Source organism: Megalobrama amblycephala, linkage group LG8 (assembly GCF_018812025.1).
Source record: "Megalobrama amblycephala isolate DHTTF-2021 linkage group LG8, ASM1881202v1, whole genome shotgun sequence".
Lineage (NCBI taxonomy): Eukaryota > Metazoa > Chordata > Actinopteri > Cypriniformes > Xenocyprididae > Megalobrama > Megalobrama amblycephala.
This window is the reverse complement of record NC_063051.1, coordinates 15,130,642-15,274,820: the sequence shown is the minus strand read 5'-3', so window position 1 is coordinate 15,274,820 and position 144,179 is coordinate 15,130,642. Positions and strand designations below refer to the sequence as shown.

Here is a 144,179-nt window from a genome sequence, read left to right as displayed (position 1 = left end):
CTGGTCTCTCTTGTCAAAGTCTGCAGATAAAAAAGGTAAGGGGAACACAGGGACACATTGCCGTTGGGGACAGCTTTGGGAGTAGAGGGACTGTTCTCATCATCTTAACCGCTTCACTAATGGCGGGCAGAGATTCTCACTCTATACCTCACTGTTGGGAGGGATTGCGTTACAAGCACAAACTGAAATTTGCTGTGTATGGCTTGTTGGTACACCACAAATGTGTCATTTAAACCAAGGAGGATGTCACTGTCTCTCTGGGGCTTTTTAAAAAGCAGCAAGTCATTGGTATGCTTATTGCTGCAGATTTTTTTTTTACAACTTAAACTGAAGCATTGTAGTGTTTTATGATCAGCATTTATAAACAGATTAATTCAGAGTGTGAAGAAGTCATTATATCTGGTGTTCAGTTATAGGCTCAGAGTTCAAATTTTTCAAAGTACAAATTATCTCTAAAAACACAGAAAATTTAATTAGTGTAATTGCTTATATAGTTTACACTGAATGTGTCTGTATGGGACCATAAAACATAAAATAAAATGCTAAAATTCATGCAAATATTTCAATCCTAGTCTCGCGTAGCCGGACCTTCCGACTGACGGCAGAAGTCTGGACTCCATAGCAGCTTTCATTGGCTCAGGACCACCTAGAGGCCAATCACAGTTTGTTTTGTTTCATGTCATGTTTAGGGGTGTGAAAATGTAAAGTCGGTGTCCCTACAATAAAAAATGGTGTATAAAACTCTTGGTATATTTTAAAGGGATAGTTCACCCAAAAATGAAAATGTTGTCATTATTTACTTACCCTCATGTTGTTCCAAACCTGTATGAGTTTCTTGTTTCGGTTGAACACAAAAGAAGACATTTTAAAGAATGTTGGTAACTAGACAATTGACAGCAACCATTGACTTCCATAGTATTTTTTTTTCCTACTATGGAAGTCAATGGGTGTCAATATGGTGCAGTACGGAAAGACTCCAGCGGGGTGTGGGGTTCCCTTCCCCCACTCATAATACAGAGATCAAGGGAAACGTTTGTGTCTGTTCTTATGACAAAAAATTTATGTTCTTATGTTCCACTTTTCAGGTAACCCTTCAATATCCTAATATTGATGTTCATATGAGTTTGACTATATAAGATGTTTGTAATTGTTTATATACCTGTATTGTGGAAAAAGGTGTGAGATTGAGTCACACGTGGCGAATGTGAATAGTTTCCGATGCTATGCTACCATCTGTATTGTTAATATATGATGTTTTTATGGGTGTCTAACAATTCATATGATACAGTGTTATTATGCTGTTAAGATGAGTTAGCTGTAATATTGTTATCTCTTTACACTGTTTTATTCTTATTTGAGTTTGTATTATAGATGAGCAAGTGTTAATGCGTCACGTGCTGAATTGGATCCATGTTAAATTAACGCCAGCATGTTATCACCTCATTAAATTGATGTGTAAATTATCATATTGTGATAACTGAAATGTTATGAGATTGAGATGCAATTTGAGTACAGATGACCTGTGAGTACAGAGTATAATGTATAGTATTACCTTGATACAATTTATTCTGCGATTTATTCTTTTCTTTATTTTATACAAGTTATTACATTGTCACACATGCAGATGCAAGCTTTCTTGTTTATTGTGTATACTAAGATTATAGTGTTTGATGCCAATTGATGCTCATCTCTTTATTTATTTTATCAGCTAATAGAATATGGGTAACTCTGAGTATAGAAAGAATGCAATGATATATGGAAGTTGGTATGCATTTCATGGTTATTTTGTGCAAAATTGAATGGTTCTGTTACACTCATAATACATAGATCGAGGGATACGCAACAAGTGTTTGTTAATTTGCATAGCTCCATATGTATGGCTTTTCTGACATAGTAAACAAAATTTGCTTGGTAGCCCAACAAGTGCAGCATTGCACTTGCAATGCAGATCACTACTTGAGTACAAGTCCTGTGAAACATAAATCATGACACTCCACAAAAGAGCTGAAATCCTCCACCTGTTAGATCATTTCTTTTTAGGAGTCAGTGATACAACAGTTAGTACTTGTGCTATACTTCAACACGTTACACACAACATTTATCTCCTTTTGTGTTTGTAGCAGACATCTTCTACCACCATTGCTGTTCATCAACAGGAATATGGACATTCACTTAAGGAATCTAACCTTATGTTCAGTGCTTCCAGGTTCGACGTCAGAATGCCAGCTCAGTATTGGCCGACGCTGTTTATGTGAGCAGCACGACGCATGTGTGTCATGCTGGACAGGAGCTAGCCAATAATGAGTTGCCGTTCTGATGAAGAACCTGGAAGCGCTGAACGTAAACATGGATGAGGTTCTGGAGGTTTTGACTGTGGACACCTACTGGCGTTCTGACTCTCTCTGTTGACTGGCACTCCAACCAGGAATCTTCAATAAGGCATCTTCAATCATCCTCACCATCTGAACTGTCATAATGTATTTGATTTTGCTGTTTTTTTCCAACCATGCCTTTTTTCTTGCTCTCTTTTTCAGGTCTTCCAGGTAAGATTACTGTGCAGTATTCTTGTTTTCCCTTTCCTGTTTTCTGGTCGAACTTCATATACTGGACCATCCTGGTACTTTGTCTGGGTGTCAACATGAACTTGTTCTTCCCAAAATGATTGAAACTTCCCAGGTCCACCTTTCTCTATGAAGTTATGGACAAGTACTCTGTTCTCAGGGATCAGTTCAGCTCTGTGGACTTTCCTATCATGCAAAGATTTTCCTCTTTCCTTCTTTTTGTGTGATACTCTTGAGGCTACCTTGTAAGCTTCCATCATTCTCTTCCTCCAGTCCTCAGCATAGTCATGGCATAGTCATGGTATGAGGAGCTTTGGTCTTTCGCTGGTACACCAAACATAATATCAATGGGCAATCTTGGAGTACAGCCGAACAGGAGATAATAGGGTGCAAACCCTGTTTCCTCACTTTTTGTACAGTTGTACACATTCACAACCTTTGCAAGTGATGTCTTCCAGTTGGCTTTGACAGTCTCAGGTAAGGTCCTCGGCATTACTAGTAAAGTTTGGTTAAACTGCTCAACTTGACCATTGCCCTGCAGGTGATACAGTGTTGTATGGAAGCCTTGCACACCACTGTACTCTTGCAACTTGGGAAACAGCTTGTTGTCAAATTCTTTGCCTTGGTCGTGGTACAGTTTTGTTGTGAGCCCAAACTTAAAAACAAAGTCGACAAAACACTTTCTCAGCAGCTGTCTTGGCACTTGTTTCTGCATGCATATGCCTGAGCGAAGCATGTAAAGTGGTCCATCACAACTAAAATATATTCATAACCTCCATTACACATCTCCAGATGCAGAAAATCAATAGAGACCAGCTCAAACAGATAAGTGGTGGTGATGTTATTCAGAGGAGCTTGGGTCACCTTGTTTGGATGATCACGTTCATATAAACAAGCTCATGGTATCTCCTAGGCAATACCAACTGATAAGGAGTTACTGTTTTCCAGAACAAGAAACCATGTTCATCCAGGTATAATCTAGCTAGTTCCCTCATCAGTCCCTGAAATCAGTCTGCAGTTTGGATTTGAGGTACACCAAGGCTTTCTGATTTCAGGGTCTTCCTCTTGGGCTTTTGTCAGAACTTCCTTTGGGATCTCTGTAACTGACTTTAGCAGCTCCTCCTCCTGTTCTCGTGACAACGCAGTTTCAATGGTAAGTGGACACAACCATGGCCCTCTCTTCTGACTCTGTACCATCGCTGACTGAGTTGACACCAGGGTGCACTTCTTCTGAACAGATTTTCATTTCAGGTTTTCACTTCATTTCATTGTTCCATCTGCAGCAGTATACGAGACAGGCCTTCAGTGTCCCCATTTGCCTTTTCTGGATGGTATTTAATGGTGAATCGAACGTCAGTAAGCTACCCATCTGTACTTTGTGGCATTTATCTTGGCTCTTGACATCACATACGTGAGAGGGTTATTGTCTGTGTACACAATGAATGATTGGGCATGATAGACATAGTCCCTGAACCACTCACATATGGCCCACATCATGGCCAAAAAATCCAACTTTCCAGATTGAAGATGATAGTTTTTCTCGGGAGGGGTTAGGGTTCTTGATCCGTATGCTATCACCACTAACTTGCCACTTTGCCTTTGATACAGCACTGCACCAAGGCCTTCCTGTGAAGAATCGCAGTGGAATACAAAGGGTTTCATCAGATCTGAGTATCCCAGCAGCGGTGGATTAGGTAAGCAGTCAATTAACTTACAGTGAAATTTTTATATTCATCTGTCCATGTGACTGGATGTGATGATGCAAGCTGTCCTTGGAAATTTTTCCCCTTGCCCTTCTGCTTTAGCTATACTTTCCCCTTTGGTGTCTTCGTTTCTGTGAGCAGCATGTAAAAAGGTGCGGCCTTGCCGGAAATGTTCTCAATGTACGACTGGTAGTAAGAGAGAAATCCTAATAACCTTCTAACCTCACCAACTATCTTAGGGGTCCTCTACTTCAGCGTTTGGACTGGAGCGATGTCAGCCGGGTCCATTGTGTACCCATTTTTTATCACCAGCCTCCATAGGAATCGTACCTGATTTCAGAACACTTCACATTTTCAAGGCATTAGCTTGACACCATGTTTCTGATAACACTGCAACACTTTTCTAATGTTCTGAAGATGATTCTCACATGTCTTTAAATGAACTAAGTTATTATCTAAATATGGTTGACATATCTCATTGCATAGTTCTTTCAGGCACTCCTCCATGCTCCTTTGGAATTTGCAGGTGCATTTGACAATCCGAAAGAGACCTTCACCCATTGATATAATCTCCAAGGTGTTATGAACACAGTTAGAGGCTGACTGGATTCCTCCACAAACCCCTGGTGATAGGCTTTGCCTTGATCAAGGACTGAAAACCAGGCGATGCCTGCCAAGCTGTCGAGCATGTACTGTATACAGGGGATAGGATGTCTATCTGGAATGGATTTCTTGTTTAACTTTATATCTTTCTTTTTATCTTTCTTATGCACGCAGGCTACTGGTGAAGAATGTGGTTACTTGGATTCAGTAATCCATCCCTTATTCAACAGATCCTCCAGATGTTCTTTAACCTCTTTGTGCAGTTGTTTTTGGACAGACATGTATGTGTACTTCACCGGTTTTGTATCACTGAGGTGAATCTTTAGCTGGAGAGATGGAATGCATCCCACATTGCGAACAAAAGCGCCACTCGTCTCCCTTAAAAGCTGCTTCACTTTCTGCTGCTTTTCGGGTGTTAGATGATTTACGTGAATAGGAGGGTCCCATAAGCCCTCCTGTTGAATCGTTAACATCGCATCCACGTTTCCTTTAGTTTAGGTGACTTTCCTTTAGTTTGCAATCTCCTGCTGGACTGTCACTGGTCTCATCTCAGCAGGGTAGATGGCTTTTACCTGCTGTATATGGCTCAGAACTTCCCATGGAGGCAGGTCGATGTCATGAACAGTATCATTAATTATAGTAATGCAGATAGGTGAACAGGTCCCTATCTGGAGGCAGACAATGTTTTCCTCCACCCTCAATCTGTCTGGCCACTTCGCACATTCATCCAGCACAAAAAGAGCATCTTGGTCAGATAGTAAAGGGCCTGTTTTGATGCAACATTTGACAGCTCTAGCCTGTTTGACTGGAATTTTTGTTAATGACCTTCCTGCTTTCGCCACTCCATCGCTGCACCCGTCGTCTTGGCTTCTCACTAAGTTTAGCAACACCGCTGCTTTCTTGCAGTCACAGGACAGTGCAGTACTCATTGCTTTGGTTGTTACACTGGTAGGTCGCTCTACACCACTGTTCAGCAGGTACTCAAATGACATTGTATCCAATTATGTAGTAGTTCAACAGATCACAAAACTCATGGTTCAGATCATATTATGGTTTTTGAGTCACAGATTGGATCACTTTTCAGATCAGCAAGAAAAAAACTTTGCTTTCCATTTATTACTTAAAGCTCACTTTAAGTACCCCGATGCCTCAGCAAAAACCACTAGCCTAACTAATAAAGTTAAAACAATATTGAAGGCAAGTGAATAGACAGTAAAAGGAACAAATATAGCAGTTACAAATAAAGTAGGGTAAACTCATTTCGGGTACAGAAATTTAATAATTAAATGTAAAATAACACTGTTCACTGTATAATTTTAATATAGATTAATCTTTGTTAAAGCTGTGTTTTGCTGTTTGATTAAAATTAATGACAGACAACAGCATGGATTTATAGGTTGCTGTCACTTTAAGACCTAATGCATGGACCCAATATAATGATACACATCTGATTTCTTTCTCAACTCGTTCACTTAAAACACAACCTACTGTGTTTATGAGAATACTTGAAGAGAAGATGGGTATTTTGGCATAATTTGTGTGTATGTGTCCATCCAAGGCTGTGCGCGCGAACAGCATGCGAATACCGAATAAAACCTAGAGTGGAACGGTAAGTATTCATCACTTTCATCCTTTCTCCGATCTCCTCTTTCAACTGTATAATGACCTCAGAGAGCTCAGAGTCTTTCTTGTCCATGACCTGTGGGGTTTTCAAAGCTTTCACTTGTGTGTCTGTGGACTGTTCTTTACCTCCGACAGCATGACCCACTCTCTCCTGACTTTGATGTAATTCTGCCTGGACTTTAGTGACTTTACTCTCTTTCACCTGGGTGTTTTTCTTGAAATTTTGCTGTCCTTCCCACTCAAGACTTGCAGCTTCATTCATCTTTGTGATGAGAACATGGAGAACATCCATGGAGGATCATCAAGGCAGGTTTTAAGCTGATATTTAATGTGATAGTTGGATAACCCTCGAGCAGCAGCTAAAAGTCTTTATTTTAATTCAATAGCTCGGAATAGGATGTTTTGTGGTGACTCGCGGCCCTCTTGAGTGATATTTATCAGCTGATGATACAGGTCTGTTGAGCTCTCTTCCTTGTAATGGCCTTTCAGAATTGTACTCAACTAAGAAAGGGTTAAATCTGTCTTCATCTCCAGCATATCATGCAGAATCATACATGGACTGACTGCTTTTATCACAGCATCAATAATCTCAGACTCTGTGTGTCTCTAGTTCACTCCAGCATCAATCTGGAGCATCGAATTGTTATACGACAGCTTGTCTTTCTGTCCCCATTCTCTGATTTGGCCATTAATCTTAAAATCACATCAGATGGTGACTTTAGGAACTGCATGCTGATGTTGGGAAAACACAGGGGAACTTGACACACCAGGAACTCAAGCGTTGGATTTAATTTTCAGCATACTTGTCAAACTCAAAATTATGCTGCAGTTATGCGTACTGTTTATTTAAATGCACAAGCTTCATCGAATTTCTGTCTGTGTCACTGCCGCCATCTTGTGACTGCATGGTCACTGCGTTGCATTATCCCGCTGGCAAACTCTAACAAATCTTTCACAAGTTGATGGGCTACGTCAACGTGCATACGCGCACACCTCATGCAGTTGATCGAGCTGCAGCCAGATCAATGCCTCGCTCAGCCAATCTTGCAGTTGTTTAATGTCCATGCTTAGCATCTTTGTTGACAACTCACTCCAAATGGCACCGCTGGTGACATCTTCGTCGCCAGTATTTTGTAGCACAAGAAAGAGGGAATGAGTGTTTTGTTAGAGGTCTTTTATTCAGCAAGCACCATTTGCTCCGTACAACACAATACAATACTATAATGATAGTCTCGTAATACATCACATGAATAACTGCTAACTCTTCTTTTTTATCTTCTCTTTTAAGTCTATTCCGAAGTTCTCCATCTGGCTACTGCCACCCACTGGACACCCAACACATAGCTGTAAGTATAACTATATATTCCCAAACTTTTCAGCCCACGACCCCCAAAATAACTATGCCAGTGACTCGCGACCCCCACTATCCTCGGAGGTGGTTAAAGTATACAAATGTTGTGTGCAATGGCAAACAGGCACTAACGCCTGTTACACATATACTCTGTTTGCAGTGCTTATGCGGTGCATATTTTTTTCTGTTCCCATATTAACGGATTAGAGCATTTACACTGCACACAGATGCAGTCCGGCAATGTGTTCCAGGAGCAGCAGTGCAGCGATCATTTACGCACAGTCTATTTTTCACCGCTCTGAATTAAAATGATAGCTCACTGTTCACATTAAAATAATAATAATAATAAAAAATAAAAAAACTAGTAATTTCACCATAAATGCATATAATTTAAGTCTCTGTTACACAGTCAACATATGGCTTTTTTGCCTCGGGTAAAGCAAGGAAAATGGCACCTTACCTGGCATTTAGGTGAACATGCCTTTGCAGTACATATGCAGCACGCACAATTGTGCTTTCATATATGCCGTGTTTGCAGTGTGCAACTGATCTGTGGCTGTTTATCACAAACAGCATTTACTTATTTTTATTTCAAATCCAAAAGTTGTTACTGAACATGGCTTGTCAGCATTGCGATTCTCTTTGTATACACTATATTTCATAGATGTCTCCCTGCGTTGTCTTTGGTTGATATTAACCAACATTTTTATTTCGACAAAAAATAATATCTAAAGCTTAACACTTAAAGAATTACCTATGTGCACATGTCTGAATGTTTTAACATGGTGCTGTAGATTGACCTGCTGCACTTATGCTGTTGCTAATATGTCGTTAATCTGTTATAATCACCTCAGGAGTCACGGTCGAGGGGAAGGAAAATTGAAAGGTTAATGGCTTTTTATATTTGCATGGTTTTTGTTTTTAATTTAACTAATATTTTTAGTATTTTGTTACAATTATTCATAAAATATCTATTTCTATTTCTATTTCTTTTTTTTTTTTTTTGATTTCTGGAAATCGTCTTGCGACCCCTTGGGGGTGTCCTGACCCCCACTTTGGCCCTGCAGAGTTTAGCTCCAACCCTAATTAGACAAACCTGATCCAGGAGCTGAGTTTGAGACCACTGCCTTAATTCGAGGATTGCTGTATACAAATTTGTGATATACAAATGGAAATTCTCTGTAAGATTAATAAAATATAATTCATTCATTAATAATATCTCTGTAAAATACTATTAAAAAATAATAATTACAAATTATTATTTAATTAATTAAAAAATTAGGGTATCCTAAGATAAATGTCCAGCTGATGTTTTAATGGTAGTGAGGACAGTAAGGGCTGTTTGTGGAGTGGCTTGGCCTGGCCCTGCTTAGGCTGCTGTCCTGCATGCAGATTGAGGACGTCAGTGTGAGATGGGGAGTGTGGAGGGAGAGTATGACCCAGTGTTAATGGGAAGCAGACGCTTCGCCAAGCGTGAATGAGCTGTGAATGAGGTGAGAATGAAGAGGCCCAAAGACCTGCTGAGACCCTCCAACTTGAGCATCCACTAGTGATCTCTCATGCAGACATACAGTACATAGCCAGCTCTGGTTTGTTAAAAAATGTTAGGATACATCACCTCTCTAAATTATTCCTGAGTATAAATTATTCATTTACTATAAGAAGAACAGACAACTCATGTATGTTATAGTGGTCCAGAGTAACTTATTGATGTGTAGGTTAAATATGGTTACAGACGCGCCCATAGCGATAATCCCAGACTGAGAGACAGATCCACAGACAGACCTGTCAGGGCTGTCAGGTGTGAGGCATCATTACATTGAGTGACTCTGAGGGTGATCTATACATTTGCTTAAGGCGAGCTCAAAGCAAGAACCACGGAGATAAGACCAACCTGTATGCTATGTGAATGACATATATCAATGCAGATGAAGAGCGAGTTTTATTGTAAACACCCAGCAACTAGTGCCAATGAATATATCTGGATGTTATTAGTATGCTGGTAAGAACACGAGGCTTGGCATTACTAATCAGACTTCAGCAGTAAAGCTAAAATGCATTGAAAGAAGTGCAAACGTATAATAGCAACCTTTTTGTGTCATGAAAATATACAAGAAATATAAATGAGTTGTCTTTTTTTTTTTCCCTTCTAATGGCAATCCAAAGCATTTTTTTTTAAGAACCATAGGAAATAATATTATGAATGAGAGAACATTTAGAATGGACATACTCCAGAATGTTCAGAAACCAGTTGATTTCCAAAATGTTATAACAGGAATATTTTTCAGAGGAAGGGCTTGCAAAATTGGTTCTGGGGACTTAAGAATGGAACATTTGATAGAGAGAGAGAGAGAGAAAGAAACTATGATATTATCTATTTATCTAAAAATCTATTTTTTTACTAAAAAAAATAATTAAATAGAAGTATAAATAATTAAATATAAAAATAAAATTATTATATAAATTATTATATTTATATTTAATTTGTTTAATTATATTTATTATGAAAAGGGTTAAATACATACATTTCTCTTATATTGTAATTCTGGGCAGAGAAAACGTAATACATAGTAAATAGTTTCCAGATATTATTTTCATAATTTTGGCTTTAGTACAATGTCAGCAAAAATCAAATAATTTAATTGCCTTTATGCACAAGTATATTATATATTACACACAGTATGTCATAAAATAAGGGGGCCCCTTACAAAGTGATTGTCATATCTTGTGTCATAAATGCACACGCACCAGATTTGCAATGACTAGGACAGGGTTGAGTAAGAATATGGATCCATAATTAAATCTCATGAGACTAATGAGAACAGGCCCATAACAGTAGAGGTAAACAATACTAAATTACAAGTGCTGCATTAACCCCCCAAAAAAGAGAGGATATAATACATTCAACTTATTTCGGTAGGAAACGCAAGCACAGCTCAGACATGGTCTGGCATTGTGAAATGCATTGTGTCTATCATTAGGTAACCTTTAGCACAGGTAGTTTTTGTCCTAATTTATGTGTGACAGAGCAGGTTTGCTATAATCGCACCACCCTTGAGGGGTAGCAGGTTAAATTGAGTTGAAAATGAGATTTTAGCAGTCGCTGGTTTGATAGCAGGGAGCAGAACTTTGGTGCTGTTCTTCGTTAATGGAGTGAGAGCACTAGAGGATTCAGTGTTAGTATGTGGAGCAGGTGGAGAACAGCATCCTTTACATGATCAGACATGAAGTCAATTAGATGTGTGAGGAACGAAGAAAAGCATATGAATGCAAGGCACGGAGCAGGGGGTGAGGCAAGTCTGATGGCTAAAATGGAGGTCAACAGAGGCAAAGTCAAAATAAGATTCATCGTAAATGAAAATGCAGCAAAGAGCTTGGGGGGAAGGAGGCTGGAGACTTTTCATAGATAGAAAAAAAATGTAATTGTATGGTCTCAACAGTTGATTTTAGAGTGTAAATGGAATAAAATCTGAATTACTTTTGTCATTCAAATAGATAACTCTATTTAGAAGATTAGAGGATTATCAGCCATATTTACAAGCATCATAAGGATTTTTTTTTCAGCAGCTGTGTTCAGTGGAGTTCTAAGAATTGGAGCTAATTAAAGAAGACTAATGCAATATTAATGTCACAATTTAATTAGGTCAGTTTATGAAAAATTTGAGACTGACAAAAATGTATCTTTCGAGTATTTTATAACATCTTAATTATGTCTAAAGGTCGTGTGTAACTAGTGTTGTAACAACCAAACAAAATTGAAAAAAGAAAAAGAAAAAAAAAAAAATTTTTAAACAGGACAGGTTTCCTGAACAGTCCCCCTTCTGCCATTGGTCATACAGATACATACTGTAGTACTGCCCCGCACTCATACCCATTGGTGGAGTCCACTGTAGGCGAGTTGAAATGAACCCAAGTGCAGTATTCATTTAACATAAACAAAGAGATGACTAAGCATAACTTGACATGACATGACTTGACATAACGTAACACGTACCAAATAGTGGCACAGGGAACAAAGCTAGACAAGAGACAATAGAAACAAGTGCTATTTATACACAAAGACTAATGAGTTTGTGAACCCCAGAAAAGGTGAACTCAGGGTTTTCGGTTCCAATAAAACACAAAACTAAACCTCTGGGTAAGTTACCATAGTAATTTACTGCGTGAACCTAACCTAATCGGGACGGGAGCAGGTTTTCTTCAGTCTCCTCTCCCTTTTTAAAGCATAAGAGATGTTTAAATACTTCATTCATTCATTCACGCTGCAAAAATGCTTTTCTTACTGAGTATTTTTGTCTTATTTCAAGTACAAATGCCTAAAAAGTCTTAAATCAAGATGCATTTTCTATATAAGAAAATTATATAAGATATTTAGTCTTGTTTCCTGGGGAAATTACGTGCATTTTATTATAATTAGTAAAATTATCTGCCAGTGTGGTAATAAAAATAATCTTAATACAAACAGAAAACAAGATTATTCAGAGTGTCTATTACTAAGTGCAAGTTTACACTAGACAGAGCACCAATGTCACACAAGGTTAAAAAAGATCATCGGCTTCAGTGGTGTAGGCAGAGACTGTCCTCCAAAAAAAAAAAAAAAACGACCCTATACGTCGTTTTTCAAGCACCTTATTACGACCTATATTTACGCTTTAAAGTCATGCTCCCTCTAGCTGGCGTAAAAATAATGACAGTGTCGTGTTACATCTGTCTTCACGGAATGACGTTTGAATGTCATTACCAATCAAAATGCGTTTTCATTTAAATGCAATGTGTGGACTTTTTACACCATTTCTCCTATTTCCATTTAGCAAAACTCATTTTTTTTTATTAACGACTACACCTACCCCATTCCTAAACCTACCCTTAGTGATTTATAGTGCATACACACTTTATGAGCACATGTGTTCCCTGAGATCGAACCCACGATCACATGATCACATATTGTTATTGCAATGCTCTGCCAATTGAGCTACACGAAACCTGAAATTTGACACAGATAAAAGGGAACAATGCACTAAAATGAAAGTGTCCTGTTGTCGATTGGGGCGCAACTTTAGCAAATGCTTCTATGGGTCATATTCCATGAATTAAAATGAAAGTGTCCTGTTGTCGAAGGGGCGCCACTTTAGTAAACACTCCTATGGGGCGTATTTCAGGGAAGTGACAAACGACCTATATGGTCGTATTGGTTAAAGAACATGTTGTGTAGGCAGTAACGCATAAGGTTCATCGAACTTGTGACACGATTGTATTGAGTCGGAAGTATGTGGACGTCTTTTTGTCGGGTGCTGTTGCCATGGTGAATCGTAATATCAGAGCTCCATTGATCATGGCTTTTCATAGCCGTGGTGCATGCACTTAACTCAGAGTAAACCTACTCAGAGTTTACTGAACTAACTCAACTGAAAAAGATTTTCCCATCTCAGGGTAAGTCAACTCAGATTTCAAATTTGAACTCAGAGTATGTTGAACATCCTTTCTGGAATACACTCCTGAAAGCAATGAACAGACAGATGAACTGGTTACCAAACAAACAGAGCAATGTTACAATAGAGCCCCAGAGCCCCAGCCTTTAGGCTTTCTCAGAGAAATAAACCTTTAAATCACTTACTTGTGTCAATGACCAATGACAGTGTCCAAGATAAAGGAAATATCCTTTAAAAAGCTTAGTTGTTATAAATGTACTCAATTGTATTCATGTTGGGTTTTATTTGGTGTTTTTTAAAATGCCAATTTTTTTTTTCAGTTCATGACATGCAAGTGTACACCTCTTAAACATTATTTTTAATTATTTTTAAATAAATATTTGAACAAAACCGCTTTTTTTTTAATCCCAAACTTCTTTAATAAGGCTTTGTTTTTAAATCATGTTCTTCATCGTTATCAGAAAAATTACTAATTCATAAATGAAATGTTAGATGTGTATTCAGGTTATTTGTATGAGTTTTGTATTTTGATGTATTTTTAGTAAATAGTATTTACTTCATTTACTTTATTTAATGATTTACTTCAAACAATCTAGGATACAACTTTTGTAACATGTTCTGTAAAATTTACTACAATAGGTTGTTTACACATGGCGTTATGGGGTTGTGTGAAATGCAGATGGTTTACTGGGGAAAACTCTGTTTCAAGTAAATTTTGCTCATTCTTTGTAATCTTTATATATATATATATATATATATATATATATATATATATATATATATATATATATATATATATACAGCTATGGAAAAAATTAAGAGACCACTCCAAGTTCAGAAATCAATGTTAAGTGGTCTCTTAATTTTTTCCATAGCTGTATATATATAATATAAATATATATATATATAAATGCTATAAAAATATTGTAATTGTAATGGTAATACTTAACTTATCATTCCTGAATAATGTTAAACATTACAATTAATCTGTTATACTGTATTAATACTGTTTTTATATAGTTATTAATACTGATAATGTGTTCAATAAAAATGTCGACATAAGCCTATAACACTGACAGACAACATTTTACATAAAATATTTGGTAACACTTTATTTTAAGGTGACATAGTTACATGCACTTACTATAGTAATAACATTAATTTATGCATAATTACAATAAACTAACCCTAACACTATACAGAATAAATATGGTTAAATAATAATACTCAGTACTTATTTGTGTAATTACATTGTAACAACGTCACCTTCAAATAGTGTAACCACATTTTTGTTTGTATTACTTTTTAAGTAATTCATTAGTTATTGGTCATTTTGAGGACAACTGCTAGGTAACAGGTCCATCTACACTCTGTCTTTATTTCTACTGGTACAAACATGCAGATCATCTCTTGCCTGTGTATAATCCTATATCTCACTTACTTGCTGTGTTCTGGCTGTCTCCTGTTAGCTCTATTCCCAGAGGAGGGCCATTCTCCTGCATTGCATTCTAGCAAGCTTGTTAATAATGTATTGATGAAGACGTGCTTCTGTTGATTAGGTAGCGGCCACTCTCATAATGGGACCCTGGAAGGAGGCCAGGGATCCTGAGCAGTAAGTAAACCTCAGGTTAAATAAGCTTTTGTTACAGTAAAAGAGAGATTACGTGAGCATTTCTTTGCCCGACACCCTCCTCAACGCCACCCCCTTGCCCTGGGAGATGTAAATGACTTTGGTTGCAGACACAAGTTTGAAAAAATATATATATATAAAAAATTTGGTCTAAAGAAAGAGAAAAGCGGGGTTTCATTTCACGCCTTGCTCTTGGATCACTGAATAAAAGGAAACTACATTAGCAGCTGTTAAAGGAATCATAAGCTATTGTTGCATCAAAATTGCTGTCAGTGAGCATGTGACAGCAGCATGGTGAGAATATCTTTTATTTTCCTTCCTCTGCCATACTACAACAGCAACTGCTTTTTCAGAAGTCTTGCAGTTACATTTGTGGCATCATCACCTAAAAATGCAAAATGAAACAAACAGCGCTGCCAGTGTGTGTTGCAGAAACAAGCCAAAACTTGCAATACGCATAGCGCTGTTAAGCAGATCCTTTGTTTACCTGTATTAGCATTGCAAACCTGCCCTCTCAACTGGCTTTCAATACAGTGGCAAACAGAAAAATAGATAGATTTTAAGTTAGGTCAAATGTATTCATATATTACATTTGAAAACGTCTCAGTTACGTATGTAACCCTCGTTCCCCGAAGGAGGGAATGGAGACATGCGTCAGTAGTGACTGACTGAAAGGGAACAACTGGTTTTGACCTATGTGAATCCAATAAACATAGTCTCAAGACACAAAACAGAAGAAAACAAACGGACAGAACACATACCCAATAAGGATTTATTTTATTTTTTTTGTATTGTTGCATGTAAACCCTTGTTTATTTTTAATAGTTATCAGCATTTGGTTGTATATGTACTTGAACAAGGTGACCCCAATGGGCATTTTCTATGAAACAAAATTAATTTCTGTTTTAGTCGCAGATGAAACAATTCAAAGGGAAAACATATGTGGGAATGTATTTATAAATCATATTCATATCTTTATTCTGCTCATGTTTAATGAATAAAGCCTGACATCTGCATGTCTGACTGTAACAAGAACCTGTCACAATAAATTGGAAGTAGGAAGTAGATATCATTCCCTTTGTAATCGGTGAATTATAACAAGAAGACTTGCTCCCATTAGTCCTTATTGCAGGTGCACATCCGGCAAGAGTGGGTGTTTTTATGGGGAGTAGGTAAAAAATTGTACCTACCAACTTGCTCCATGTATGTATACAAATATGTCCTCATCTCATACAGCGGAATGAGAAGTTAGATGCTTAAAAAAAATCATGCTGCACCTGCAGGAACTGTAGAGATGAGGGAAGGTGGCACAATATCACTCCTGACAGTTTCCCACCGATATTTTGGATCAGTCAAGAAGATGTTTTGACGTCAAGACTGGAGCAAACCTGATAATTTCAAAATATCACATAAACATGGCTTTCCTGTGTTGTCAACTTATTGCCAGCTGATTTGATTGCTTAAAATAGGTTTTTATAATGAGCAGATTTTTTGATAGTTTTCATTGTTTTGTTGAACACTAGACTGGAGGAAGATTTTATGCCTTCAATCCATAAAAAAGTAAATAAATAAATAAAATAAAAAATATTTAATCGCAGATGTGTTTGCAAACACATTCTTAAGCCAACTTTTCACTTCTTACGTCAAACAGCGGACTAATGACCGAATGGAGAGTTGTGTGAGGGTCTGTCTGTCTGTCTATCTATCTATCAAATCAGAATGAGCATCCATAAACTAAAAAATAATAGAAAATAACAGAAAAAAAAAAAAAAAAAACATTGGATGGGAATGGATTAACCCCAAATTGTCTCTATATTAAATTTGATTCAAATGTAAATGTTTGCTTTCTTTCCTACTCTCTTTTGTTTTTACTGTCTATTGTTTTCCTCTGCATGATTCATTGATTGTGAGAGATTTTCACCTGCTGTTAAAGTGTGTTGTTAGAAGAGTTGCACCAACGGAAGTAAACAGGTACCTCATCAGTCAACACGTACATGCGTCATCTCACCTCCGCACAGCTGTTTATCATTAATTACAATACTGTTATTGTCGCTGTTTTGAAATTTGCAGTATGTGTTGCTATGAATAAATAATAACACATAAAAGTTCTGAACTAGAGTTGCTCAGAGTGGATTAGACTGAGGAAAAGGCCGCTGGAAAAAATCTAGTCTTGTTCAATTAAGTTTGAATAACTACTGCAGCCTCTAAAGTTAAGGGGAGGGAGGGGGTTGTAATTGAAAGCTCCCTGATGTTTTAAAAAATCTCTTTTCTACTCATCTCCACTTGAAAAGGGGCAGTTCAGAATTTGTTGTCCCAAAGTAAGTTCTAAGAGACCTTCAAATCAAGTATGAGCTTTCAAAGCGCTCTTCGATTAAAAGCCAATGGGAAAGTCCTTACGCTTTTATCTCGGATGTTAAAGAAAATGATGAGGATCTTGAGCCAAGGCCTTTCGGATAAGTGAATATATTTAATTTCTTGAAAGAATCACAGACTTGGTGTCTTTGGTCCTTGATGCCTGTTGGGATGAAGCCATGAAGAAGCCTGCTTCCCCCCCCCCCCCCCTCATTCCCCGCTCCCTCCCACCGTCTGTCTCAAAACTAGGGTTCAAGAAGAGAAATAGGCCTCAAACCCTCTGCAGTCCTTTAAGTTGATTTATTTATCAGGTCTCTCTGTCTATCTCGAATCTTGTGTGGAGGATGCCCTGGGGTGGATCTTCATGGCGTGGACCCCCCCACCCCCCAAACCCATCCATAGCCGTGGCATCAGAGTTGGCGCCCAGTGTTGGCTTTCATCAGAACAGCTCTTAAAGATTCACACTCATAAATGTTGAGTTCTCCACCAGGGCTCACTACCACCACACGGGCCATTAGAAAGAGAACGCAGCAGCCCGCATTCATCTATCTGGCCCTTCTTCCCAAGGCAGTGTGCAGTAGGAGCGTCTTGCACCTCCTACCCATATGTCCACAGCTGTTTGTTTTTGCTCTGGGACACTACACTGTCAGCTCGCCAAGATGGTGTTCAAACGGACCCCTTGAAACGGTGATTGCTTGCACACAGTCATAGTAAGTTCCCATGTTGACCCTTGTTTCAGGTCTGTTTATACGAAGACAGAAACATGTAGTGTGCAGGGCTGGGCCCCGACAACAGCCGGCCCACCATCCCTGTGTGCATTAGCCAAATGATAGATCTGCCTCGACGTAAGTTCCTCTTTCTTAACAATTCGCAAACTCAAAAAATCCTTTTGTTGTTAGATCCAAACGGCCTGTGTTGATAACATAAAACGTTTTTTCTTTTACGTATTTCCCTCTCTCCTCCTCACCATCTCTCTTTCAGCATGTTTACAACCCAGAGACTGACTGATAAAAAGAACATCTGGCTTTTGTGCATAGCTGAAAGACTAACAATGTATTATAAATGATGATCTGTAAATCTGCCAAAACGCCCTCTTGTTGTACCATAGTCTTTCAATGATTCTGCCATATAGTGCATATTACTGTTCTGCTCTGTTGCCACAGCATAGAGAGACTCCTCCATCATTTATTAATGTGGTATCACTGCAACAAACATATGTATTGGCATAATTTAGACCAGAAGGCAGCTAGGTCTCGCCTGGCCAACACAATGCATATATAATTACCTTGAAATCACTCGCACAAGAAACATCAAGATCTTTGAAAAACAGATGGGTTTACGTGGAAGAGAGACGTAACACCTGAATTCTGAGGAGAGTAACACCTTATGGTGGCTGAGATAAAAGATAACACCTTTTAAAACGGTCATATTGTTTTCTGATTATTAAAATAATCTGTATTATCTATGATAATTACTTCTTAGCACCAAACATATGGTCCTGTTGTCTTGACTTCAGCATGGGTTTTCTCTGCAGCTGTGCCTTAAATAAGAATTAACATTTTGCTTTATTAGCATGAAATTATCTGCATTTAACATTTATAGTCTTAAAATGCAGCATATCAAACCTTTAATGTTTTGATGTTATGTTAATACTGTTTATTTAAAAAATGAATTACATTCATGTGTTTTATACTGCAAACATTCTATTGTTTTTTAGATGAAAAAATTATAGTTGGGTTTCGGTAACACTTTACAATAATGTTTCATTTGTTAACATTATTTAACTACATTAGTTAACATAAGTTGATACTTCTGCAGTATTTATTCATTTTAATTTGAACATTTACTAATACATTTTTAAAATCAAAAGTGCACTATGAAACAATTCAGTTTTTTTTTTTTTTATTATAAACTAACATTAACAAAAAATAATAAATGCTGTAAAAATATATTGCATTAACTAATGTTAATGAAAGATACCTTATTGTAAAGTGTTACCAAATTTTCGAACCATGAAAAACAGGTGATCACATTTTTATTTTTGAACCATGTTTGCACTCAACTGTCAAATTTATATGTACTAAACATTTATTTATTTATTTAATAAAAAAAATGACATAAAAATATGAATTTTTTTGTTTCAATAACAACATTGAAGAGTGAAGTAAAGTCACAAGTTTTGTTTTGTTTTCTTTTTTTTTCTAAGGCACAGCAACATGAATAGCTCATGGACAAATCAAATCCATGTCTAGCCAGGTCGTGGTTTAGGTGGACACCATCTACCTCTTCGTGACAAGTTATGATAAAAACATGTAAAAGAGGTGTCAAAGATTCCTGAGTGTGATGATAGGAAGGATTTTTTGACTGTGAGAAGATGCCAGCAAGCCTACCCAGAATGCAGTGGGTGTTTGGAAGTGTCCAGCAATGTCTGTTCCTTCTGAGGGGTTTTCTTCTTCCTCTTCCCTCTTCCTCTGCCCTCATGATAGCGCTGCAAACTGAGAGATATCCGGAACATCATAGCAATTGTAGTTTCATTCCTTTCTGTTTCTCGATTGGAAATGGTGACAGAGAAGATAACCAGTGAGAGAGCTGGAGAGTTGTGAGAGTCCCATACCTAATTATCCCCACATGGCTGGCAGGTTGACTGGTTGGCAGTGTTGCCATCTTGGGGCATGAATTTTCCGGCTAGGCTAAGAGAGATGCCGTAGTTGCTGAATGTTGGTCACTGTCATGCTTGTTTCATCCAGTCTTGCATCTGATTTCCTGGCTTGTCTGTCCCCATGGTGTCAGAGGGCTGTTTGAACAACCTTCACAGATCAGCAGGTCTACTGCAGTTTAATTATCCTCTCTCATTAAAGGATTAGTTCACTTTCAAATAAAAATTTCCTGATAATTTACTCACCCCCATGTCATCCAAGATGTCCATGTCCTTCTTTCTTCGAAAAGAAATTAAGGTTTTTGATGAAAACATTCCAGGATTATTCTCCTTATAATAGACTTCAATGGCCTCCGAACGGTTGAAGGTCAAAATTACAGTTTCAGTGCTGCTTCAAAGGGCTTTAAATGATACCAGACAAGGAATAAGGATCTAGTGAAATGTATGTCCTGCGCCTTCCCTATTCCCTATTCTTTCCGTAAGTAGAATAGGAAGGCGTAGGACATACAGCGTAAGTTTTTTGAAGAATACGAAAGTGCGGTTTTGGCGAAAGCACTTGGAAGGCGATCATTTGTTTATATAAAGCATATACATTTACATTTTTTTCGAAAATGACCGATCGTTTTGCTAGATAAGACCCTTATTCCTGGTCTGGTATCGTTTAAAGCCCTTTGAAGCTGCACTGAAACTGTAATTTTGACCTTCAACCGTTTGGATGCCATTGAAGTCCATTATAAGGAGAATAATCCTGGAATGTATTCATCAAAAACCTTAATTTCTTTTCGACTGAAGAAAGAAAGACATAAACATCTTGGATGACATGGGGGTGAGTAAATTATCAAGAAAATTTTATTTAAAAGTGAACTAATCCTTTTAACAGCCCTCCTTTTAAATTATATGTTGTTATATAGTATACTAAAAAGTCAAAATAGGAAGTAGTACCCCTGAACATTTAATTCAAATTTATAATTTCACACAACATTTCTGCACAACCTGATAAAAGAGTGGGAAACTCAAATATATCAGTTCTGACATGATTTACATTAGCATTAGTACACATACTTTAAACTGTCAGAAACAAAAGTTGCCTAAAAATATTTATAAGATGGCCGGCACAAAAGCATTTAACCTGCAGAATTTTCATTCAATTTCCATATACAGGTGGTGGTCATATAATTAGAATATCGTGAAAAAGTTCATTTTTTTATTGTAAATTATTTAAAAAAATGAAACTTTCATTTATACTAGATTCCCTACATGTAAAGTAAAACATTTTAAAATTTTTTTTTTTTTTTTTTTTTTTTTAATTTGTTGATTAGAGCATACAGCTAATAAAAGTCCAAAATCCAGTATCTCAAAATATTAGAATATTTACATTTGAGTTTCATTAAATGACCATCCCTGCAGTATAAATTCCGGGTATCTCTTGTTCTTTGAAACCACACTAATGGGGAAGACTGCTGACTTGGCAATGGTCCAGGAGACAATCATTGACACCCTCCACAAAGAGAGTAAGTCACAGATGGTCATTACTGAATGTGGTGGCTGTTTACAGAGTGATGTATCAAAGCGTATTAAATGCAAAGTTGACTAGAAGGAAGAAATTGGGTAGGCAAAGGTGCACAAGCAACAGGGTTGACCACAAGCTTGAGAATACTGTCAAGTAAAGCTGATTCAGACACTTGGAAGAGCGTCAGAATGAGTCAAATGAAGCTGGAGTCAGCGCATCAAGAGTCACCACACTCAGACATCTTCAGGAAAAGGACTACCAAGCCACTTCTGAAACAGAAACAACGTCAGAAGCATCTTACCTGGGCTAAGGAGAAAAAGAACTGGACAGTGAACAGTGGTTGAAAGTCCTCTTTTCAGAAAAAAGTAAATTTTGCATTTCATGTTGAAATCATGGTCCCAGAGTCTGAAGGAAGACTGGAGAGGCACAGAATCCAAGCTGCTTGAAGTCTAGTGGGAAGTTTCTGAAGTTAGTAATGATTTGGGGGGCCGTGACATCTGCTGGTGTTGGTCCATTGTGTTTTATCAAGTGCAAAGTCAATGCAGCCATCTTGAGATTTTGGAGCACTTTACGCTTCCATCTGCTGACAAGCTTTATGGAGATGCTGATTTCCTTTTCCAGCAGGACTTTAGCACCTGCCCACAGTGCAAAAACCACTTCCAAGTGGTTTGCTGACCATGATATTTCTGTGTTTTATTGGCCAGCCAACATGCCTGACCCCTGAATCTATGGGATATTTTCAAGAGAAAGATGAGAAACAGTCGATCCAACAATATACAGATGATCTGAAGGCTCAATAGTGCCTCAGCAGTGCCACAGGCTGATCACTTCCATGCCACACTTCACTGATGCTGTAATTTGTGCTAGGAGCAAGTAATTTGCTGTAATATGTGCTGCTGACCAAGTATTGTGAGAGTGTACAAATTAACATACTTTAAAGAACTTGAACTTTTCTGTTTTGAAAATCCATTTTTTTGATTGATCTTAGGAAATATTCTAATATTTTGAGATACTGGATTTTGGACTTTCATGAGCTGTATGCTCTAATCATCAAAATTAAAAAAAAAAAAAAAAAAAAACTTTTGAAATGTTTTACTTTACATGTAGGGAATCTAGAATATATGAAAATTTCATTTTTAAAAATAATTTACAATAAAAAAAAATGAACTTTTTCACGATATTCTAATTATATGACCAGCACCTGTATAATTACAAATCACTGTATCCTTACTAGATTTCATTTATATAAAGTACTTGTAGATCTCACCACACTATAGCGATTATGGTTGTTGTAGCCCTGATGCTTCATAGTAAATACCTTGTAGGAATACACACACACACACACACACACACACACACACACACACACACACACACACACACACACACACACACACACACACACACACACACACACACACAGGTTTGTTTTGCTAAAGTGAGAACATTCCATAGGCGTAATGGTTTTTATACTGTACAAACTGTACATTCTATCCCCCTACACTACCCTACCCCTAAACCTATCCATCACAGAAAACACTCTGCATTTTTAGATTTTTAATAAAACATTGTTTAGTATGTTTTTAAAGCTATTTTAAATATGAGGACTCATGAAATGCCCTCATATTTCGTGTTTACTTTGTAAACCCAGTGTAATACCCATGTCATTATACAAATCATTATACATTAAACACATTTGTATTCCTATCATAATAGTTTTTATACTGTAAAAACTGTATATTCTATTCCCCTACACTAATCTTACCCCTAAACCTACCCATCACAGAAAACTTTCTGCATTTTTAGATTTTCAAAAATCAAAACTTTGTAAAACAAACAAACAAACAAACAAAAAAAACAACTACATTTACTTAATTTTTATGCCCTTTTAACAAATGAGGGCATCTCCAAAATGAATTTTTTGGAGTTTTTTTCAGGTTTAGCTCACTTCTGTGTACAAATGTTTCCCCAAAATAGGGTTAAGTAGGTAAACACACACACACATACTGATAGCTTTACTGTTGCTGCAAAGCTCCAACCATTTTAATACACGACTAGGAAAGAAGCCAAGGCCCAGTGCAAACAAAAGCTCGACAAAGATGAAATGTATGCGACCAGCCACAGACAGCTGAACAAACGCGATGACTTGCAAGAGCGTGCTTTATTTACACTCTTTAAACAATCAATCGTGTGAATTATTAAAATATCATCATCAACAAAAAAAAAAAAAAAGTTCAATAAATAACTGCTTTGCCAAGCCCCAATTATGCATTTTAGCAGCGTTTCTTCACAACATTTGTTCTCTGCCCTGGGATAAAGGAGCATGCTTATCCGGAAGAGTGCAGTTGAATGCCTTTGAAAGCAATTACTGGATATGAATCCATGCTAAGCCAAACGGCAATGTGCAGCATCCTCATTAAACAGAGGCATGCTAATCTCTTATTAACCATTAATTGAGAACGTCAGCACTATCAAATCACATGAACTTCCCCTTTTACTCTCAACACAAACAAATGACAAATTTCATTCTGCTAGGGCTAGAAAAGCGGCATGACTATTCCAACAAAACAATCTGCACCAAATGGTTATCATAATACTTGTAATCATTTCAAAATGGCTATAGTAAGCTGAACAGTGCTATGCTATAGTTAGGTTGTTGCTGTAACATTAACACAATGTTATTTTGACTTATCCGAGGCCTTCATTTGCAATTTCACCAGTAAGGGCTGCTCAAAGTTTGATACCCCCAGAGCCTGCCAAGCTTTGAGTGAGGGAATGGACCACTTCCTCTGGTCTTTACATGTGATCTGCTTGATTTTAATGAGGCTGCCAAGAACCCCTGTGATGTGACTGGGAGCGCCAGTGGGGGTGGGGGGCCTGGAGTCCTCCGTGAAAGACAAGGAAAGAAAACGAAAGACTGCCGGCATTATTTTGGTGTTAAAACCCATTTCTTCCTCCACATTCGGCTGCTCTTCGAAGGCAAATGTTTTATTAAGCAGGTTCAGGGGTTCACAGTGGACATAAGGGAGTGTGTCAATCATGTAAGAAATATTAGATGTGGAACTTCGGTGTACAGGAGGCCCCCTTGCTTATTAGATATGTCAAGCAGGCATTCCAAATTCAAGGATTTTCTAAAACACATATTGGAATGTTTTAATTAAATGTAAATGCATGTGCCCTTGTTGACTAATGCCACCATTATGGAGGAAGAAGAAAAATAGGCTTTTCAAATTTTAGGATGGTGTTATTAAGTATTTACGATGTATTGTTAAACGTTTTAGTACTCATAGTTCAGCAAAAAGCTATTTTAATGGTTAGAATGGTTATGTTTTATTAGACCAAGGTACTGATATTTATTATAAGGTGAATTCAGGTTGATTGGAACACTTTTTCCAAGTTTATCTCAATGGCAAAAAGTGCCCCAATCACCCTGAATTCACCCCATAATTCATGATTATAAAAGTGTAATTACACTACTGAGTAGCTGGTGAAATGCTAATGCACTTCAGAGTTCTTGTGTGACTTGTGTGACCAAGTGCTTATAGGCACCTTTAATAAAGAGGTTTGAAGATATATTACCTAGGAACCTATGTTTTTCAAATTATGTTTAGTCTTAAAGGAATAGTTCACCCAAAAATGAAAAATATCCCATAATTTACTCACACTCAAGCCATACAAGCCATACTAGATTTTTATGACTTTCTTCTTTCAGTCGAACACAGTTGGAGTTATATTAAATAATAACCAGACTCTTCCCAGCTTTGTAATGGCATTGAATAGCGGCCAAGTTTTTGAAGCTCCATCGATCATCAAAGTAATTCAGCTCTAGTGGGTTAATATATGGCTTCTGAAGCAAAGTGATGGGTTTTTGTAAGAAAAAATATCCATATTTATTAAAACTTTATATTTAAAACTTGACAAACTATAATCACTGGCAATGGCCGTGCGCTCGATTATGAGAAAGTCGAGTTCCGGTAGAAGGGTGACCTCTGACCCGACGTATGACATAGCTCCTCTTCTTTTATATTGAAATCTAATTAGAAGTCAAAAACAAGTTTTAAAGAAAATAATAGGCATTTTTATTCAAAACCTTTTGTTTTTGACTTCTTATTAGTAACCAGTGTTTTGTTTTGCTCTATCCTCTGCGCTTCCACATTCATCAGTTCTCACATTAGCATACGCTACGGCTACGTCACAAGTCCTATGTCATACTATGTCACCTATATCATATAGTGAGCTTGACCAGTAAAGTTAATCACAATTATTCACAACATTTACTTTAGAAAAATGTGTTTTTGTAATTTAAGTTACTACACAAAGAAAAGGTGAAATTATCAAAATTTGAGAGCAATAAACTCACTTGGCTGCAGCACCACTCAGTCTTCAGGGTGACTTTTGATAATGTCACAGACTTGTCATCAGTTTTTTTATATGATTTCAGAATGGCTTCTTTGTTCCTCTTACACTCGATGACCTCTGGCAAACTGTATATTTGGGACAAAAGAAGTCCCCTGGTTATTTTAATAATTAAAAAACAAACAAACAAAAAACAAAAGTTATTTGAAACATGAAAGTAGACACTTTACTTACATTTGATGTTTTTATGTATATAAAATCACTTTTGTAAATTAAATGAGGACACCAAAATAGTGACGTCTCTTCTTTGAACCTTCAATAACATAATTGAATAATGTTTAAAATAAGCAATACTATCTGACAACAATGGTATGATAAACTGAGATTCTTTGGTTCAAATCACACTAAAACATCTCCGGTTATGACTGTAACCTTGGTTGTCTAAAAGCGGAATGAGTAATAACCTGCAGGGAACAATCACACTGGCTCAAGTCACTGAAAGTTCTCCAAGAATGCATATATACTACGTATGATCTATCTTGTGAATCTATTGTTTTTTCACTTTCATATTTAATATAATTTTAAATGTCTCAGTGTGATTGGTAAAATGCATTTTCACATCAGTCACTTGTATTATGAGTAAGATTGAAAACTTATGAGAATTCTGTTCTCCTTTATGGGTGGTGTCTCTTCAAGATATAGTATCTGATAACCCTCTCCTCTCTCCCAAAACCAGGTGTTGGTGTAGTAAATATTTACAATCCTTTTGTTCTGGTCTGGGTATTTAAGGGAAGGTGGCAGAGCAGCCATTTGGGACCTTCTGTAGCCAGAAACCCCCATGCAGTGATGGGTGAGTGTATTAAAAACACTCACACACCACTGTGTGTATGCATTTCTTAGTCCTAGAGTCATCTTTGAGCAATTAATGTTATGCATTTATTATTTCTGAATTGCCTTCTAATGGTTTAATAGTGTAACTGTCATGATACATTTTTACCTGACAATAAATTTTATTCTTGATTTATTCTGCATTATTCTTAAATCATATTTCTAGAAGATTAAAGTAGAGTCTGGTATTACTGCAAATCTGTGTTCAGGATAGATCATACGGAAGGCTCAATGTATGGAGCATGGGGCACATCATTTGAGACCTTTTCGATTTCTGTCTATCACTGCCTTAGTAAGTATATACAAAATATACAAAAACTATGCGTTTTGTTATGAGTAAGCAGGGCACAACCGACTTAATGGTAGATATTTATCCTGCATCCTTTATCTAAGATCAGAACTGATGAGTGTCCATGAGGCTGCAACTGGCTGCCGTAAGTTCTCTATGTGATACCGGGTCCCTAATGAACGAATAATTGAAAGTGCAGGATACCCAGAATAATCAAAGATCTGAATTAATAAATAACCAATTATTATGATGAATTCCTAATTAGAAACACAATCTAAATTTTAACAATTTAAAATGGAGTCAGGTTGAGTGCGCAACTAACGTAAAATTGAAACTAAATTCTAAAAATGAAGTGAACTTTACAGGGGCGCTGAAAAGACATACACGCATTATAACCTCACCCAGACCACTGGATTCCGTTTGTTGGGCCGATGGGTGGTCCTTACAAAGATTTAACCAGAGATGCCTCTAGAATGACTGATGGATCTAGCCATCTCCCTGAGAGACAAATCCATGGCCCGGCGCAGTTCTTTAATAGTGTCCGGGCCCACCCCCTCGCCTTCGTCAAGGTCTCTGAGCAGGTCAGCCTGGTATTCCTGCAAGATGGACATAGTATGCAGGCATTCACTGGCCAAACCTGCTGACGTATATGCTTTACTCACCAAGGCCAAAGTTTTTCTACATGGTGGGGCCCCATAACCATGTTCCTTCAACCCCAAGATCGAGGAGTAGTTTGAAACATGGGGGCTAAATGACACAGGTGGAAAATGGTTTCCTATGCGATCAGGAAGGTCCCGACATTAAGGTTGTAACACTCAGCCCAAAAGGTTGAATTACAACATTTTAAATTGGGGTCAGATTATACTGTGTGAGGGTTTGGAGTGTTTAAAAAAATGAGACAGACAACAGTTGTGAAATGAATAAATATAGTGTATTTATAATATTCACATGGAACTTAAGACAACACAGTAAAACTAGAAAAACTTTTTAAAAGCGTGGAGTCTGTTTGCACCATAACATAAAGCAGTCCATAATAATCCTAGCTTGCTGCAAGTCCCAATGTGAATGTGTCCACCGGTGTATATACAAAGTCCCCAAAAGTGATAATCCAATGAAGTGATGTGGTTTGCTAGAAAGGTAAATCCTTAAAAACAGCTCCTCAATCCAGTGTGTTGGTGTACCATTTGGTTGTTTTACTTAGTGACCTTGATTGTTTGCCATGCTCCCTCCTTTATGCTGGCTTACTTCCTGTATCATGTCATGTGATCAGTCACATGACAGGCAGAGCCAGACTCATTTAAAGCCATACACACATTAAAACAAATAAGAGGAATAAAATTGCTAAGACAACATGTAAACCAATTAAAACTCATATACATTTATATTTATATAAAACCATCATGATATACTGTATATTAAAGGTGCCATCAAACTTTTTTTTACAAGATGTAATATAAGTCTAAGGTGTCCCCTGAATGTGTCTGTGAAGTTGCAGCTCAAAATACCCCATATATTTTTTTTGATAAATTTTTTTAACTGCCTATTTTGAGGCATAATTAGAAATGCGCCGATTCATGCTGCGGCCCCTTTAAATCGCGTGCTCTCTGCCACATCCCGAGCTCTCGACTCTATCACTGCATAAACAAAGTTCACACAGCTAATATAACCCTCAAAATGGATCTTTACAAAGTGTTCGTCATGCAGCATGTCTAATCACGTAAGTACAGTGTTTATTTGGATGTTTACATTTGATTCTGAATGAGTTTGATAGTGCTCTGTGGCTAACGGCTAATGCTACACTGTTGGAGAGATTTATAAAGAATGAAGTTGTGTTTATGCATTATACAGACTGCAAGTGTTTAAAAATTAAAATAGCAACGGCTCTTGTCTCCGTGAATACAGTAATAAACGATGGTAACTTTAACCACATTTAACAGTACATTAGCAACATGCTAATGAAACATTTAGAAAGACAATTTACAAATACCACTAAAAATATCATGTTATCATGGATCATGTCAGTTATTATTGCTCCATCTGCTATTTTTCGCTGTTGTCCTTGCTTGCTTACCTAGTCTGATGATTCAGCTGTGCACATCCAGACGTTAATACTGGCTGCCCTTGTGTAATGCCTCGATCATGGGCTGGCATATGCAAATATTGGGGGCGTACACCCCGACTGTTATGTAACAGTCAGTGTTATGTTGAGATTCGCCTGTTTGAGGTCTTTTAAACAAATGAGATTTATATAAGAAGGAGGAAACAATGGAGTTTGAGACTCACTGTATGTCATTTCCATGTACTTAACTCTTGTTATTCAACTATGCCGAGGTAAATTCAATTTTCAATTCGATGGCACCTTTAAGTGGTAAAACATGTGTCCTGTGTGACAGTGTCACAAGGTTGCACTTGCGCTCATCGAGTTTGATTGCTGATGAGCTTCCTGCGTCTTGACCGGCCAATCAATATTTAATTTGAGTGACAACCTCAACTAGCTCCTTATAAGTAGAAGGGTGAGGTGGCGAGTCCTCATTCTCCCCTGCCTCGATGCTGAGCACATCCACCTCTTCAGAACTGGATAACTGCAACACCGGGCCTTTACTCAGGGTGGAAGAAACCGCAGAGCGTGCTTCCGATCCCTGAGAGAAGGTGCTGGATCTAGCGGGTGAGGGCAGAGAGAAGGCATAGCCCATCTTCAACCCCTCCACTAGATCCATCTGCGATCCCCATGATCTGATCTGACCCTCAAGAGCTGACTGTGTATACTCCGTTCCCAAACTTTTAAACCCTTGTTTGCTCGCCATATTACTAATTTTCTAATAAAATCTTTCCTACGGGACAAACAATACCAAATAGGACAGACATTATGAACACAGAGCTCTTGCTGAAGGCACAGAAGCTTACATGGTTTGGTCCGGGTGCTCTTTACAGCTTTCTGGTCATGACATCACATGCTATGGGATGACATCTTGCCATGCCGTTAGACTGATTACACACATTCTTCAAGACACAATCACGCAGAATCGTCCCATAGCGTTGCAACTTCCGACGCAGCTTGAGTTCCATTGAAAGGGAAAAGTATATCAGGCTAGTTTTCTAGACAAAAACACATAGCATGTAACATTTTCTAAACAAGCAGATGATGCTTCTATTAGAAATTGGGCTCACATCTGACCTCATTAAACTTTTATTTTTTCTACTCTGAGGATGAGTGTTATTTCTTATCCAGCCTAAAGCCAAATGCAAGGCGGTGATTCTGTTATTACCCTGTAAAACATTCAGCATCTGAAGAATGATTTCCAAACATGCTTTTGCTGCATACATAAACCATACGATGTTCGCTGCTTCATTCCACTTAAAAAGTCAAAGAACGGGATAAGCTCTTTGATGGTGTCGGAATTGTCTCGGCAGGTCGATGGCTCCTTTGGACCCCCTGTGGAATATGTAATTAGACTTCATCCCACGTTGAGGGCAAGAATCATACACCGTATCTTTCTGGGGGGCAGGAGGTGATAAAATTATAATACATCTCTTTAAATTCCACCCCATGCAAGGGAAAGATGGGATTTATTCTGCAAGGCCGAATAAGGATGAGTGTATATGTGTCTGTGTGGACCGCCAGGCCTTCATAGCAATTAGGCCATGAAGAGAGTGGATGAGAGGGAGAGAAAGAAAGACGGAAAAGACAGGCATCAGAAAAAGGCAAGCGCAGCATCCTCAATCGTCCTGTGCAATGCCTTCATTCCTCTTGCTAATGGGCTCCATCATCATTCCTGGGCATGTACAACCAGAAGCTCCTGAAACTCATTCTAATGCGGCCTGTTAATGTGCTGCTCAGTCGGAGTTAACAGCCTCTCATGTATTCAGAGAGTGGCTGAAGAACACACACTTACACACACACGTCAACATACCGCAGTGCATGCCCGGCATCTGTCCTAGTCACGGTGCCTTTGTGAGAATTAGGGCCACTTTATGACTTCCCACATTTGATTTCTGTGTCTGAAAGACCTTGATTTGCTGGAGTATTTAGTGTAATACTGGTGCTGTTTGACCATCCAGCAGTGACATTTGCTAGGATTAGTGTGACTACATGAACATTTTTCAAAATATAGATTTTAACCATCATTGCATATTGTTTAAATACTATTAAATCAAGGACCATATCTAGCATATATGGATAGCATACATGAGCACTTTTGACTTTTAATTTGTTTTAAACACTTTTCTCACTCTTACAAATTTAATTTGTCAACTACAACAGTGTAGTTTCAGTGTAGACATGTATGATGATTTTTTTTTTTTTTTTGATGAAAATTTCCACGATTCAGGCTGCGCGGCCCCTTTAAATCTCTCGCTCCCTGCCCTCCCGAGCTCTCGACTATAAGTGCAGTTATACAGTGCATAAACAAAGTTCACACAGCTAATATAACCCTCAAATGGATCTTTACAAGATGTTCGTCATTCATGCTGCATGCATGCATCGATTCCTGTGAGTATAGTATTTATTTGGATGTTTACATTTGATTCTGAATGAGTTTGAGGCTATATGCTCTGTGGCTAACGGGCTAATGCTACACTGTTGGAGAGATTTACAAAGAATGAAGTTGTGTTTATGAATTATACAGACTGCAAGTGTTTAAAAATGAAAATAGCGACGGCTCTTGTCTCCGCGAATACAGTAATAAATGATGGTAACTTTAACCACATTTAACAGTACATTAGCAACATGCTAACGAAACATTTAGAATGACAATTTACAAATATCACTAAAAATATCATGTAATCATGGATTATGCCATTTTTCGCTATTGTTCTTGCTTGCTTACCTAGTCTGATGATTCAGCTGTGCACAGCTCCAGACATTAATACTGGCTGACCTTTTGTAATGCCTTGAACATGGGCTGGCATATGCAAATTTGGGGTCATACATATTAATGATCCCGACTGTTACGTAACAGTCAGTGTTATGTTGAGATTCGCCTGTTTTTCGGAGGTCTTTTAAACTAATGAGATTTATATAAGAAGGAGGAAGCAATGGAGTTTGAAACTCAACGTATGTCTTTTCCATGTACTGAACTCTTGTTATTCAACTATGCCGGGGTAAATTCTAATTTTTGATTCTAGGGCACCTTTAAGCTATATTTTCATTTAAGGTTTAATTTTAGTCATTTTAGTACTTCAACTTAAACCTTACATCTTTCTTAGGCTTTAGCTAGCATTTTAAGTATCCTAAACATACAAAATTATTTTTTTTTTAAACACTGTAAATCATTTTTTTTTTTGTTAGGCACTATTAAATTGGGGGAATGAGTTTCATCAAATATTGTGGTTACTCAACGTGTTAGGCTTTACAGTGCACATAAACTGACACACAATAAAATGTTATTTTGACAAGCTATATTTACCTTGATTTTTCTTTTTCTTCATATATCACAATTCTCATTCATCTCAATTATGCTTTTCATTAATGTTGTCTCTCCTTGGTAACCAAGAACACCACAATTTTTTTTTTTTTTTTTTTTTTTTTTTACTTTATTAGGGGGATGAATGCATTTGAAAAGTAGCAAACATAAATGAAGGCATGTTAAAAAGTTTCCAAGACAGTTTAAATGTATCATTTAGCAAAATGATTTGAAATCTGTAAGTTTATAATAAAAAAAAAAACAACAACCCCTGGAACCTAAAAGTGCCTGAAGTTGAGGAAACACCCGTAGCTGTCCAGAAAGACATTGTTCATAACTTCGGTTCACAGACACCTCACGTAGCACCGCTTCCTTCACTTTTCAAATCTGCCAACAAAATCTATCACATGTATCTGTTGAGATGTACTTCACAATATTCCATTGCCAAAGTGCACTGAGCATTTGGCTGTCTGGACCATCCCACTGCACACAAAATGAAATGGGATGAATCACTGCTTTTCTCGATCCGCCTGACCCCCACTGTCTCCATCTATCCCTCGCTCAATCGCTCAGCCATGGCTAGAGCACACATGACAGCCTGACCAGCAGCAGTGTTTACCAAGAGCCACCCCCTTCCATCCCAGGTGGAAGAATAGGAGGAGTGAAAGTACTTTTCAAGTGACGTTTCTTCAAGAACACACGGACATGGCCTGACGTGGACTCGGCAGGACTCAGGAGAGTAAGATGGCATTTAAGAGTAGCCGAAAACAATGGGAAAGCAATGTTTTAATGTCTGACCGGCGTCCTCTAAACATGGCTTTTCCATCTGAGAGCTTCTGCGCGCTGAGTCAAGTGCACTAAATGTGCATGAAAGAGCTGAAGCCCCTCAGGAACACACTGTCTGATACCCACAAGAATCAACTGGCCTTTAAATCCAGCGCTCTGCTGAGCAGAAGAAAACTGAGCCCTTAAAGCACTTTGTGCCAGCTCTTTAACATGCCAAAGGCACTGACAGACAAACTGCACAGTGGCTGGATCTGAATAATGGAACTTGCTCCGTGTCATCATGTTGTGTGTTACATTCCTTCATCTCATTTTTTTCCCATTGTCAACATTCTTTTCCCCTTAGCATCTGCTCTCAAAATAGCTTCAAAAAGCTTTGATAAAAACATTGCTCTTGTTTGTATTGCTGCACATGTTCGGCTGCAGACATGTTCAATTATGTTAGATTATATCAACTGGGGTAATATAGTTATTGAAGTGAGGTCATTGCATGGATTGATGCCATTTAAGTGACTGTAGGGATTTGACCTTTTGGTCTTGGTTGCAATTTGGGAAGCTTTATTCACTTTTGCACACCGATGATGTGCTCATGGCTTTGCTATGTGAATAATATGAAACTCACATGATTCTATGCTTCTATAAGCGCACATTCTAAAAAATGCTGGGTTAAAAACAACCAAAGTTGGGTTGAAAATGGACAAACCCGATGAATGGGTTGTTTTAACACAGCGGTTGGGTTAAATGTTTGCCGAACCTGCTGGGTAGTTTTATTTAACTAAACTATTGTTTAAAAATTACTGTATTGCTCGCTTAAAATGAACCCAAAATATGTTGGAAATTAACATTTATTAATATGTTTAATAAATTAAGATTTATTTATAAGTTTAATGAATAATAATTAAATATGATTAAATTGCTTATTAATAAATGTTCACCTTTTGTTATTATTGTTGCATCTAATAATTATGTGTCTGATTTTTAATTTCCAACATATTTTGGGTTCATTTTAAACCAGCCATATAGTAATTTTTAAACAATAGTTGGGTGAAATAAAACTATCCAGCAGGTTGTGCAAACATTTAACCCAACCGTTGCGTTAAAACAACCCAATCGCTGGGTTTGTCCATTTTCAACCCAACTTGGGTTGTTTTTATAGTGTAATTTTCTCAAACCCTTAAGGCGTTTAAATGTGGCATGTTAAAATTAATAAAACAAGCAAAATAATAACTTACTTTAAAATGAGAATTTCTTTAAACTGAGAATAATATGTGTGGTACACTTGAACTTTTGTTAAACATTATGTATGTTTATATTTCAAATAAAATGAAAATGAATAATAACAAAATATAACAGCAATATTGAACTATATATTTTATTTTATTTTATTATTAGTTAGTCAGTTAGTTTAGTTAGGTTTAGTTTAGTTTTAGTTTAACCCTCTCTGTAATTTTCTCTGTGCTAAAATATTTTTTTTTTTTTAAAAATAGCTAAATTTACAAAAATGTAATTTATAAAGTATACATTTGAGTCTGATGGGCTACAGTGGGTTAGCAGATGAGTTTTTCTTTTTTTAATTTTGCATGCAAATCAATAATCAACAGTTGAGAGTGTGATACATTGTTGCCTGCGATTGAGATAACCATGTAAACACATTTATGTGTGGCATTAAAAGTCAATAGGTGAAGTACTAAAAGTACTTTGATGCAACTTTTATGCAGCATAAAATCATAGAGTGTGCTGTATGTTAGTGGATTCTGATTTAATTCTCCAGGAATTGCAGCGCTCTTTGAATGACGGCTCAGTTTAACAGCCGTGTGATATTAAAATTGAAAATGCCAAATGATAAACTTAAACTCTTCCCTTCTCCTCTCTGTTTGGTCCCTGCAACTGCGAAAACAAATATTTTCCAGCGAGTGGCGTTTCGGTTGTGAAGCACATGTGTCCCGCAGCTCTGTTTCTACATCCTGTCACATTAATCATTCAAAGCACTCAATATAAATATTAAAACTAATAGCTTCACTATTCAGCTATTACTCCATCATTCCCTGAAATCATCATTAAACATTCAGAGCCTTTTAGAAAATTTACACACTTGAATTTGATGGCAGGGAGAGGAGGCTGTCAGAGCGAGAGGCCCTGGAAGCTTAAATAATAGTGGAAAGCTGTTTATGGAACATGCTTTATTTATTCATCATCTCTGAGTAAGGGCTTCAATTTAGAGAGAAAGAGAGAGTAAAGAGAAAGACAGAAAGGAGAGGAACTGGGGGATACCGAAAGAGATACAGGCAGGAAGAGAGAGACAGAGGAAAAGGCTGAGAGAGAAAAATCAAAGCGGAGCTATCAAGGAAAAATGCTGAAACATAACTCTTCCCACACTGTTGAAGGGTAGCAGGAAAGTAAAAGTGATAGACGCGCTCTACAAGAATCCCTGTACAAGGTCAATCAATGGAAAGACTGGGGGGCCAGGAGCAGCTAATGGATTGCAAGAAGGCACCTACAGTTATTATGAATTTTTAAAGTACCTTTAGCAGTTGAGATGGCAATAAATCAATGAGGACTTATTGGGGGGATCAATTATGCACACTTTAAAACATTTAATGACACATAATAAAGAGGTCCCAGGATGCCTGGGTGCGCAAGAGCGAGGACAGAAGTAAAATTTGCAGAAAACGTCACTAAGATGAGCACTAATGAAGGACAATTGCTCTGACAGTGCTGCTAGAAAGTATTGTAGATAAGCAACATCAAATTTTATCACATGTTCCTTTATATATTGATTAATAGCAAATGATCAGCGGCTGTAATTTAGCTGTTTGTGCCTTTTAAAAAACAGCCAAACGAATAAAAAAAGATAGAAAACAAATATCTCTTAAATGTTTTTCTGGAGGAAGCAAATCGTTTCCACATCCTCCCTTGAGATGCGCCTTTATTCTCTTTCTCTAAAATGGCCCCATAATGAAAAATGAAAACGTGACATTTTCTAAAGCTCATTATAGAGATAGCCTCAGGCTTTCCCCTGTGGCACTAATCTAGATGCATTGAGCTCAAAACAATGTTTAAGTAGAGCCACAGCACATTAAAAGAGTCTGAGTAAACCTGTCCCCCCCTCTCTGCCCTGCTCCTCTCAGAGCCCGTGACCCAGCCCTCCCATGTATTTAAGCTTTTTTTGTGGCTGTAGGGGATGTTTATGTTTAATGGATGACTCTTCATACAGTTCTGTCTGCTTCAACCGTACCACTAGCTGTGGCACTACAACACTTAGCAGCTCATTTGCAATATTTAAACAATTATCTTCCATCTGTTTGGGACTGATGATGTTTTTCCTTAAACACATATTCAGTATAAATTAGTGATTCTCAACTGGTGGGTCACAGCTCAAAATTACAATATAATGTGTGTAGTTAAGGTTAGGATAGAATAGGAAAGGCTTATCAACTTTTAAAAGGGAGGAGAAAACGCTTCCCACAATCTTAAATAAAGGTTCCAAAGATGCCATAGAAGAATAATTATAGGTTCCCCAAAGCCTTTCAGTTCTTAAGAACAGTTCTTAAAAGCCTTTTTTTTTTTTTTTTTTCCATTTATGAAGAACGTTTGAAAAATCTAAATAACCTTTTTCCACTATAAAGAACCATTGGAAAGGAAAGGTTCCATGGATGGTAAAGGTTCTTTGCGGTTCTATAGATGCCAATAAATAGAGGGCTTTTTGAAAGGATTAGTTCACTTCTGAAAGAAAATTTCCTGATAATTTACTCACCCCCATGTCATCCAAGATGTTCATGTCTTTCTTTCTTCAGTTGAAAAGAAATTAAGGTTTTTGTGGAAAACATTATAGGATTTTTCTCCATATAGTGGACTTCAGTGGGTTCAAGGACTGAAGGTCAAAATTGCAGTTTCAGTGCAGCTTCAAAGGGCTCTACATGATCCCAGCTGAGGAATAAGGGTCTTCTAGCGGATCTAGCGAAACGATCAGTCATTTCCTAAAACACACACATATATATATATATATATATATATATATATATATATATATATATATATATATATATTAGGGACATTACGACATTACGACATCCACGGTTCAATACGCGCTTGTGAATTGCGGTTTTACGTTTAAATAATTTATGTGCGTTTTATTTCTCTCTGAATTGACTGTTTGTGTGTGCCTGTAAGTCTACGAGTACTCCTCCCCGCGAGTAAATATTCAATCACTATGCTCTAAAGTTAGGGGGCGCTGAACCATCATTCCACACTTTAACATGGCGAGCGGTGGGGAAGTGAGGCTACAGTACGAGGAAGCGCCGGCGTCTTTCAAATCCGTGGTGTGGAGACATTTCGGTTTTGCCGTTGAGTATAATCAAAGACTATAGAATAACACAAGACGCGTCACTCGTATTGTTTTGAATGGGAGAAAGTGAAACGCGCAATATGGTGGAATAAGTCCCGCCTTCTAAATAAGAGCCAATCGCTGACTGATAAAGTCATCGCGTCACTGCAGCGGCCGTTAGAAGCACCGGTTTCTATAGAAACAGCCAGACGAGTGTCTCCGAAATGAGGCACAAGAGACGCGCATAGGTCTGCGCATGCGCATTAGCTTGATCCAGCCTGAAAAGTACAGATTTTTTGTCATGATTCCAGCGTTTGAGAAAAAAAAATAAATAAAATGAGGCAGTTGTTGTCAGATTTTATTGGTGATTTCAAATATTAAATTTAATCGAAAGCTTGGTAAACAGCTTTGGAGAATTTGTTTGTACAGTTTGTACATGGGCTACCAACAGCTGTGAGATGTCAGTGTTAAATTTAAAATAAAAAATTATTTTATATTATACAATACACTAGAAACTAGTGGACTTTTCTTTGCTTTTAAATAAAATAAAGGAGTATTGCAATAAATCGTTTTTACTTTTTCTACTAACCTCTTACTGTTCCTATTGCCTAAGCATAGAATAACAAACTGAACCGAACCGAACCGAAAACCGTGGTTAAAAAACCGAGGTATGTATTGAACCGTGGGCTAACTGTATTGTTGCATCCCTAATATATATATATATATATATTATAAATTACGTCATGCGTGGCGGATACTTAAAAAGTATATATATATATATATATATATATATATATATATATATATATATATATATATATATATATATATATATACACTTTTTAAGTATCCGCCACGCATGACGTAATTTATGCTACAAAGGTCGCGTGTGACGTAGGCGGAAGTACAGATTTAGTGTCTACAAAGCAAACGTGCAAAAATTAAGTTAAATGCCCTTTACAAAAAAAAAAGGTAAAACAACGATATCGGATGATTTTGAAGTTGGAGAAGACAATGAGTTTTTCGCCCTACCGCGGTACTTCCACCTACATCATGCGTGACCTTTCTGGTGAATCACAGAGCAGTGCAAGACAAGCATTTGTGGTTAAAAAGTATATACATTTTTTTTTTTTTTTTTTTTTTAGAAATTAACCAATTGTTTCACTAGATAAGACCCTTATTCCTAATCTGGGTTCGTGTAGAGCCCCTTTGAAGCTGCAGTGAAACTGCAGTTTGGACCTTCAACCCGTTGAACCCTGTTGAAGTCCACTAAATTCTGGAATGTTTTTCTTAAAAACCTTTTTTTTTTTTCAACTGAAGAAAGAAAGACATCTTGGATGAGAATGGGAGTGAGTAAATTTATCAGGAAATTTTAATTCTGAAATGAACTAATCCTTTAAGAATGCTTATCTTTTGTTACTTAAAGTCAAATTTTACACTGTTGTGGCACAAATTCATCTATCACTTGGTAGAATCAAGCTAAATTGTGCAGATGCCAACATGATCAGGTTGTGTCACATAACTTCATCCTCAAACCATGAACAATGCAGAAAACAAAACAAACAAACAAGCAAACAAACAAACAAAAACTACATAAAATCTGGTTCAGTTGTAACTCATTTTGCTCCGACCACAATATGTTTTGAGCAGTACATTTTTGAAATTCGAGAGATATTAACAAAACGAATTGATTTTTATAATCAGCCTGTTATATTAATAATTTGTTGGGCGTAAGCAAATCATATTAATATTATTTGTACATATCTGTATGTAATCATTACACATAAGTTCACATTTGAATTTACACTGAAATGTACAGTATAGACATTATGATGTATGGCATGTAAAATTCATATGGAAGTATTTACATATTCAGATCATTAAAATGTTTACAAATCTTGTCGCAGATGTTTGCCTCATGCCCCACTCCTACCCTAAACCTTTACAACAATATAAAAATACAGGTGCTGGTCATATAATTAGAATATCATCAAAAAGTTTATTTATTTTGCTAATTCCATTCAAAAAGTGAAACTTGTATATTATATTCATTCATTACACACAGACTGATATATTTCAAATGTTTATTTCTTTTAATTTTGATGATTATAACTGACAACTAAGGAAAATCTCAAATTCAGTGTCTTAGAAAATTAGAATATTGTGAAAAGGTTCAATATTGAAGAAACCTGGTGCCATACTCTAATCAGCTAATTAACCCAAAACACCTCCAAAGGCCTTTTAAATGGTCTCTCAGTCTAGTTCTGTAGGCTACACAATCATGGGGAAGACTGCTGACTTGACAGTTGTCCAAAAGATGACCATTGACACCTTGCACAAGGAGGGCAAGACACAAAAGGTCATTGCAAAAGAGGCTGGCTGTTCACAGAGCTCTGTGTCCAAGCACATTAACAGAGAGGCGAAGGGAAGGAAAAGATGTGGTAGAAAAAAGTGCACAAGCAATAGGGATAACCGCACCCTAGAGAGGATTGTGAAACAAAACCCATTCAAAAATGTGGGGGAGATTCACAAAGAGTGGACTGCAGCTGGAGTCAGTGCTTCAAGAACCACTACGCACAGACGTATGCAAGACATGGGTTTCAGCTGTTGCATTCCTTGTGTCAAGCCACTCTTGAACAACAGACAGCGTCAGAAGCGTCTAAAGACAAAAAGGACTGGACTGCTGCTGAGTGGTCCAAAGTTATGTTCTCTGATGAAAGTAAATTTTGCATTTCCTTTGGAAATCAGGGTCCCAGAGTCTGGAGGAAGAGAGGAGAGGCACACAATCCACGTTGCTTGAGGTCCAGTGTAAAGTTTCCACAGTCAGTGATGGTTTGGGGTGCCATGTCATCTGCTGGTGTATGTCCACTGTGTTTTCTGAGGTCCAAGGTCAACGCAGCCGTATACCAGGAAGTTTTAGAGCACTTCATGCTTCCTACTGCTGACCAACTTTATGGAGATGCAGATTTCATTTTCCAACAGGACTTGGCACCTGCACACAGTGCCAAAGCTACCAGTACCTGGTTTATGGACCATGGTATCCCTGTTCTTAATTGGCCTGACCTTAACCCCATAGAAAATCTATGGGGTATTGTGAAGAGGAAGATGCGATATGCCAGACCCAACAATGCAGAAGAGCTGAAGGCCACTATCAGAGCAACCTGGGCTCTCATAACACCTGAGCAGTGCCACAGACTGATCGACTCCATGCCACGCCACATTGCTGCAGTAATTCAGGCAAAAGGAGCCCCAACTAAGTATTGAGTGCTGTACGTGCTCATACTTTTCATGTTCATACTTTTCAGTTGGCCAAGATTTCTAAAAATCCTTTCTTTGTATTGGTCTTAAGTAATATTCTAATTTTCTGAGATACTGAATTTGGGATTTTCCTTAGTTGTCATTTATAATCATCAAAATTATAAGAAATAAATATTTGAAATATATCAGTCTGTGTGTAATGAATGAATACAATATACAAGTTTCACTTTTTTAATGGAATTAGTGAAATAAATCAACATTTTGATGATATTCTAATTATATGACCAGCACCTGTATAAAGACTATATTATCAACAATATAAAAAAAATGTAACAGACAGATATACTGTATGTACAATGACAGTAATTTCAGTCACAATGTACTATTGTAGATGTATATGTGTATTAAAAGTTTTTGATATCAAAATTTGATATCGAATCTGATATCGTTTTAGATGCTGTCACTGTGTGAATGTATGTTTCAGTGTATTTGCAAACATATGTAAAATGTGTTGTTGGAATCACATTTTACAATCACATACCTTCAGTTACTAATGAGATCACTTAAAATATTAATACATTTCAGTGTTTGATTTTATTGACATTTTTGTTCGATAAGCAATTTTAACACCATTTTGGGTCTCCACTCAATGTCTAATTTAAAAGTAAGACCAGTTGAGCACCACTTCTGTAGATATATTAGTTTCTCCGACATATTTTCATTCTTTAATGAGCATCATTTGAGATTGGAATTACTGTAGCAATTGAAAGGTAATATTTGAAAAGATAAACAGGTGTTGATACAAGACAAAAAATACATGTATACATAATAACAAATCAAACTAAGAGCATGTGTGGTGGATTTTGGTCAGTTTGTATGTTGTTTACATGGTGGTGCTGTAAATTCATTTTTCATTACTTTGGCTCAGGCATCAATCCCATTGACAATTCCTTCCAGATGTTTCTGTCAGTCCCCTGAGTGTTTTAGTATCTTTGGCTGGCGTACTCATCACCAAGTGCACATCTGTCCCGTCCGTCTCAATCAGACAGAGTCTGTGAAAACAACCTCTTTATCACGACCGATTAAAAAGAGATTCTGCCTTTCAGCTCTTCAAATTTGATCAAAATTAAAATGTAAGCAAGCGATATAGACTCACTTAAACAACCCCTGTCATTATTGTAACACTGGAATGCTTACGGGGTATTTGTTTTTCCTTTAACTTTATCCCAGTAAGCTGTTTTAATTCAATGGGCAGGGTCACTTTCTTTTCAAAATTCAAAACATACACTGTTCAAAAGCTTTTTTTTTTTTTTCTTTATGCTCACCAATGCTGCTTTTGGTAAAAATACAGTAAAAATTTGTATTATTGTAAAATATTATTACAATTCAAAATAACTATTCTCATTTTAATATATTTTAAAATGTTTTTTTTTTTTTTTCCTGTGATGGCAAAGCTTAACTTTGGCAGCTTTTATTCCAATCTTCAGTCTCAAATGATCTTTCAGAAATTATTTTAATATGCTGATTTGGTGCTCAAGTCGAGCTTTTTTATTATTACCATCACAGATGAAATCAATTAAAAAAAAAAAAAAAAAAAAAATCGTGATACATCCTTTTCAGAATTCTTTGATGAATAGAACTTTCAAATGAACAGCATTTATGTGAAATAAAAAATGTATCAGTGTAAAAAATGTACTGTCAATTTTGACCAATTTATTGAATCCTCTCTAAATAAAAATATTACTTTCTTAAAAAAAATAAAAACTTCCAGACCCCAAACTTTTTACCAGTAGTGTACCTATGAGACTTAAAGGCATAGTTCACCCAGAAATGAAAGATCTAGCGTGAGTTCTGCCAGGAAGACTCAATGTTATGTCACCTATTAGTTTAGATCTAACCAATCATTATCTTACACTTGGAGTATAAAAGATCGCTGACACATGTCTGAGTCCGCAGATGCTGACGCTAACCTTCACCTCCATCCTCCCTACCACCACCAGGATGGTCCCTGTCTATACCTCCCAGGGGGTCGGCTACGCCCCTGCCTTCATCTTCAGGCAGGAAATGCAGAGTCCGCAACCCTTTAGGATGTGAGCTACGAATGGGGCCTATGCCAAAGAACTTTATCTTACAACATTTTGCTTGCTGATTGTTAATAAATATCGTTGTTACATTATCTTGCCTCCCAAGTCTTTCTGGTAGAAATGAAAATTCTGTCATCATTTACTCACCCACATGTTGTTCCAAACCTGTATAAATTTCTTTGATTTGTTGAACACAAAGGAAGATATTTTGAAGAAATTTTGTAACCAGGCTGCTTTGGGGCACCATTGACTTCCATAGTAAAAAAAATACCATCGAAGTCGATGGTGCTCCAGAACTGTTCAGTTTCCAACATTCTTCAACAGAACAAAGATTTACAAACATTTATACAGGTTTGGAACAACCTGAGGATGAGTAAATGATGACAGAAGTTTTATTTTGGGGTAAACTGTCCCTTTAAAGGCCCCAAAATGAAAATGTCAAGTGTTTTTTTGGCCAGAGTAAATGGAATCTAATGTTGTTTAATCCACAGTGTTCATCAAAATATCTTCTATTGTATTATGCAGAAGAAGAAAAGTCATACAGGTTTGGAACAACATGAAGATGAATAAATGATGACAGAATTTACATTTTTGGGTGAATTAGTGCAGTGATATAATGTCATCAGATTCAAATGAATGCTGATGGACTGTTAAAATCTAATTATAATATGCTCTTGTTTACAGGTACTGCATTCAAGACTTCCAAACAGCAACCGGAAAATGCTCTATACTGTCAGATTGAACAGTTGGACCTGTGAAGAGAGCGATGGACAGGAGTTAAAGACTACACATCAGCCAAGCGATTAGTGGAGGAGAGCAGCGTGTGGGGGGAAGAGTGAGTGACAGGCGGTTCATGGCCCTGTGCAGGTAGACGTTCATGCTTGGCTGAGCTGCACTCAGACAGGGGAGATGACCCGGAGTTTGGCCAAAATGTTTACTGGCAGATGTGTTTTAAAGGAGTCCTCCTTAGCTGGTCATGGCAGCGGAAAATACCCTGCTGTTCAGCGCATCTGCAACACTCCACTCGTCCACGGTTCTACCTACAAGAATCCTGACCTTTTAAAAAGAAATGATGGAGAAGCTGGCCATGCCTTGGTTTTCTCTTTTTCTTTCTCGTTCTTTCTGTCTTTCTCTCACTCCCTCCTTCCCTTTCTTTTTTCCATACCATTGAACCCCTGTCTATGTTAAGCTTGAAGGCAAATTCTTCCCCCCTTTGCACCCTCTTTCACATTACTTTTAAGTCTAGTGCTGGCCCGGCCTGAGCCCCTCGGCTTTTGGCTTCTGTGCAGCGGTTCGCGTCAGAAGTTACGATTTGTGATGCGTAGATGACATGAGCAAGGAGTTGCTGGTGGCTGTTCAGACGCTTTTGCAAACCAAAGCCCATAATGTGTTATATGATGTGACTGGAAACCAGCACCAACACCAGCAAACTGCTGTTTTCCCAACACACAATAGAGTGTCTGTGTACTGGTTAGGGTGATGGACAGATCACCATATGGTAGTAAGAAATACCGGTCTTTTTTGTTCCAGGATTTTCAATTAGAAATCATGATTCATTAGTAAGTTTGCACTACAAATCTATTCTAAATTGACCATAAAATTAAAAATTTAGAACCAACTGAAACCACAAATACAAAAAACATTCACATTTCTGGTTGCCTTAGAAAATAGTCATTTGTCAGGCAAGTTATTTATATTGGTTTGACAAATGACAGTAGGATCAGTAAGGTTTTCTTTTTTTTTCAACAGAAATTAATATTTTTATAACAACGGTAAGCTTGTAATAATATTTTATAATTAGGGTGGGTTTGTGCGGGAAATTCGAGCAAGTCGCCTTTTTGTCTTTGCGTAATTGCATCACGTCTGTATACATAAAGAACGAGTCCCAGCTAGTAGGCTATATTGCATGTGAGGCGGATCATTTATAGTCTTTTCTCACAGCAGCTGCAATAATTAAACATCATTTTGATGGCTGATTGTATGGGATGACAAATTAACGTGATGATTAGACTGTACAGAAATTGAAATCTACAGGTAATGCTAATACACACTAAATACACAGTCACGCAATGCTGATGTTGTTAAAATGAACAATTTCAGAACAAAGTATAACAATAATAATAATTTGCATGGTTTGACGTGATATGAGCTAAGCGATCATTAGATTTAATTACCATTGGCAGCGCGATTTATTGTAATGCTTTTTTCCCCCTTTAGTCAGAACAAAAGTGGCAGACATGTTACTTGTTCAAATGACATTCTTCAGTGAAAAATCTTATTTTGGACTACAATCTGTGATTCCGAAGTACAGTATCCACAACGATGTGGTGATTGACATCAAACATTAGATTAATTTGCGCTGAGGAACCGTGCCGAGGCACAACAGATATAATTCTGCAAACAACTGCATTTGCAGGTTTCAAACAGAGATGGTGACAAAAAGGCAAAATTACGGACTGCAGCTTTAAGTAATTTGGCATAATCTTTTATTTAGATTTCTTTAAAAATAAACAGCTGATTCAGTGTACAAACGTTTTTAAGATACTAATGAGCAAAGTCATGTGGTGTTAAAAATATAAAACAGGAAATTATGTCATAGACAGGACCCCTGTAGATTCTCAGGTCAAGCTAAGTCTCTTAAAATATCAGATAATTTGTCCTTTTTATGACAAGGTGTGTTAGCTCAGGTTGTAAAATGTCATGTGGTGTAACTACCCAAAAACTTTATCATTTTGTAAATTAATACTTCATGATATTTATAAATAAACAAATAAACAAAATAGATCCAGTGACAGCACTAATTATTTTTATTATTTTAGAAACTGCATGGTGCAAAAAGTACAAGGTGCACGTGAATAAAAAAAAGACAAGCATGATCAGACATTTCAGCACATTGCCAGTGAGTTCGTGCTTGTCTAGCTTTTAATTCTCATGCACCTTGCACTTTTTGCACCATGCAGTTTATATATATAAAAAAAATATTGCTGGACGTTTTCCAGTCTGGACTGAATACAGTGTGCGGTCAGCAATTATCTTGTTTGTTTGCAATGACTCTTTTGGCTCTACGCACCTGAAGCAAAATGATGTTTTATCCATTTTGAACACAACAATGTTTTTCTGGCTTATTTAATTACAATGTGAAAAAGCCAACTAAAAATAATGGTATACGCTTTAGTTGAAGATCTTTTTGCGCATGCTGTCAATATGAAAATGGGTACGCGAGAGAGTGCAAGTAAGCTGGATACAGAGGTGAGGTTGTATGGAGATGGAGAGCCCTTTACTGTATACAGTATGAGCATGATTTGCTGCTCATGTATTTACTAGAAGCGGACACACATTCCTCTACAATAATTTGGATTTGGTAATATTACAGCAAATTTATGTTGTAAATACAGCAGATATTTCATTATTGTGCACATAAATATGTAAATTATTAGTGAATAAGGCCCACTGACTGTGTGAATGTAACCTGTGAGAGCAGTATATGGAAATGTATGGTCATAGCGATTTGATTTTTGGTATTGAAATTACATAGTTACATAGTCTGATGCTATGTACACTGAGGCATAAATATAGGCCATCGCATCTGCCTACAATGCAGATTAGTTTAATGCTATTTAGTATATACAGATGGTTAAGGGAACATTCGTGTAAAAGCATGTAACTGGTGTTTGCAATATCATAGGCAGTGGTTGCAGATAACGGCCACAGTATTGCAGGGCATGATGTACTATTTGTGTGGAGGCAATGCTCTGGGCTGTATGCTGCTATAAAGAGCTTTACAGGAGAGACGGTAAGCCACCCTGGTGCTAACACTCACACTCTCCTGCCTGTAGGGTGGTCACAGCTCACTGAGCAGCTATATCACTGTGGCAATGAGCTATTAAATCCAGTACAACCCTCTTAGTCCTCAGTGGCTCCACAGGAACATGAAGTCTTAGAGCAGAATGTGCGGAAACTGATTTGTAGACATAGATCTTTGAGGTCATAAACCATAGCCCCTCAGTTTCTATTTAGTCCACCAAGACATACATGTTAATAGTAGTTACGCATGGAGCCATTGGTGATATTATGTGGGTTAATGACATGATGCTCTTTTTTTTTTTGTTTTTTTTTTTTTGTACTTTTTTAAGTAAGTTGGCATAATGTTTTATTTAGATTTCTTTAAAAATCAACTAAACTGACTAGGTGTACAAACGTTTTTCAGATACTAATAAGCAAAGTCATGTGGTGTTACTAATATAAAACAGGAAATTATGTCATAGAGAGGACCCCTGTAGATCTCAGCTCAATAAGTCTCTTAAAATATCAGATAATTTTTTCCTTTTTATGACAAGGTGTGTTAGCTCAGAGTGTAAAATGTCATGTGGTGCAACTACCCAAAAACTTAATCAAAATCATTTTGTAAAATAATAACACAAGATATTTATAAATAAACAAATAAATAAATTAAAATGAATATATATATATATATATATATATATATATATATATATATATATATATATATATATATATATATATATATATATACACACGTTGAAACATACAGTATTTTAAAACTTCTTTGAAATTAAGGTGTGTACACTCAACATATTTTTAAGAAAATGTCATTATTTTATTTAATAGTTAGACCACAACATTTTTATAGCCTTAAATATAACAGTTTTTTTTAAAAAAAAAACAAGAATGGAAGAAAAAAAAAAAAAAAAAAACCTTTTTCATATCTGTATGAAAACAACATAAATACAAACTAATGATTTTAACTAATGCATCAACACTGAACTTACTTAAGCTGGACAATGATACTATTTTCTTCTAGAGGTGCTGTACAGCCAAAGCAAACTTTGTTGCATTATTTTTCTGTTATCATTGTAAAGCTGCTTTGAAACAATCTGCATTGTAAAAAGCGATATATATATATAAATAAATGTGACTTGACTTTTTTTATTTTATCATGTACACACTTACAGTATATGTCAGGGTCCCTTGTCGTCACTGTAGCGTGTACTTTGTTAACTACTTATTAGTCTCTATTTTTTATTTAATTTTTTAGCTTGTTGCAGCTAAAGTATATCAGGCATCTCACTAGGGGGCCTTCTGTGCCCAGGGCATTGTTTTTGCTTGTGAAAAGTCCCTACAGGCCAGCAGATATAGAGCAAAAAAAACACTCAGCCATCACACCTGAGAGAAAAGAGAGCTTTAGCAAGCCAACAGCAAACAACTCAAATCTCTCTCAGCCCGAGCTGACAACAGCCAGACAGGCTTTCCCCCGGTGACTGTGCCTGCTGATAATTTACTTTTCTGGGGAGGACATGTTTGTCGGGGGAAACAATTGGCAGGTTAAATAATTGATAGGGGACATTTTATTGAAGCACACCAAGATTTTGCTGCTGACCCTGAGTCAAGGTCACTGTGACTGAAGGTTTCATTTTGAAAATCTCTGTCATGAAGCTTAGAATCACTTACTGTTGTTAAAACCTCAATTTACAAGCTTAATTCAGCTGGGTGACATGAACAGCTGAACAGCAGACATGTCAAGCTCTGACAGGTTCAAGTGTGACTGTATATAAGTATATGCCCACCTATGTAAATCCGAGCTTTGCTCGTCTTTCCATATCCATACGTCTGACAGATATATGGCCATCTTGCTCAGTAAAACACATAGGAATGTAAATCCATTTTTCCAATTCATATTTTGCAATGGCAGATATCCTTTATTAAAAATAGATACAGCTGGCTTGATGAGAGCTAGTTCAGAACAAATATGGATGTTTAGGTACTGTTCCTCAGCTTATGAGGTCATCATTCTTCCACACTCCCATTAATGCATTTATATTTATTTCAATGTCACAGGCAGTTTGCTTAAATCATCCATAATTTATTTAAAGGCATTAATATGTTCTTGGAATTTTTTTAAGAGAGTAGCTACTATTGGTACTATAACCACCACAGTTTTAAAGGTTTGAAAATCTGGATTCCTCTGAAATAGTAGATTTGTATTTCTTATTATAGTATCTATTATTATGCCAAATTATGTCTGTCTATAAAGTCTGATATTGTAATAAAAAATTAAAACATAATAAATTAAATAAATAAAAAATAAATAATTAAATTCATGAATGAAAATGCCTCTGTTATGACTGTAACCTTGGTTCCCTGAAGAAGGAACGAGACACTGCATTGTTTGACGCTGTGGGAAAGCTCTGTGTGATTGAGTCGTGAAGCACATGTGAAATCAGTCCAATGGTGTGACGAGACGTCAGAGGCAGTTGACGTCATAACCAGGAAACTATAAAGCAATCCCAAACAGTGCAGTGCTAGCTTCTAATAGTTTGAAGTAAGTCGCTGACAAGCATGCCAGAAGTATGCCATGGCGATGCAGCGTCTTGTTCCCTCTTCAGGGAACCAAGGTTACAGTCATAACCGAGGCATTACCTTTCAAGGGGACTTGCGCTTTCCGTTCTTGGTCTGGATCCCTGAAGGCTTGCAGCACAATAGATCTAGCTACATTAGTGGGGACCTTTGGAATGTACCCTGGCCTAAGGTGAAGGAACGCCTTTGATTCGGTCGCATGCAGGTACTGCTTGTGTGGATGGCCATATACTCAAGTAACAGTGGGCTTTATCATGATATCAAAAACAATTATTGATTGCTTACTGCGTTAATATTCTGTAATAGTGCATTCAGTCATTGATTAAATGATTATTACAAAACTGTTAAATTACATAAAAATATAAATAGGTGCCTTTATTCGACTTGTATTGATCAACTATTTTTGGCTTATAGATATGATATTTTTTTTTTGGGCTTATAGATATGATATATTTATCATTTGGTGGAATACTGACTAGGATGAGGTGTCTGAGGTGGGCCTTGAACCCCGGTCTCCCAATCAGGGAAAGCTACTTCTCAAACTAGGAGGCCCAGAAAACTCAAAAGCAGACAGTCTTTACTTGGTCTCAGTCTTCAAATAGAAACAAAAGAGCAATCATAGCTTTCACAAAACAAAACAAAGAAGGCCAAATGGCAACTTAATGAGCAGTCATAACTAAAGAGTTTTCAGTAGGTGGTGCCACCTAGAGGCTGGGAGAGTCCTCACAGTAGAGGGCGGAGAGTGCCCAAAGCCACTTGAAGGCAAGTTTAGCCTTAAAAGCTTGCAACCTTAGCCGAAACCTTAGCCAAAAAAAATAAAAAATAAAAAATCAATCAGTTCATTCTGTGAACACTCAGTATTGATTATTAATTAATTCTAAGATAAGGGTATTTTTCATGGCCATTAAAAAATGATTCTTTCTTAGCATCTACAGTGCTTAAACCTGGTAATAGGATCTAAATCATTTAAGAGACAAGTTATCAGCAGACAGGGAGTCAGAACCAAATATGTATTGTGCACAAGTTTTATTAACTAAATCACAAACACATAACTACACTAACGAACACATACATACATGCAGGTCACACATACATAGGTAAAATGAGCAATGATAGAGCTGAACCGGAAGTGGGGCAGAAAGTAAAACCCTTTACAAGGGGAACCTTAAAGGGGAGCTATTATGCCCCATTTTACAAGATGTAAAATAAGTCTCTGATGTCCCCAGAGTGTGTATGTGAAATTTTAGCTCAAAATACCTCACAGATAATTTTTTATAGCATGTTAAAATTGCCACTTTTGGGGGTTAAGCAAAAGCGTGCCATTTCAGTGTGTGCCCTTTAAATGCAAATGCTGCTGCTGCGCTCGGCCTAAGAGGGCGCAACTTCAAGAGCTGATTCTCCAGTGTCAGGAGTCAGTCAGGACGCACTATAATGTCAGAAACTGCGAATATATGCTGCATGGAGATAGAACAGGTATAGTTTAGTTTAACTATGGTTCTAACTTATATTGTCTTGTTTTTTATCCACTATATTAGTACAAGCCTGTTTACCGATGAGTTTTATAACATTTATTGTACTTCACACAAAATATGAAGTGTCTGTTTTCATTCCAGAAAATCACTGTAAGAGCTTAATAAAACACAGTGCATGTGTGCGTTAAAATATTATCCATAAACTCTCTCCCTTGCATTATCACCAACATACATATAGCGAAGTACACAGAAACACTTGTTTCAACTAACAGTAAACAAATATATAAAGACCTTATGCCTTTTCGGGTGGTGCTTAAAAAACTGGTAAACTTTATATCCGTAAATCAACTCCAATGAACTGTAATAAAGGGCTCTCACCCTCATTACTGCCGTATCCAGCATCACTCTGGAGGCTGTAAGCTGGATCATGAATGTTTGTACTAATCTATTCTTGAGTAACAACTTTTTAGCACAACCTCTGTTTTGTATTGTTCTTTTGTATTGACATTCCTTCACAAAGCAGTCCAGTGTGAAATGATTTGCGCAGACAAACAAATTTTGGTAGAGTTGAGGGAGCATTTTCTTCGAAAACAAAAATGAATCCACCTTATCTTCATCGGCTCAGATTTCGGGAGTAAATGGAGAGAGCTATGTGGATTAATCCATCCAGCTACAGAACACCTAAAATGCTTGGGAGACATTCTCGTCAGTGCAGCAATGGCAGACTGTGTACAACTCGCTGTGAACTCGCTCAGGGCGGTTCTATGTTAAAATGGCAGTGTCAACATTCGTGGGTGGGGCCTGTGGCTAATTAGACGTCACATTGCCAGGGATCTGGAAACGGCTTGTTCTGAGACATTGCTTATGATTTATTGGGATTAAAAAAAAGGAGTGGTTGGATTTTTATCATTATAGGGTGGTTGTGTACACACACTGCCAACACACATTTATGTCCAAACACCATGCAAAAGTGAATTTTGCATAATAGTTCCCCTTTAATGGTTACCAAGACCCCCCCCCCCTTTTTTTTTTTAAATATGAAAAGAACATGAATACAAAAAGTACATTTCTAATAAGTGAGTTTTAAAACCAGATATTTGTGGAGACTCTTATGTGCAACTGACCTTTATATATATAAATTATGAATATAAGAGTTGATGTGAAGTGAGTGCATGTATTTAAGTTGAATTTTTACACCCAATTTTTTTGTTGAAATTAATTGAAACATACATATTATTATTAAAATGGTGACCTGTATTCATGTGGTATACTGGTAAGTGTGCATGGTTACTAAAGGAAAGTGTTTGCAACACTGCTAGAGCTTGTTACATATTTAATTTGGGACTAAAATCCTACTACCCTCCAATGCTGTGTGAATCTTTTTTTTTAACTACTTTTTAGCTCAACAATGAGATTCCCTTTAATTTGTGAGACAGTAACCGATCAAGACGCATGGGCATTATGAAGAAGATTAGCAGTGCGTGGTCTTTAAGAGATGAAGTTGGACACATCCAACAGCTGCCATTCGTTCTGTTTAATTCAGGAGGTTTCCTGTAAGCTGGTGAATCCACTATCACAAGCACCTCTGAGACTCCCTTGCTCCAAGGCTGTGCAAGCCAAATGTTTTTTGAAGTGCAAATGCGATGACGGGAACTGCCTTGATGGCCTTGGCTGTGACACATGCACCCTGGGGCTAGGTCAACAACATCAGGCCTCACCGATCTAACACAGGTTCCACGGGGAGCCCTTGGACGCGAGCCGCCTGCCCTTCCAGCACCGTGACGGTGGATTGCAACACTGGCACGGGAATCATAATGCGAGTCACAATGCTTCTGCCTTGTCGATATCACCACCTCCCCCTCCTTTTCTGTCCTTCAGCCTCATGGAGCCGGAAGGTCTTACTCTAGCTGTCAGCTGGGGTGTGGAGGGTTTGACCTGGCCTTTCCTATGGCCAACCTTCTCCTCATTCCAATGCTCGGGCTTCCTCCATCTCGTCGCTACCCCTCTAACATCCCACCACAGAACTGGAAGCTTGCCCAGTGCTCCGACAGGGTTGCCCCCTTTCTAGAAAAATTAAACTGCTGGAATTGAAGAGAGCAAAGCCAGGAGGTGAGCACAAGAGAGACCCATGTCTCGCCTGTTACTGTTTAATTAGCCTACTGGGCTTTTGAGGCCTTGAGAAATGGCAGTGTAGATCCGACCTTCTTAATCCCAACCTGCCATAAACAAGTCCCGGGCCCACCGCCCGTCCACTCTGGCAGGGATGGGAGAGCGGGTCCCCGATGTACCTGTCAAAAGACTTAAATCTCACCTCGATTTTCCCCTGAAGGCTTTGGAGGAACCATTTTTAATCCTGCCTCCCCTTATTAGATGCATGATTTTATTGATTCTTTCTCTTCTGCTGCTCTTTATAGCAGTGCTATTATGGTAGAGAAGAATAAAAGAGTAGTGATTTAGAACATAGCAGAGCAGGACTCAATGAAGCCGGGATTGCCTGGGACACTTGGCAGCGCAGACGTGTCTTTATCCACGAACACGCTGACATAAAAATGATCAAAACGTCCCAGCTCTCTTTTTGTGATCCCGCTCATCCTCTCCTTAGTGTATCAATGTCTCCAAGAATTTGGAGAAGGTAAAAGCGTGTCTGTTACTTTCATGAAAAGTGAGAATGGTACCCTGCATCGGTAGTGATTATGACACATAAATCAAAGAGGAATGTTGCTTGATGTAGCCATACTTCTTTTACTAAACTCGGGAGAGGCAGAAGCAACATAAAGACTGAAGGTTGGTCTTGTAATGCGATGTTATTATTGCTGCAGCGTTCTTTGAAGACAGCTCCCATGAAGAGAATCAATCACGTTAAATCAGGCACTTCAGATTATAAAGGAGGCATGTTCGGTGTCCATTTTTTAATGCTCATAAATTAATACAGAACCAAAGCCATGTAGTGACAAAGAAAGGAAAACAATGGACTGAATAGCTACTTTCACTATTTTCACTAGTTTTAAATCTATACAGATTTAACCCAGTGCATGTAGAGGCAGGTCTAGCCATCATGTCTTGTAATTGTGTCTTTGACGTGTCAAAATGGCAGGCATTGGTTCAATCTGTGAGTCCTCTACGGGTATAGACATCATCCCCTGGAGAGAGGTTTTTGAGTTTGGATATGCCTACACACGAGAGACTGTTTTTTTTTTTTTCATGTCTATTGTTTCTCTTATGGTGTGGTGCATACCTCTCCACTCAAATCACAGCTGGAAGATGAGCAGGAAATTTTTTTTTTCCAGGTGTCAAATGTTATCGTCTTCATCTGCGTCACTTTTTCCTGCTCGGACACAGCCCAACACGTGGCCCAGTCTGGCTGTGAGGGTGAAATACATTTGGTCACTGTTCTCTGCCAGTACATACATTGCAGGGATTAATTAAACATGTTTTTCAAGGGTAATTCAGATGGACAGGGTCTTTTCATCATTAAGTGTGAAAAGATGACAAATTACATTTTTTTGACAACCAATGCAGAGCTACAGTCAGCTAGTCATAAATAATTACCTTTTTTCAGACTTGTCATAAGGCTGAATTCTTTTCAGTAAATGTATTCTTAACTTTCAAAGCAGAGATTATGGTAAATGAGTTTTTTTTTTTTTTTTTTTTTTTTTTTTATTTCTTATTCATGAGCAATTTTTTTAAATATGCCTTGACTTATTTGTGCTCATTTGATCAGTTAACAATGAAACTCAATGATGACATCCCTCCCTCTCCCCATCCTTTGATGACTTGCAAGTTTGTATAAGGGCTTAATAGAGCTAGATGGTGCTCATGTGTATGATGATCACACAAGGCTTATTTGCTTCTTGTTGTAAAATCCTCAGTCACAAAGCCAGCTTTCCCCATTTCATTTCTTCTGGCATCCATGTGCCTTTGTAATGTATATCTAAAATAAAACATACCTATCATAGTCTCATGCCAAACTTGTAATGATTTGTATGATTTAACCTTGTTAAAACTGGCAAGATATCATATATGAGTTGGCTCATGCAAAAATTACTCTCAATGGGGCACCCTTTGTGAATAAGAAGTACACTTTAGCATACTTATAGAAGATAATATATAAGATAATATACTTACTTATATACTTAAGATCGAACTAAATATATACTTACGATCGAACTTCATGTAGTTTTTACTAAACAATAAACTTAAGTACTTGTGTGTGTAAAAACACTCTTAAGTTTAACTGATTCCATTTAAAATAAACTTAAACTATAATAAAATAACACGCAGTTTGACATTATTACAAAGTGCACTTTTTAAAAGAGTACTTAACTATATTAAAGGGGTGGTTGATTATGATTTGACTTTTTTAACTTTAGTTAGTGCGTAATGTTGCTGTTAGAACATAAACAACATCAGCAAAGTTACAATGCTCAAAATCAAGAAAGTCAAAGGGAGATATTTTCTTTTAAAAAAATTGCTGTTTAAGGATTACAACAAATGGCTGGGTGAGACTACAACAAGCTTCTTCCTTGGTTAGTGACATCACTAACCCTAAAATTTACATAAACCCTGCCCTTGAGAACACGCAACAAAGGAGGCGACGCCATGTTGGGCTGCTTTAGAGAAGAGGGAGAGTTATTGTAGTAGAGTATTGTTGACATGCCGTCATTTTACGCCAGACTGCTTCACAAACAAGACTCAATTCAATGCTGAATTTGCACAAAAAGATTAACATGACGCACATGCTAGTCGATGAGTTGAATCAACTCCACAGCAACAACATAAATTTATCCACTAACCATTCAGAAACGTCCAGTTGCATTCTAAAAGTTGTAACTTCTTCCTGAGTCTCTCAATCAGTGTCCGACTCCTGTTTGAACAATGTAAGGATGAACACCATTACTGACAATCGTTATTTTGGCTGCGTGAGATTGTCCAGCTTTGTTGTTGTTGAGCAACAGAAGCGCAAGCAGTTAAAGCTCTGCCCTCTTTTGTAAAGCAGGCCGGGAGCAGCAGCTCATTTGCATTTAAAGGGACACACAAAAACGGCATGTTTTTGCTCACACCCAAATAGGGGCAAATTTGCAAGCTCTAATAAATGATCTGTGGGGTATTTTGAGCTGAAACTTCACAGACACATTCTGGGGAGACCAGAGACTTCTATTACATCTTGTAAAAGGGGCATTATAGGTCCCCTTTAAGAAACTGTAATGAAAGTGTACTCTCTTTTCTTAAGTACACTTATGTGGCCTTTTGTTTCATTAATATTATATTACCTGCAAGTACAATTCCTTTTTTTAAATATACTTTTGAGATTTTTAGTACATACTGTTAATAGAGTGGTGCAGGTATGATGTCAGAACCTGGAAGTCTAATTCGCTGCTGGTTTCTTCGAGATTTTAAAGTAAAATAAAACCTGTGGTAAAAATAACTTGTTGATACTATGACTTTTTGTTCTACAACGTACACAACGTACACTGCACACACTCACATCCCAAGCTGTCTTATCTTAACTTAACTTATTAAAAACTTACATTTTCAAAAATTAACATAACTGCTTCAAAATTTGCATTTTCGCTGTGGTTGTGTGTAATTTTCTCTGATGTTGGTGGGTTTCCTCACATTAACTATTTGCTTCAAGTCCTTCCACAACATTTCAAAACAGGCCCAAACCATGATACTACCACTGCATGTTTCACAGAGGGGATAAGGTTCTTATGCAGGAATGCAGTGTTTTTCTTTCTCCAAACATAATGATTCTCATTTAAACCAAATATTTCTATTTTTGTCTCATCCGTCCTCAAAAATTTTTTCTAATAGCCATCTGGCTTGTCCACATGATCTTTAGCAAAATGCAGACAGACAGCAATGTTCTTTTATGGAAAGCAGTGGCTTTCTCTTTGCAACTCTGCCATGCACACCATGGTTATTCAGTGTTCTACTGATGGATCGACTCATGGACATTAACTTTAGCCAACATGAAGAGGCCTTTTGTTGCTTAGAAGTTTCCCTGGGATCCTTTGTGACCTCATGGATGATTACATGTCTTGCTTTTGGAGTGACCTTTGTTGGTTGACCACTCCTGGGGAGGTTAGCAATTGTCTTGTATTTCCTCCATTTGTACAAAATGAGTCCACACTTTTTAGAGATGGTTTTATAACCTTTTCCAATCTGAGTTCCTCAGAAATCTCCTTTGTCCGTGCCATGATACATTGCCACAAACACGTGTTGTGAAGTTCAGGCTTTGCTTCATCCATGTTCTTTAAATAAAACAGGACACAGACTGACACCTGATTGGCAACCCATTGACTGAATACATTTAAGAACAGGTGGAGCCTAAGCTCACCTTCAAATTTACTGCCATTTCTAGAGCTTCACATACGTTTTCCACTCACAGATATGTAATACTGGATAATTTTTTGAACATCTAATGATGTTTTGGGTCATATATATATATATATATATATATATATATATATATATATATATATATATATATATATATATATATATATTAATTTTCAACCATTACATTTTTTTTTTTTTTCATCCAGTAAATCCTTTATATCCCCTGGTATGATGGTGGTCATGTAAGATACCAAAAATTTCTTATTGGTTAAACTGACTGTGTTACAAGCATCTTACAAGCATTCCCAGTCTACACTATTCTGGCAGAAATAGTAATCATATTGTGTATGGTTTATAATCTGAAATTTTGGGATGGTGACAGGAGTAATCATAGTCAGTAATGTCCCTTCTTCTGCCTGGCCTCTTGTCTTGTGATCTCTTGTAATCTTTAGTTTGATGTGATATGGAATAGCATGTCTGCACAGGCACATAAAACAGGCAAGCCACACTAAAGGAACCTGCTGCCTGCCCTTGTTACCCATTCCCACTCTCTAAAGGCTGAGACACCGCCTTCATACTCTGCTCTGCCATTTTGGTTGGCCACTTAGCATTCTGCTACATCGCTGACAGAACAGACCAGTCACTTTCACTGATGTCTTTTGGTAGCTCTCTCTCTCTTGTGCCTTGTACCAAACACAACTTTCCATTTCCTTTAGTTCCTTTAAACCACAGCGAACAAACATCTGATTTTGTTCATTTGTCCACTCATTCTGACCAGATACCATCTCTTTGTCCTTTTATTGGTCTTCTGTTCTGTAATTAAGACTTGCAAAGGAAGAGAGAATCTCAGTTGCATGCAGAAATCCAATCTGTTGATTAATGCTCCAGCGTTACAGCCTTACGCCTCAGTGCACCGTCAGTGGGAAAGCTTTTTTCATGGTTTATTTAACAGAGAGTCATTTTGATTAGCGTGGAGGAAAGATACTTTAAGAGGTACAATGACTAGATGGGACTTGTCAGCAGGTTGGCCTTCTTAAGGGACAGTTTCAAGACACAGGGAGGGAAAGAAAGTGGAGAATTGTGGCTAAATGAAAGTGGCTGCTCCTAGAAGACTCCCTGGCACATTAACACTTCCCTTTCAAAGCAATTTACCACATTGACATGTGTCTCTTGCAATATAAAAGCATTCTTTCTGAATCTGTATTTGACAATTTATCACTCATTTTATAGTATTGGGTCAAAACAGATTACAAAAAAAAAAAAAAAAAAGAACATTTATGTATCAAGGAATTATTTTTGATTTATCTGTCCAACATTTTCAGAGCTATGATTCTCTTTGATTACATATGGGGCAACGCAGTTAGATACAAAAATAATCAAATATTTATTATAAATATTGACAAATATGTCATTCACTTGAAAGAAGAAATGAAATGAGATTCTGAATTGATTTATTAAATGCAGTAGTCATTTTTTTTTCTTTTTTTCTCGTGTTGCAAACTACCAATAGGACCTACTTAAAACTTTAATAGAAACAAACTCCAATAGAAATTGAACAGGAAATATATTTTGTGTAAAATTTATATAATATATATCAGGGGTGGGGAACGTTGATCCTGGAGGGCCATTGTCCTGCAGAGTTTAGCTCCAACCCTAATTAAACACACCTGAAGCCAATCCAGGCCTTCAGGATTACTAAAGTTACAGGCAGGTGAGTGATTTTTTCAGGGTTGGAGCTAAACTCTGCCAGACAATGGCCCTCCAGGATCAACGTTCCCCACCCCTGATATATATAAACAACACACTAAAAATAAAATCTATAGTTTTCAGAAATCAGTATGACAGAAAATAAAAGCACAATTTATTTTAGTAAAATAGATGTAAAAGAAAAATAATACCAGCCTGTGTGATTTTATTTTACCAGCCTGTCTGTATTTAAAATATATATTTAGTTACCACTTGTAGTACACTATGGGTTCAGATGTAGTATATTTAAAAGCACATTTTAGTTCAAATTTGATGGCGTCTCAAAATAGCACAGTTGAGTACACTTAGATGTTCTTAAGATTAAGTACTAAAGATACATTTTTAGTATATTAAGTACAAAATTGGTGCACGGAAATAGAGCACTTTAAGTACATTATAGAACTGGGTCTTAAATTATGCATATTTCTGTTTTTTCTTAAATTAAAAATATTTTGTAATCTTTTTGATGCATTGAGGACAAGTGGTTTTAGGAAAATGTACAGTATATGTATACTTTGAGGACAAGGTTTTAGGAGTATATAATATAATGTTGTAATGAGGAAATCAACTAAAATGGTACACTTGAATTGAGAATTTTCTATGGATCATCTCCGACTAATTTCAAAGTGAAATTATATGACTTTTTTCCCCTTTCCTAGTGTAACAGAAGATAGCCAGACAAGATGGCGTCTCATGAAGTTCTTCAAACATCAGTTACTAGCTAAAGGTAGCTTCTCTCTAAAACTTTGGAAGGAAAGATTCATCATTGCACTCTTGCCGAATATATATTTTTATCACACTAATTACTATCATTCTGCTCATGACACAGCTCTGACAGGGGTGAACGCACCATCATCACCACCTGTCTTTGTTTTAATAGGAGCCTGTGCCATCATGGGCACATTCTCAGTGGTGAAAGGGCATTAAAATTTAATGCCATTCAACCACTTTCAATGCCACTAATTGCATCAAACTACCACAGAGGAACCAAAGACATTGTGATAAGCTGGTGAAAGAAAGACCCTGAGCTCTTCTCATCCCAGACTCTCCCCTCCTCCTGTTATAATTGCTCATGGGAGCATAAATAAACACAGATTGACACCCATCTCCAATAAATGTCATCCCCTCAATCAATTAATTTCACCTTCAGAGCTGACGTTAAGCGCAGTTAGCTCAGTCAGACTCAAACAGCTGCCATCGATTCTGGCCCGAGTCCTGAAACATCAATAAGGGTCTCGTATGGAGCCCACTGAAAGCTCCCTGTTCATTGATCACCTTGTTCATGAGCAGGTGGCTCTTCCTCATAATGCCTCTGCAACAGCATTTGAAACATCAGTCCGTGCACAGGCCTGAAATGTTAAGACATGCAATTCATGACCCGCTACATCACCTGTCAGACGCAGACAACACCTTACGGGAGACACATCATCACTGACCTGCAACAACTTCAGTTACTCACCTTTTCCTCACAACCTGCCCAGGCCAGTGCTAAAATGAAAATTTCACACTTCTCTAGCCTCTCAGACTGGCTTGATAGTCGCTGATCATGATTGTGGTGGAAATTGTGATGAGCGGGAACTGTGGAGAAGGTTCGATGAAGTCATACTGTACTAGAATCATCCACTGGAAATCTATTTTTCTTTATTTTTGGAGACGGTTCATCTGGCAACACTGTTCTAATTTCACCCCTAAACATTAAGCTTTGTAGTCAGACTGCAGCATATTCCCTACTGTAATAGAAAACTCATTAGGATTCAGTTTGGGTTTGTTGCAGCTTGCGGCTGGAGAAGAAATTGGAATGGCTTTTCTACATTTAGCACTTAATGAAACATTCATGTCACATGAAAACAACTGCAAACTATGTCTCATATTTGTTTTCGGAGCCGTCTGTCTTTTGAATATTTATTAGATGATGAAAGCATTGTATTGTAAGAAGGAACGCTCCTCTAATTTAATAAGCATTTTACAGGCTGGGTACATTATTCTGGAGCAAACTCACTGAGGCATTTCTGGATCAAGTGGACACATTTATCTCTGTTTATTTCCCTGCTTATGAATTTAAATGCTTGATGTTTGAACTTACATTGAGCAAATATCACTTAATGTAATTATTGAAGTAGAACTACATGTGAAAAAAACGTCTTTAAGGTTGCCGTACTGTTCAATACGAGTCACTTTAAAGAGAAAAGCCTTGACCCTGATGGTACAGTTAGTGCCTAATAATTCCTCATTTATGTAAGCCTTTAGTGCGCTGGAGCGCTCATCTATTCAAGCATATTATGAATTCCATGAACTCAGCATGGTCCGGCCCCACTACAAAGAAACTGTCAGCTTGATGCTGATCAATTTAAACCCTCTCCCTCGCAGGTTTTAAGAAGAGATATCAGGAATGAAACGCACACACTTCCTGAAGAACAATAGCCCTGTTCTCCTAACCTGGTCAGCTGTGAGGTAGCACACTACAGAGGGTTTAACTGCATTGGCCTTGTTGGTCAGTGATAGACACTTGTGTGATGGCGGGGAGGGGTAAGTTGCCCTGTAGAGTGCGAGTAGGGTCAGCAAGTCGAGCTAATATGATTTTTTGATAATAATTCATGCATCCAAACTAATATAGTTTACATTTTCCACACAATAACAAACTTCCATACATTTTTAAAGGATTGTGCTCCTGAATGTGAAATGAATTTCATTTAAGGAAGTAAAATTAAAATGAACTGAAATTGAGAAATTCATCTGTAATTTTTAACTGCAATTTTTAACGAGTAGACATATTGTACCAGTATTGCCACAGGAACCATTTCACCATTTGAATCACTCCAATGTCAGCAATCTCACAGAGAGTGTCATGGCAGATGAGCAAACCCATCATATTTTTATAGACACTACTGTTATTTGTAATGGAGTGTATGATTTAAGAGGTTTTAGGCAAAATATAGTTGTTTAGATCCAAGATATATGATTTATATGTAAACATAACACCTATTTGAAAATTTGTTTAGACACTTTCGGAGCTCCAGGACGTCGGCGACCATTCAGAACTCATGTACCCGCAGAGAACATTCCAGCCAGTCCTTCTGGAATTTGCCGCTGGCTCTTATGTAGATAGTGTTTAAACATGAGGTATAATTTGTTTTAGAACAGACAAACGAACAATCTTTGGTCTTATTAATCTATTACTTGTTCCAGAGCTAATAGATTTGACTTAAGGGCTATATTAAGTTTCATAACTTTATATTTACATTGAAATTAAATCCTGTAGGCTTACTAACTAGAGCGCTGCTTTTGTATGTTTGACTGAACTGTTTGCTTATTTCCTATTGTACTTCTTATGCTGTTATAATGGCTATTGCTGTCAATTTAAATATTATTGTTCAATAAATAATATTTTATATAAATAACATGCCTTATTTTTGGTATTGAGAAAGAGTCTGTGATTTCAACTTCATTGAAAGTTACATTTATATGCCATAAGATGGTGCAGAAGACTGTGAGTGAGTGAGTCAGTCGCAAAGACTTTTATATTGAAATGGAATTAAACAAGGAAGTTGTTTTTACTTTAAACAATACCTTATGAGACACAACTGACAAATAGCGCTCTCGTGGGAGTGATGACAGCCTGATGTTAAAAGGACAAAGACAATGATATAGCTTTCCTCCGCAGGTAGCCGTGCGTTATGGCTGTATATCTGCAAGCTGCGATTACCTACGGCCAAATCACAGCCGTGCTGATATACAGCCATATTGCATGGTTACTCATGTAATATTGCTCTCTATATATGTATGTATATATATATATATATATATATATATATATATATATATATATATATATACACACACACACACACACACACAAAGTGTGAGGTCTTTAAACAAGAGGTCTTCACTGGGTGGTCTAGCATGCTGTTTTATTGACTATGATCTCGGTCATTTGGCAGTAAAAGACTGATGTCTTTGGATGATGATGAGTGAGAGGAAAATGGACTTATATCTGGGTATCTGAGAAAGAAAAAAATGAGAGAGTGTGAAAGAGAGAGAGAAAACAACAACAAAAAAAATACAGCACTAGGACGCACCAACAATACAGACAGACAGATTTTTCAACACAGCTTGAAGATACTATCACTACTATTCACAAGAAATAATGAAGCACGAATAGTACACTTAAAGAAGAAAACACTATTTGTTTCTGTCTCATTCTCCAAAAAGAGGAGGAGAAAACGAAAGGCAATTCCAACGAGCAGTTTACCCTTTACTTTAAAATATCGTAATTTTTCCCCTTGCTCAGCGAGACAACTTGCAAGTACAGTGGGCAGGCGTTCTGAGATTCGTTTAGTATATTTTCAATAACAAACCTCATTAATCAGTCGGCAGATCAAAGTGTGACGCTGCAGATGAATTTTAAATATTTAAACCCTCCCCGCATTCAAATGCTATCACTGATCAAAGCATTTCATTTTAATTTCACATGTCATTTTTACTGGTAGAGAGAGCCATAAACAAAGACACACACAAAGTCCAATTATATGTCTGGGATTTCCTGTAAACCTCCCCTGCTCTGTTTTCAATTCTGAACACTCTTCTTGCTTTGTGAAAGTGAAGCATGGGGAAAATGCAAGCTGAATGAGGTAATTAATTAATTTGATTGTTTATATATGAGCTGCCAAGGAACTTTAAAGAAGCCATCAGTCAGTAATAGGAAGTAAACACTTTGCAAGGTGCCTGTGATTTGAGCTTTATAGTTGAAAGGTAATTACAGTGCCTGAGAAAACAAATATACTTAACCTTTCATTCTTACCCAATTTCTTCTGAAGTTCTGTCTGCATCTGCATGCTTGGATGCCATTTTTTTTGACTTTCCATTTAGAGTGGGCTGTGATGGCCGTTAATCTGAAAAGGAGAAAATAAGGTATCAAAATGGTGGAAATGAGTATCATGCAAAGCACCAGGTTCTTCTTCATTTCTGCGGTCTTAATGTAAGGCAGACTACATTTACTTCCTGCAAATTACCTTTATGGTGATTTTCCATTAAATCTAGCCAGGACATTGCAGTGGTGAGCATTAGTCAAGCTTACTATAGGTCACACCTGTTACCAGAGGCTTTACTTCTATGCGATCTAAATGTGAAGTGTCAGCTCCCCCACAGAATCCTGATTGCAGAAGGAAACGCTCCGGCGCCAGATTCATTCTCCGTTCCTGTCGCGTGTGTTAACAGCCAGCCTATTTATAAGCCTGCTTAAATCACAGAGCCTGGGGCCAGGCCATCTGACTCAGTGACTGCAGTAAAACTCCTAATATACACCTTGGCAAACGTCTCCATTAGGATAAATTACTTTTTCCTTTTTCAAAAGGTGAGGCCATAGCATGCTAATTGGTCCCAATCAAGTTTGTAATCTAATCCAATTAGAGACTGACACTCTGCTCATGGAAACCTTAATTGGGATTTTGTGTCTGTGTGAAGCTGTCAGTTGGAGAGTTATAGAAGAGGAAATAATTCATGATCACTGTAAATTGGAACCAAGGTGAGGCCTCTTAATAAAATGACCAGCTTCCTGATTGAGTTTTAACACCTGAGAGAAATCCTAGTGTCAGTCAGGCACTGAATTATGCACTTTATTGTTACTATTGTATTGTGAAAGAAAAGACAAATAAGCCTCTTCTAATATCATACAATATTAAAGTGAATTGTCTGTATTATACTGATTGTATTTAGTTGTTATAGGGATGAGAATTTTTTTGTTTGTTTGTTTTTTTGTCCATACAAATGATAGTCAAAATCAAAAAAAAAAAAAAAAAAAAAAAAAAAAAAAAAAGGTTGAGCCTTTTTTGTGTCTGTCTGGTTCACAGAGGAAAGAAATGCATACAGGAACATGTACATGTAGGTACATGTATTTTCACTTTTGGTGAACTATTCCTTTAATCAAAGTCATGTAATCCCTCTTCTACTACTACATTTCCTCTCAAGATTTTATTGAGAATATCTATGCATCTAACTATCGATTAAACAAATGGATTTCTTCCAAGGTTAGGGACCATTGAGTGTTGCGCTAGCGCATCTTCCCCAGTTGATGTAATATGATGCGCTCTTTGCGAAATCTGGATTCCGCACCTCCCCGGCTGTGTGAGAGGAAGCTTTTCCCTGGTGGATCCGCAGGGTTTTCATGAACAGGCAGATGGAGAAAATATTGTTGACATTAAACTGTTCCTCTTTTAAGGAATTGTTGTGACAAGGTGGAGCTCCCATCACTCGAAATAGCAGCTGTGTACTGTTTACAAAGAGGCCCAAAGCAATGTTTGTTTCCAATGAAATGGTGGCAACCATCTCTCTCTGTGTTTCCCCTCACTGCTGCTTCTTTGTAATGAAAAAGCTGCTCACATTACAGGTTCCGCCTTATAGTTTGCTGTCATTTAGTATGTACTGGAATGGCTTTTATTTCAAAAGCAAACATCATTATTTCTTATTTGCAACGTCAAGAAAATGGAACGTTGTCTCCCCTGCCTCCCTTCCACTTCTATCCATATTGTCTTCAGTATAATTGTTGAGTTCAGTTAAGCAAGTTAAAAACGCAAACTGGTGGAACCCAGAAAAAGGAAGCTAATGATTTGTCAGTGTGAAATCTCCAATGGCGAGTCAAATCAATGAGCTGTTCCAGGTTCATAATTACTGCTCTTTTTGCCAGCGTAAGGAAAAATCAATAAAGTCAAGTACATGAAGCACAAAGCACCCCGTTGTGTTGTAAACAGAGCAAACAGACTTCATGCGATTCACTATTCACTAGTATCTTCACAGGCCCCTAAATCAGACTATTTATTATTATTATTACTGAGTCAATGGTCAATGTTTGACTAAAATACATGACAATTTATTTAAATTTAAAGTATCATAGTAGTAGTTAAATAGTTTAATAGTGTGACCCTAACCCAAATTGTTTTTGTTTGTTTTTTAATCCCATCTGGCACATGGAATTCAATTATTAAACACCAAGACCTATAAAGAATTCACTTAAGAAATGCACAAAGATTTAAGTGCTCTCTTTTCATAAGTGACAAAACTGCACAGTATATCTTTCTATGGCCTTTGACCCTGACCTATTTCTCACTCGACCTGCACCGATCTCATGTAGTCAGTTTTAATGACCTATTTCCTGCAGATAACACTGCACTTCAAACACACCACAGGCTCTACTTTTTAAAGCAGAATGTAACAAATGCACTAAATAAAAACAAATGCACTAAATTTGGCAGGAAATAAATTATAAACTTTTCTATTCGGGATGTTAAAGATCTACTGACATTGAAGATACACTGTAAAAAACAATTGCTCATTACTACTTTTTACAGCACTCAAAATTTTGTAATTGGATTTACTTAAAAAAGAATTGTCAAGTGGTTCCACGCAACATATTGAGTAATTTGTACAAATGATAATTTAGTTGTATCAACAAAAGAAATTCAAGTAAAGCTGACAAAATTGAGTAAATACAAATCATTTGAATTTGTCACTGTTACATAATATTTATATGTACAGTTTATTTAATAATGTTATTTTTATTATGTAAGGTGAACAAATTTATTGACTTAATTTACCTTATAAAATTAAAATATTTGGGACAGGGGCATGTTTACCATGGTGTAGCATCTCCTTTTCTTTTCAAAACAGTTTGAAGACGTCTGGGCACCGAGGTTATGAGTTTCTGGAGTTTTGGTGTTGGAATTTGGTCCTATTCTTTCCTGATATATGTTTACACATATAAAGTAGTTTGTGGTCGTCTTTGACATATTTTCTGTTTAATGATTCTGCAAATGTTCTCTATAGGTGAAAGATCTGGACTGCAGGCAGGCCAATTCAGTACCCGGACTCCTCTACAACGAAGCCATGCTGTTGTAATAGCTGCAGTATGTGGTTTTGCATTGTCCTGCTGAAATACACAAGGCCTTCCCTGAAATAGACATCATCTGGAGGTGAGCATATGTTGCTCTAAAACCTTTACATACCTTTCAGCATTCATAGTGCCTTCCAAAACATGCAAGCTGCCCATACCGTATGCACTTATGCACCCCCATACCATCAGGCATGCTGGCTTTTGAACTGAACGCTGATAACACTCTGGAAGGTCTTACTCCTCTTTAGCCCAGAGGACCTGGTGTCCATGATTTCCAACAAAAATGTCAAATTTGGACTCGTCTGACCATATAACACTTTTCCACTTCGAAACAGTCCATTTTAAATGAGCCTTGGCCCACAGGACACGACGGTGCTTCTGGACCATGTTCACATTTGGCTTCCTTTTTGCATGATAGAGCTTTAGTTGGCATCTGCAGATGGCACGGCGGATTGTGAACATTTGTTATGTTATCTATGTTCTATTGTGAATAAAATATTGGCTCATGTGATTTGAAAGTCTTTTAGTTTTTATTTTATTCAAATTTAAAAAGAAAATGTCCCACCATTTCCGGAATTCAGGTTGTATTTGCTCTACAAAATGCATTCAAAAAATAACTCATTGAACAAACTCAATTTAATTAAACGCAGGAATTCCATCCTAAATGTGTATATGAGCGCTATACACAGGTGCCACTCTTCTGCATAATGGTAACCACAAAATTCAAAAACATTACAGAAACTCCTCTAAATGTTCAACATAACTGAACATTAAACACTAACATTAACAACATCTTTTCCTTTACTGAAAAACACATACAATAACACATTTATCCCTAAATTTACTCTCCTAATGCAGTCCCTTGCAAAGCATACTGGGAACTACGGATGCACTGCCCAGTTAGTTGTGTCAGCCATAATTTGTGCGTTTCACTCAGCAATGTTAAAGCTGCAGTCTGTAACTTTTTTTGGTTAAAAAATATCCAAAATCAATTTTTGAGCAAGTACATAACCAGCCAATGTTCAAAACTATCTCATTATCTTAGCTTGATTCACAACGGTAAGCTTGTAATAATGTTTGATAATAAGAGCGACATGGTGGATTTCCGCGGGAAATTTGAGCATGAAGCAGTGCGTCATTACGTCACGTCCATAAACAGAAAGGAAGGAGTCCAGGCTAATCGGTTTTATCACGTGAGGATATACACCCGTAGTCAAAAAGCAAAAGACTTTGGACTGTTGAGTGGCTACAGAAATTGAAATCTACAGGTAACGCTAATATACACATAGTCATAGCAATGCTGATGTTGTTAACATTAACGATTTGAGAACAAAGTATAACAGTAATAATAATTTGCACGGTTTGGCATGATCTGAGCTAAGCGATCGTTAGATTTAATCATCATTGGCAGCACGATTTATTGTAGGCCTAATGCTTTTTTCCTCAGTTGGTCAGAACAAAAGTGGCAGACATGTTACTTACTTGTTCAGATGATATTTTCCAGTGAAAATTCTTATATTGGTCATACTTTCAATACGTAGAATCTGTGATTCTGAAGTACAGTATTCACACCTGTGCGGTGACTGACAGAAACATTAGATTCATCCGCGCTGACGAGCTGTGCCGAGGCACAACGCACGTACAGATAACTGTTCCGCATATGACTGCAATTGCAGGTTTCAAACAAGAGATGGCGACAAAGAGGAAAAATCACGGACTGCAGCTTTAAGCTGACTGAACAAACAATTATTATGTAAAGCTGACAATACTAATTTTTAGTAGAAACAACTCATAGTTACATGGATTTTTTAAGTAATGTGAACAAGAATGGTTTGAGTGAAACAACAGTGAAAGTTTTTTTGAATGAGTGGAGTACAGCATTTTTTTCCCAGCCTATATTATCACATAGTACACTAAAAAAAGAATAAAAATGCAAAAATGTAATTAAAAATGTGCCTATAACCATTCCTTAAAAAAAAAAATTATATCATCATAAAGTGAAGCAGGCAACCCCCAGCACCCCACCCCACTCCAATCTATTCCACATCCCCAAAGCACAGATCATATCTCCAGTGAGGTTTGAGAAAAGAAGAAACTTTCATCTGACAAATGGTACCACTTTCCTCACAGTCTTGTGAGAATGTATCTTTCTCCTAAAATTTGTTGATGACAAGCAGCCGTTTTCTTTCGCCCAACTTATCTCAGCTGTTCCTCTTACAAATGGGCAGACAGACAGGTTTCTGTGGTACGCAGACTCAACTTTTGAGACTAAGCTCAAATGTCACAAATATACATCAGGTGTCCAAACTACCACTGTGAGAGTGAGACATTTGCACTATAAACAAGAAGGCAGAAGGCTGATATCTTATATAATGGCAATCAAAAAAAAAAAAAAAAATCACTTCAAGAGTGACACTCTTCCCCCTCCTCGCCTTTTCAACCTTTTTTCCTCTTTTTGATGCTCATTCGTTAGTAAGGTAGATTTAAAGAAAAAAAAATGGTTAGAGACATCAGAAGACTGAAATATATTTTATTCATATGTCTTGGTTAATTCGGAGTAGACGCTTTCATGGAGATCCCTTTGTGCTAATTAAGGAGGTGTGGAGGAGAGAGGTGAAACAGTGAGAAGGAATATTCTTTTGCTCTTAAGTTGAGCACTTTATGCCATGGAAACTAATTTCAACTGCACTATTTTGGGATTTATCATTGTGTACACGATCTCTGTGTTAATCTGTGAAACACCTCTATGACATTTGTACAGTAAAGAATAATGATACATCCCTCATAACAACGTGGGTAGTAGCTATTTGCAACAACACAGCAATTATATCTACAGTTCTGCCGTTAACCGTCTGCTTAGTGTTTACAAATCACTCAGCTGGAAATGCACCCTACGTTGAGTTGAGTTATTAAATGGAACGCTCATTTCCACCAAAAGCTGCTTTTAAATTTCGCTAATAATACCTCCTTTCAGCCTTTTCCTAAAAGCCAAATTAAAATTTCATAAGCTGGCCTCACATTTTCATTCCCAGAATCTCTATTAAAACTGTTTGATTGCTACTATGGCTTCTTTTTTCTCTCTGCACTTAAATTTAATCATGGGTTCTCCTTTCAGTCAAAAGCATACAGCACCCTGGCAAAAACATGAATTTGGAGGTAGATTATGTTCTCAGATGTGTGCATAATGAAAATGTAGGCAGTTTTATGCTTTTCTACACTTTTCATGTCGTAATCATAAAATTAAAAACTAAGTTCCTATTTGACGAGTTGTTGTTGAATTTTGAATTCAACAAAAAGCTGAAACATCCTATGCACATCCCAAGTGATAGTCATGTTATTAGGCCAGGGATGGGACTGGAGGGTACCGAAAGCATCTTAACTTTGAGGATTTAAGACATGGAGGATATTTATGATAATGATTTTTAAAATCATTCTTTTCAGGAAATTCAGCAAATTTTCATGATTTGTCTTTAGAACAATTTCAAGAAAAAAGATAACATTCTTAAAAAATATTTTTGGGAATACATAATATTCATAATTTTAATTTTAATTTTTCAGAAATACAACATCTCATATCACTGTTATGCAGACGATTGGGACTTCCAGTAAGGCTTGACACCACTGGTTCATCTGATGTGCTATTAAAATGTGTAAATGATATCAAGAGGTGGATGGCAAACAATTTTTTGCAGCTAAATGAGGATAAAACAGAGGTTTTAATTCTAGGTTGTCCTGCAAACTCCTCTCCTGCTCTGGAAGCCCAGTTAGGTCCTTTTTCCACAAATGTACACAAACAAATCAAAAACCTTGGAGTGATCTTTGACTCTTCACTATTTTTGTGATAAATAAATTAGTGCTGTTATTAGAGGAAGTTCTTTTTTTCCATTTAAGATCAATTGCAAAGTTGAAGCATCTCCTTTCAAGCAAAGATTTAGAAGTTGTGATTCATGCTCTTGTAATATCACGATTAGATCATTGCAACTCTCTTTATTCTTGTCTCCCTCAGTCTTCATTATCACTTCACTGGCTTCCCATTAAATTTAGAGTTAATTTTAAGATCCTAATGTTTGTTTATAAGGTGTTGTCTGGCCGTGCACCAAGATATATAAATGATCTTCTTGTACCATACTGTCCCGCTAGGGCACTTAGATCTTCTACTCACTTGCTCTTAACTGTGCCTCGGTGTCGCTATAAATCAAAGGGTGATTGGGCCTTTTCTGTGGCTGGGCCCAAGCTTTGGAATGGTCTCCCCTATCATGTGAGGTCTGGTCCTTCATTGGACATTTTTAAATCTTCTCTTAAATCGTATTTTTAATCTTTAGCGTTTGGAAACCTGTAAATTATTCTTGTGTAATCTACATTGTGTTTAAATGTGCTTTATAAATAAATGTTGTTGTTGTTGTTGTTGTAAATTAGAAAATAAGAAGAAAATAGCAGTTAAGAAGATTTTTTTTTCTTAAAAAAAGGTTTGTGACTAACTGTCAATCCCTGAAAGTTTTATTATTGTTGTTATTATTATTGTTATTGTAATTGTTTTTATTTCATAACCACTAGGCAGACTGCATCTGAATCAGATTAGTTCTAATTTAGTATTAATGAAATAGTGGCCTGGTTTCACAGACAGGGCTTAGCCTAAGCCAGGATTAGGCCTTTCTTCGATTAGGATATTTAAGTAGCTTTTATAAACGTACACTAGAAAAAAAATAAAAATAAAAATACTGGTGTGCATCTTGAGACAAAACAATGGCACTGACATATTTTTATAAGATATGTCAGTATAAGTTGCTTTCAGCTAAAACAGCTCAAACATGCATTTTTGTAAAACTTAAGCCTTGTCTGTGAAACCAGGGGAGTGTGTTTTTATTTATTTTCACAGGGGTAATGATTCATACAAAGAATCTCTTCAGAGAAATAAGAGTGATTTGATGAGCCTGTATGAGAGACATCAAGTCCCTGTATCATAGTGGTTAGGCAGGGGTACTACACAACTAGCTGAGCAAAGAGATTCAGAAAGCATAGACTTTTTTCATTTGTCTGCCTTTTTATGCTTCAAAGAAGCTTGGTTAAAAAAAAAAAAAAATGTGGTGTGACTTGAGGCAGTCTTTAGTTTTTAGCTCCTGTCATTTGAAAGTGGTAACTAGTGCTGTGGGACTGCTCGCCTGCTCACAGCTCATTTAGCTGATGTGTTTGTCCCTGGTGACTTATAAACTAAAGTGATTTATGCATATAGTGTTTTAATTGCTAATACAACACTATTATTTTATTTGTCAAAGTTCTTGATCTATAAGACCTCCTCAAACCTTTTACATTTTGACAGGAGTTTTTTGTTTTTTTAGCACAGGTATCATATTATGTTAAATACTTTAGTGTAATGAATGTGTCATGGTAAATTATGCTAATTGTTGTACCATGCAAGTTAATCATGCATAGATGATAAGAACATTCCCAAGACAAAGGTTAATATTAGCACAGAGAGTTTCTTCGTCTAACCTCTTAATTAACCAAGTAGCCTCTCTGTCTAGTCACATTTTGCTCATCAGTGTAAATGGTGAAAGGGTAGAGCAAGCCAGAGAGAAGGAGGTTAGATCAACATTTGTACTTCATTAAACTTCATGTAGATAGATAGTAAGAGCTGTGCAGATATACAGAGCAGAAAGACAGTAGGGTGTAAGTACCACAGGATGATATACTAGATATAACTGTGCAGTGTGAATAAAACCTGTAAGTTATAAACATTAAACATATTAAACAAGTCATTTTGGGAATTATAGTCAACTCCAGAATTATTGCATTTATTGCATTTATGAAGAAAAGATTCAGCACCCAAGGCTATATTACCTATTGCCAATGTCTTTGAGCAGACTGCTGAGGCAAATTGACAGCAAAACACATTTTAGGATTGTTTGTGATTTGGTCAGTGACTTAAGAGTCCTCTTGACTACTCCTAACTTTTCACAGATTTAGGAGCTAGTTTTAGTGCTAAAATTCTTTGTGAAATACTCTTAGAGCAAAAATTTTGGAGTACTAAATTTCAGACTGACACACCCATTATTACACACCCATTAAGAGTTCCTCTTAAAGCGGCAAGTTAGGAGTTACTTTACTTCAGCCTTAATATGTTTTGTAAATACGTCCCCTGATGTGCAGCAAAAGATTGTTGAGCTTCACAGAATAGCACAAAATAAAAAAGTGTTTATAAGAAAATAGCTTAAGCATTGAAAATGACCATTTCCACCATCAGGACAATAATTAAGAATTTCCAAACAACGGAAATGTTACGAATCTGCCTGGAATATGAGGTGTGTCTATATTGTCCTAATGCATAGTGAGGAGAATAGTTTGAGTGGCCAAAGACTCTCCAAGGATCACAGCTGGAGAATTTCAGAAAATAGTTAAGTCTCTGGGTCAGAAAGCCTAAAAAAATATCAAACAGCACCTACATCACCACATGTTGTTTAGGAGGGTTTCAAGAAAAATCCTCTACTCTCATCCAAAAAGAAACTCCAGCATATTCAGTTGTCAGACAAGAATGGAACTTCAAACTGGACTGGCTTCTATGGTCAGGTGAATCTAAAAAAAGAGCTTTTTGGCAGCAAACCCACCAGATGGCTTTGGTGTAAACATGGATACAAGTACCCCATGTGTACGGTTAAATATACTGCTGGATTTTAATGTTGTGGGCCTACTTTTCTGCCGGAGGTCCTGGACATCTTGCTCAGATACATGGCATCATGGATTCTATCAAATACCAACAGATAAAAAAAATCAAAACCTGACGGCCTCTGCTAGAAATCTTATAATAGGCCATGGTTGGATCTTCCATCAGGACAATGATCCAAAACAAACATCAAAATCAAAACAAAAATGGGTCAATGAACACAAATCCAAGCTTCTGTCATGGTAATCTTGGTCCCCTGACCTGAACCCTATATAAAATTAGTGGGTAAACTGAAGAGGGGAAGCACCAACATGGACCTGGGAATTTGAAGGATCTGTAAAGATTCGGTATGGAGGAATGGTCTCTGATCTCAGGTATTCTCCAAACTCATCAGGCATTAAAGAAGAAGACTCAGAGCTGTTATCTTGGGAAAAGGAGGTTGCAATAATCGGGTGCCAATAATTGTGGCCAATGTGAACTAGAGAAAAACATTTATTTCATGAGATTTCCCCCCCACTTTCCATTGTTTTACTTCAATGATAGGTTAGAAATTTGTGATTTTTTTGAATGAAAGATCAAAAGGATAAACAATGCAGATTTATTTTCAAAGCTCCCTTTTCTCATATTAAACAAGATTGCAAATAATTCTGGAGTTGACTGTATCTGATTATTTATTTGATCATAATTTATATTGTATTGTCCCCCCTTAGGGACAATTTGTTCTGCAGCTTGATAGATTTTTTACACAACATACAAGACAGACAAATACACCACATTAAAGGCACATTTTGTTTGACCTTTAAAGAGGCAAACCAACAAATCAATCAAAATGTTAAAATAGATTCAACATGCCTGATAAAAAGTCATCAATATCCTGTCAATATTAAATTTGGGTTAGGGTTAATTTCTGCACACAATAAAGTGTGCTGGCTCATCTTACACAGTCTATCAGTATTCTCTACAAAATTTAATGTATTATCGATAATAGTGCCTAGGTACTTATAACTTTTGACTAATTCAATCAAATTATTATCGCCAATCATACTTGGGACTGCTGACTGATTTGGCCGCAGATCGATGCACATGTCCTTAGTTTTCTCAGCGTTCAGAATTAGACCAGCCTGTCGACACCAGTTTGCAAAATACTCGACAATAGGCCCATGTTTCCTCTCCTCACCACCCAACAAACTTACTATAACTGTGTCATCAGCAAACTTCAGAATGTATCGAATCTCAAGTTGACTGTGTATAGGATGTAGAGAAGAGGAGAAAGTACACATCCCTGTGGGGAGCCAATAGATGTAGTTATAGGGCCTGACAGAAGGAATTTGCAGTTGTTGATTGAATATGTATGTTGAATATGTTTTATGAATATGAATATGAATATGTTTATGTTTATGATTTTATTAGATGTACAACAACAACGCAGTGCATCACTAAGTCCATAAACAGATTCCAGAAACATTTGTCGACAGATTCAATTGTCTGAAGAAGACCCTCAGGCTTAGGGGCATGGCAACAAGATGCAGTGTCTTGTTCCCCTTTCAGGGAACCGGGTTACATATGTAACCTGAGAAGCCGCGTCATGACGTTGACGCTATGGGAACTTAATTCCAACGTTGCCACCCATACAGCAAGAGCATGCCCACAAGGCTGTGTAGAAGCACAGACTCTTGTTGAGCACAGACTAGACTTGGACTAACCCTGAAGGTCAATAGCTCCTGGGTTTGTATCCATGTCTAAGCTGTAAAACCTGATGAAAGTGTGCAGTGAGGACCAACCTGCTGCAGCACAGACATTTTGTAAAGGTGCACCTCGCAAGAGCTCTAGAAGATGCTACAATCCTAATGGAGTGGGACCAAACACCTAGAGGCGACCTCTATTGCGACCACCAAAACATACCAAAAGCTAGGAAGATTTACACTACTGGCCTGAGCAGTGGACATAAATCTCCAAAGCAAGGACAGGGCATAACAAATCAAGGCTTTCTTGCTTCTGTGTTTGAAAGGCTGAGGAAAGAAAGTTTGCAACATAACTGGCTGAGGAGCTGAAGAAGGAACATGAGACTAGCTTTAGTGATTTTAGCGTCAACAACAAAGCTACATTAAGAGTCACCATTTTTGCTGAAACTGACTCTACACTTGGGTTAAAACAACCCAGTTGCTGGGTTTGTTCATTTTCAACCTAACTTGGGTTGTTTTTAACCCCAAATTTTTTAAAGTGTAAAGGCTCAAACAAATCTTCTATTAAGGCCCCTAGAACCACCCTGTTAAAACACACAGCATATGCTAGTTAGGTATGTTTTGAAGCATAGCAGCTGGTTTGAGCTGGTTTATGTTGGTCCTTAGTTGGTCATGAGCTAGTTTAAGCTGGTTCTGAGCTGGTTATAAGCTAGTCCTGAGCTGGAGCTAGTTGCTTAGGACTAGCTTAGGACCAGCACTAGACCAGCTTAAACCAGCTCATGACCTGCTAAGGACCAACTAAGAACCAGCTTAACCCAGCTGCCATGCTTCAAAACATACCTAACCAGCATATGCTGTTTTTTTTCTTTCAACAGGGCAATGCTAGGTCACGCTGAACTCACAATCAGCAGATAGGCCTCAGCCGTCTGGCACCTTGCAGGGATGTCTCCCAAATGATGTTCCATCCACAGGTGGAGCCCTAGAGGAGCTGGAGGTATGAGGGTGAACCAGAGAGGACAGTGGTTATCTCCTCGGAGGCAAACAAATCCACTTTCGCTCGGCTGTACCTCTGCCATATGGATTCCACTACTTGTGGATTGAGACACCATTCCCTGGGCCTCAGCCACTGTCTCGACAGGATGTCTGTACCTCAGATATAACATTTTCTATCATTTCGGTCTGTTCGAGGTCCTGAATCAGTGAACTGGCAGGGACTACTCGAGCAAAGATGGGGCGACCCAAAGGGAATGTGGAACAGGATGGAGTGGTGCAAATGAGCAGAGTACAAATCCCTTCACAATCCCGACATCTCAGTGTGGAGATCGGGGAAGAACGGGAGATGGCAGCTGGGAGGTTGCACTCGCAAGGATGTGAGGAAGTGATAATCTTACGTAGAATGAACAATCACTTGCCTCTCATATGGCCAATCTAAATTTAATCTGGCCACCACGTGCGTAACAACCTCAAGCAGCTCCTCAAAAGTGGCTGACTGAGGAAGCTGCTCTGATGATACACCCACCTGCTTATCTGCATCCAATCCCACAGGATCAGATGCAGAAAGCACAAGGTCCTCATTCTCATCATGAATTTGCAGAGCAAGCATTGAGATCCAGAGCGGGGTCCTCTGAGTCAGCATAAAGAGCCAGAGATAGGGAATTATCTGTCTTAAAATCTCCTTCTATTAACTCAACCTGCGAGCCCCATGACCGGAGTTGCCGGTCAACCCAAACCACAAGGAGCATGGGCTTGACTCTTATCCCTTGAGAAGAGTGCCAAGCGGGATTGGAGCTCCTTAATCTCGACCCTGACATGATGGCAGCTAAGCTCCGAAGTTAGACAATGAAGCTGTTGACATGCATTTTTGGTGTCTATTTATGGACATGGTGATGCACTACATTGCATTGTGAACACAGGCCCCCATAAAAAATGGTCCCCATTCACATAAATGATAGAAGACATTTGCCGGTTTTGTTTCCTATTATGGATTTTAAGTAAAATATCCACCTCATTTAGCACTCTTTTTGTTCTCTTTGGAATTCAGTGCATGAATGAACTGTCCAAATTAATCAAAGTAAATTGTAAACAATTTCAGACCGTTTTGCAAACCTGTTTGATCAATTCAATTAAACAATAGAATGATCAATTTTAAAATCTGGCATCTCTAGTTCTAGTTCTGATTCTAGACAGCTGACACATGACATGACTGCTTAAATATTATCAGGGAAAATTATTCTTGGGTAGTTAAAAAATAATCTCCATTCAGACAAGGATTTATCAGTAATATTTACTCGGGCACAAGACATATATACTGATTTGTTGACATGGTGTGGAACAACATCTGAACTGTACTGATGTTCATATAAGGCAACAAGGTCTAGGAACATCTACTAGTGACTAATCAGTATAGTAACTGGTGACATATGAAAGTTGCTGTAGATGTAAATGAGGCTTCATATGCCAACAAGTAAGCAAGTTTAATGGCTGGGTGGGTTTTTCAATTTTTTTACATATAAATGGAGCCATAAAACTCCAAATGCTACCAATAAGACAATGGTTATGTGTCACTTGGAAATCTTGCAATCAAGGTCATGTGTCACTAGAAATCTAGGGCTAACGATGAGAGTGTGGCTTGTCTGTGCAATGAGAGAACATCTCCATTACTCCTTCAGCGCAAATTAGATACACAAATTATTAAGAACATTTCGTCCATCATCAGCGGCTCTGAAAAGTGCTTACTGGGGTTAACATGCCACAGAGAGCTTAAAGTGCACTTATTAATTTCAAAGAAAATATTTAACGCTGCCGAAGCGTCCGGCCTCAGCAGATCTCAAGTGGTCATCCACGCTAAACTGGTGGTAAGATTTATCAATGAGCCCAAGCGGGCTTTGCAAATCGACATGCCTTCCTCAAACAAATTAATGAAATTCAGCACTGTAGCACATTTGGAAGAATCCTCCTGACTGACATGGACTTAAGATAGACCTTGAGGCAGTAATACTGCTTATATGACAAGTTTTAATACAAGAAAAGGTGGGAAATTGATTAATTACAGAAAAAGGCCACCTACATTTGTTGCCAAATATTTGGACATAAGGCATACTTAAAATGCACTGTATAACAAAATATCAAACCAAATGTCATTTATTTTAAAGGAAGACAAAAACACTTTTCCAGCAAATCATTTTCAGTGTAGAAGTGTCCGAATATGTTTTGGGGACTCAGTTCATATGCTTTTGGAATACAACAGATGGAGAGATGTCTAACCCTGCCTAAAAGTTTTCATGTTGGTCTGTGAGACACATATACTGTAAAGTACTTTACTAATCCAACATTACTAAACAGTGCATGCAGCATACAAATAGAGCTAGAGTAATTCTTTCAGGGTCTGTCAACCTCATCTTTCTCTATCAATCTCCTGTCCTCTTTTTCTCTTTCTTTATAACACAGTGCCTCTCTCAGCCCTGCTGAATGCCCATGGCATGCCCTGGCTTGCCTTCTCATTGACTTCCACCAAACAGTAGAGTCCAGGGCCAAAATAATTTGTATCTGTTCAATAAATCATTAAAGACTGTCATGCTATGTTCTTCACTCTACTCTTCACCCTTCTCTCTCCCCATTCCCTTCTCTCAAAGGTCTTGTTAATGTTTCAAAACTGCACATAAGACACAGCAGCCAGACGCTTAATTTGAAAGGTGCCCATAGGGCACCTGCAGGATTTTTTTTCCCCTTCAACTCCTCTTGCCTCTGTAGTGTTAACACCTAGTGCATTTCAGACGGAGGATGTCAGGGCTGGGGGTGAGGGGGAAGATGGAGGGACAGAGGGAAGAATTGTACAAAGTGTGCCCTCCAGAAACAGCTTTTACCCTAAAAACCTCATCTGATGAGTGCCATTCGAAGAAGCATAGGGTTAAGTGCTTTAACACATCAGTTTTTAAATTGTAAAAGGTAGATATAGACAGTCAGAAGCACACAGTGAAAGCCCAGGCAATTTCAACCCTAAGCCTAATAGGCTTATGATGTTTTGAATTAAACTTCTGAATATTTTCCTCCATGTCAGGGTTAATTTAATAACTGGCTTCTAAACTATGTTTCAAAAACAAAACTGTAAACTTTCTGAGCAGTCTAGGAACACACATGCACGCACGCACGCACACACATTTGTTTTTGTGAATATTGTTTTTGTTTTCCCCTACACTACCCCTACCCCTACCCCTAAACCTACCCATCACAGGAAACTGTGCACATTTTTACTTTTTTTTCAAAAAACCTGATTCTGTATTTATAAGCCTTTTGAAAAGTGGGGACATGGGGTAATGTCCTCATAAGTCACCCTCTCCTTGTAATACCTATGTCATACCCATGTCATTATACAAATTTGTGTCCTGATATGTCACAAAAACGCGCGCACAACACACACACAAATAAATAATAAAAAAAAAATTAAATAAGCTTTATTTATTTTATAGGATATTATAACTACGGCATGGTCATTAAAAAGTCATGTGGTTTCACTGTGATGTGCTTGCTGACCCATGCAAAAAGTGTCCTGACGAGTCAATTTAAGATGCACAAAACTAATGAACTGCAAAAAAATGCTTTTTTATGCATCAAATGCCTCTTGGAAACTGTCGATAACCTTAAAAAGTCTAATGATTTCTTATCAGTGCTTGAATGAACCGTAAAATCACCTTTTGAGATATTGACATTTACACAGTCATGAGCAGCAGAACTCCAGCCTCCATATAACAGCTGACGGCTACTTATTCCAAAAGAAAAACAGCCTTAGTGCTGAGCTATGGAAACCAATGCTGTATGCATTCATTTCAGATAAATAGTTAACTCTCAGCTTCATAAATAATAGATAAATACTCATTAATAATTTGATCAAAAATATCCCCGAGCAGTTTTTGCCTCATTGTACATCATTTTTTAAGTATGTCAGATGAACCCTCATTTATTTTCAATTCCATGCCATGTCTGTGTTTTGTAAATTTGTATATTGGTCTTTCTACTTATTTATTTTACAGATACAGTTTTAATATTTGATGTGTAGCACTAAATTACATTTGTTTCCTTTTTATGAGGAGACCCGGAAAGCTAGATACAAGAGGAAGGGTGCTGAGATGTTAATAGTGAGTGTTATTAATGTCCATAGAACTCAAGAACTTCATTAATTTTTAACTAGAAATACATACTGTGCATGAAATCTGGGGCTAATTTGCCTTGTGATTGCTGAGGTAGAGTATTCGAATTATTCTAGCCTTACTTGTTTACTAAAGAAGTACAACTGGAAGACCTCGTATTTTCATTGAATTACAAGTGTGATTGAAAGGTTGAATGGTTTCATCTACCCCCCAAGCAAGCAAAGCATTTATTTTGTAAGGAATAATGGGAAAACTACATATTTTTGACTTATTCAAAATAATTTGTAATGAAAAGGGAATATAAAACAATCATGAGTTTTGACTACAGTTCACTCTATGAGAGCTCTTGACAGACACTCCTTGATTTAGGTGTTGAGCAATATATTGTCAGCTTTGCCTAAGCAAACCATTGCTATAGATAAAAGCAAGAGTGGTGGTCAGAACTAGCTGCTCATTACAGAGAGGAGCTCAGTGCCTGTCTCAGAGCTCTGCTTCACACAAGGGTGCTAACACTGCTCAGAACCCAGTCGGCAGCAGGTATGGGCTGAACTTTCCAATGAAATTATGCTTCTTGACATCTGCCCAAACAGTGCTTAGCCAAACACCAGGAAGGCTGTTTGTGAAAATCTATCACAGTTGAGGGCACTGTTTGTGGCAATCTCTGCACATCTGTGCTGGAAATGTGAGGGGCTGGAGGTGGGGTCCAGGAGGCACAGATTGAGTAATCATTATTGAAGGACAGTGTAAGTAGTCCTTGGCCGCCTGACTAGAAATCAAATATTCCAATGTTTTCTTGTGCTTCTGAGTTGGCCGTAGGAGTAGGTCAGTGCACAGTACGAAGCCCAGCACGACTAGGTTTGCTGGCGCTCACATGACTATTTGTAGAGTGAGGAGGTGGATAAATGCCATTCCTTCCAGAAGGTTTAGCTTAATAATGTGGACCATCAGCTCACTAAAGACCACATTATGACCATGAAAACCATAAAATATCGGTGGTTATCTAAATTAAAAGAAAATATGACATTATTCACCTTTGTTTCACCTGGTCATATTGCTTTGCTTTGCATCAAGTGTTTGCATTGCGATTTTGAAGGAAAAAATGTGTTTTATGAAATGCATAGATAAAGTGGTAACACTAATGGTCACTAACACTAACACTAATGATAAAGTGGTAACACTTAATGGTCCATCATTAACAGGAATGCAGGAGGTAATGCAGGGCAAATGAGTAGTACTACATTAACACTTCAGAAACTACTATTAACTATGGAAACAAGATTAACTAATCAGTTAATAATAGTAAATTTTGGACTGAGACAGTTCCTTATTAGATAATCAATCATTACTGAATGAGATTAGCCTAATTAAGAACTAATAAATATGACAAAAATAGAATTACCAGTTAATAATCATCACAACATTATGTGTCTGATCTTTTTACTCTAAAAGGAGTCATAAAATGCATTACTAATTACTCAAGTATTATCTAGTGTTTCAGCAGGAACTGCTAGTGATCTGGACCATTATTTTAAAGTGAAGAAATTTTCTCTCTCATTTTTTTTTTTTTTTTTTTAACTTTATAATAATGGTCCAGATCACAACCTCTTTGACTGATCCAAAAGCTGTCCAACCAGTTCAGCAACAATTTAGCCAGTTTGAAAAAAAGAAAAAAAGAATTGATTGGTTTGATGACATTTTATGTCATAAGACTTGCATTCAGAGTTGTTCAACCAATTTAGTTCACAAATGAATCATTCAGTATGATCAGTTGAACCAGTTTGCAAAGAAGTGACTAAAAAATAATGCATTTGTTTACAAATCGGACGTCAATAAAATAGTCTAAGTAGTGTGATTTTTTTTTCTCTCAAACTAATTAAGTGCAAACCCTGCAATGCAGCCAATTTTAAAGATTTCATTGGTCACATCAATCATAGTGCTCATTGCCTACACAACAAGGAAACAAATACTAACTCCTAACCTAAATCTAACCTTGACCTTAGCATTGGTAGTTCATCCTGGTAGATAACATGTTGTAATCAGATCCATCCATGTTATTTCGGAACTCTGAACTGAATCCATAAAGTCTGGACTTTTCCTGACATGACTGAGTGATTAAGTTGACTAATGAAATTGGGTACTGTGTGGAGTTAGCGTTTAACTGTTTTATTGAATGGGAAAAATTCATATGGTCTAAGTGTAAAAAGCTAGCAGTGTCTCCATAGTGTAAAAAACAATAACACCAGAAGAAAAAATATCATTGTACGGACTGTGTTGAAGTAGGACTTGTTTTGATCCACTCTACAGGAGTTGAGTAGTAGCTTTAGCTTTCTGACAATTTCAACTCTACACAAAAGGCAGAATGTCAAGTATTAGAGCTATGGGCACTCTAGAGTAGAGAAGAAAGGAAATTAATTATCTTGCAAAGTACATTTTTATCATGGGCAGAAACTGACACGTATTGATTAATGAGCCAGTAAGTGTTTGCTTGCTGGAATATTAATTAATTTCCTTGTAAAGGCAAAAGAAATCATTAAGACAGGTGAGAAGACCTTGACTTCACAAGCCCAACAAAGGCGCAGGGAGCCACAAAAGGAAGGCTTAGGAGATGTGGAGAGAGAGAAAGAAAGAAAGAGACAGCAAGTGAGAGAACGAAGTTCTCGATTGGTTGCCTCTTCAGGTCATCCGCATGCCCTGCCCCAGACGTTCTCTCACCACATCAAACCACCATACTGTGCCAATTAGCACAGCCACTGTGGAGAGGAGGCCGTGCTCTGTTCCCTCTTATTTATCTCTGTTATGAATCCCATCATCTCGTAATTTTCCCTCTAAAGGATCTGTAGTGAAGATCAAGTGGCTGCGTTTGAGTATCAGGGCAGGAGGAATCACAACAAGTTAACCAAGTAACTCTGCAAATAATCACATCTTATTTTCTCTGCATCTACTGTTCTTCTTTGAAAAGACTTTGTGTATTTATTATTATTTCCCCCCAGAACTGGTTCTTTGAAAACTGCTGCTTGATCACACAAATCCCAGTGCTTTGGGCACATTTACTGCCTATTGTACAATTGTAAAGTTCTTGTACAATAAAGAGGAAATATAGGTTTATAGCACCAGAGCTGGGGAAGCCTCATAGCTCTGCTCAGTTATAATGGAGTGTGTGATGGAAGATGTAGGGCAGGCTTGGCCGGAGGGATCCACATGGGAAACCTGCTCAGGGTCTACAATGAGAGTTGGATGGTAACAGACCTGTCTCCACTCATAGGCCTCTGCCTGAAGCACTCTCACCTGCCCTGGAGCCCAGAGGAGGCCACGCACCCTCCTCATCATCCCACTGTGTGCTCTGTAGAAACTCAACCCTGACCCCACTCTTGGTCACTTTATCATGGACCAGTGTTGAGGGATGTGGGCTGAGAAAGGCCTTTGGACTAATACAGACTTAGTGTATTTTGTGTAATGGTTGCAATCTTTGAAAAAAAAAAAAAAAAAAAAAAAGATAAAATTGATAAAATCAATCAGTTATAAAATTTACACGTTAGATGCGCAAGGGGTATTTTTGTAAGATTTACTGTAAGATATACATTATGCGCCAAAGAAAAAAGTGTGCCGCCATCTATTGTCTTTGAACGTTCGTTTTTGTGGTAGCTCTGTATATTTCTATGGCATTGCTGTCAAAAAATAATTAGCTGGTGAAATGGATTTACTTGTTGTAGAGTTAATGAAAGTTATCATGGGCATTGTAATGTTTAAAGCAGATGTCTTAACAAATGTCAGTAGACCGGGAAGATTTTAAAACGAGCAGTTCATTCGTAAATACGTAAGATCGCTGTGGAAATACAAACCGAAAGTCAAAAGACAACGATCGCAGTGCTGAAAAGGGGCGGGGCTACATAAGGTCTATAGCACACAAAGAAAGTGAAAGATTTCTGTCCCTCCTTTGAAAATCCATTACACCAAAACTTTGATGCTCCAAAACAAACCATTTAACTATATTAGATGGCTTTAACACGAATAAAAAAACATGAGGCAAACAATGATCACAGAGTTATACAAATCTGTAATCCTAAATCCATATCCTGACAATGAAACCAAGTTAATGTTGTCATTAAACGTAACAGCATAGCCAAACAAGTTTTCACTTGCTATTGGATTTAAAGGGTTAGTTCACTCAAAAATGAAAATACTGTCATTAATTAATCACCCTCATGTCATTCCAAACCCGTAAGACTTTTGTTTATCTTTGGAACACAAATGAAGATCTTTTTGATAAAATCTGAGAGCTTTCTGTCCCTCCATAGATAGCCTACGTACGTTTTGCTTTGGATGGATGCACTTTCTTGAGCTTTATACTCGTTGGAACCATTATGTGTCAGGATATTTATTAATAAAACTCTGATTGTGTTCATCAGAAAGAAGAAAGTCATATACACCTAGGATGGCTTGAGGGAAAGTAAAGTTTGGGGTAATTCTCATTTTAAAGGCCCATTATTCTTCAATGTGTTGATGTAATTTCAACTGAAACAGGAAGACAGGGCGATATCGAACAGCCCCGCCCCTTTTTTTAAAATAGCCAATAGCGTTTCGTTTATATCACAGCTCGGCCAGAGCCGTTAAACTCAGTAAGACCTTTGTTTCCTTTTAATATCTAACCGTTTATCCTCCTAATCTCCTCTATATCACTTTAAAATATAGCATTCTCTGCAGAATTTAAATGGGTCTGTTACCTTTCGTGGTCTGAGCCGACTCACGGATATGATCCGCTCTGTGCCTGGGCCAAAGCAGACTGTGCTCGCGCTGCAGCGGTTCACGTTATACTAACGCGAAAACAGACTTCATTTGCATCAATGGAAAGCTTATTTACATTGTCTGAATCTACTATATTCTACTATTCTACTATAAAACAGCTCGCTAGTGTGTTCATATTTTTTACTCACACCTAACCTTGATGGACTGAACAGAAGAAATAAATCAAAGAAGATTTCCATGTCAAAGAAGGTGGAGCCCGAGAGCACACCTACCTATTATGTAATTGGCACAGACATTGGCAAGTGTGCTTTGACAAGATGTTTCAAACTCCAAAATAACTTTGTTTTGGCCTGATTGTTCTTTTTTTTTTCTTTCTTTTTTTTTTTTTTTAATTACGACAAACCATTTCATTCTTTGATTTGGCTTGAAATATGTCAGGGCCTTTAGAATATACAGGTACCACACAAGTCAAGAAAATTTCAGTTTCTGTCAATGGCTCTATAATGTTAACAAAACACATGGATGCATTTCTTGTCTGTCGCCACCACATTTATCTCCTGACTGGTGCTGAAAACAAGCAGGTACAACCCAGCCGCCATATTGATTAAGGCTAAATAAGCCCCAGCAGCACTTGTAGTGAGTGCTTGTTTGTGTCTGTTCATGTCAGGGGCCATTTCCACGGCAGGAGACCCCTGAGGAGTGCAAGCTGCACACTGCAGAGCCACCAGAAATGAGGCGCTGCCTGAGCTAGGCCCTCTGCTCTGCGCGCCATCATTATTTTGAAGGAGAAAAACCCGGTTTGACAGATGAACTGGGGCCAGAGGAAAAAAACACATCACTGATACGGCACATAACAAGCTCTCAGAAGAGAGCAACACTGATTCATTTCTATGGTAACCTGTATCAAAACAGATTTCCACGAAGGATCTCTTTGTTTTGGTGCAGGGGGGGGGGGGGGGGGGGATCATTCTGTTTGGTGGGAGGAAGAATTCAGGTGTGAGACCGATGCAGGTTCAGGGGTATTAGCACTCAGTGTGGTGATGAGTTAAATAGCGAAAGGTGAGTCGGCAGCGCTCCCAGAGCTGGACTACGGAGGGATCAGTGTTAGAGTTGCTGTAATTTAATGGGTGAGATATATTTAGGTCTAGTAGACCTGCAGGTCAGGGGCCGCTGGGTGAGAATGTGAGAGGGAGCAAAACTTCAAACCGCCAGCGAGGTTACGGGATTTACTTCGGTATGTGGGCTTGTACGGCACTCTGCTGTTTCTTGAAGAGGAATGCTCATATTGCTTTGACTCTCAGCTCCTCCTGATCAAGCGCACCTGTTTGCTTTTTACTTTGACCTACCTCAAGATTTAGCCTTTTAGATATTCTTTAGAGTTATTTAGTTTTTAATTGACCTTTTTTTGATAGTTTTGTGATGTTTTAATTCAATTGTGGAACATTTTCTGCTGAACCCCGTCGTGTTATGTTTGGGAGACTTATTATAAAACATTGATATCTTATGACATTTCCTAATATTATGAGAACTTATTTTAAACCATTTTCACTTGATAACACACTTCAAACATCCTCCATGAAAATGTTACTTCTCTTTGAACACTAAAATTCTGATTGATAAACATACTGTTTGGAGTAGTTTTATTGTATTAAAAAAAGAAAAACAATGCTACCTTCTGACATATTTTTGTGAAAAAAAAAGAAAAAAGAAAAAAAAAAGTTAAATCTGCAAAAATATCTGCCTACTGGCTTTTGAGGAGTTCTGAGAAACATAATAATATCATTTGAAAGGAAAATAGGTTTGTCTCAAAATTACTATATTAATTTTTAACATACAGCATTGAGGTCTCCAGGGCCCCAACCATATATTAAAGCCAAATCCTAAACATACATGAAGGCAATTATAAATGAATGTTTATAGGATTAAAAGCACATCATGAGTTGATTTCTCTTGAATGTCAATATATCATTTCATATACTTGAGTGAGCCAGGATGGGAACAGGATGACTTTAACAAATGGGGCACAAGCAGTCACAGAGCTGCCCTGTTCCCATGAATGTAAAACAATGGCAGGTTTGGGGTAATTATGGGATGTGGAGACCACTGGCCTAAATGTGGGTCAGCACTGATGAATATCCTGTCTGCATGGGGCATCCCTTACACTGTCCCACCCCTCGCTCTCTTTTCCCCCAGAGCTCATCCAGTGGTCATGCATATGCCAGGATAGTCAATAATGGTTTAACCTTATTTTTACTCTCCTTTAAACCCCAGACTTTTTTGTTCATTATCTTCCTCAATCCACAGAAACACACTCATGTATCACTAAGAATGAATTGTGTCCACTGATTTGCACACACTGTTTGCATTGGTTTACAACCCAATTCAATAAAAAGTGCCAATCAAATTAGCTCAGAATGCTATTTACATGGCACAGTTCTCCATCTTTCTGTCTGGTTCTGAGTACTAGGTTGTGGTGGAAACAGCAGACTACAATCTAACATACTTTACTGCACAACATCGCTCTATCACCTGAATCAGCTCTATAAATTGTTGAAAGTGTGTTTGTCTAGTTCACATGTTTGGAAATATGCCCACTTAAAATGCTCTTACCCATCATTGGATCATCATTTGAGGAATCTCCACTTCCATTGTAAAAATGTACACAGACTTCTTCTGCTGTTTTCATGATGCACCAGTGAAAAAGGTGGATTTCTTCCATCTACTGGACTGGAGTGTGAATTACTGGATGGTGCACAGAAGTGTAATGGTGGACATTATGAGTTTACTATATATATATATATATATATATATATATATATATATATATATATATATATATATATATATCAGTGGCGTGAGGTCCATAAGCTGCGAATGCTGCATACCCAAGACTAGGCAATTAATATTAACATTATAAATTGCTATTAAATCCATTGTCTGAGGTGTACCATAAAGTCTACATGATTGATAATGTGTTTGTAGCTGTCCGTAATTTATTTGCCAAATGACATAATACATTTTTAAATCTGCCAGTTACGGAGACTTCCGGGTAAGCAGCTTTTACACCTTCACGCATTTGTTATGGAACGTCAAAATTGTCCCGCATTCTCATTGGTTTACTGGCCTATGGCATATTTCATAGGCAGGATAAGCTGTGAGTGGATCGCTCGCCCAAGAGGGCGCCTTGTTTGCCAGATCTCGATCACTGAAAATCACATTGTATTTGATACAAAACTAACTAGACTAAATCAAATTGCTATTTTTTATAGAAATTCATTTTCTCCATAGGGATTTTTTTTTTTAATGAAAACTTTTAAATTGTTTAAGACAGTATACTGTAACTATCAGAGGATGTTAATCTATAGTCTGTGTGTTTGTTAAAGTCATCAGCTTGCATAATTTCAGCTTTTTTTTTTAAAGAATACTGATACTTATTTTATTTTATTATAGCCTCCTTATATTTATTATAATTACATTTTATTTTTTATTTATAATAGGGTGCTAATACTAATTATGTTATACTTTTTTTTTTTTTTTCATTATTAATTTAAAAAGTACTTCTTGCATACATTTAAATTGATGCCATGGTGTTTTTTATTTGTTGTGTCCGATTTAGATCTGTGTCCTAAACTACGTTTAAAGGTGAAGTATGTCGTTTCTGTGACCTAGCGGACTTACAAAAATACAGCATATTTTGCGAATTTACCTTTTGCATGACGCGCCACCGTCGACTCAAACATCACAAAAGCTCTTACAGTTGCTTGTGAATTCACGTCTCAACTAGGTAAATGTAGGCTACTCTCAATAAAAGGTCCAATATATTAGAAATACTTTTCGCTGTGTTGCTATTTGTCATGAAGCAAATGAATTAATTAAAGCCCCGGGTATACTTCACTTTCTGCGCCCGGACGCGTCTTGCATCTTTCAAAGTATACTAAACCACGGATGCGTGCGGATGACCGAGTACTGTGATTGTGTTAAATTCACCCAGATATTCATAAAAGTTATCTTCTTTTGTGTTCCGCATAATAAATGAAGTCATACAGCTTACAAATGACATGAGGGTGAGTAAATGATGACGGCTTTGGGTAATTTCTATGATTTATTCACTGCAGTGTGGAAATGTACACATACAGTACGGGTGTGCCTCATACGTCCTAAAAAGTGAAGCTGTGGGCTCTTTGATCGCCCTCTGGTGGCTGGATGCAGTACAGATCATAAACCTCGCCCTCTCAATGCAAACGAACGGGACTTGAGTCAAAACAAAAAATAAATTACGACCCTCTTGGATTTCATCTTAATTTGTGTTTGGACATGAGGGTGAGTTATTGACAGAAATTTCATTTTTGGGTGAACAAACCCTTTAAGTTATTTCCCCCCCTTAGTTTTAATCAAGAGATCATAATCCAGGCCAAATAACTCTCCAGTAACTTCAGCATAATTTTGTAAAATTGTAAAGCCACTCATTCTACACCTTCTCCATCCCTCTAAATTTGTTTATTAAATATTTTGGCTAAATTGATCATACTTTCAGCTACCAATGAGAATCTAGCTTAGTTTAACACATTGTTACCATTGTAAATACATATTCTGTATAGGCCTAGTCATAATAGACTGTAAGACATTGCAAGCTTGCTCATAATAGATGTCTTGCCCTTTATTTATTTATTTTTTTTGTTTGTTTTGTTTTGTTTTGGTTTTTTTTACACAAAACTTTACCAAAGGAAACATAAGCAATTTTAGTCAGCACAATTTTTTTTTTTTTTTTCTCTCAGAAAGATACGACCATGGATACAATTTCTCTCTTTGCCTTTCAACATCTTTTTAAGACACCTCCAATCATTGACATTGAAGGTGTGCTGGTAATGAAATCAACTTCTGAAGGCTTTGATTTTCAGTCTTAATGAAGGCAAAAGAAGGGAAAAGCAGCAGTATCAATCAGTCTGTTTGGTTTCTTTCATTTGTAGAACAAGCGGGGAATAATTTGGCACCTGATGCAGAGAGGAGCTGGGCTAAATCAAAGCGTATAAATAATGAACTCTAATTAGCAGCGTGTGGGAGAGGTGTGATGTCTGTCTGGATGGCGGAACCTCTGCCTGTTCTCGTGATCAGTCACTGCGAGAGCCTCACTAACGCAAGAGGAAGTCAGAACTTCTCTGTTAAGGGAGGGAGGGAGGACAGGAAAGTGGGAATTGGGGGACCCACATGCTTCTACAAACACTAATTGAAATCTTAGTGTGCTCATACACACACATTCGCACATACACGGTGGCACAAGCTGCACTGTGGTTAATTTAGAATTAACCTGTCCCGTTGTGAAAGGTATTGTACCTATGTTCAGTATTTTTGTAATAATCGCTTGACTAATTGAAGGTGTTGGGTAGTTTTGCACAGAATAAATAGTGGCCTAATTAGAAACACAGCAGGTTTGTGATATCCTAGCAATAATACTGACACTTTACAACAAACACTCACTGGCACACAAGGCTTGGCACTGTCTCAGTGGCTCGCTGAATTGGGAGAGGTGCTGGGTTTCACCGTGTTGCATCATGGTATATTATCTAACAAGCACAAATGTCACTGTGCCAACAAACATCACTTGGACCTGGTGGGTAAATAAGTCCCTTGGTTTACACCAAAATGTGTAAAAGGAAAATAGGGGGGGGGGGGGGAGAGAAAGCTCTCACTGATGACTGTGCTGTGGTGGGGCTTACCATTGCACTTATTTAATAAGACGTATATGTTTATTACACAACCTCCGAACCATTTTTTTCCCCCCACAGATTTTCCTGCCATATTTATCTTACAGTATGTAAAGAGAAGAATCTGATTAGACTCATTGGCTGACCCCTCTCCTTCTGTGATGAATTATAAGAGTCAAGGATGCAGAATTTGATTTATCTCCCTGACCTTTTCTATGCAAAGGATACACAGTCTGTACAACCATAATGTGACACGTCAGAAAAAGAGGTCATGTCTGTTAGAAAACATTGGTGCTTCTTCGCTCTTTCTCTCTCTTTCTCTCTCTCTCCTGCTGTCTCCTATGGCTCTATTGTTTTGTGTGACAGCACAGAATCCAGCACCGATCTAATATGGTTTTTGTGCCGTTTTTACTGGAAATAAGGTGAGCCTTAGCAGATGAGATATTTCCCAGACTGCATTTGCTCAGATCGAATCATTAAAACGATAAAAGAGACAATATTGACACAATAAAAGAGAAATCAGAATGATTGGTGATGACTTTGATCTCTTATAGCCCATCACTTTCTACCTCATATGAGCCTCTTTAAAACTCACTGAATTGATCTTAATTGTAGGCTTTAATGCAAAGAGAGAGTAAATGAGGAGGGAGGAATAAAATAATAATAATGCAAAAACTAAGTCCGTATTAGGAGGATGCAGAATCAGTTCAATAAAAGCTCTTTACTCTGAATGAATATTACAGTTATCTATGTTTGCCACAATTAATAAGCATTACCCTTACTGTAGAATATTCTGAGCAAAGAGGCACCTGTATTAAAACACATATATAAATTATGTTTATCTCTTATCCTGAATAAGAAATCAGGTCTGAATTGGAAAGGGAGGATGCTATAAATATTAATGATTTTTTTAAACTTCAAAAGGGCGATAATATGGGATTCTCAGGAGGTGTCTCATCTTGAAGGGGGTAGAGAGAGGGGGGTTTGGGGGAGGGGAGGGGAGGGGAGGGAAAGCAACTGTAATTAAACATGGATGTATGCCTTCCTACGGCCGGTCTGGGGTTTGACAGGCCTGCAGAACAAGCCCAGGTGCAGCTGAGCGTGACAGCGAGCTTGTGAGTACAGGGACGCTACACACACATTAGCACCTACCCTGGACAAGAACACTAGCACAGGGAACGCTGACTGCACACGATCCGCCTGAATCTGCTCTGTTCGCTGCAGTGATTTCAGCTGGGAAGAGAATGAATATAACAGTAAGATGCAATTAAAAGGTATATCTGACTATGTTAGCAACTTAATAATAATGTAAGTATGCTTGTACATAATGATGAGGGTCAGAGATGTCGGGGTGATACAAAAAAAGACTCATTAAAAGAGTCAAATTCTTAAAAGAAAATTTAGCACAACCTAAAAAATTAATAGTATTATTTCTTAGGGAGATTATTTCTTAGGAATAATAATGATTAAGTTATAACTATCCAATGTGTAAGGGAAATGTACTTTTTACTTGATTGTTCAAGCCGTTAAACTCTAAAATTTGCTGAAATGGTCTAAAAGTTTTCAAAGTAAAAGTATACAAAGAGTCCGATTTATTATTATTATTATTATTATTTTTTAAATATATTGGCACTGTGATTTGTGTAAATGCCTCAGCTATTATTAAAACACAGGGAACACTTTAGCATTTTACTGAAATTCCAGACTGAAAAAACCCATTCATTTTTCAAAATCCAAAATTCATTGGATTTGTGGCATTTTTTAGCTGTATACAAACAAAGAGAGGAAATGCTAGTGGGGTGTTGAAGAAGAAATAGGCTTGTGGGACAGGTGTTTGTGTTCCTCTCATTCCAGCTTTATCTCAGTAATTAATACATGAGAGGCCAAAACGTTTGCCAAGTGGTTTCCGAAGCTGTTTACTGTAAACAATAACAAGAATAACAACCCAGGAAAGGGAAATTAAATGCACAAGTGCAGCACAATGGACGGTCATGTAAGCGGCTAGCTGGAAGGAAGGAGAGGAGAAAAAAAAATTGAGAATAAATAAAAAGACATGAACAGTCCAGGTGGTTTTAAAGAGCGTGCAAGAAAATGGGTGAGAAATGAGAGAGAGGGGAGGAGAGCAATAGGGCAAGAATATTTTTAAAAATGTGGTATTGTGAAATCGACGGAGGGAGAAATAGAGAGAGAGAAAGGAGACAAGGGAAGTGAGGTAGTGAGTGCTAAGCCCCAGGGCTCTGAAGGGGAATTGTAAAGTAACGCTGAGTGAGTGAGCATATCCAGTTCGGGGACGTCTCCACAGCTTTTTTGTCCGCTGCCGGACACCCAGAGAACACGGTAAGTCCCAGAGCGTCTCAGCCGGGCTCGCTCTGACATATGCAGCCTTCCAAAGATGAACAACATCACCCCCAGTGCTTGCCAGAAGGTCGGGAAATTGCTCCCATTGCACATCGCTTCTTCTTCACACATACACACAAGAACCCTCCCTCCTGTTTCCCCCTGGCCAGGGTAAAGGTAGCTTTTACTCTCCTTAACTCATCTACTCTAAGGGACTGCAAGCTTTCTCTCACTCACCAGACCTTTTTCCACATGACTTTACCCAGTTACAGGCGCGCTAGAGTAAAAACCCTCCTGCATGCGCGCCCGCACGGGGCTGAATAATGGATAATGGGCCTGTGATGAATTTTTTGGGGAAGATCTTGACGACACCCAACACCTCTTCCCCTGCACACCCCCTAGTCCTCCATAAATTAACCACCGCTCATAATTAGCTACGGAGAGACAGTAGAACAACTTTGAGCGTTAATAAAACATGAGCACCAGCACTATTTGGCTTGCTGTACATGTTTCTTGTGGCGAGGATGATCCTTTTCAGACTACGCTGCGATCGCTTACAGGGGAAAGCGCCTCGAGTACAGAGTGCAGTCGGAGGGCATTCCCGGGCAAAATGATGCCTGTTTGCATGTGAAAAGCCCCATTTACCTGCTTTATACCTACAGGCGCTCACTCACCTCGTCTTTAGCTCTCTCTTACTATCGTGCTTTTGAGACCTTCATCAATTTTCATTGGTTCAAACAGCATGCATGCAGCAGGCGGCGCAGGGGCAGGTTCTTAGTCTACATCCATTTATCCACATTAAACGGGAGCTTTGGGGACATCACCCTGCGAGAGATGAGAGTTTAATGGCACTGTCCCAAATAAGTTTTCGTTGTGTACTTCCGCACTCCATTTAAGATTCATATTCCCTTTTTATGCTTTTATCACCCTGAATAAGTGGCGACCCAGCCAAGCGTTCACCCAGCCCTTCATCTGCCATTTCAGAGCACATTTACCAGCCCAGCCGAGTAAACCCCCGCCACTGAGCCAAACAAAAAAAAACCCTGCTCCATACCGGCGCGTTCCCCTCCTTATTCCCCCATGTACATTTAGAGCCAAAGGAGGAAGTAACTGCATCACATCCCCACCAGGGCTAGGAACCATTTGGATATTTTGGATCTTTTTTTCTATGTATTTGTTTTAACAAAACCCTCTCCCTAAGTCCCACTACAGCCGGCATTGCCGCATTAAACACAGTCAACCGTCTTTGCAATGCTAAAAGAATTGACCTTACTTGCACCAAATAAAATAATAACCATTTAGAACTATATTTCCTTTTCAGTGGCTTCTACTTAACTACTTAGCAAATCATGTAGCTATTAAACATATCAGATGCTAACAGTGTTTCTGCCAAATTAGCATGTAGGGTATCAGAATGAATGTGGAAACGTATGAAAATGCCAGTGTACATTAGGCTTTGTGAAAGAGACGCACTAGCTGTAATGCTCTATTGGACGCAGAGGGGAGAGACAGAGGTGTGTAATGTGTACTGACTGAGTAAATGAGCTCATAAAGTACCGCCTGCCTTCAGGGAGTGGAGAACTACATGTGCTAATCTTCATCAACATCCGCTCCCTGCCATGTAAAAGAGCAGGAACAACTGAGTTACGCACTCTGGACACGAGCAGCCTACATTAGAGGGGAGTGTTTTCCAGCACAGGACACCATTACTACCACTCCCAGCATGCCTCAGGATGAGACGGCTGTCACTGAGAATTAGCCACGGGGGCTCTGCCATGTAAACGCATGATATGTAATTGGAAGAAGGAAAAAGGCAAAGGAAAAGTGTAGGGGAAAAGAAAAGGCTTTTAAAATAATCTGCCAGTTCACCGTTACATTGTCGAGACCATGTGCCGACAACATAATGAAGCTTTTAGCAACTGTCAGACCATTGGGCGCAGAATACGTTACGCCCGTCTACTTGCTTTCCCCGTTTGTTTCGTTCTTTTTTCTTCTGAGTGGATCTGTGGGTAACCTTGTGTTGATATTTACTCACTGTGAGTGCTCTTGCTGCAGTTTTCTCGAAATGACCAGTTTACTTGATAATATCGACAGCTCTAGTGTAAAATCTGCTGGCATCAAAGGTCAAAGAGAGCAATGTTTTTTCCCCCTCCCATCTCTACGGGCCGTCTTCCATCTCGCGCTGAGTAAATCTCAGAGCGGAATCACTTTTCTGACAATAATTTATAAATTATGCACTGCTTGTGTTTTGAATTGAGAAAGGCCTTCATATCTTTTCCATTAACTCAGATTAAGTTTTCATAGTGATGCTGGAGAGAATGCTAGCAATATACCAGTCTCATTTTAATGAAAATTTTATCAGTGCTCTTTTCTGTTGTACACTCCTATTGGGATGTCTGTGAATCTACAGCTTGGCTTTTGGACGTGAACTCCCCTCAACCTGCCTGCCAGTGGCTCTGAACGCTTCAATATTTGATGGGCTCTGGCTAACTCAGCCGTAAGAATTCAGCTGCAGAGATTTAACTCTAATGTAAAAATTGTGAACGGATGAAAACTGGGATGTCATAAGTAATACATCTATTCCAAGAGGGGGAACCGCTACCATTTGTGGGGAAGAGGAAAGACAGGAGAGCAAGAGAGACAGAGAGCGAGAGAGAATGAAGAAAAGAAAGGGATTTAAGAAGGAACACTGCACTCTCTTTCTTCCTTTTATGTTCTCAAAATGAAAAGCCTGGAAGCTATGGGGCTAACAGCTAACATTTTCCCCTGACTCAATTCCTTGCTCCTCCAATTGATTCTTAATTATGAGCACTCTTTTTCCCTTTCTTCACAACCATCAATAAAAAAGGTCCTTTAATGTCATCTTTCTGAAGAAATGGGCATCACACCACTTAACGTTCATAGGTCAAATCCATTTCAAGGAGCATTATGTTCGCCTCTCTCTTCCTCTCGGGCTCTTTTTCTTTAGCAGACAAACACACTCACACTCTCGGTCACCAAACAGATTCCAAAACATTCGGAAAATCTGTCTATACAGTTCTGCTGTGTTGATGCATGCTTCCTTCGAAGCGGAAGAGGTCAGCTGAGATGGGTCTGATGAGCACGTTTTGTATCTATAGATGACTCCCTTAAGCCATACGCTCTTTGGCACAACGCATACTGCTGGTAATAGCTCATCTAACAATGATTTCTTTGTGTCGGGGAATCCAAGGAGAAACTCTGTGTGGAGAGAGGATGGTGAAACACTTTGTTGCCTTAGTTTTTTTTTTCTGTTTTTTTTCTAGCTTCTCATATAAAAAGCACTGGAAAGAAATGTTAGTTGTTTAGCGCAGTTTAGTCGTTTAACCAATAAGATTATTATTATTATTATTATTATTTGGGCTTTTTTTATGTGACCCTCATGTTCTGTTTGGACCCTGAGGCCTTTTTATATTAATAGTCTGAAAAATACTTAACATTGACATATTAGGCTGATTTTTATTTTTACTGATTTTTACTTCAACCAAAACTCCATCATAAACTTAACCATCCTCAAAGAAAGCTTTACATTAATTTAAATGAATAAAGGAATTTTCATACTGTATTATAGCATAACATCTCTAATAGGTGTACATTTTTGTGTGTGTGTGTGTGTGTGTGTGTGTGTGTGTGTGTGTGTGTGTGTGTGTGTGTGTGTGTTAGATTTTGGTCAGAGGTACATAGTCAAGGATTTTGAGTAAAATAGCTGAAGTAAAAGTATAAAAGTATAAAAGTATAATATAAAATATAAAAGTCGGTAAATTCAGTCTTTCTAGAATATAGTTTGCTAAATCATTGTTTAGAAAAACAGAACAGGAGAAAAAGAAAAAAAAAGAAAGAAATATAGACATGTGATGCAAAAACTTTTGTGGATGACTCGCATAAAGGACACAGTACACCTAAAGTGGCACAAGCTATTCCTTACGCCATGTTTATCACTTTTTATTACCAATAATAACAGAGCTCCTCAGGGAGCTGGAGGGTAAGTATGCCCAGCAGCACTCTTTCAGCCACTTTTAGACTGGCTGCATCCAGCAAGCACTCAATGTATAATGCTTACTGGGAGTCTCTCCATTTCTGAATATACACGACTACAGTGTCTCTTACAGCTGATAAATAAAAAATCATTACTGTAATGGCACTGATTTGGACTTCACCTGGATACTACCTTGCACAATCTAAAATATACATAATCTAAAAAAAAGTCTGCAGTGGGGCAGAAAGTCTGAGATCACATTGAAAGTATGGAAATAATTGAAATATGTATAAGGATTTGATTTAAAGTTGAAATGAAAAGAAAGGAATATGATCATAAAATGAATAAGACACATATCAGAACCAGAATGAGATTTATTGTGAAATATGTTTACACACACAAGGAATTTGTCTTGGTGACAGACAGATAGTAAAATAAAATAAAGATAAGTGGCTAAAGACATACAAATGAAATGAACAGGGAATGGAATAAGAAGAGGTAAGGTAATGTTGAATAAATATAAGTGATATTGCACAAATGTATACCATTCAAACATTTTGGGTCAGTAATATGTTTTTTAAAGCAATTAATATGTTTATTCAGTAAAAGTGACAGCATTTGTTATGTTACAAAGATTTATATTTCAAATAAATGCTGTTTCTTTTAATCAAAGAATCCTGTAAATGTATGTTTCCAAGAAAATATTAAGATGTTATCGACTTTGATAATAAGAAATTTTATATTAGGTTTTATATTAGATGACCTTAACTACTATGTACTTATATTTAAATTATTCATTTGATACAATGCACTTATTGTGTGCATACATGTTTTTGCATTGTACTTTTTATTTTAAAAACACCTGCATGTAATTACATCTGTAATTAATTTCTGTAATTACATTTATAATTACACTGTTGACCCATCCCTTACAACTTGACCCACCCTTAAACCCATACCACCAAAGCTTTCCCTAGGTACGTAATAGTTAAGGCCACCTAATATAAAGTGGGACCAAAATGTTTTTGAATCTGAAAATGATTTGAGCATCAAATCAGCATATTAAAATGATTTCTGAATCATGAGACATTGAAGATTGTAATAATGGCTGCTGAAAAATCTGCTGTCACAGGAATGACATGTTTATATATAAAGCAGCTATTTTAAATTGTAATAAATTAAATTACATTTAAATTGTAATTAGATAGATAGATAGATAGATAGATAGATAGATAGATAGATAGATAGATAGATAGATAGATAGATAGATAGATAGATAGATAGATAGATAGATAGATAGATAGATAGATAGATAGAGTGTTTAACTAAATGTTAAACTACTGTAATCATCCTCCCTCAACTCAGGCGCATAGCATTCACACATCCAATGCAAAGGTACTGTGATGTGAAGTAAAGTGTATAACACTTCCCTCTCTGTGACATTCACCAGAGACCATTAAAGCGAGAGCCAGTGGCTGTGGACGGGATCCTGATCTTTAGCTGGGAAATGATCACAATTAGGAAAGCACACTGTCCCCGGTGACATTTAAGAATGCACTTGCAGGAAGTACAGTTGTAATGGCTTGTGAGTGTGTGTGTGTGAGTGTGTATTTGTGTGTGGGCACTGCTTACCTTTGTCTTCCAGATTTATGTTTGGCTTTCGGCCCTGTTTTGCAGAGACTACAGCAGTTTTTACATCTGTCAGAACTCTGCAATCTCTCGACCGAACTTTGAAGCTCATGTTTATGCTTTCATCTGATCTGTCTTTAAATGTGCCATAACCTACATTTAACATTCTGTTTCTGTTATGAAAACAATAATGGGTTGGCTTTCGTTCATGCAGTCTCTCTGAGGGCGTATGCTGTCTAGGAGGACCACTCTTCCACCCCACTCTGTGAAAGTGGCATATGGAAAAAACATGGTTTGATGATAATATTTTTTGATAGCATCTGAAAATGTCTAATGTTAAACATTTAAGTGCTGTTATAGCTTTATGTCTATGAAGGGAGTTGAAGTGCACTCGTATTCTGCATCTTTGAGTGTACTTCTCAAAAGCACATGCATCACACACGCCACTAAGACTTTAAAAAAGTTTTTTTTTTTTTTTTTTTTTTTTTAATGGCATTATATGGATACACAGTTGTTTTCCATGTGTATTTAAAGGTAATTTGTTATGTAAACATTGATTTGTTTGTCTTCTCTTCATAAAGCTAAAGGTCACACAGGATGATTGCTTCTGTTGACCGGTAATAGGGGCTTAAAAAAGACACACAGGCCCTGTCAAATTCAGGTTGCAAAAAAAAAAAACAAAAAAAAAACTTGTGGCTTTGTGTGACAGACTAATTAGTTAAAAGTCACAGCCATCATCAGATCAGAAGGACACACATCACCTCTGGGTAGATACACAGCTTCAGGGTTAAAAAGCACATTCTCAACTATCAATAACTTCCACTAATTATATGCTTTGTAATTAGACACATAATCAATTATGAAACCTTTACATTTTCCCTGGTGAAAACTAGATGAAGAAAAACCTTGAAAATCGCCTCGTACCTTCACAGTATTATGTTTATGAGTGAGCATGTCCCAGCTAATCATAACGTTACACGCATGCTTCATTTTGATGAGAATTATCCAGCAGCTTACAGTAATCATGATTAAAAGAAAGAAACGTGATCATTTGACCTCTGCATTGTTGAACTGCAAATGATGTGCCTAATCGTCAGCTGTCACTCCCAATCTTAATTAATCCTAATGGAGTATTGATGCCGCTCAACTGTTGGGCTTTGTAATTAGCAATGCAATTTAGATCAGATAATGCACCGGGGCAGTCCAATTACTCAGAGGAAATATAAAAAGCTGTGATTCGATAATTGCGAAATAATCATCACCAGACAACGGAATTGTTTTTATTTTATATATTTATTTTTACATAACCCAGTGACTGAATTTATCAAGCTGTAACAATTACTCACAAATGACTGACTGAGGCAAATAAAAAAGAATACTTTTTGCGACGAGTCCCTGCAGCATTTTCTGCTGTTGCAGACGTGGTTGCCCTAATTGATTGCTGCTATCAATGGCAAACAAATCTGCGAAGCTGTCCGTGCTGATATAATCTGACCCCGATTTTTTCAGCTGTCACTCTCTGTGAGAAAGATGCCATGCTCCAATTCTCCAAAAGCTGCCTGCCCAGTCAGGACATCAACATGTCTTTTGTTTTTCCACCCCGATAGGGCAATTAATAAAATATATGTTAATAGGATCTTAATTGTTTTACAACATTGGCTTGACAAGGCATTAAGAGCAAGGAGACTTGTCACTGATCCGTAGTCTGTGGACATTTGTCTCGGCGGTGCCTTGAGCATGGCATATGGTCATCTTTCCAGGCTTAAAAACTGTACCATTATAATGGGCCCCTGCTGTTTATGTTTGAAAAAAAGAAATGATGTTACCACTCCCTTAATCTTAGTCAAGACAATGGCTGCTGTCTTGTTTTTCCTCTTATTGCAGATTCAGTATTGTAACTCCAGTGATAGTCTTTATGGATGTAAAGGAGAAAAAAAAAAAAGTACATATATGTGTATATATATATATATATATATATATATATATATATATATATATATATATATATATATATATATACTATCTTGATGTTGATGACATGTATATATACTATGTTGATGTTGATGACATGTTGAAGACTATCACTGGATATATATACATCCATATGTAAAGGAGAAAAAAAAAAAAGTACATATCATATATATATAGTCTTCAGTGGTTTCATTCAGTATTACAGCTGAATAAAAAGTGTCTTTGTTGGAGAATAACACCATACTTAGTCAAGCTTGCAAATTAGCCCTTTAAAGTTAATTAAGAGAGGCTTAACTAAAGGTGAGGGAGACGAGCCATATGTTTGTGCAATCTACTGGGGACAAAGAACCAGGAAAAAAATGAGACACACTCACACACTGTTACCATATTGGAAGGAGACCTTTGTTTACTAACTGTTCTGATTAATGTATTTGATTAAAATGTTCTGTTAATGTATTTTGGAGTGTTTTGCGTATTAATTTATCAGGAGAGTACACAAGGCAAAACTGCCTCAGGTCTTAAACTGTTTATATGATAGTGTTTGTGACAGATTGCCTGAGACGAAAACCTTTGATGAAAGACATTTAATTGCTATCCCCTTTATCTGCATAAGGGCAGATAAAAACAACTGACACTCAGATGACATATACGTCACCTGCTGACTAGATTCTCATAATATTGTGTGTGTGTATAATTATGTTTTAAATATATATATATATATATATATATATATATATATATATATATATATATATATATATTAAAAATTAGTCTAATCAATAAGCCACAGTTTCTGTAGTAGCTATGCTGTTGCTTAGTCTATAAGATGCCAAACGACAAAATCCTGAATGTCCTGAGGGAGGCAGCAGTGAACAAACAAGAGCCTGCTCTTGCCTTCTATCTCTCTCCCTCTCACTCTTTATGGCCTCCAAAGGCCATTTACATAGTGAAATCTAATTACCCTGGCGTTATGAGAGAGCATTTGATCTCAGACTTAAGCAGAGCAGAACATATTATTTCCAAAAAAGGCTTTTCTCAAATGAAAGTGGCTTACTGAACAGAGGGTCCACCTTGTACACAATTCAGTCTCTCCATTTTAATTATTTTTTCACTGGCACCATGTTGAAAAAGTAAGGGTGGGAAAAAAAGAACAGTCATTTGTTTGTCTGGGGAGTCTTTTTTTTTTTTTTTTTTTTTTAGTGTAGCCAAGGAGGCGACACGTTTTGGACAATTGTATGAAAACAAAGTGTCCACTATGGCTCTCCATCCACGTAAAAGAGAGAAATAAAGAGGGTGATAATGCTTATTCTAGCTGTCTCTCTGCTTGAACAGTGTGGTGTCTCTAACTCACATCATCATGTTGAATTGAATCATTCATTATTGCCATTACAAAACTCCCACAGAAAGGTCATATCTGTTAGATGAGGTGTATATATATTTATATATGCTAATCATGGAAGGTGTATTTTCTTTTACAGCATCGCAGCTACATTTACCACTCTTCTATTTACAGACATACATGTGTATGTGTGTGCATGCATATGAACGTGTGCACATGTGTATTATACTGTTTACTGTTTCTCTTTGCTTGAAAATTAGGTCAATTTTAAACCCCACACCAATTTCAGTGTCCATAATATGACTGATGTTTTTTTCATTACATAAACTCTAAAGTGTTTCCAGCTTGCCTTTATTCCATATGACAAGATTAGAGCTTTCTGAAACAAATGCACAAAAGGTTCAGGCTCTTTCTTTCATTTTCTTCATCCTCTTGCAGAAATGATATGTAATTGTAGTCACTCTGAGAGGCTTTTTTAGCTTTGACCTTTACAATGCAATAATATATAAATTGATGGGGGGAGGATCGTCTGTTGCCGGCATTTCAACTTCCACGTAGTAGCGTCTGCCTTCGCTGGGCTATTGTGATACTGCCGGGTGTAGTGTCCTCTTGCATGCAATTACACCTCCATCACAAGCGATTTTTCACTTCTGCCGAAGTACTGCTGAATGCGCAGGACTTCTCATTCAGGCTGCAAAATGGATGCAAAATTGATCAGATTCCGAAGTAAATATGTCGGCTTTGATCATACATCTTGGGAAAAAAAGGGAAATAAGCAAATAATAATTATGAGAAATATTAAAGTTCAATAAAGTCTCTTAGTCATGCTGTTCTGAAGCACTTTATTATTGAAACAACATCTAATAAAACATAGAGTGTGCGAATGAAATAAGAAATTACCTTTTGTTATACTGAAAATTGCAATTGAACACTGTTCTCCTTTCATGCCTTTCAGCCCAGTTCATCTTACTTTTATACACTGAAAATAAATTTGTCTAAAAAAAGCACACCTCACAGAAAGCGTTATTAAACATATTGTCCTACACTTGGAAAACAAAATCATGCCGCGTATCTTAAGTGTGCACAGGTGGAGGATACTGGTAGGCTGATATTTGCAGAGACCTGCGTGTTTGTTTTGGAATCACAGCTCTTGTGTCGGAACCTGGGCCCTTTGAATTCTCCATTGTCCAAGCAGCATGTCGACAGGCTTAAGTTGCTTCACAAGGGAACATTGGCAAGGTGACTCGCAGGAGGGCCTCCTGGGTGTGCTTAACCAGAGGGGCAGTCAGGGCCACATTGCACCCTTCCTTTGATACAGTCTGAGGTTTGGTCTCACATGTGACTCAAAGTACACGGCAGGTACACACATGCGGTGAGCAGAATTACATATTGCCATAGTCACCTAGACTCCCTGCCAAACTCTAATTACCACACTGCAGCTCCTGCCGTACTGCAAACACACATACATACACACACAACGTCTCTTAGAGAGCAACACAGTACAGGGTCTTTTGAACTATGAAGGTGTTTTTTTAGACTTGATTCTGATTATGGAGGAATGTTGTGCATGTTTGTAACAATTCAACACCTCTATATAACTGCACTAGACATATACAAGTTGACAAATAAATTGTCCACGATAAAGAAAAAAAAAATCTTCTTCTTCGAGAGCTTCTTCTCTCTCTCTTTTTTTTTTTTTTTTTAATTTTACACCTTGTATTCATATTAGGTTTCTATTTCTTTTTTTTTTTTTTTTACTTTTATTAAATTTTATTTTACAAAAAAAAATAAAGCTAAAAAGTTTAAAACGTATTATTAATTAATAAATACAAAAATATTACAACCTGAAATTTTAGTTAAAATGATATTTTAACTAAAAACAGTGAAGCAGTATTGCTAACATATTAATTTTTAATATGAAATAATAACAAAGATAATGCCAAACTTCTTAATAATGTTTTCTTTTCAAGATTTAAAAACAATTGCCCTGACATTTTTGAGTTTATGCCCCAAAATAATATCAAAATGAATCTTAATTTAGAAACTAAAAATATGCTCATCATAGAAGAGGTTCAAGTCTTTGTATATATAAAATGCATTTTAATGAATTTTTGAAATTCATAACTGGCAAAAAAATCTTACGTATAACAAGAGACTCTTTTTCTCTAATTTCTGTAATTGATTATTTCTAAGAAAAGGGTCCTACCTGATGCAACCCAACACAGTTAGCACAATTCCAAGAGCAGTTAGAATAGCCTAGCTAATTTTACTCAATGACACTCAAAATCCACAAGATTACAAACTCAAGAAATCCACATAAAGCCACTTTTTCTACAGATGTAATCGAGGTAACCTTTCCTCCTCTCTTTTTTTCCCTGTTTAAATCCCTCATAAAACGAGTCTAAAGTCTTTATAATGAGGACTGAGCGAACACTTAAAGAATTTTATAAATCTTTTTTTTTTTTTTTTTTTAATTAGATTGTAAAAGCAGAGCAAGTAATCATATCACAGAATGCTAATCATTTTATATGTGGCGACCGTGGCCTAGTAGGAGCTCTGAAGAGGGGCTTACTGCCCCAAACTCTTCCTGTCAGGACAGTGGTTACGTTTTTTTTTCTGCCAAAGAAGCAGAAAATCCAATTATTAGCAGCAACCCAATTATTTTCCTCCTCTGGCTCCCTAACTGAAATCCAAGGTCGAATTTGTGGATTAGTGAGGTTTTAAGGATAGGACAAAAACAGGAGAAATCAACAATGTGTAACCCCATGGCCGCCCAAGCCCTTCCGGGACTGGACTTAGAAGGTGACACAATCATTGGAAACAAGTAGACGGAAAGCTGAACTTTGTGGATTGTGACGGAGATGGGGGCAGGAGGTGAGGGAGGGGGCTGATGGGTCGTTCATGGGCTCCATCCTGTTGCTGATGACGTCTGTATTTCATTATTGACTCTGTACTACAAGGTAAAACTCCATTTGTGAGTCAATCAGCATGGACATGGAGTATGCAGGGTGACCTCCAAGGGATCACACACTCACAGGACCTTGACCCATTGTCCTGGATCATCTCCAGACCAGCCTTGACCCCTGAGTATGCAGGTCAACCCACACACCAGATTCTGTGTGAATAGGGGAGAAGGTTATTGATGGTTTGATATTGACTCCCACTCTAATGTGACATTGGAAAACGTCTCCTTAATTGAAGACTCTGTCAATGATATTGAGTTCACATATCAATCCAGGTTTTACACTAATGTCTTATGGCCTCAGACAGTTGTTTGGCTTTTTTAAAGGTGCCCTAGAATTAAAAATTGAATTTATCTTGGCATAGTTCAGTACATGGAAATGACATACGGTGAGTCTCAAACTCCATTGTTTCCTCCTTCTTATATAAATCTCATTTGTTTAAAAGACCTCTGAAGAACAGGCAAATCTCAACATAACACAGACTGTTACGTAACAGTAGGGGTGTACGCCCCCAATATTTGCATATGCCAGTCCATGTTCCCAACATTATGAAAGGCATTATACAAGGGCAGGCAGTAACGTCTGGAGCAGCACAGCCGAATCATTAGACTAGGTAAGCAAGCAAGAACAATAGCGAAAAATGGCAGATGGAGCAATAATAACTGACATGATCCATGATTACATGATATTTTTAGTGATATTTGTAAATTGTCTTTCTAAATGTTTCGTTAGCATGTTGCTAATGTACTGTTAAATGTGGTTAAAGTTACCATTGTTTCTTACTGTATTCACGGAGACAAGACTGTTGTTATTTTCATTTTTAAACACTTGCAGTCTGTATAATTCATAAACACAACTTCATTCTTTATAAATCTCTCCAACAGTGTAGCATTACCCGTTAGCCACAGATCACAGCCTCAAATTCATTCAGACTCAAATGTAAACATCCAAATAAATACAATACTCACATGATCCAATGTATGCATGCCGCATGCATGACGAACACTTTGTAAAGATCCATTTTGAGGGTTATATTAGCTGTGTGAACTTTGTTTATGCACTGTTTAAGGCAGTCGCGAGCACGAGAATTAAAGGGGCCGCGCAGCATAAATTGGCACATATTTAATGATGCCCCAAAATAGGCAGTTCAAAAAATTTATTTAAAATCTTCTGCCGTAAAATCTATGGGGTATTTTGAGCTGAAACTTCACAGACACATTCAGGGACACCTTAGACTTATATTTATAAGACTTATCTTATATTACATCTTGTAAAAAAACGTTCGATGGCACCTTTAAGATCTCAACACCCTTATGTGGGACAAAACCAGATCCTTCCCAATTCAACAGGAATCTATTATTGAGAGCCAACAATTCTAAAATATACCTTTAGTCCATATGCTATCTAAGCTTAATTAAACTAACATGAGTGGACATCCACCAAACATAATCTAGTTTAAAATCTCCATTTGTGAATCGGTAAGAAGCAGACGGAGCAATAATTAACTTGAAGGTATGTCGGTCTGTATTAGCTTGTGAAGGATTAGATTTAACACTTCCTCGTGAGGACCTGGTGAGGAAGGCTATTGTGCTAAAGCCTGTGCTAACCTGATCTATGTCTTTCATTTTTGTCTAATTAACCTTCTAATATCCACAACCCTGCAGTGGCAGATAGTTAATTATACAGTGTCATGACCGAGGGCAGATTAGCACTGTGTCAGTCAATGTCTTGTCCTATCAGAAACTAAATGTTCATTTCTTTTCCCCCTGTGTCATTGGACTAGCAGTCTTACATTAATTTCCTTCTCTAAAGATGAACTACTGGTGGGAAAGGTGACAATCATTCTGTTACTTCATCCTCTTTGAAAAGTGAAAGATTAAGTATGAGAGAAAGTTTGCTTGTCAAAGAGAGCAGCACTTTCTTACACACTCATGCAGAAGGGACGCTGTCATCTGCAATAGAGGCCAACCAAACATTCAGCTCTGACTCAGTCTATGGTCATCAGTCTTTGTGTTTGAATCAGTGTTATTTGATGAGGACTAATTAGATGATGCATGACTCACTACTTGAATCACAAATGCATTTTGGATAACATGTTTATCTGATTTACTGTACTATATTATAAGAAATATACAGTAACCTGTCATTTATGAAATAACTGCTCATAAGCACAATTGCTTTGCATTACAGTTATATAGAAAGTTGACACATAAGGTGTCCATGGGCTTTTTTTTTCAACATGAAGTTATGACCTTGTAAACATTTAAATTTTTCACCACTTTAAATCAGTTTACATGTATAGAATATCAGTATTTCTATATCATTATTTATTTTTGTTTTTTTTTAAATCCATTTTTTAAAAGTTAAGCTCAATATGAGTCCAAAATATAATATAATATAATATAATATAATATAATATAATATAATATAATATAATATAATATAATATAATATAATATAATATAATATAATATAATATAATATAATATAATATAATATAATATAATATAATTGTAAATATGGTAGTGAAATATTCAAATGCACTAGAAGTATATTCCATTTTAGCAAAATTCTTCTTGAAATAGTTTTAGACAGATTGCAACATACTACTATGTTGTTAAAAATAAAATGAAACCAAAGAAGGTTACAAAACCCTTAAATTACTGTAACCATGAGTCAAAATAGCCCAGGAGCATATTTGATATAATAAATTAAGGCTGTAACTGCAGGCATTCCAGAGACAGGACATAACTGCAAAAAGAGACTAAGAAAAACAAAACAAAAGCAGGTCATGGTCCCGACACGCATCTGGCCTGTGCTGGGCCGACACCTCCCAGCAGACACACAAGCAGTAGAGTAGTTAAGCTGCCAAACACACACAGACGACAAAGACAAGTGAATTTACGTGTTAAGCGTCCCCCCACATACACACAACTCAGACGACACAGCACTGAAAGTCAGTTCCATTAGGAATTTCAAGTTGAATTAAGGTGCTTTGGGAGCACACATTAACACATGTGTAGCTCCTGTTGTTTAATGTTAGAATGGGAATGAGACCTTGCAACTTTATATTCCATTAAGGAGAAGGCCTGAGTTTTCCCCTATGAACATCTAAATAAGTAATACTGACAGCCCCCAAAACATGAATCATACTTTCACAATGATAGAAAATTAATGACTGGGTTTGGGAACGTAAATCACACCAGGACATTCGGTGCCGCTGCCTCGGCACTAGTGAGAGAGAATGACAAAAGATGCATTATAGCATTCTGCGATATGGAAATGCATTGGGCCAGAAAATTCTGGAATGGGAATAAGATGACAGAGATGCCAGCCAGTCTTGCATCACCTTGTATAAAAATCAACTTCAGTTTGGCTCCTTATTAATTTATAAGCCATTAGTAACATATTTTCCAACAAAAAGGCTTTGTTAAAAGGCAGAAATGAAAGTGTTTGGGAGAGGCATATGGAAATAGCATTTTGCCATGCTCAATTAGAATGAGGTCAGAGAGAAATGGCTTCCAGCCTGATTCTGAAAGATGCAAATGGACCGATGATTTTATGCAACGTTAGCTACCTGCACGCATAGAGCCGAGGTTTTTTAGCTGTCCGGGAAACAGTTTGAAATTCTACAAGATTTATAAAGTGATGCAAACAGGGCACTTTTAAATGAAATAGCTAATTATGTAGTACACGGTTCAGTTCACTTTTTAGCTGGGTGGCTGATTTGTTATCAAATTAGAGATAACCTCTCATCTTAGAAAGTGAAAAGTGTTTCAGCAAAGGTAATTTTGGTTAAAAACATGTTAGATGTTGTTGTAAAAGTTTAAGCTAGACTGCTATGATAAATTTCTATAGGGTATATATAAAAAAATAAAAAAATGTTAACCTAAAAATGTGCTTCATGTGCTTCATGTGCAAATGTGCTTCATCTAAATTAATAGTCAAAAATATTATTTAATATCACTGAATCAACTTAAATATAGTGGGTTACACCAACAAAACTAAATTGAAGGCTTGATAGAAATAGCTGCTAAAGGTAACTGCTTTTACAGCGAAAAAGGCCATTTACAAACATACACTCTGGGAAAAAGTGTTGCAAAATTACTATTCACTGTCCCTGGGTGGTACCCTTTTAAAAGGTACACCTTATTTACCCCAAAGGGCTCATATTAGTACCTTAAAGGTACTGACTTAAAAGGTACAGCCTTTTGAAAGAGTACCAACCCAGTGACAGGTTTTCTACCATTGTGTGTGATGTGGAGGTGTCCACATTGCCAATGATCATCAATCAAAATAATTCAAAACCAATTCTATTTGTTGACGGCCATTGAAATTAATCTTAATTTTGAAGTGTACCTTCTTTGGTAGTCGTTCATGAAGCAAAGTCACAAACCTATAGCGAATTACCTATATATTCTCCTAGTTACGGGGGGACTGTCCTTTTGGAAAGCTCAGAGAGCAAAACATGCCTCAGCTAACAACAAAGTATAAACATGGATAAAGCCTGCAATGGCTCCATTTGGCCAGGAGGGGTGCCATTTCCACAGAGGAGCAGGTGTTAAGAGCATCTCATTTCCCCACATAAACACCTCTCACTGTCCCCAGCCATGAATTATTAGCACAGACACCAGTCTCCTGTTTATTTTTTAAATAGAGCGAGGAGGCCACGGCATGCGAAAGTCAGAGAGACGCAGTGCAAGTGTGTTTGAGAACGTGTGTGCATGTGCGTGCGCGTGTTACTGTAAGGCCAGGGAGGGGGAGCACAGCGTCACAAGAGTCATAAATAAGTCACATGGCCCCTGGACCTTCCTCTGAGGGTTTGGAGCTTCTAAGATGTGCTTCTTTCATCAGATAGGCCTGCAATGTCCTGGAGAATCACCGTGAATTCAGATAGCACATATACAGCATATGCGATCGAGTGTCGGGTAGGGAGCGAGGAAGAGAGAAAGAGAGAAAAAGAGACTGAGCATCGCGCACTAGCCCAACATCAGAGTCACAGCGTTCCTCAAGGGACCGTGCCATTCAGAAAGACTGCACTGCAGTACCTTTTCAATTAACGGCACGAGGTGAGCTCATCCTCAGTTCAAATAATGAGTGCAATTAAGCAATTAAGAAGCTCGCAGCTGCCTCTGCCCTACTTAACAGCCTGCAAATGTGCAGACACAGGGGGATAGAGTGCATTATGCCCACACAGCCCAAGCTTGTTCCTGTTTGTACAAATAGATCGGAGGTCAAGATCACAAGCGAGAGCAGCATTTGAGCAATGCGAAAAGCAATATGTCATGAAATTTGTTGATTTTATGGGAGGTGCTTTGGGAAAGAAGGAAAAATGCCTCCCGTGTTTACACTAGAGGATTTCTGAGGTTGGATTCTGTCCAGTGAGTTTAAACTGTAAAGCCTGAAGAGAATCTGCTCACTCTTCTTTTTCTACAACAGTGGAGAGCCACTGGACACTACAGATGAGATGTTTGGCATTTGTCAGGTAGGCAGAGCGAAAGAAGCTCAGAGCTAGCCTCACATTCAGACATAACACAAGTTTTTAAACTATTGACTGCACAGGAGCTGCAGACTTCAAAAGGTCCCCCTGACCTGTTTGCAGAGAGAAGCCTCAAACCAAGTTTTCTCTCCCTTCTCTCTCCTCTTTTGCCTTCTCCCTCCCAAGCCCCACATCTTTCATTATTAATATGTTTTTTCTCAAGTTTTTTCTCTGACCCAGTACATTAAATAAAACATTGTATGGTTCATGAAAGATTATGAAAGAGCAGCTCATAAGCAGCAGGAGGTGTACACTCAGCACAATCCATTCTGGTATATAATGTCAATGCCAGCTAACCAAGCACCCACCCCACCACGCACCCCCACCCCATGCCCTGCAGGCATATTGGCGGAACCACCAATGGATGCTAAGCTTTTTCCGACAAAGCTCCAAAGATAAAGTATCTTCCTTTTATCCCCTCTGCAAATCAATTCTGGGCCTTACAGCAAAATCCCATAAAATAACTTCAAACACCACTACTTACTCCAAAAATTTGTATTATGGCTATATCTCTTTGAAGCCCGGTGACTGAAGTTTTGGAGGAAAAATGATTTAAGTGTTATCAGCTAAGACGTTGACGTGTCAGCACTTCACCCCAGTTTTTCTTGACATATCAACCTGAACCTTCTCTCTCTCACCATCCACCTCTTTCAATTTCCATCTCTGTTTCCCATCTGTTCCCCTGTGATGTTTGGTTTTTGATTGCTCCTAACCACCCAGGCCTGGTGGTAAATACAAATGTTGCTTGTTAACTTAATGGGTGAGATAAATGGGCGGTAGAGTTAAACCAGAGCCGTGGTGCCACTGTAGGCCTCAATTGCTTCTAAAATATTTATTTTTTCGCAGCTGTCAATAGCTAAACCCAACCAGAAGCTTGCCTACTACCAACAAAAAAGAAAGAGATGCTACTTTTAATTGGCAAAATATTAATTTTAACAAAAATATTATTTTGACTTCTTTTGCGCATTTCTACAGTACACATAAAAAACGTAAACCTAAAAATGTGCTTCATATGATAACATCTAAATTATATTCTAGTCAAAATATATTTTAAAATAAGTGAAAAATTAAATACATTAACTTCCACCAACAAAAATATACATAACGTTTAATTTTGTTACACATTGTAAAGACAGTAACGATGGCGTCGATTTTACCATATCAATCCGACCGCAAGTACAATGATGAAATATTGGAAGAATTAGTTATTCAACCCAAACCTCCATCGTAAGGACGACTTGAGCAGTGATACGCACTCAGTTTGACATTCATCATGAGATGTTGCAACTGTAGTTCCTCACCATCAACATTAACACATGTGCAAACTGTATTATTAACAGTACCAATAACAGTGCATACGTTAGCCAAGCACTAACGTGAATGACTGATGTGACATTAAAGTTTGTAAAACAAATCTTGCTCCATCCTTTATTATTACTCAGAGTATTAACAACGAAAGACAATCTGCATTAATGGACACAATTTTAGGTAATAGTGGGCCCACAGCTGATTAGCAGAAGTATTTCAATAAGACAGTAATAACGTGAGTTATCCGGGTTGGCGGAGACATACCCAATATAGCTAAAACACAAAACTATGCATTTTGAACACTCTGCTCAAAGTACATCAATGAGATGTACTTTACAGTTTGTGATTCTGAGGAGCAAGTCAGTCCAAATAAACCAGGTACTGTCCCATCTTTAACCACTGATTCTTCACAGCCTCATGTGAAAATAAACCAAATTTACTTTCACAGCGCAGAGCGCAGCATCTTGTTGACATGTTATCCACATGAACAAGCTACAGCATTTGAGAGGGGTTCAGGTTTTCCCCCGGAAAGCGCGTACTTGCACTGCATTACATCTTACAGAGAAGGGAGGGAGAAAAATCCGGAGGTGGATAAGGAGCCGGAGAAGGATGAGATCTTGCAGGGGTTAGCAGAGGGATACCTCATTGAGGAGAAGATAGAGGGAGTAGCCAGGGAGGAGATGAAAAAGGGAGGAGCCAGAGGAAGACCAAGAGCAGAGCCAGGAGGAAGGTCCATGGCAGAAAAAATGGAGGAGGAGCCAAGAAACTGACCAACAGAGGTGGAAATGTGAAAGGTGGAGACCCAGGTGGAGACGAGGACCCAGGTTGACACCATAGACCTGGAGGGCCAAGGCGGAGCTGCAGGTGCGCGTGACTGAAATTGAAGACGTGGGCTTGGCAGACTGGGGCAGAGTCAGTGAGGCTGAGAACAATTGTGGAACCAGAGGGAAGGAGGAGCCCGGCAAAGCCAGAGGAATGGAGCGTTGAGGCAAATCTGGAGATCTGTAAGAGCCAGTAGGTTGGAGGGTCAAGGTGGAGTCCAGCTTTTGGAGGTTCGTGGTGGAGCTCCTTTGACCAAGGCGAATCTGAGCATCAGGTCTGAGCCACCTAGGGTGGAACTGGGGGGCTTCAGAAAGACAGTGCTGGCAAGGCAGAGGAACTGGATGACTTTGGCAGAGGAGGAGGGAGAGGGAGCTTTGGTGGCATCATTCACGATAAAGGAGACTTGGAGCTGGGCAGAACCAATGGCGACAAAGGAGACTTGGAGCTGGGCTAAACCTATGGTGACGAAGGCGACTTGGAGCTGGGCAGAACCAATGGCGACAAAAGAGACTTAGAGCTGGAATGAACCAATGGTGATGAAGACAACTTGGAGCTTAACTGAACCGGTAGAGACAAGTTGGTAGAGACCAACAGGGGACTGGATGGGACCAGTGGAGACTGGAGATCTTGAAACATGACATAATCCAGAACATGAAATAATTTATTGGGGACTGAGCTCATTGAATGCACCTCAGCAACAGGAGTGTGGGCGGGCTTCATTCCATGCCATCCAACTCCACCAATATTCCCTCGGTGACGGACACTGCAGCCGGCTCACACACCTGGACAGACTCCACAATGGGCTCGGGCTATAGGATGAAATTGGTGTGCCAGACAAATGCCAGACATAGAGCAAATGTGTCTGGCATTTGCTGTAGCACTGGCTTTGTGTCTGGCTCGGCGTATGTGGTGGGCTCTGGCTTCTGGTCCGTTGCGGGCATGGCTGAAACCTGGCTGGCTTCCACACTTAACTAGCACCCACTCCACATATTGCACGAAGCTTCCTTGAGGACCTTCCATGGGCAGGCGTGTCCTCGACCTCTTGTTGAGGCTGGTGTTTTGGAATACGCAGAGCGATCAATCTCGATAATGGGTGAGGCACGCCAGATCTAAAAAATCTCTCGTATGGTCCTTGAGGTAACAAACCTGCAGGATCAGGCGGACAGCAGGCAAATCCATATTTCCTTTTCTTTTTGCTTGTGTTGAAGGTTTGGGGTTCTATCAAGTAACTGTATAGATTCAAATCCAAAGAAGAGCATCGCATAGAATGAACAGGGAATACAAATACTTTAATGAACAATGCAAATACTACACATACACATATCATTAAATGTTAAGTGATCTGAAGTGATTACTTTATGATTGACAGATTGATATTTAAGTGTTAATTATTTGATCATTTGACTTATAGCAGTTGAGTCTTGGATTCATACATTTAATATTTCATTATTTGATTTAAGATTGAACATACAATTTGTGTTTTATGGATTAATACCATTTTTATATGTTATGCCACACTGTAAAAAGTATTTTTGTTTTTAAAGTAACCCTGAATGTATTTCAAGTAGAAACATCTAAATTAATTGGTCAAAAATGTTATTTAATCTGACAAACTGACAAATTAGCACCAACAAAAGTAATTGTCATGCTTTAGATCAAGTAGAAATAGATCCTTCAGATATCAATAACAATATTAAAATACTTACAGTATGGTGTCAATGTACATTGAGGTATCAAGGTATCAGCACTAAAAGAAATAGAAATAGAAAAAGAAATACCATTTTCACACATCTGTACTGTATTTTACCAAACAGCTAGACATTCAGCTCCAAATGATGTCATTACAGTGATGCTGTCTTCAATTAAGCTTAATAAGAGATGTAGCATGAAGGGGGACGTTTGTGCTTCAGTGTGTAATTACCAGAGAACAACCCTTGTCTCCTCTGTAATCTCTGTGTTATAATACTAATCTCCAAAGTCATTAACTAATGATGAAGGTCCCTTAAGCCTGGATCCTGGGCTTTTACTTTGTAGTGAGGAGCGTGATCCCTCCCCTCCCACTACCCCTCCTGAGCACGACGGGCCCCTACCAACCCTTATCTCACACACAAAAGGCTAGTTAGACTATCTTGCCCCTACCAGATTTGTGTAAATCAGCTTCACCCCATTTTAAAACACTTCACATCACAGATACTAAACCCAGGGGTCAAAACTCCACAGATAAATGCGCATACGTATGTAACAGCACGCCGTGGAACAAGTGAATGGATATCAAACATGAATACCTTGTCCACAGCAGGAGCTGTTCTCCTTACATTATGATAATTTTTTAATAATGTAAAGAAATGACATAGACAGATAAAATATGTAGATTTCAATGTGAATGTATGAATGGAATTTCTACAGGTGTGTAAAACATCTCAACCCTATGAAGCCTACTGTATCTGTTTATTTTATATGCAAATTTTGAATGTCTCTAAACAGCAACATGATCAAAACTTTGTTGTACACAATCTACTACATTTTAGCAAGTAAGAGGTCTTTTAATTCTAAAAATGTCCACTTTCAGGTCATTACACATGCCTTTTTGCTGTGAAATCTGTAATGATTTTTATAAATTAAACATAAGAATAACTTTTATATTGTTAGTAATATTTCAAGATGAACACTTACTAGACTGAAGCATCTAATGTGTACTTAAAGGATTAGTTCACTTTCAAATGAAAATGATCCCAAGCTTTACTCACCCTCAAGCCATCCTAGGTGTATATGACTTTCTTCTTTCTGATGAAACAATTGGAGTTATTTTAATAAATATCCTGACGCATTTAAGCTTTAGAATGGTAGTGAAGGGGACCAACGAGTGTAAAGCTTAAGAAAGTGCATCTTTCTGGAGTGAAGCGAAAGGCCTTCTGAAGTGAAGCGATGCATTTGTGTAAGAAAAATATCCATATCTAACAAGTTATAAAGTAAAATATCTAGCTTCTACCAGACCACCTTCCATATTCAACTTGCGAAGCAAGAGTAACTGACAGTTAAGCATTTTTTGTAAGTTGAATACTGAAGGCGTAGGACGTAGTGTAAGCATTTTGAACTGCGAGAGTTTTACACTTTCTTCGCAAGTTGAATACGGAAGGCAGTCTGGTGGAAGCTAGATATTTTACTTTATAACTTGTTAAATATGGATATTTTTCTTACACAAATGCATCGTTTCGCTTCAGAAGGCCTTTATTAACCCTTAATCATGTTAAAACTGATCAAATATTGGCTTTTGAGGAACCTTTATTTTATCTCTCAATCATCATTGCATTGCATTATTTGTTTTGCCCCCTACAATAAAAAAAAAAAAAAAAAAAAAAAAAAAAAAACAGAGCTTTGATAATAAAACTAATTTAAAAGATATAGGGCCCTATATTTTAACACTCTAGGTGCATGGTCTGAAGCGCATGGTGCAGGTGCACTTAGGGCGTGTCCAAATCCATATTTGCTAGCCTAATGACGAAAAAAAAGGGTCGACGCCAGGTGCATGGTCCAAAAGTGTTGTACCTGGTCTCTTAATGTGTCATGGGTGTGTTCTGGGCTTAATGTGCAATAAACCAATCAGAGCGTCATCTCCCATTCCCTTAAAAACAATAAACAATACTTTACAGCATTAATCTACTGTAGGTAATATATCCTGTTAATGTAATTACCGACCTTAGTTACTGCATACTAATATACTTTATCATTCAATTCTTATTTGTGTGTGTGTGTGTGTGTGTGTGTCACTTAACTTAATTTATTTGTGTTCATCATCAATGCATTTTACCTTGGCCTCCAATTTATTTAATCATTATTTAATTATTTACAGAGTGTTCATTTAGGTGGAATTTATACATTTACCGCAATAAAAGAATAATCCAAGTCATCATACTGTACCATGAATAATTTTACAAGTAAATGCATTCATTATCCAAAACATGCAGCCATTCCTTGACAAGTAATCAGCCTGTAAATATGGGACAAGTTGCACCTTTTGCCTCATGTGGCATCATATACACAGAGCATAGGCCACAATAAAGCCTGGGTTTGTGAGGTTATTGCTTGCCCACTAAGTTCGATGTGACCAGATGGGATGTTTTGTTTGATGGGCCTCCCGCGCTTTGTCACACACAATGACAAGCTTCCCCTCTCTCCCCCCTCCCTCCTGATGCCTGCCTTCATTGTTAGGCTGTTAAGGAGATTGGGTTGGCATTTACTGCATCTGTAGCAGTGTCAGTTCGCGTATGAGTGTGTTTGTGTCAGGCGGGAGAGGCCCCTGCTCTGCTCCTCTCGGCTCTGGCCTGCTCACCCATATGGACGGCCTGATCAAAGGCAGCTGAAGCAGGCTGCAGCACAGGCGCACTGACAGGAGAGCGAGAGAGAGCTGCATAATTGACACGGCCCCTCAAAACCCCGAGCCTCACAGCGCGCCGGGGTCTGCACACACAGCACATAGCAGCAGAACGCCTGCTAAACAAGCTCAATATTCACACTTACCAGACTGATTACGTATCATATATACACCAGCAAGTCATTAGGAAGTGTGTACCATACGATGCTCTAATGGATTGTTATTGCATGACGTAAACGAGAAATCTAAACTCTGACATTAAGCATTTGCTCGTTGCACATGCCTGACAAACAAGCCCTTTAAAATGCATGTTTCAGGGTGCCGTGTCACCCTGCACTCTCTCCTGCTGAATGGTGTCTATTTTGGCTCCAGACCGGTGGTGGTTGCACATCACTGGCTGTCTGTTCTGAGAGGAGAAATGTCAGAAGCCTCCGGTGGCAGCCATTCCAGCTCCTGCCTGCCACCCCGTCACATGCCTCCTGTAAGGGAGGAGGTTTGCCAACTTGCCCCACATTAATCAGGGCCTTCTCGCACCATTAGCCAGTCAATCATTTTCTGGGGCTGAGCCAGGCTACTAGCCTGTGCAGCGTCTTAGCCCAATCTCTGATTGGCCATTTCCCTGTAACATTCAGGGATGTGCCAACTGAAAAGTGTGTTGTGCATAATTGTTACATATTTTAAATCTGTAACAATTATAGGGAGGGGGGGGGGGTTTAGTTGTTTAATTCTTGTTACGCTTTTTATGGAAAAGTTTATTGAATCTTTAGGCAAAATAAAAAAAAAAGTCTGCATATGTTTTTTTTTTTTTTTTTTTTCACATCATATTTTTTTACATCAGGCTTTTATGGTTAATCAAATGAAATTCTGATTGCTTGTAAAATAAATCAATGAGAACTTTATAACAGTATACCAGACCGCTTACATTAAATGCATATAAATATTAGTTTTCACTCTATGGGCCCTATCATACACCTGGTGCAATTTGACGCAGGTGTTTTTTGCTAGTTTTAGTCCAACGCAGTTATCATTTTCATGTCCAGCGCCCAACATGCAAAGATGCCAAATACTAAAAATAAAAAGATTACAATTTAAAAAATTATTATTTTGTACATAAAGATAACAATGCCTGTATGTCATAATGGATAGTCACTGCATGTATCAGAATTACCTATTTGCAGTAATATCGAATGAAATTGGGTAATTATTTGACCAATCGTGCCAGTACACACATGTATTTAAACTGACTCATCAGGTTGAGGGTGTCTATATTCTGCCATGTAAATAGCAATCTGCCATGGTGCAAGCGCACCTAGCTTTTCAATGTTATAAATATTATTTAATTACCTTTTTTAGAACCTTATTTTAAAGTGTTACCAAAAATGTTCCTCAAATTTTGAGAACTCAAACAATGCATGTTACTTTAGGAAATTTAAAGACTGGACCTCTAATACTTCACACTATAATCTTCTATGACCATATAATCGATTCAGAAATAACATTTGTCTTCAAATTAAATCGTAATAGCAGTGATTTCAAGATGATAAAGGAACAAAAGGACCAGAGAAATAGAGAACATCTCACAACACTGAGGTCAAACATTTCTCGGGGTGCTTCCCAACTACAAACTACATCATTTAAATGAACTCTGTCACAGAATCAGTTGAGATGCCACCCAACCATCAGTGAGGACACAATAAAAGTCACCCACTGCTTGCGAAAAGCTTTGTCACCACAATGCAGTGTGATGAAATACTTTTCCATGCGTTAGCTGCTCAATTATGAATTATGAGCCAAATCAATTCAGATAGGTTCCAAATTCGGAACCTTCTGCTCGCTTCCATTACTGTTTGTGAGGAATGAAAAATTCATAAGGTGTGTGTTCATTCCAGGCAGAAACTCTCACCCATTGTGAAAACACTACTGGCAAACTCCCCCATTTCCATTTTTAAAGATTTCCTAAACAGAAAGTCTCTCTCTAAGTCTAAATCTGTAGATTAATTTGATGATGATGCAATTGTCTCTCCGAAGACTAATTTAGGCAATGAAACTAATTATCTCTCTTGTGCCTGTAGTGTATCTGCAGTAAAATGAGCAGAAGGAGACTTGCTGGAATCCCGAGGTGGACAGCTATGTTGCCCTAGAAACATTTAAACTTGAAACATTTTGATAAAACATTATTTTGATAAGATGCTTTCTTAAACATCTTCTATATACGTATGTCTCTTACATTGCGTTGGGATTGACAGTGATGTAATTTTAATGTTTGTATCTGCTGGAGTAATAGCTAGTAACATGCTACTTTTACACCGTAAATTCCTCACGGGAGGAGTGCTGAATCGATGGCAGCTGTCTGAAGGACAGCATTTTTTCTGTGTCTAGTCTGGTCCAATGAACAAGATTCTGCCACAGAATCTCTCACTTACACAACTGTAAGTGCTGTTTGTTGTCAAAAAATCCTCTCCTCCATGTCTCAGATGAAATATTCAACATGCCTCCATTTCACTCTCACTGCTAGTACAGCTGTTGCAAATGAACCTGAACACAAGACATTTAAATAAAAAATGTGTATTTACTAACATGTTCAGTTAGACACATAATAGCCTTGTGCTCCTTTGGACCTGTGTCTTCCCTTTGAGGAAATAGTTTTTCCAACCTTGTCGCATGGTAAACTCAGAATAATTTAATCAGAGTTAACCAGATACTATACAACTTTTACTGCCATTGAGGAATAATAAAAATAATAATAATAATAATAATAATAAACAAACAAACCACCCAATAAAATTTAATATCAATACATTCTGTGTTAACCACAAGCAGACCCACAAATGACACACACCACAAGAAGAACCCATGTGAGGGAGTTAATTAACAAAGAGGTAAGTATCACAAACAGGAACTTCAGAACGGGCTTGGTAGAAAACGGGTAACTTAAACTTCATTCAAGGCTTCAGGCTCAGATAATTCATCAAAGGTGGGATAAGTAGATTTTGAAAAACGTTGTTGGACATTGTTGATATTTGAAATCAACCCAAACAAACCCACCCCTCTCTTCATTGCTCCGCCTCCAGAACTCACAAAGCACTAATCCTAACCACCCTGCTCCAAGTCGGTCTCGTACTCCGGCCTGATCGCTGCTGGCAGGCGGGGTGAGTGCGCTAATAATGGCGCTAAACGCTGCATTCTCTTGCGGTCGTCAGTGTGCAGTAGTTTTACTGCAAAACTCTCACTATCTGGCCATTGTTACACACACAATGCGAGTGGATGTCTGTTTATCACAGCTGATGCACAACAAAATGCTTCATGAAAAATAAAGCGCAGTTGATGAATGAATGACAAGGAAGTGCAAAAAATTAACGTGCAGTACACAAGAGTAAATACAAAGTGTTCATTGTTAGTCGTCAACAGCACAACAGCTCCAGACAATCAAAACCCAGTGTTACTCACGTGAAGCGGAATAAAAGCATCATCTGTGTCTGTTTTCAGGCCTTCCCAATTAGCTCTCTCCTGCGCTGGAAAGCTTTTCTAATATAAAAGTGGGTCCTAAAGTGTTTGCCCAGTCAAAATCCTCCATTCCAGTGATATTCTTTTGAGCTCTTTTGTATTGTGTCCCATCTCTCGTTCTGTAGTTTTTTCTTTCTTTTTTAAAATGTCCTTCTTGCTCGTTCTCTCTCGTCGACCGATACGCCCCCTAATGCTGATTGGTTACATGTTTGTTGTGGGTGTCGGCCCGACTAATTTCCAAACAGTGTTTTTGAAATTGTACTTACTCCACCTTTAACACAGGCACAGGCGAGTATTAGGGGTAACTATGCAACTCAGAAGTCACTTATCTTGTAAATCCAAGGCAGATCGTTAAACAACAGGTAAGCAAAGATACAGGTAAGTCCTTCCAACTGAAGATTAGCAGAAGGTGAGTCCATCAAACATTTCAACAACAAGGCCAGCAAATGAGTGCGTGCAAGCAAGCAAGATAAATACAATTCCAAACTAAATCAAAGAAACAGGTGTGTGGCGAGGGAGGCGTGGTTCCGCGAGGTTTGCAATGGGAGAGAGAGCTGGGAAATGAGCGGTGAGTAAGTGGGTCAAGTTCAAATGACAAACACCTGTGTCTTGTTTCAGTAATTGGCGTGGAGAGACCGCATAAAGCCATCTGGAAGTGAGACATTGGGAGAGATGGACAGACTGAGGACTCGTGCATGTGTATGTGTGTGCAGGAGAGAAGTTGCAACATTTGTGAAAGCTGTTTATTGTTGCTGAGTGCATATAGCGTAATTTTCTGTTTGTTTTTGGATTGTAAAATAAAGCACGAGTCTCAGTCAAGCTGACCCCGTAATCTTCCTTCCGAAAAAAATGAACTTTGTTACACTGGTGTTTGTCATTTGAACTTGACCCACTTACTCACCGCTCGTTTCCCAACTCTCTCTCCCGTTGCAAACCTCACGGAACCATGCCCCCCTCGCCACAAGGTGATACACATAAATAAAATAAAAACTAAAGAACACAGACAGATGGGCAGACAGGCAGACTCAACTAAAACAAACCAGGAGGAGAGGGGACTTAGGTAGAAGACGCAGGACAAACAGAACAGGGCCTATCAGATGAGGGAAGAGATGACGTCAGGAGAAACCAGGACAGAGATGACAGTAGGGGAGATGACAATGGGAGGATCCAAGGAGTGATCCCAAGCAGGAGCACCAGGAAGCAGGCCCACGGCACAGTCGAAGAAGTGAGGACCCATGGTGGAGCCTTGGTGAGGATGGAACCAGTCAGGTGGAACCAAGGGAATGGCTGACTGAGCTGGTGGATGTAGAGACCCAAGCATCACGAAGAGCTGCAGAGACCGGATGGCACACAAGGTCCTGGAGATCAAGACGGAGTGGAGGGGGTGAGAGGCCGAGGTGAAGACAAGGTGCCAGAGGACTGAGGCTAAGCCGGAGCAACCGAGGACTGAGGTGAAGCTGGAGGGAAGGAGGAGCACAATGAAGCTAAAGGGGTGGAGGGGCAGGTCACAGGCAAAGACCCGGAAGCGGAAATGAAGAGGAAGCCCGATTGAGCCTTAGGTGTGTTGGTCCCAGGTGGAGCCGAGTAAGTGAGGAGCCAAGGTGGAGCCCACTGGTCGACGGACCGAGGTGGAGTGGCAGGCTTGGAGGTTCTAGTTAGAGCTAGAGGGTCAACACTTCAGGGCAGAGCTGGCAAACTCGAAGCCCAAGGCAGATCCCAGATGCTCAGTGCAGTCTCCCGCTGGGGTTATCCACTCATAAAAGTCCATCAGAGTATGATCATCCCATTATGTCAGGTGGCAATACTACAGGAACTCCTCAAAATACTCCTCAATTTCCTGGCCATCTTGAAAGATGTAACAGAATGGCTTCTGGTCCAAGAAAAAACTCCTGTTGGGTTCTTTCATTGATTTAGCCTTTCTGTATCGACACACCCACAAGCAGACTGTAGAAGAACAATGGCACAGGAGTTTATTAACAAACAGGTAGGTATATCACAAAACAGAAAATCAGAAGAATAGTCTTGGCAGAAAAAAAGTTAATTTAAACTTCATTCAAGGCTTCAGGTCCAGATAATCTATTAGCACAGGCACAGGTAAGTAAATACAAGGCCAGCAATGAGTTAAATGCAAATCCAAACCAAATCAAAGAAACAAGAAACAGGTGATACAACTTAATCAATCAATGAAAAACCATGGAAACAAACTAAAGAACACAAACAGGTGGCAAACTCAGACTAAACACAAAGAAACCAAACATAACCCTGACATTCTGCACTTATTTACATTCAAGCAATTATTATTATTATTATTATTATTATTATTATTATTATTATAATTTTATAAACTCAAGCATGATTCTATTTTTGGTCTGTCAACCATTAATTCTCTGAACTACATTCCCACACTATATACTTTCTCTGATGGAGAATAAATGAGCATACATTGTTTATGACATGATGACAAAAGACATTCTACTGACTATAAGTAACTTTGCAAGTACATGTCAACTTATTCAACTCAACCCAAACCATGTAGTTTCAAACATACTTTTGTAGAGTGTGTGGACCATCAAAATAAAGTGTAACCAAAAATTGTATTGGGCTTTAACAGAGAGCCTAATGCAGGGTCTCCAAACTCGGTCCTGGAGGGCCACTGTCCTGTATGTGAAGCATAGTGTATGTGCATTTTTTGAGTGTTTTTGTTTTGTTTAATACATCTGGCTTTTATGGCTCATATAGTATTATATAGTGAGAATATGGAGCTCATACTCAAGTAGGAAAAAAAGAATAAAAAAACCTCAGTTTTAATCTAAAAAAAATGTGCATTTGGTTGAAAGTGATATGTTGCAAGCTCCATACACTACTGTTTGACCTATAGGATATACTTTTTGCTCTTTTCCATGTAATATACACATGAATATGTAACAGGGAACTGAAGCATTCAAGCTTTAAAAAGGATGCAAAAGCCTAATAAAAGCATTATAAAACTAACCGATACAGCTTGTGTAATGTATTACAAGCCTTATGATATCTTAAAAAGATTACAATTATAATAGCCTGTTATTTGCAGACAATCTTATTCAATGGGTTCTTAACCCTTGTGACCGATTCATTGATTAGAAGACATACCTGTCTCATTTCTATGGACCACTTTCAGGTTATTTTTTGGTACTTTTTAGACATTTATTCATAAATCATTCACTGCATTATACTGAAAAGAACGGCCAGGATTCATATTTTCTGTTCCACATTAGAAAGACAAAGTGATATAAGTTTGAAACAACATGAGGGTGAGTAAATGGTAAGAGATTTTTCATTTTTGGGTGAACTACACCCTTAATATTTAATCACACTCCTGAAACATGAGAGGACAGAAAAAGTTGCCTGATACAAAATGCCTTTTACTTTCATCTAAAGAACATTTTTATTACAAAATTGTTTCAAACACATAAAACAGAACAAAATGTGATATTTGACGTTTGGGGAAAATGGTGCCATTATCATTAAAGTGAAAGTGCTGTGGGTTGAGACACCACAATGAGAGGTGCTGTAACTCTGAGCTTCAGACAAACAGAGGAATCCGCCATAGTCACACAGAGTTCATCCTGACATCAGGGAAATATGGAAATCTGAAAAAGGCAAAAGCAAGGAAAAAAGGCGTCTGATGGAAAACTATCTGAAAGAGTCAGAAATGTCAAAATCCACTAAAACCAGCAAGTCTTGTGTCGGTCTCAGATACATCCTGCTCGAAGCGAGAAAGCAAGAAATAAAGGGAAAGACAGCGCAAAGAGAGGCCTGTGTGTTTGCTAAAAAGCAAAGGCGTTTACAGCTTTTCTTCGTCGAGACGTGCTCATTCCTCTGTGTGCGCGAGTCAGGGTTTAGAGGATCAGAGATCTCAGGATAATGAACGCCGGAGTCTCTTGCAGACACCATTGTTCTAGCGGAGAGAAGAAGTTCCTTGCATCACCCATCACTTGTACTAATTGAAACAATTTTCGCTGGCAGTGCCTCTTCTCCTCACCCCTCCTTTTCCATCCACCCAGCCTCCACCCAGACAAGCCTGACAGTGTGTAGTGCTGGGGGGCTGATGAGAAAGAATCTGACTCTCAGACTGATCTCTGACTAAAGTATGAAGGGTAAAGGCAGCATTTACCATAGGGTTTGGCTGGTTAGCATGGTGTAGTTAACCCCTGCTGGCAGCTGATGTAACTACAGCATTCAGAAATGCCTTTTAAAAGTTCTCATGTATATTGGTTAATGGGGGATTTTGTGGATACAATAGTTTATTTACATGATGCCCCCTTAAAACAAAATGTTATAATAATTTAATAACTATTATAAATCATGGACTTATTATTTAATAATGTATATGTGCAGATTATATGTATGGCCCTATTCATTACTTTCAATTTTGGGCAATTACAACTAAGTTAGTAATAAATTATCTACCTTAATAATATTTTTGATGACGGTTCACCATCCTGTACATGCTCAACTCAACTCTGTATGTTACAATTTAGCAGTAAATCCTAACTGTCTTTGTCATGGTGTATGCAAGGAGGAGTATCATAACATATGCAAAGACAATAACCAATAAAGAACTGAGTGAACACAAGGCTGAAATGTCTGAAATTGCATACTCTCTGAGTAGGTACTTCTTTTGAATTAGTATTTACTTTGTGACCAAAAAAGTACATTCTATATAGTAAGAATGTGCGTAGAATGAATGCTATCCAAACATACTATATTCACCATGATGTCACAGACCTACCAGTGCCAGTTGAATCTCTTAACTGCCACTCACAAATCATCTCCCTTGGCCTCATGGAATAGTAAAGTGTACATCATCTGGACATTTCAGAATCTCATCAAGTTGGGTACTTTTCGCCAATTGTTTTAGAATTTGAATTTGAACATAATCTTTTCACATACTGTTTTTCACCTACTATATAGTAGGGAAATATGCGATTTTGGATGTAGCCAATATATACATTAGGGATAAATGGAACCAAACAAGAAACAGGTGAAGGTGACTAAGGTAGCCAGGAACAACAGGAAATTAACCAGAGGAAATGTGAACACTGATACAAAAGTAACATTATACACCTGAGTCCAGGGAAAAACTTCAAACTAAAAACTTCAAACTAAAACTTCAAACAAAGAGAGAGAAGATATGTGACAGTTCCAACTAATTTGTACACACTTGCACAAATTCATACGATTTGTCTAAACCCCACTGACAGGTAGGTTTAGGGGTGGGGTTAGGGGTAGGTCATTCATACGAATTCATACGAATTTGGCAACTCGTAAAATACATATGATTTAGCAAAGAAAACTTACAAATTCATACAAGTGAGGTCATACGAATTTGTACGAATTAGCCATCTCATAAAATGTGTACGAATTGCTGTGAGATCGGATTGGACAGTTCCTAAGGTGGGCATCTTTCACCATCTTATCCTAACTGCAAACATTTTATTATATTATATGTTTTAACTAATTACATATTAGGAGGGCTTGTGATTGCCAAGTAACTGCCATAGAGATGAATGGGAATAGCCAAATATTGTAGACCTCCTTGACATTTACCAAAAGGCAACGTTATAGTTTCATGCCCCTGTTAGTAATTTTGGTGTAGTATTCTTGTGAGAAAGAGAGAAAGTGAAAAGAGTGAGATCAGTGCTAACCTTGAAAAATTGGAAGATTCCTTGGCACTATGAAGTTCGTTCAAAAAAAAAAAAAAAAAAAAAAAAGCTGAAATAAAGAGTTGTGTGCTATACTGTCCCATACCACTTAAGTCAAAAATATGCTGATTTGATACAGAACAATGACAGTATCACTACCCCTGCCCCATGGGCAATGACGTTATGAGGAAATTCTTACAGCAAAAGTTAAAGCGAGAAGGCGGTGGGCTCTGGATTAGTAGTGACATAACATGAAGAACTGTATGTCAGCAGCATGACACCTCGTTTTTGCCCACTATTGTCTGTTTAGCACAAACATCAGCCTCCCATCTACAGAGAGGATCACAAAGAGGCGGGAAAAACACAACTGTCAGGCTTAGACGACAAAGCCTTTTACCATCGTGCCTATTCCTTACAAACCAGACTTTAGGAGGTAAGAAATGATGAAAACGAAAGAAAAGAAATGAGTGTGAGAGAGGAGAAAACAGGGAGAGGCAGAGGCTCACACATGGACAGCTTACAGGGGATACAAACCCAAAGATTATGTTAATCTTCCCCCCTTTGTCCCTCGCGAAATGTTTTCATACTACGCCTTTTATCTGTGGAGGAAGGGATGTGAACCTCTTCAGTGGGTGACAGTGGGCACTTTCTGTGTGGTTTCTGGGTAATTAGCACCAGTAGCAGAGCCTTTCTCTTGCTCTGCTCAAGCTTATGGTCTTCTTAGGGCCAGCAACAGAGGATTTAGCCCCTCAACCCTTCAGTGGGAGTTTGGTTAGTGATTCCCAGTCTGGGTCCGGTCACACCAACCATCTGTTAGCGCTAGCAGGATCAAAACCCTTTAGAGCTCTCGCCATTTCTGACAATGAAATGGACAGCTTAAGTTTAAACAGGTGACTGAATTCATAAGGGACAAAATGTAGAGATGACACTCCTGCTGAATTTCACTCATAAAGTCTGGATTTTGTACAAAGTATTTGGGTGTTGCATGCTAGTTATAAAATGATGTTTTTTATGACATTTATGATGATCTGATCTATGAGAAATGAGTATGAGTATCATATTTAAGAACGGCAAGCCTCTTTTTAAGAATCACCTGCCATTGTAAATTGTACATGCAACGGGTGCTCTGACCCTAATAATTTTTCCCAGGGTGAGGCTCTCAAGGAGAAACTGACCACCACCGCTGCTCACAGGCAAGCTAAATGCCAGCAATAGGGGCAATCCCACATCAGACACACACCCCCCAGCTTACACCCATCACGGTATCCAGGGCCTTTCAGCCAGAGGTCAGAGGTGCTCTTTAGATAAAGGGGCATACAAGAAGATCACTAGGGCCTAACCCTCTGACTCAAATCAGAGGCGAAGAAAGGAGTGAAAATGATACATTTCTCAGGCACAATGTGAGCTCTAAAGGTTCTTCTTCAGGAGTTCATATTGTCTACTTCTGCCTCTTTTGATGTTTTCTCTTTGGCTTAATGTTATTTCAACGATGGCTCTTCTCTTCTCCACTCTCTAAAGGCTGAAGCCCATTTTTTGGGCCTGAGCTGTTTCTGATTGTCTCTGTCACGGGTGCTTTGTCTTACACAGGGCTTCCAGCAGCAGTGTTAAAGCAGAGGGTGGGGGCTGCATCAAAGCCAGAGTGAGATGGACTCAACACCAGTGGATTAAGTTCTTCTGCATGATAAAGTAGCTACCTAGGGGTGGTATTAATATGTGAAAGAATGTTATTGAGAGGGAATAAAGTGTTAAAAAAGCCCTGTCATTCTCTTCGTAATGTCTTAATCCTGCAGCCAACACAGAGGCCATGGGCCGGAGTTTGCGCTAATCACGGCAATGCCCATCTGTATTCCCTGTCCTTTAAGCTATTTAAACTCTGCCTGGATTCAATTATTAGCCCTGAGAGAGCAAGATGGCATATTAAGTTATGTGAAAGGGGATTCTGTGGGGACGCAAAGAAATCCCTGCTTTAAAGCGCAGAGGCATCAGCGCCACCAACTTAAGTTGAGTTAAACTGATTAAACAGAGTCTATGGCTCTGAAAAATCACGTGAAAATGAGCTAAAGAAAGTAGGAGCCTCACTGACAAAGCATCATCTAAACTGTTAATCATGCTGGATCTGGGAGATCTATGGCCTGTCAATTATATCTTCACACATCCCACGTTGTGTCATTCAGGGACTAAAACAGCTAGGAATACACTGCATCTTAGATATTTCCACTTTTACTCCTGTATTTTCCATATCATTAGACAGAAACACCAGGACACTTTGCTTTTCCACAATTACATGTAAGGTTAGGTCTCACGTTCAAGAGGTGAGCTATAACATAATCCATTATTGTTCTTCACACATACTACAACATTTGCATGGTAAATGCATTTAATGGACTTATTACTTGGCAAATGTTTATTAATTAGTCACTCTCACATTCTAGCAGAAGCAGACAGATAGACCCGCAGGCGTTTCTTCTTTTTTCTTTTTTTTCCTCTCATAGCAGACTTGCATGTTGTTCTACACTGTGATCAGTGACTGAATCCTGATGTCCATGGTGTGTAACGTAATTGATGTATAAGACTTTTTTTTCTGGTCATTGGATTTGACACTCATCTTCACTTCATACCACCCCCTGCATTGAAGTTGAGAGCCGTTTCATGAATAAGGCCTCAAACCAGTGAAAAGCTGGAGGAAACAGGTATATTAAAACCGAATCACACACCTCTCCATATCACTGCTCATTTCAAATGTTCAACAATATTTGGTGCTCTAATGGCTACATTTGTAAGAACTTCCCTAACCAATGAAATTCATTGCCTGTTGGCAACTATTTTGAAACAGAGCATTCACATAAAACCAAGATGCAATTTCACATTTGACAAAGCGCATGAATACCAATCTCTTTCTGTGCTGCTTCGGTTCCATATGTGGACTAAATGACCACTCATTCTGTCAGCACATGGTCAGATGAAGATGCAGTGGTGTCAAATCCTCAGAATGCATTTATATCACATTTACTTGCTGTAAAACGAGCATTTAGTCCAAAGAGGAAGCAATGTACAGTTGAAGTGATATATAAATTGGCGCATTTGTGCAGCAGCTTGGATCATTGCTGACCTTCACAGGCCTCTATGGCTCTGTAATGGCATGTGTGCATTGTGTTGAGAATAGATAATGGTAACACTTTAGAATACTGTTCAATCATTAATGAGTAACTACACAGGAAGAAATGAGTACAATATTAAAATTTTAGTAACTACTGTTAATAGAAAAGAAATGCTGATTAATGAGTTAGTAAGTATACTGTAAAAAACAACTGTGATTTTATCGGTTAAAGGCTGTAAAAATGATGGTGAAAAACAGTTAATTGGTTTACAGAAAGTTTCCATACTATATATGGTGAATAACTGTAATAGATCTAATGGTACATTTAATGTAATTTTATGGTAAAATTACATTAAATTTGCAGTTTTTGGAAGTGAAAAATAACAAGTCATCATATAATTTACAGTGAAAAAGCATTAATTGACATTCCCACAGTTGAAATTACTTTCTTCTTACAGTATTCTTAAAGGTGCCCTAGATTCAAAAATTGAATTTAGCTCAGCATAGTTGAATAACAAGAGTTCAGTACATGGAAATGACATACAGTGAGTCTCAAACTCCATTGTTTTCTCCTTCTTATATAAATCTCATTTGTTTAAACGACCTCCGAGGAACAGGCGAATCTCAACATAACACCGACTGTTACGTAACAGTCGGGATCATTAATATACGCCTCCAATATTTGCATATGCCAGCCCATGTTCAATGCATTACACAAGGGCAGCCAGTATTAACGTCTGGATGTGCACAGCTGAATCATCAGACTAGGTAAGCAAGCAAGAACAATAGCGAAAAATGGCAGATGGACCAATAATAACTGACATGATCATTGACATCATGATATTTTTAGTGATGTTTGTAAATTGTCTTTTTAAATGTTTCGTTAGCATGTTGCTAATGTACTGTTAAATGTGGTTAAAGTTACCATCGTTTCTTACTGTATTCACGGAGACAAGACTGTCGTTATTTTCATTTTTTAAACACTTTCAGTCTGTATAATGCATAAACACAACTTCATTCTTTATAAATCTCTCCAACAGTGTGTAATGTTATCTTTAGCCATGGAGCACTATCAAGAATCAAATGTAAACATCCAAATAAATACTATACTTACGCGATTGGACATGTTGCATGACGAACACTTTGTAAAGAGCCATTTTGAGGGTTATATTAGCTGTGTGAACTTTGTTTATGGTGTTTAAGGCAAGCGCGAGCTCTTGGAGCACGAGATTTAAAGGGGCCGCGTACCCTGAATCGGTGCATTTATAATGATAGGCAGTTAACCCTTTGATGCACAAGCTATGAAAACCCCTTCTAATGCGCAACATGGGTCAAAAATGACCCGTATTCATTTCCTATATAATTCCAATAATGGTTGAGTGTTTCTTTGCTGAATCTTTAAAAGAAATTTATTTTGTCATTTATTTATTCCAGGTATTCCTTAAATATCTTGTTTTTGATTGACAAAAATCATTATGTTCATTTTTTCTTTCTTACTTTATAAACAAACACAGTTTTTGTTTGTCTACATCAATTTTACACACATGGGTCAAAAATGACCCGTATTCATTTTCTATGGTATTTCAGTCAAGACTTAGTGTTTATTTGCTGAATCTTTGAAAGAAATGTATTTTATCATTTATTTATTCCAGGTATTCCTTAAATATCTTGTTTTTGATTTTAACAAATCATTGTGTTTATTTTTTCTTTCTTTTTTTATAAACAAACACAGCGTTTGTATTTCTACATCAATTTTACACACATGGGTCAAAAATGACCCATATAGAAACTTTTGCAAATTTTCACAAGTAGGAACATATTTACTGCAGACAACTATTCATCCACCACACATTTCACGTCTCAACATGGCTGCTTTTGTATATTTGATAGATGAAAGTCATATTATATTTCATATAATAGGCTATATATTATATTTCATAATTTGTATTTTTTGTCATAAACCTATGCTACTGGTCACCTTTTACATCTATCAGTGTTCCTGAAAAGTAACAGTTTTGAACAAGGTTTCTGTCCAACAGTGAAAATATATAATAAGTGTATCTATCAACAGTGCTTTTGAATTTCTTTATCTAGAGTGTTAGCGGCTGGTCCTCAACAGAACTGAGGTGGATGATGACATCACTGTGAAAAAAAGCTAAAAGTATGCTTTGCGCACAAATGCAATTTAAATGTGTATGTGCAGGTTGCACATACACAGTTACAGAAATCCGGCAGAAATTATAAAAAGTTACAAAAATCTGTATGCTGATCCTCACATACGCATACAAAAGTGAAGTATACTTTGGCCTTTAGAATGGTAATGACACAAAAAAATAAAAAATAATAATTCAAAAAGAAAGGAAAAATTAAAATAAGGATTTGTTTATTGAGTAATAGATGGAATAATGAATGATAAAATTAATTTATTGTAATATATGCGATATAGAAAGTAATAACTCATTCAGGTCACTTTAGACCCATGTTGTATATGTCTAAAACTGTTACTTTTCAGGAACGCTGACAGACATAAAGGATGACCAATTGCATTGATTTATGACAAAAAATTAAAAATTATGAAATATATAGCCTAATATATTAAATATAATAAGACTTACATCCATAAAATATACAAAAGTAGCCTTGTTAAGATGTGAAATGTGTGGCAGATGAACAGTTGTCTGCAGTAAATATGTTCCTACTTGCAAAAATTTGCAAATCTTAAAGATTTCTATATGGGTCATTTTTGACCCATGTGTGTGTAGAAACTGTGTTTGTTTATAAAGTAAGAAAGAAAAAATAAACATAATTATTTGTAGAAAATCAAAAACAAGATATTTAAGGAATACCTGGAATAAATAAATGACAAAATACATTTCTTTCAAAGATTCAGCAAATAAACACTCAGTCTTGACTGAAATACCATAGGAAATGAATACGGGTCATTTTTGACCCATGTGTGTAAAATTGATGTAGACAAACAAAAACTGTGTTTGTTTATAAAGTAAGAAAGAAAAAATGAACATAATGATTTTTTACAATCAAAAACAAGATATTTAAGGAATACCTGGAATAAATGAATGATAAAATAAATTTCTTTTAAAGATTCAGCAAATAAACACTCAGTCTTGACTGAAATACCATAGGAAATGAATACGGGTCATTTTTGACCCATGTGTGTAAAATTGATGTAGACAAACAAAAACTGTGTTTGTTTATAAAGTAAGAAAGAAAAAATGAACATAATGATTTTTTACAATCAAAAACAAGATATTTAAGGAATACCTGGAATAAATGAATGATAAAATAAATTTCTTTTAAAGATTCAGCAAAGAAACACTCAACCGTTATTGAAATTACATAGGAAATGAATACGGGTCATTTTTGACCCATGTTGCGCATTAGAAGGGGTTTTCATAGCTTGTGCATCAAAGGGTTAACTGCCTATCATTATAAATGCACCGATTGAGGATTTGTGATGATCAAAAACAAGTTAATTGAGGAATACCTGGAATACTGAATGATGAAATTAATTTCTTGCAAAGATATAGAAAATAAAAACTCAGCCGGGTCATTTTTGACCCATGTTATGCATCAAAGGGTTAAAAAAATTTATTAAAAAAAAAACTATGGGGTATTTTGAGCTGAAACTTCACAGACACATTCAGGGGACACTTAAGACTTATATTACATCTTTTGAAAACATGTTCTTCGGCACCTTTAATAAATAATATTAATTACAGTATTCTAACGTGTAACCTATAGGTAATGAGAATTCTGAACCAGTCAGCCACAACCTGAATCTGTGTTGTACTGAAGAAAGAATGACAATAAAGGGCTATCTACTTTTATCTATTGGGTTCGGTGACTAATATGCGAATGAGGGTGATTTTGCACCCACTAATTTTATATGATAAAGAAATCCTAAAGAAAGTCAAAAAAAAAAAAAAACTCACACACACAGATGAATGCATAGTTTTATAAGAAAATTATATTACATAATTGTTTAAACATTTCAACAATGTTAACTTATATAAAATACAAATAATACTCAGAATAACTAATTATAATAAGTGTTTATGTGGGGATTATTATTTTACTTGCACTATTGCAGATAGCAAATTCAGTGACCCTTTTAAAAATATAGAATATAAAATTTCAGCAAAATTTGTCAGTTGTCAGCATATGAAATTGGCATCACAAACCAAAATGTTGGAGTGTAAAGAAATATATTGTGTGTTTACTACTGTATTGTGTTTACTTATGTATGTGTGTGTGTGTGTGTGTGTGTGTGTGTGTGTGTGTGTGTGTGTGTGTGTGTGTGTGTTTGTTTATACAGTAAATAAACATACAATATAAGTATATATAAAATAATAATATGTAATGTTTTATTTTGCTAGGAGCATATCGCTTCATGAGCATATTTCCTGCTTATAACACTATAATATACTTGCTTTATTTTGTTGACCCCCCTATTATTGAACACTTGTGGAATAAATGTATCATGACTGACTACAAATAGACCATTTTTGCAATTTTGTCTTTTGCTTTTTATGTAGGCCTAATGCAACATTTACAGCATTAGGTTTCATGTACAGTAATGTTGGCAACATTTAAAAAAAAAAATTATAAATACTGAGTGCACCATTAATTAACACTGTGAATCCATACTTTAATCTGAGCAATACAATGTAGAACAAAACTATAATAGTCGTCAACAACCTGCAATGTTGCCAAGGTCATCAAGTGATATTCATGGTAGCCCTTTAGCCATAAAAATGGATATAAAAAATTGAAGCTTGCTTTTTCCTTTTTTCCCCCCCTTACATTGATGCACATTTGTGCCTCACAGCTCACAGAAACATGCCACTGGAATGCATGCTAGCCCAGAGGTGCAGCATACCTCTATGACCTTAGTGACATGCAGTGGCAGAAGAACGTGTTTTCCTCTCCTTTGGCACGATCGCAGGAAAACACTTCCCCTCCTAAACAGGCTGGGCATAGCAGTCATGGCAGAGCACACATCCACCAGGGAGCACACTGCAGCTGACACACTGTATGAGGGCATTAACCTGGAGACAGGATGAGCGAGAGAACAGTGATGGTGAATGCATTCAGATTAAAGAAAGGAGGACGCCATTGTCACTGTGTGTTTGTGACTGCAGCGGGCAGAGCAATCACATGACCTTGCTGGCACAGAAAGGTTTACACAGCTACAAAATAAAAGAGAGAGAGAGGCTATGAGTAAATCCTTATAGAGAAAACCTGAAAGGACAAGTTAAATTAAAGAGATAGAACAACCAAAAATTAAAATTATGTCAATGACTCTTTCACCTGTGGAACATATTTTATATTTTAAACCATTCTGTAACATGATGAGGATACATAAATGATGGGGGAGAGTGAAGAGAATTTATTAAAGGGAACCGGCAAAACACTCAAAACAGAGAACAACATAAAGAAGGAACAGAACTGAAACACGCCACCAAAAAAAAAAAAACAACAAAAAAAAAACTGCCCAGACAGGACAACACCAGACCCTGAGCAAGGGAAGCACAAGGACTTTAATACAGACAGGCATAAAGGGCAAACAAGCATAACAAGATACACCTGGGAAAAGAGCAATGAAACTAATCAACACAGAAAACTACAAACCGACTACAAGCTAAACAGGAAACAGGAACAAAACAAACAGAAACACAAAACAAGAGTCCCGAGCAGGGGTTGTGACACATTCAATATGAAACAGACATTTGTCTCGTTATTTACCTAAAAATTACATCTGCCCTAGCTTTATTTTGCACATTTATGAGAGTTCATGAGACTAGTAGCGCTATCTGAAGAATGAAGGATTTGAATTTTGAGTTAAATCTTTTTCAAGAATTAGTTGATCCAGTTCACAGAACTTGTCTGGAAGATGTGTTCATAAATCAGACTGATTATTTTCAAGAAGTTCAACTCATTGAATCAGTTAAAATCTTACTAAGAAGAATATAGTGTATATAGGCTGCTTTTATGATATCTTTAATTTTTAAAACTTGACAGCCTCAATTCACATTCACGTTCATTATTTTGAGCATCAGGGTATTCTTCAAAAATCCATCCTATAACAAAGAAAGTCACCAGGGTTTTGAATAGTGAATAAATGATGATAGAATTGTTCTTTTTTTGGTGATGATATCCTTTCATAATTGTTCATGTGTACATTGGAAGCCCTAACAGTCAAAATAATTAATTGGTTTAAGTAGGACAAACTTAAATTAAACAAATTAGTTCAATCAAATAAAAGTATTTAGTACTTTCTTTCAAGAGCTAATATATTTTAAGTAAACTGAATTGTTTCATTGTTATGAGTTTTATAAACATATTTATTTTAATTTAAACGAACTTAAGTTTAACTGAGACTGGGCTGGGATGTCTATTTCCCAGCATGCTTTGCCTATGGCACTCAAAAGGTAGAGTAAATGCTGAAATTATGTGTTATGTAATGTTTTGTGCAAGATTAATGTTACGTGGTCGATTTAGTAGTGATTAATGTTTTGTTATGCTAATTTAGAAGAGTTTCTGTTAATGTGGGTTTTTGGAGAGTTACCACAGATAAAAATGGAAAAATGTATTTAAAAAAAATAAAAAATAAAAAATGTCACAAATGAGGCTCAGTCAGACCTTTATCCAGCACAAAATATTATTAAACACTCTGCAAAAAAACACAAACCCAGTTTGAAAATTTGAATTTTTAATTTCATTTACCAAAATGAACTGTATATTTATATTTATGCATACTATTTTACATAAATTTGTGCATAAATATGCTGTGTTCAGCTGAATGTTCACTGGGGATAGATAACGGTGTTTATTAAACCTTACACCACAATACAGGAATAAAACCTTATGTTTCTCTACTTTAAAATCCCATTTGAAAAGCTCCACTGGAGTAATTAGATCTTGTTCATCTTGTGTGGCATGTGTAATGACAGGGCCCAAGAGTATCTGAGTAACGGTCAGATTGCACTTATTCTAATGCTCATTCCACCCCAGACACGCCATTGCCTTCCATTACAGCTTTGCGTGGCCAGGGGCATCTCTTTACAACACTTGGCAAAATATGGATCGCTCATTACCCCCAAGTCTAGAACAAAGCGTGAATGTGGGCCCTGTCACATTGAGAAGAAGAAAAACAGTTATGTGTTTCTCACACAGGAACACTGTGGGTTTTCCTCTAAGAAGAGCCCGATAATGTGATAGGAAATAATGGTATCGGGCAGAGGAAGATAGAATGGGGGATAGAGGATGAAAGAGTGGAAGAAATGACCTCAGGACAGTCTGGATAAAGAAGGAAATGCACATTCCTAACTGACCACTCATTCTCCATCAGAGTCATATTTTTTCCACTTCATGCTTGGATTCCCCATGAAGCACTCTCCCTCTGTAAACAAAACACACATTTGCACAGAAAATTACAAATGCAACGAGAAGTCGGCTTTACACTTAATGCTTCGGACACTGGAGCTCCTCCAAATCATAGAAAAGCAAGTGCTTACAGAAAGAATGAACTTCAGCATGGGTAAGCGTTTTCATTTGAAGGGGAGGCAGAGTCCAGATCTGTCTTGACATTTTCAGCATCGTACATTTGTAGGACAGCAATACTGCAGACAGATGTGGATACACTCAGAGACAAGCACTAAAGAGCATTAAACTAATCCAGTTTGGAACTCTTCCCAGGGGTGTCACGAATGCCGTTCCAGAATCAAACGTTTACAGCTTCTTCAAATTTTGAAGTTTATAGGGTTTAATGTAACCTCCTTATGGAAAAGAAAGAAACTCGTCTGGAACACATGGAGTTACAACAGCAGCAAATCGCATCTGACACATATATCTCTTGTATCCATTTATAAATAGCTTAATAAGTGCTCTTCACCCTCTTGCTTATACATAGAGAAGAATGAGAGAAAATATTCTACATTTGGGCATCGTAAAATACTGTAAAACACTGGTAAACAAAATTAAATCAGCTAAGATCTCATTATTAATTTGTGAAATAATATTTACCGTTTGCATATGTGATTCATTGTTTAGATCTACAGTTTGCACAACAATGTAAAAACTCTTCAGGGAGATACAAGTGTATTAGAGATGACTAGACCTTCATGAAGTCCCTGCACTGGTCAGCAGGGTGAATGAAGAAAAGGTCACTTATCTTATTAATGTTACTTCTGTTAAAGGTAATTGCAAAGATTCCACACTTAAAACAATCCCTCCATTTCTTCTCAATACAGATACTTGCAGTGAAAGTTCACTCTCATTATCTAACACTGAAAAGCAAACTGTGTGACAGGACTGAGCATAATTATTACATACTGACACATGCTAATAAGATGCTGAACCCAAAGTAACACTTCATCTGGAATAGATAAATTATATCATCTTGGCGCAAACTCCATCACATTGAGTATATAGGAGGACAACTGAACACTGTAAAACACACCTTAAAGCTGCAGCCCGTAAGTTTTGCTTCTTTGTCGCCATCTCAGTTTGAAAACTGCAATTGCAGTTATTTGCGGAATTATCATTTTCCCATAGGTTGTGGATCGGCACGGCTCCTCAGCGTGGATGAATCTAATGTTTGCTGTCAGTCACCACATCATCTGTGATACTGTACTTCGGAATCACAGATTCTACGTCTTGGAAGTATGACCAAAATAAGAATTTTCAACGGGAAATGTAATCTGAAGGAGTAAGTAACAAATCTGCCACTTTTGTTCTGACAAACTGAGAAAAAAAAGCATAAATAGCGCTGCCAATGTTGATTAAATCTAACGATCGCTTAGCTCGGATCACGCCAAACCTTGCAAATGATTATTATTGTTATACTTGGGTCTGAAATTGTTAATGTTAACAACATCTTTAGTGTGTATTAGAGTTAAAGGGATAGTTCACCCAAAAATGAAAATTTGATGTTTATCTGCTTACCCCCAGCACATCCAAGATGTAGGTGACTTTGTTTCTTCAGTAGAACACAAATGATGACTGCAACCATTGCCGTCTGTCAGTCAAATAATTTGAGTGAATGGGAACTTGGATCAATAAGAGTCGAAATTGCATAGACAAATCCAAATTAAACCCTGCGGCTCGTGATGACACATTGATGTCCTAAGACATAAAACGATCGGTTTGTGCGCGAAACCGAACAGTATTTATATAATTTTTTACCTCTAAAACACCACTATATCCAACTGCGTTCAGCACTCGCTTAGTGAGGTCTGATCGCGCTCTGACAATGGCAGTGATGTCTGGCACTCATTGAAGTATATGCGCGAGACATCACTGCCGTTGTCAGAGCGCGATCAGACCTCACTAAACAAGTGCTGAACGCAGTTGGACATAGTGGTGTTTTAGAGGTAAAAAATGATATAAATACTGTTTGGTTTCTCGCACAAACTGATCGTTTCGTGTCTTAGGACATCAATGTGTCGTCACAAGCTGCAGGGTTTAATTTGGATTTGTCTATGCAAGGCACGACTCTTATTGATCCAAGTTCCCATTCACTCCCATTATTTGACTGACAGACAGCAACCGTTGGAGTTAAAAATCATCTTTTGTATTCTACTGAAGAATAAAAGTAACCGACATCTTGGATGCGCTGGAGGTAAGCACACTTCAGTATAGGGAACACGTATTCACTATTAACTACAACTTTTGCCTCAATTAACACCTAATTTACCGTTAATAGTTAGTAAGGTAGTTGTTAAGTTTAGGTATTGGCAGGCGTGCCATTGGCACGGGGGACAGGGGGGTCAGGACCCCCGCAGTTTTGAAAAGACAGAAATCGACCCCAGCACTTTTGATAAGGGCTGCTTCAATGAGTCACAATATATCGTCTTTTAGCTTAGGATATTTTCTTTCAAATGAGACCATTTTCATGTTTCTGTGAGCTTTCGTTCGTAAATAATCAACTGTTTTGTCGCAAATGTGAAGAAGAGGAAATGCGCTCTCGAACGGAGAAACACACGATCTCCAAGCAATCGATCACAGTGTGCTAACGTTTTAGAACAGGTCGATGGTATAAATCGTGGCCGAATGTTAGCGTTTGTCAATCAAGCCAAACCGTCCATTTAGAAACTGATAAATTTTACACTTTAAGGTAAGGAGGCTGATCTCTCAGGTTGATGCGCGATCTGGCTTGACTGACTTGAAGTTTTCGTGAGGATTTGTAGTTTATGGACTGTTTTGATTTCGGTAATTACATCTAGAAAGTTAAAAGCATTGATGGCATCTATAAAAGAGATATCTAAAAGCGAAACGAAAGTTATTGCTTCGACCGGCGACACAGTGGGGAGGACGCACGAGAGGAGACCTGCGCTTTTAATTGGTATGTGTATACTGTATCAGTGGCATGCACTTTGATCGCGAAAGTGAAAGTGCCCTTTGCGGTCGCATCGAGGTGCCCCCGCGTTCCCATTTCTCTTGATGTGAACCGTGAGATCCAGTCCATTACAATTTATGGCCCTGGTATACTTCATTTCCCGCATTCCGAGAGCCTTTCAAAGAAACTCCACACATGCACCGTCCGTGGTCATAACAATAACAATCTAACCCCCCCACCACCAACCCCCATTTTGGTCCCCCCCACTTTGAAAATGTCTCCTGTGCCCCTGGGTATTGGGTAGGATAAAGGCATGTAGAATAAGTTCATGCAGAATAAAGCATTAATATCTGCTTTATAAGAACTAAAAAATAATTAATATACAAGTAATATGCATGCTAATAAGCAATATAGTTAATAGTCAGAATTGAACCCTAAAATAAAGAGATACCACATTACCTGTATATTTCAATTTTTGTAGCCACTCCACAGTCTGAAGTCTTTTGCTTTTGACTACAGGTAAATCTCCAGTTGTCACTGAAGATTGTCATTTGGACCTTTCTGGATTACAATTCACCATCAAAATGATAAGTTTAATTATTCCAGCTGCTGTGAGAAAACTCTATAAATGATCTGCTATACGTTATAAATGATACTAGACATGACATAATGATGCAAAGACGAACGGCTGCATGCTCGAATTTCCCACGGAAACCCACCTGTACTAATTTTATTATAAAACATTATTACAAGCTTACCGTTGTGAACAGAGCTAATGTAAGGAGATAGTTTTGAACACTGGCTACTTGCTCAAAAATTGATTTTGGGTCATTTTTAACAAAAAAAGTTATGGACAGCATCTTTAAATTATTAATAAGGTCACCTCATCATCATTATCTAAAACAACTTTTTGACTGTTGCAGTACAATGACTGATGGATAATATTTGCTTTAACACGTATCACATGACAGTGTGAACAAACAAAAAAAAACACTCTTTGATCATCATTTGGATCTGGCCCTTCATCAACTCATTACAGTAATACTTGTCATATAAAGCTGTTAAACTGAAACATATTTCCATACAGACGCCCAGTCAGACGGATGAACCTCCTAGCACTTTGCATTCCTCACAATCCTGGGCTGGCCTGGTCATCTCCGCACGCCATCCATGCTCATAGCCCATTTGTGAACGCTAATATCAGCCAAGGGACAAAGGCGGGGGTGCATGTGTGCGGGTCGTTAGTGAAAGCAGCAGATCTGTCCACATCGTTAATGATCAGGCTAATTGAATCTCTCTAATTAGCCGTGCACACGCCTGGTGGATCAGCTCGTTGCTTTTACATACATGACAAGAGAAGAGAAAGAACTGAGCTGGTGCTTTCAAACCACGAGACGTCTTGAAGTGCAAAAACATCACTTCCCACCCCACAACCCCCACCCCTCCTCCTCGGCCCCCACGGGCTCCTCCGCTGCTGTTTGCGGTGGCCGATATAGGTTAAAGCAAACTCTCATGCTCCGTGAGAGGGAGCAGGCCATGTAATTTAAATTCTGATGACATTTACTGTCAGGCAGTATTAGTGCACTGGCATCCTCCTCTGCCTGGGCATGAATCTTACTCAGCACCAGCAGGCCGCGGGGGCCGAAGAAAGACTCTCTCTCTCTCCTTTTCTCTCTCTCTCTCTTTCTCTACTGTAATTGTCCCAAGGACCCCCGTCAGTCTCTGGCAAAGAATCCTAGCCTTTTTGCCCAACACCCCCCCCCTCCACCTAATAGGCCCCGAATTGGAGAGTTGTGCTGTTTATTGCCTGGTGGAATGTCACATATACGGGTCATGCACGGTGATTGGGCAGACACCTTCAAACTGCATTCTGGAAGATGTGCCCTCTTGTTTATTCCGCGCCAACGTAATGTTGCTCTGCAAACACTTTTTGAACAATTCAGAAATGCATTTGAAATTAGTCTCATAGCAGACGTCACTGCTGCTTTCCAGGCAAATTAGGCAAACTAAATTAAGAGGCTAAACAAAAATGCTCTGTATATGTGTGCTTCTGCTGTGTGTTTGCAGTTTTATCTCTTGAGATAAATACATTAGACAAGGTCTGAGCTTCCAGCAATGACGCGACCTTGAGTGAGTAATGCAACAGCAATAATCAGACAGGGCCACAGGCCTATGACCTCAGGATTAATGGGGACCCTTTTAAAATGTAAAAGAGAAAAATTACTTAACTGCATATGCTAGGGATTGGCAAATTAGAGAGCTGTACTGGAAAGTGTCTTTGTGTTTACAATCTGAGCATAATTTAATCATTTAAAATTCATGTACAATTCATGTACATTGTATTATCACAGACCGTACCACCAAACTCACATTCATATTTTAACTATTAACATTTTAACTGTTATACATTTGTCATAACCATGTAATAACATATGTAAATTTCAAATTTCACACTGGGCAGGTCAAAACCATCTCACATGAGAAGTGCACTCTTTACAATTAATATGTGAGATAGGGAAGTCAAGAGTCTTTCATTTGTCTCATCTCTCATGTTTGTCAGCAGAATCGGGCGGTAAACGGGGATTTAAAGGAGTATAACGGAGCCTTTAACTGACAGCTCTGGAGCACTGACAGGTCCTTGGGAAATTAACAAAGACTGCATGGAGCACATGTCATATATCATAGACTCACCACGTACCCTCAACACTACCTGCAAGCTATGATTCTGTACTTTTCTCTCCCTGCACACTCAATAAAAGCATGTGGGGGTGGAGTGTGTGTTGTGAGCTGCAAGCCTAACAGCACAACATTTAGCCTGTTTTTCACTGTCATGTTAAAATATACACGCAAGTGCAATCTACATTAAGGAATTTAAGTCCTATTTCCATATTCCCAGACCACCTACCCAACAGCACTCTGTGTACACAGGGCAGAAGGAGCTGTTTGGTTCTGATGACACATCTACAAACTAAACCATCTGCTATACACACAGCTGCTGCCAATTTTAGGAATTGTGGGATAAATAAATATGCAGAGAGTAAAACAAAACAATAACAGACAAGCAGCTAAATACCAATTCAATTAACACATATATATGACGTCTAATGGTGCATATTAAAACTGTTGGGCTGGACAGCTTTGTAACATATGCGGATCAGTTCAATATGGACTTTTATTCATGGAGAGACACAGAGAAAGGAAAGCAAGCCAGTGATTATAGTCTAGCCATAGAAAAAAGGAAAACACAGATAAACATTTTATTATTATTATTATTATTATCATTATTATTATTATTATTAATATTTTTTATACTGTCACAAATATATATATATATATATATATATATATATATATATATATATATATATATATACATCAATCAAACTTTTATGAGGAAAAAAAATGCAATGCCTGTTTAAAATTTACATAAATTGTCAACATTACAGATTTTTTTTTTTCTTTATATCCATTACAAGCACAAATGCTTTCTCATTTACACCCGCTAACTGATCCAGATTGCTGTTAGATTGGTTTCGTTTTGGTTTGTAAGAAGCACAAACAGATTAGAGCAAACTAAGCTTGTGATCTGTTTAGAAAAGCTGACCACTTCTCAAAAGATCTAAGGGTTTTAAAGAGAACCCTGAGAAAGACACAATCCCCAAACAATGAAATGCATTTTGGAGGCTGAGTCAAGCTACATTCCATAGTTTAAACAAAATTATATATAGGCATTATGTTCAACATTTGTGGCAAATATATATTTACTGCATATATTATTTGTAAATGTTGAAAAATGTAAATTACCTAATGAATTAAAAGGAACACTGTTTAAAAAATGGATTGCAGAAACGTAACTGTTGTGTGCAGAACAAACGGTTACATTTATCAAGGCTCAAAAAAGTAGCAGAACTCTGATTATTGCTCCTTTTCCTCTTTTTCCTTTCCTTATTCACACTGTTCACATTTAATGGAAGGAGAAACTATTTTTTCTCTTAATTAAAAGTTGGTGAGGACATCATGATGAGCACATGACAGAAAGCCATTATTTCTTGAATTTTAATCTGGTCCTGGTCATTCAGGGAAAGTAGACCCATGCTGACTTCCTCTTTAAGTGTCGCCGCTGCTGACCAGTATGATGATTTCTCCTCTCCCAGGGTGGTTCTCATGTAGAAGTGGAGAAAATTGGCAGAACTTAAATTGGTGGCATTTTGTGGTCTTTAAAAGAAGGGGGTCTCATTAAAACTAGCCAAGAAAGGCCTTCAAGTTTTTGCTGTCATTAGTTGGCGTAACTGTGGATAAGAGGAACTACAATTATGGATGCGGGTAAATCTTGTTGTCAATTTATGGCTGATGAGGTAACACCTCTCTGGCCCCTGAGCTAAATCTGCCCTCGTCAGGCCTTCCACACTCTAATGACTGGCATCTCACATATGTATACCACATCCTTTGAAAGGCTACATGTTTGAGTTTTGCATCATTACAGAAATACTTCGATTAATTTATCATTTTATATATTTCAACAGCTTCAAATAACAACGTGGGTTGGATGTACAAATGAATACAGATAATATAATGACATCCATCTGATCATATTACACTACAAACACAAAAAGTCTTGCTCGTTTTCATGACCATAAGCAAAGAAAAACTAATTGTTAAAATGAATCAATGTGCATCTTAAAGGGATAGTTCACTCAAAGATAGAACAGGCA

At 37.7% G+C, this 144,179-nt stretch overlaps 1 long non-coding RNA gene across 1 annotated transcript; it reads right to left on the bottom strand.

The window, feature by feature from the left end:
* Nucleotides 1-50,963: 50,963 nt before the first annotated feature.
* On the bottom strand, nucleotides 50,964-87,550 carry LOC125273863. The gene is made up of 3 exons (XR_007186128.1): nucleotides 87,457-87,550; nucleotides 63,536-63,626; nucleotides 50,964-54,010 (listed from the first exon to the last, which is right to left on the bottom strand). It is a non-coding gene; the product is annotated as an uncharacterized LOC125273863 (long non-coding RNA).
* Between the last annotated feature and the right edge of the window lie 56,629 nt (nucleotides 87,551-144,179).